The sequence below is a fragment of the Lutjanus erythropterus genome, chromosome 20, assembly GCF_056507025.1.
Source record: "Lutjanus erythropterus isolate fLutEry1 chromosome 20, fLutEry1.hap2, whole genome shotgun sequence".
NCBI lineage: Eukaryota > Metazoa > Chordata > Actinopteri > Lutjaniformes > Lutjanidae > Lutjanus > Lutjanus erythropterus.
Window position 1 is genome coordinate 28,340,820 of NC_139336.1, and position 106,256 is coordinate 28,447,075.

The 106,256-nt window shown below is 39.8% G+C and overlaps 2 protein-coding genes across 13 annotated transcripts; one reads left to right on the forward strand and one right to left on the reverse strand.

The window, feature by feature from the left end:
* Positions 1–12,126: 12,126 nt before the first annotated feature.
* nedd4l (NEDD4 like E3 ubiquitin protein ligase) lies at positions 12,127–80,679 on the reverse strand. 12 transcript variants are annotated; one of them, XM_084746315.1, is made up of 32 exons: positions 80,326–80,679; positions 77,126–77,199; positions 67,773–67,854; positions 65,637–65,675; positions 64,197–64,250; positions 49,673–49,708; positions 48,916–48,966; positions 46,652–46,713; positions 46,213–46,315; positions 45,076–45,227; positions 44,344–44,479; positions 44,037–44,225; positions 42,037–42,114; positions 39,000–39,059; positions 36,850–36,984; positions 34,506–34,691; positions 29,887–30,084; positions 28,721–28,798; positions 24,310–24,364; positions 23,112–23,170; positions 22,649–22,714; positions 21,341–21,570; positions 19,231–19,352; positions 19,036–19,106; positions 18,680–18,775; positions 18,079–18,152; positions 17,863–17,923; positions 17,554–17,613; positions 16,469–16,576; positions 15,727–15,823; positions 15,136–15,208; positions 12,127–14,153 (listed from the first exon to the last, which is right to left on the reverse strand). In XM_084746315.1, exons 1-32 carry the CDS (start codon positions 80,368–80,370, stop codon positions 14,051–14,053), a joined length of 3,033 nt encoding a protein of 1,010 aa, XP_084602441.1. In that variant the 5' UTR covers positions 80,371–80,679; the 3' UTR covers positions 12,127–14,050. The 12 variants fall into 12 exon arrangements, 11 of the variants coding, with proteins under 11 accessions (XP_084602441.1, XP_084602440.1, XP_084602443.1 ...); XM_084746314.1 differs by having other exon boundaries at positions 67,761–67,854; XM_084746317.1 differs by lacking the exon at positions 49,673–49,708.
* Positions 80,680–87,150: 6,471 nt separating this feature from the next.
* prlra (prolactin receptor a) lies at positions 87,151–105,843 on the forward strand. Its single transcript, XM_084745699.1, has 9 exons — positions 87,151–87,366; positions 96,368–96,458; positions 97,379–97,511; positions 99,072–99,241; positions 101,946–102,112; positions 102,479–102,620; positions 103,274–103,370; positions 104,012–104,081; positions 104,564–105,843. The coding sequence occupies exons 2-9, from the start codon at positions 96,389–96,391 to the stop codon at positions 105,599–105,601; spliced, it is 1,887 nt and encodes a 628-aa protein (XP_084601825.1). The 5' UTR covers positions 87,151–87,366; positions 96,368–96,388; the 3' UTR covers positions 105,602–105,843.
* Positions 105,844–106,256: the final 413 nt, after the last annotated feature.

Here is a 106,256-nt window from a genome sequence, read left to right on the forward strand (position 1 = left end):
ATCTAAAACTAACTCTAAGCAAAGTTTAGCAAAAGTACTGTGATTGTAAATTAAGCAGAGCACTTGCACATTTAAATCAAAGTTTATTGATACAAACTGAAATTAAAGTGTTTAATCAATAAGGAGATGCTTGTTTACCCAAACTAAAATAAATTTTAAAATAATTTGCATGCTGTTGTGACGTAGTAAGTACAAAAGCCATTTGTTAACAAGCTAGCTGCTCTGTGTTCCTTAACTAAACATTAGCTACATTGTTTGGTACCTACATATAAAATTAACAAAAAACTAGTCTATACTGTTTGCTAGCTGTTTGCTAGCTAGCTAGCTAAAAGGTTAACATAATACAGCATTAGTACTAGCTACCTAGAAAGTTACCAAAATGTTGGATTGTTAGCTAGCTTAAAAGTTAACAAAACATTAGTGTTGGCTAGCTACCTAAAATGTCACAAAACACTGCATTGTTTGCTAGCTAGCTAAAAAGTTAAGGCCAAAACACACTGAAGGCGTCTGACACTCACGTTTTGAAGTGCACCCATTATTCTAAATGGCAGAACACGCACTGAAAGCATTTTGACACACGTCAAACTGACTTGACGCTCGCACTCCACACTTGTTTCGCACTTGCATGGACATGAGGAGCGAGTGCTGATTGAGCTTTAGCTCCACCTGAAAGCAGATTTTAAAAAATCCACCCACAGCAGAGAGCGAGGGAGGGAGAGAGTGTGTGAAAATGGACAGATGCACCGACTTCATATAAAAACTTTTTATGATCATGAAACATAATATTACTGTACACTTGTGTGATTTTTTTTTTTTTTGCTCCAAGTTCCATTTGTGCACTTTTAAATACTTAATTACTCCCCGTCAATTAATCATAACTACGACGATCTAGAGCGGGACAGCAGAGAGGAGGGAGGGGGATCGTGTGTGAAGTGCCGACTGATATAAAACTTTTTTGATGATAAATCCTGATGTTACTGAACAGTTACTTGACTAAAATATCTGTCTGAAACAGACAGATGCTCGTCTCCTCACTTCGCTGCGTTATTCTGAAGCCTGCAGTGCGCTTCAATAGTCAAGAGACACGCGTCAGATGAAGTGCATCCAGCCTTGTCCATCTGGCAGTGCGTTTTGGCCTTTGGTTAGCGTGGTTAGTCAAGGGACTCATGATGGCTGGAGGTCAAAGTTAAGCTTTTTAGATTTAAAGTTAAGTTAAATCATGATTTAATCTGATTTAAAAATATGAGTTCTTGTTGGTGCAACCCAGCCAAAGAGTCAAATCTACTTGTAATCTTTATAAAATAAGCCTCTCTGTGTCTGTCTGCTGTCTCTCTGTCTGTCCTTGACCCAAGTTAATGACATGGCTCTGACATGGCAGTGTGGCTGTGGCCAGTGTGTAGATCTTTGTATTAAAGAGATGTTGCTGGTTGAAAATGTTTTGTGTTTTCTTTTTAATGAAGTCAAATCACATTTCCTGTCCAGGGACATCTGACAGAAGAGAGGGTCTGTGTATGTGCAAGAATCTTGCAATACAGTATTTATCACAATAAATACATTGTGATCCTGAAAGCAATTTCCATTAAAAATAGAAATATATCACCTTTTTTTCAAACCATTTTAAATTGACTACTCTTGAAACCTTAAAGCTAAAAAAAATTGCAAGTGGATTATTTTTCAAATTTACCTCAGTTGCTTAGCAAACCCTAAAGGTTTTGTTATTCATCTTCCATTTTGTTTTAATTTAATTTATTTCTGTTATTTTAATACTAGCAGGCCTATTCCATATAAGGAATGCAGTGAATTTTCAATAAATTACAAAATTACAATTTCAAACAATTACAAAAAAAAACCCCCAAAAAACCTAGCAACCGTTGCCATGGGGAGGGGGGGGGGGGGGGGGGGGGGGGGGGTTGCTTTGATGACATCACAGTTCCAGATTGACTGTGATGACATCACATTCTAAAAAGGCTATAGGTGGAGCTCAACATTAGTTCAAACTTTTTGCAAGCTTCAATTAGATCACGAGACAACAGCCGCTAGTGTAGCACAACTTTAGAGTAGTACGTGAAACTTAAGACTTTAGAAGTTAGACTTTGAAGTTAGAAGTTAATTTAAGTTAGCTGATAATACAAACAGCCAAAATGGATAAAACAGAAACATCACCAACAGAGGAGGCAGAGCAGCAGATTAACTTAAATAGCATTCGCCCGGTCATAGAGTCCTTTTTTGACAAAATAACAGCACAACAATGGGAATCGCTAAAATCAGGTACCCCAGACGATGGCACGAAAATGCTGTTGGCAATCCTGCTTTTAGACATAATCAGATGCTTGTCAAACGCCTTCATTGCGGCTGTTAAGACCACTGTGACTAAGGAATATGTTCGGTCCACTATGGGCGACACAATCTCTCAGACTTTTGAGGACTTTCTGGACATTAAAGAGCGAGTTTCATGCACCAGCACAGACCGCTTGTCAGACATTGTAGCAAAAGAGGTTGCAGAAAGTATCAACTCTGCCCAGCACACTGGTTTAGACGATACAGAGTTTGTAATCTATCCGCGCATTACTCCCCCCACAAGACTTAATAATATGATTTATCACACCGGCAAAATGTTAAAATCATTCCTGGGCAAAATGAAAAACGTGTGCATACGTCGGCCACGTAAAATTAGTTCAGAGCACTTTCTGTTAGGGGATGAAGACATCATTAGTATAGAGAGTGCCCATGACATGACAGAAGAATCAGAGACAAACTCTCCAGGTCTCCCCGAGCCTCCAGACATAACAGATCAATCAAAGACTGAGAAAGCCTCATCAGAGGACAGCTTTGTCAAAAAAACAACTAAAATTGTCCAGCAAATAATTTGTAAGAAGACAAATGAAATCATAGAGCCTCTGTCAGGTGGTCACCCAGACCTGGACTATGTGTCACTGAAATCTCAAACCTCCTTGGAGATTGAAAGTGTTTCAGAGGACATAGCCCAGGAAATTGTTAAACATATCAAGACTCCAGAGCAGGCAGATTCTACAGATCACAGTTCAGATCCTCAGCAGAAAACGCCTCTGGACGGAATGGGGATGAAGATGAAGATTTTTTTGGTGAAGACTTTGGTCATTACATTGATACATCGCACGTTGGCACAGATAAAGGCCAAATTCCACCTAGAATCCAAAGTCAAGAGCAAGCAGTCATTGCAGTTGCTCATAGATAGAGCTGACTCTCTCCTTCTGCCAGGAAGTGAGCAAACACAACATGAAGAAGATGAGATTTGTGAGCTTTGGAAGTTCAAAAACATGCAAGGTAAACAGCTGACATTCACACAGGCACTCACTGACCTTATCTATGGGCACATGATGAATGAAATACCGGATATTGTCCCGGGATCAATTAAGACGAATGCATATACTTACATGTACGAAGACATAAAAGTCAAAGTGTGGTGTTTTATGGCACTGATGAGCTGGTGGCTTAACACTCAGGCTGGCAGCTACAGTGAGAGGGTGATGCGCGCTTTAATGGAGGCTGACTTACCTGTACCTTCGGGAACATCTGCTGAGCAAGAAAAAGCACTGACAGAGAGAAACAAAATGGCTGTCACGGTAATCCTCGAGAAGTTGGTGTCACGCATCTACAGGAAAACAAAAGTGAAGTGGACCACTGATAACCCAAGTGGAATCATTATGGGTCTGTTTGAAAAGGTTTGGGAAGAGGTCAAAGATCAAGATATCAAATTCACCCCAGAAACATTTAATTACATTGACAAGGCTGTTTTCAAAGACTTATGTAAGAAGTGGGGCTCTGCAGACGTATTGCTCGTTGTGATGCACTTAGGGGAAGCAAAATTTCAAGAAGAAATCGTCTCCAGTTTCAAATATCACATGAATCCAAAAAAACCTTGCGCCTTGTGCTGCTTCTTCTCTGCTGTGGGCAACGCCATCTCAAAGCCCTTCAGGAAGAGAAGCATAGTTCCTTACTCTTAATTTATGTAAGGAAATTGCTGAGCCTGTTTGTGCAGGGGCAGGTTTCAGATCCTTCAATCTTAAGCAATTGGACAGACTAAATTCCCCCAAAAAGCAGCTTTTTTTAAAAAAGGAAATCCTCAAATCCTGCCACAAATCTAGGTAGCTAGATTTGTGGCACGACTGAGGCTCTTTGGGTCACCTCAGCAGTCTGACCTCATACTCAGAAGGTGACGGTTCGTTTCTCGGTCTCGAGCCTTTCTGAGTTTGAGGGCCGCCTGCTGTGATGACATGGGTTTACTCCGGGAGCTCCGGTTTCCTCCCATTCACCTGGAAATCACACAGCTTTTGGGCACCCAAAAATACCCTCCCTATGCCCTGCACCATCTTGACTGAAGAACTGATGACTACTGACTCGAGGGGAAATCTTACCTGCTACAGGACTGTAGCTGGGGTAGGGGTTTAATATTCCTAAAACGAAAATATGCAGGTGTGTGTGTTTGTAAGGATAATGTACAGTGAGCAGGTCATTACTGTGAAATAAACCCAGACAGGTGACTCTGACGCAAAGCAAAGGGGTCTTGAATCATCCTGAAGGGAATTGCTGCTTCTTCTCTGCTGTGGGCAACGCCATCTCAAAGCCCTTCAGGAAGAGAAGCATAGTTCCTTACTCTTAATTTATGTAAGGAAATTGCTGAGCCTGTTTGTGCAGGGGCAGGTTTCAGATCCTTCAATCTTAAGCAATTGGACAGACTAAATTCCCCCAAAAAGCAGCTTTTTTAAAAAAAGGAAATCCTCAAATCCTGCCACAAATCTAGGTAGCTAGATGTGTGGCACAACTGAGGCTCTTTGGGTCACCTCAGCAGTCTGACCTCATACTCAGAAGGCGACGGTTCGTTTCTCGGTCCCGAGCCTTTCTGAGTTTGAGGGCCGCCTGCTGTGATGACATGGGTTTACTCCGGGAGCTCCGGTTTCCTCCCATTCACACGGAAATCACGCAGCTTTTGGGCACCCAAAAATAAATTTTAAAAAAACAATCAGATCTTTGCTTCCAGTTAGAAGGCGGTGTCAGGGCCACCTCAACAGTGTGACCACAACACAGAAGGTGAGGGTTCGCTTGCCGCTCCCAAGTCTTTCTGCCTTTGTGTGTTGCCTGCTGTGCTGGCTCTGGATACCTCCCACTTTTAGCAAGCAATTGGACAGACTAAATTGCCCCAAAAAGAAGCTTTTTTTAAAAAAGGAAATCCTCAAATCCTGCCACAAATCTAGGTAGCTAGATTTGTGGCACGACTGAGGCTCTTTGGGTCACCTCAGCAGTCTGACCTCATACTCAGAAGGCGACGGTTCGTTTCTCGGTCCCGAGCCTTTCTGAGTTTGAGGGCCGCCTGCTGTGATGACATGGGTTTACTCCGGGAGCTCCGGTTTCCTCCCATTCACCCGGAAATCACGCAGCTTTTGGGCACCCAAAAATACCCTCCCTATGCCCTGCACCATCTTGACTGAAGAACTGATGACTACTGACTGGAGGGGAAATCTTACCTGCTACAGGACTGTAGCTGGGGTAGGGGTTTAATATTCCTAAAACAAAAATATGCAGGTGTGTGTGTTTGTAAGGATAATGTACAGTGAGCAGGTCATTACTGTGAAATAAACCCAGACAGGTGACTCTGACGCAAAGCAAAAAATTTGACACAAAATATATATTTAAAAAATGATTGATTGATTTAAAAATTATATTATTGGATGGTTTTGATCAAGAGTCGATGATCACAACTGCATCCATAGCAATGGTCTGCTATTCTGAAACAACAGCCCTTAGAATGCTGTAATTGACCAATCAGAATGGAGTATTTAACTAGAAGAGGTCACTCAGTAGACTGCAGGTCCCCAACAGGCAACAGACAGTGAAGCAACTAACTGCAATGCCACAACAACTGCTACATGCAGCCATGGGAGATTTGTAAAGTTCCACCCATGGACAATATATATTTATAAATAATATAAAAATAAATATTTTCATTTAATTTAATTGAAGTTAATTTAATGTGATTTGATTTGATTTGATGTGATTTGATTTGATTTAATTTTAGTTAGGCTTAGCATGTGTCACTTTGGCTAACTTACTGGCCTGTGGAATGTTAGCTAGAAATCTAAATAAAGTTTGAGCTATGTTAGGCTTAGCATGTGTCTCTTTGGCTAACTTATTGGCCTGTGAAACATTAGCTTAGAAAGCTAATGTTATGTTAGAGCTATGTTAGGCTTGGCATTTGTCTCTTTAGCTAACTTTCTGGCCTGTGAAGCATTAGTTAGAACACTAATGTTAAGTTTAAACTATGTTAGATTTGATCTATGTCTTGAAAACTAACTTATTGGCCTGCGAAACCTTAGCTAGAAAGTTGATGTTGAGTTTGAGCTATGTTAGACGTGGCATGGGTCTCTATCGCTAACTTACTGGTCTGTGAAAGTTAGAGTTAGAACACTTAATGTTAGTTTAAGATAGATTAGCCTTGGTCTATGTCTCTTAAGCTAAATTATGGGCCTGTGAAATGTTAGCTAGAAATCTAAAATAAGTTTGAGCTATGTTAGGCTTGGCATCTGTCTCTTTGGCTAACTCTTTAGTCTGTGAAACATTAGCTAGAATGCTAATGTTAAGTTAGAGCTATGCTAGGCTTGGCATGTGTCTCTTTAGCTAACTTCTTGGCCTGTGAAGCATTAGTTACAACACTAATGTTAAGTTTGAGTTGTGTTAGACTTGGCCTATGCCTTTTAAGCTAACTGTTTAGCCTGTGAGACATCAGCTAGAATGCTAATGTTATGTTTGAGCTGTGTTAGGCTTGACCTATGTCTCTTAAGTAAATTTCTTAACCTGTGAAATGTTAGCTATAAAGCTAATGTTAAACTTAAGCTATGTTAGGCTAAGCATGTGTCTTTTTTGGCTAACTTATGGGCCTATGAAACATTAGTTAGAATATTAATGTTAAGTTTGAGCTATGTTAGACTTGGTCAGTCTCTTAAGCTAACTTACTGGCCTGTGAAATGTTAGTAAGAAATCTAAAATAATTTTGAGCTATGTTAGGCTTGGCATGGGTCCATAATGGCAACACTAAGCTATGTGTTCAACTTACTTTTGAATCAATTACATATTGAGAAGATATAGCCCATCGATAATGTAAAAGTCAATAGTCGGACTGACGTGTCTCATTTAATGGTAATGTGCAAAAGTTCACTCATTAGCAACAGACAGAAAACACTGTTTATTCGTGCCATTTGCATGGATGAAGACAATTGTGCAATCATAAAACTAGCATTACAAGTTTTTGAATTAAATAAGCAGTTTATACGTTGTCAGCACCATGAAAATGTCTATTCTTATCTATACTTTTAGGAGACGGTCTCTAGCAGCTCGAGATCATGAACAATGTATAAACACACTGCAAATCTATTTTCATCTCCGGCCCTCCTGCATGGTGTAGTGTGTCCCAAGCTATAGATACCACCAACTGATGGGGACACGTTTTTAGGTTTTACAATTACAAATCTGTAAAACACAAAACAAACAACTGGCAAAAAGGATGGGGGGGGGGGGGGGATACAACCAAGCAGGCAAATCAGGAAATTGAGGAATATCTTGAGGTCCTTTTCACACTGTAGCTATTTAGTGTGATAATGGCGTTTGATACAGAGGACACAAACACCATTGTCACACTCCACAGCTCTGGAGGACAGCATTTAGTGTCGATATGGCAGACGAAGAGGCTGTGAATGCACAACTGGCAGATGGGCGACCTGGTGAAATAAGGAAAAAAGTAGTTTGGTGATGTGTGGAATCAACACAGAGCAATGGTGAGAGGGAAAGTGAGAAAAGAAACCAAATTAGAGAGAAACAAATGTTAAAGTACAACGCTTTGCTAAGCTATAATTTATGATTATCCATGTGATAATTTTTTTGTAATTTTGTACCCATTGCTATGCTGCAATAAACACACATGAAATAAGTAGAATATGATAAAAAAAAAAAAAAAAAAAAAAAGGAAAAATTATGCTAAGCAAATATGCAAAGCTTATCCAAAGTGTCCAAAGTCCGGTCATGTCTTTTTCTACTGATTGTGGGGATGACTGCAGCTGTGTTTGTGTGTGTGTGTGTGTGTGTGTGTGTGTGTGTGTGTGTGTGTGTGTGCGCGTGTGTATGAGAACAAGAACAAGAACAAGAACACAATCTTTCTCTATGTAACAAACATTTTTGCATATTTTTTCTTATACAAATGTTAAAAAAAAGAGTTGATTCAGACTGAATGTCCCATTAGATTCAACATATCGGTGTTGTTTCTGCTTTTAACAATATCACATAACACTTCTGAGCTGAAAATGGCACCGAGATGTTTTTCAGACCTACTGCAGGACAACATCCAACTCACCTCAAGTTTCTAATCTGGGATCCTCTTTCCAGATCCATTCATTCCCACCCAGGGCTCATTCTCCAGCTCCTGACTCTCCCGGCTACTCTCTGTCCTCTGCTCCGTCCCTCTCGCACCAGCGATCTTTGTCTCAGAGTCTTTCCAAACAGTTAAAAGTCCAGTAGCGCGGTCCGGAGCTGCGTGTTCATGAGGTGATACGTGGGTGCATTTGGGTTTGATGCCGTCCCGTTCCAAGTCTTTATGTAGACGGAGCAGGGTTTGGACAAACAGCCAGTTCCACATTAGTGATAAGCTACAGGGGAAGTATTGATCGACCCTGACCAGAGGTAGAGGGTGAAGGGTGGAGGAGGGGGAGACCAAAAAACTGCCCGGGTGAGGCAACAGGGCCTTAATACTGAGGTTTCACTGGAAGTCACTGTGAGTAAAATGGAATAGCCTGAGCTGATGATTCCTGACAGGAGAACGAATTGGAAAATTTCTGTCCTAACATGGAGTTTATTGAAGTTGAGTTGCCAAAAAGTCAGCAAGGTACACGACCAGCTGGCAGAGTTCAGAGTGAGTTTAGTAAAATAAGACACTCATAAAGTAAAAGAAAGTCAAAAAAGCAACACACATTTTCATCCTATGTTTATCTCATAAGTTGAATCTGAAAAATAAGGACTTCACCCTGTGAATGTCCAGATTCTTAGTAGTTAACACATAATAAAATGTAATAGTTAACACAATAAATAGTGTTATGCCCAATGCTCCCAATGCTCAGTTTCATAATAAAGCCTATCAGCTGCGCAGACAATGAAATAGCATCCAGTTAACTTAAAATCTGATATCTGCTCAAGTTTCACTCTTTAAAGCCCGAATACTAAATCAGGAAGAATATGGAGAGGCTTAATTAATTAAACAGTTAACAAACAGCTGAAAAAGCTAAAAGTAATGGATAAACATTTAATTAGACAAAAGTAAATGATACGTGGCTAAAACAGATAAAAGTAACAAACACATTTTTGTTGTGTTGTGTCGTTCTCATCTTGTTTTTACATTTTTGTCTTGTAATTTATGACTTTTGGATTGTTTTTCGTCTTTTACATTACTGGGTATTTTTTCATCCTTTATGCCATTTTTAATCTTGTCATCCATCTTGTCACCTCTTTTTCATCTTTTACAGAATTTTTGACTTGTTAGGTCTGTCGTGCGTGAAATGCATTGATGGATACACCAAGCGATCGTCTTTTAAGTATATGATTGTCCCATCCATTTGGGTTGAAATTGGTCTTCATGTTAGGAAGGCAGTGCAGGATGATGCAAAATAACAATAAACAATAATTCCCCTTAAATACATCACAACTAAAGCAACACATCTGGTTTGAAAATCTAAGAAGTAAAAAGTACAGATATTTGTTAAAGTGCAGGGAGGAAAAGTAAAAAGGTTTCAGAATCATAAATACTCCAGTTAAATACAGATAAGTCAGAAAATATCAATACTTCACTTTTCATTTTGGGTAATCAAATGCAACAATTTAGCAGGTGAAGTTGGCTCTTTTTATTGTCTTCCTCGTTGAAACTGTTATGAAAACTGAGCCAAAGCAAGCAATATATCAAATATTACATTACGGGTTTGTCCAGTGTAGGTTTTGCTGAGAAGCAACGTTAAATTTGAAAACATTCATTACCGGAATATTTGATGTTTTCAGCTGAATCATTATCTGCTTTTGGCCCAACTTCCCATCGGGGTTTCATTAAGGTCAGTGCTGTGACGTAACATCGAAGAGGCCTGTGAGAGACGGACAGACTTTGGTTTAAACAGAAAACCAAAGAAATGTGTTGGTGCTTTCTTTAAGAATTATTGTCATTTGCACTTTCTGATGTTTTTTTTTTTTTTTTCCAAGCAGGTGGAATGTTTTAGAAGGTGGATCCAGACAAGAGTTGGCTCTCGGTTTGTTTGTGACCAGATCGAGGGTAGCAGCAGGGCTTGATAAAATGTCCCCGGGACTGGCAGGGTGGCTTTTATTTGCTTGTCCTTGGAGCTGATAACTCCTAGATTGTGATTGTGTGAATGAACTGGGGTGCCTTCACCACACCACGTGTGCACACGCACAGAGAGACAAAAAAAAAAAGAAAAAAAGTGAGACAGAGACAGTGTTAAGTCTCACTAATTTCTCAAGACAGGTGAAAAGTGATTTTTTTTTTATCAAAAAGTATTTGGATGTCAGGAATCTGTGTGGAGGTCGGCTGGATATCAAGAATTCATTTTTAAATGTGGATGAATTAAAATAATCTCCCTTAGAAACTCCAGCTGTCCCATAAAACAGGCTGATAATAAATTGTCCTGATGGCATTTTAACAAGCTAATTATATTTTAAATACCGCTGGATCATAATTTACAATACAAGATTTAAAATGTACAAATTTTACATTTTAGCAAGTGACTAGTAACTATACTGTGACTCTATAAAAGCTTAAATTTGTTAAGACCACAGTTTTAGCCTGGTATGAATCACAAGATATGTTTAAGGTCTATTTTTATTTTATTACTCTCCCATTTGGGGCAACAATTTTATACGCCAGGTAGATCAGATCCTGGATTCAGGATTGTGGAAGATCTTAAATCTTTATAGAGGCAATAATTTATGTCCTTTGAAAGCCTTATAATAAAATCTGGGATCCTTCAATCTCATTTAATCACATACTTCCAAAGATGGAGTTTAATCCGCAACATCCTGCGTGACAGGAAGGATCTCAATAATATTTATAAACTTGGTAAGGGCATCTACAGGATCCTCAAATGATAAAATAACATATATTTATTTCACAATAATGACCTGCTCATTGTGCAGTTTCCCACTTAGTTAGTTAGTTATATGACTTTCAAAATGATTTCAAAATCATCTTATTGCTCTTCCAAAATCTATGATTAGAACTGCATCCATAGCAACGCCCTGCTCTTCATAGCAACGCCCTGCTACAAAGAAATAAGACCTCGGAATGCTGTAATTGACCAATCAGAATCGAGTATTCAACAAAGCCATATAATATGGTCGTTATAATGTGCTATTATTCTTCTTTCAAGCTCTTTGGCATTGAGATATAAAGCATTATGAATGCTGAATGACGACTTCATTATGTCCACCACTTCTAATACTTAATAAACCCTGTTTTAAGTTATCATGCATGATTATAAACATTTATGAAGAGTACACAGTCTCATAAATGCATTATATTGTCTTATGAATGTGTTTATAATGTATTCAATGACCTGACTGTGATTCTAAATCTTGTTTATGGATCTGAAACTATACAGGACTGTTGGACAGTAGTTAGTTACCAGTCTGCTTTCATCGCTATTATACAGGGTGTCCATAAAGTCTCTGAATAGACAGATCTGTGGAAATTATTACAAAATGAGAAGTAGATATTGAAGTTTTTTTTTGCCTCATTTATTACACTTCTATATGGGCACCATTAGTTTCACGAAGCACATCGAGACGGTACTCGATTTCTTGCCATGTTCGCTGTAGCACAGCCTCATCAATGATGGCGATGGCATCAGTGATCTTTTGCTTCATGTGTGAAGCATGAATGTGATTAAAAACTTTGATAACCACTGAGTACATAGAACAAATCTGATTGACATATCTCATCAATTGCTTTTGTAATATTTTTTTTAAATTGAAAAGAGACTTTGTGGACACCCTGTATATTCTGAGGGATCTATGTGAGGAAGATTAAAGAGTCATATTAACTCAAACAACACACTCTGAGAAGTTTCATTTTTATTTGACTGAAGTTAAATGAACCACAAAGAGTTGCAGAGAGTGGTGGAATCTTTAACAAAAGTGATATTTCCCATCATTCATTAAAAAAAACAGAAGAAAACCCTCTAAAAAAAAAGAAAAGGACTAATCTTTACTGGGTCAGTTTAAGAGGTGGGAGGGTGGCGGGGGGTCACAGGAGGGAGGAAACACAAGGGAGGGAGGAAAATGTAGAGAAAAGAAGAGAGAAAATAGAGAATACTAAAGGATGTGAAGTCTCTGCTTCACCTCTGTCAACTTTTTCTACCTTAGCAGCAGCCCAGATTTACAGACTATTTATATTGCACCAGGTAAGTGCTCCGAATGGAAAAAAACAAAAAGAATCACATTCAAGTTAATAATGACAAAAGACATACAACAGGTGACATGACCTCAGAGTGATCTATAAAGTGCCCTTTAGGTTCAATGGTGTTAGAAAAAGGAGAGAAAGAGAAACAAAAACATAAAAAAAGAAAAAAAACAAAACATTTTTTTTCTTTGTAAGAAACGTGCTGCTTTATATTCAGTGGCAATCACAGCTTTTTCTCTCAAACACCCGCGCACGCACACAGCTTCATTTTTAGTGTTGTTGATCAGTAATACTTCTGTTAAATGTAGTTCATACATATATTTATATATCATGAAAGAACTTAAAATGTGTTTTTTTTTTCCTCAAGAACAATTTACAGCATTATGAACAGCAACAGGCATGAGAATATTAATATAATCATGACGCAAACATCTCAGAGAAACTATCCCCCGGTTTTAGTTTTCCCCTTCTCGACCTCGAGACCGATTACACGTCCAAATTTACTACCATGTAGTCAAAGCAAACACAAGATACAGTTTTCATGCTGCTTTCATAGCACTACAATAAAAACCATTTTTTTTTATTCAACACATTTGCTATCACCATAACAAATGATATGGATTAATAATTTTCCCAGACTAGCCAGATTTACACTTCACACACCATGTCATATAGAATTGTCAAAAGAGTAAACAACATTGTTCATCAGTACAAATACGTTGAGAGTATTTTCCTGCAAGAATTATACCAATGATTTAAAAAAAAAGAAACTTTTCTATGATGACAAAAACTATAAAAAATCATCTTTGGGGATTTTTTTTTTATTCATCCCCCAGTCTTGAATCCTTACCAGTGGTTAAAAAAAACAAAACAAAACAAAAAAAAAAAACAATGAAAGAAATCTACAAAAGGCTGCAGTGGCGATTTCTGATCACACAACATCTAGACAAGGCTCTACGGAGGGGTGTGGCCGATTTCCTGAAATGTGATTGGCTAGCATTCCTAAGGTAATCTGGTGTTGGTCTAAGGATTTGAGAGAGTTGTGATCATAGTGCCATTGCAGTTTCTTAGAGAAATAGTGCATGTAAAGAGCCAGATTAAGGCCATGCTAAGACCCTTCCAGTGAAAGGTGCTTGAATACTGTGCTATAGTGTACATAAAGGAGCTGCTGAAATGCATTGGTGTTTTCCAGCACTGTAGATTTTCACAGGACGAGGGGTAGAGGGGAAAGAAATCATGGGGGGGCCAGCTCTCGTCATTTATCACTCATGCCTGTGGGTAATAAGATTTCAGCATTCAACGTTTGCGACTCTCCCGTTCTTTCCCCAGCACCTTGAAGGAGTGACCTGCCCGCCCGCACTGAAAGGATATAAAGACGTAGGCATATTGGCTCGACAAATCGCTGTACAGTCTCGAGCCACCGTGCTGTGGAGGCGGCTCGCTTACAGTCAGGCATTACAGTACAACATGCTCGCACAGAACTGCTACAGTACAGCAGCTGGTTTGACATCCCTGTGGCTTTTTGTTTTGTTTGTTTTTCATCGTCGGTCGGTCGGATGCGGTCGGCCGCTGCCGTCTTTAGTCGACCCCCTCGAAGCCCTGCGCGTTCTCCACCGCCATGAGGAGTTTCTCTCTCAGGTCCTCAAATGAGTCGTAAGTGGGCAGATCCAAGCGGTTGAAACTGGGAAGGAAAGCGTTTGATTGACAAATTTTTTAAAAAGTAACAAAATTCATGAATAAAACTTCAAAGTACTTGACTTATACACACTCCACTGACCTATTATGCTTTTCCCTTATTTTCTGTCATACATATATAATGTTACAATGCTGGATGTTATCAAATGTTGAAGTTTTTAATCATGAGACAAATGTGTTAAAGTAATCCCTATGAGCAAAATTCAGACTCCAGATTGCTCTGAATGCAACGTTTCCAATGTTTTTTTTCCACTTAATGCACTGGATTTCTTTATTAGCGATCTGTTCAAGGTACAGCACACCAAGACAAAGACAAAGACTCTGATTTCGATCATGTTTTAAGGAGAAAATATTTTCAGGTTTTCCCTCTGATGTCCTCCGGCTGCTCTGCCTGAGCTCTCTGTGACTTATAAATATTGTTGATCGACAGATACACTTGCTGCAAAAAACAACCACTAACTGCTGCTGTAACTTGGCCCCTCATAGGTAGTTAGCTCAGTTAGCTGTGCAATTAGCGCTCCAAATGCGCTATGAAAGTCTGGTTCCCCCCTGCTGCGGCCTCAAAAACCTCTTCCCAGCAATCTAAAGCTCCATGCTAGAGGTGTCAGCTGAGTCAGCTGATCAAACTGCTAGTTGCAAAGCTAACCGGGCTAACTAGCTGACAGCAGCCACCTTTAGCAGCGGTTAGCTGTGACTTTAGCACCAAATAAAGCTATCTGTCCATCAGGAAACTCTGCAAATCAGCATTAATAAATCAGTTATTTTCTCCATGACTGCTTATCTAGTGCCCCCAGCAGGCCAGATTTTTTTACTTGTCCAGCATCAGCATGTTAGCATTATATTAGCATGCTGAGGTTAGCATTCAGCTAAAAGCACTGCTGTGACTAAATACAGCCTCAAAGCTGCTGCATGGCTGTAGACAGTTGGGGTTTTTTTCTGTGTGTGAGTGTGCTGTAGTGGTGACATACCATGTGTGAGCTCTTGGCAACTTATCTGGTGTTCCCCACTGCTCGATTGTGAACAGCTGAGGACCATTAGAACCTGGCACACACAAAAAAAACAATGGTTATGATGATGACACAGCTGTAATGCAGGAGTACCTTTAGTAAGCCACAAATTTGATCCCTAAATAAATTCAACACATTCAATTATTGGGAGAGAAAGAGGAGGAGGGAGAGCATCTGGGGCAGTTATTGTGTTTTATATAAATAATCTGAAGTACATAATCATGCATGATTCTACAATATGTACATAAAAATATTCATTTTCTCTCACATCAATGTTATGTAGGGAAAAAAACCTTAAAGCAAACTTATATGTATGGATCTAACATTTAAGCAGTCATAGAATCTGATGTTTTTGATCATTTCTTATCTCTCTGTATGTGTACAGTGATAGTATGTCAATTCTTGGAAAGGCACCTGTTGACTCATCTTTTCTCAGAAAACTATTTTTGTGTCACTGTTACATAAAGCTCAGGAGCTGCAGTTTCAGCAGATAATATAGGATTACCTGCAGGAAATAAAGGAAACCTGACGTTTTCTGGTGAAGTAACGTACCATAAAGTTCGGCAAAACCGTTCATGGGCACTCGTGATGTTCCAGTGACAAACTGGAGGAGTCGGATCCTCTTTTCAGCATCCATCAACAGGACAACCTGCAGACACAAAGTGACAAATACTTAACTTATCAAACAGTTCACTGAGTTCATTTATCAAATATCAACTACTATCCTGAACAAAAGGTATTGAACACTGATTTATTTATATTTTAACGACTACAACACAGAAAAAAAGATTCAATTATTCAAAGCACAGTTTTGCAATCTGTGTGTGTGTGTGTGTGTGTATGAAAAAAAACCACACACAAATTCAAACAGAAGCCGTTTGATCCAGCTCACGTAATCAGGTGACATGACATCGTTGTCTGTGTGTGTGTGTAAGTTACGGCTCGAGTGTGTTGTTTGCTGTCTGAGTGTATTTGCATGTGTGTGGGACTGTGTATGAGTGTGTGTGTGTGTGTGTTAAAGCTCGAGTTAAGACAGATGATAACCAGGGCAGGTACTACTTCAGGCTCTTTCATCAGAGCAAACAAGCCTGTTCTTCCAAACAGACTTTGATCTTCAAAAGCGAGGCCAGCAAATCCGTCGTGGGCTGGACGGAGGGAAAGACGACTGGAGCCGACGTTTATTATGAAACATCCAGTTTACACGACTGATATGAAGCAACACGTGGCCGACGACTGACTGTTTAGGCATCAGTGTGCGTGCGCGCATGTGTGTGTGTGTGTATCACAGACGTACCTTCCAGAACCACTGTATGACAGGATGGTTGGGACAGTAGCCGTTCTTGTAAACGGTGTGTTGTCTCCAGTCGTTGACGTCAACGTCACCCAGACCACACATGAGCAGCTACACAGAGTCAGAGGGCGAGAGAGAAGAGAAGGAAAGCATTTACAACCATTGGTACTTTTCCTCTCAAGACAGAGTTAAAGTTAAAGGGATAGTTTGGAGTTTTTGAAGTGGGTTACTTGCACATAGTCAGTGTATTAGCTGCAGTAGATGGCGGTCGGCACGCCCCCAGTTTGGAGAAACAGCAGGAGTACTGTAATGTAAGTAATGTACTGCTGTGGACAGGGTCAGCAGCAAAAGGTGTTTTAGCCACCTAAAAATAGGTCTGCCTTAAAATAGTCAGTATCAGTTCAAGTGTACGCTATATTTAGAATATTTTCACCAGTTTATCTTGCAGTCAGACAGCCTCAGAAACCGCTGTTACATATTGTATATCTTTATATAAGACAAAGCAACAACAATCTGTGGGCAAAATCAGTAATTTAACCACACAGAACACGGGAGTTGCTGAGCTTACGCTGCCTCAAATAGTTAGTTTGTGTTACTGTGTGACTTCAGTGTTTTAAAAGGTTAGTTCGGTTTTATCAAAGTCACACGATACGAAAAACAACCTTAACTAATTGAGGCAGCGGTAGACCAACAACTCCTGATCTACAAGGTAAAATTACTGTTATAGCTAAAGGAGTTTGGTTGGTTTGGCTTATATGACGATGTTGTCTTGTTGGAAAAGGCTTTCTGACAGCAAGGTAGAGCGGTGAAAATATTCTAAATATAGCGTAACCTTAAACTGATACTGATGTATTTTTTAGGTGACTAAAATATGACCCTGTCCACAGCAGTACATTGTCTAGCTTCTGTGCTGGTGCTCCTCTCTGCTTCTTTAAACCGGGGACGTGACACCGGAAAACACTGACTAATACAACCCCACTTCAAATAATCTTAAATACCCCTTTAAAATGCTCAATGTCACATTGAGCAAAAGCGCACCACGCACGGATATGATTGGGGAAGAGGGTTTTAGTTAAAAGAATCCATACCTCCAGTTCGTTTTCATCAAAGATCTTGATCAGATCTATGAGAATGAGTTCAGTGAAGCCCTGAAAATCAAACAAAACAGCAATTAAAACATAATTCTGAAGAAAGCTGGAATCAGGCAACATAACTGCAAGACTTCCCACATATAAAAGAGATGTTACTCAGTTTTAAAAGCAACAAATATTCAAGAAGAGGTTCAGGTTTAGGTACAGAGGTTGGATGTAAAACTGAGGGCCTCAGACATGCCACCCCAGAGTCTGAGGTCGCACTGCCCTCAAGTGGCGACTGACTGTGTTACTGCACATAAATACCTCCAAGAAGGCGTTCATCTGCTTCTGGACCCGATTGACAAACCTCCACTGGATGACCAGGCTGTCAGAGGGAAGAAGGAGCTTTAGGACAGGAGTTTTAAACAGCACATTCATGGTTGATCATGTAGTTTCACAATAATCATTGTTAAAACCCTGTAACTATTCATAAAAAGACAGAGAATGAAGTAAGAGGAAAAGTACTGATAATGTCCTTACTCTATGTATTCCTTCTTGTTCTCGTTGGTCACCACCATGTCCGAGCCGCTGGGCTTCAGGTCCACCTGGTACGTCTGAGAAAGAAAAACACAATAAAAATAAAGACCTGGACACCAAACCGCATTACTTTATAATTTATATTTTCAACTGTGCACCGCTTACTTAACACAACAATTATTTTGGACATGAATTCAACGGTGAAATGCATAAAGCTTCATTATTTACACTGTTATATTTAGCACCATGATGCACGTACAGGTTTTTGTTTCTTTGTTTTTGTTTCATGCGACAGTATTGTTTGTGGGTCTTCCTGTGCTCTCTGTGTCCAGGTACTACACCCCGCCCTCCCTGCAGCTATCAGTAATTACTGCAGTAATCAGGCCTGGAGCTTAAAGCAGCAAGACGGGGTCACTGGCCCGAGTTCGGCAGGGTTGGGCCATCTTAGTCTAGTCTAATATCTCTATATTTCTATTCTTGAATTGAGAGCAACTGTGATGTGACCATATTTCCCACCAGGGATCGATAAAATTCTGATTCTGACGTACAGCAATAAAAACATGGATTTTAACAGATTCAAAGTGACTGACTGAAGCCCGCACACCTGTCCAAAGTTGTCCTCGTCGATACAGAACCTCAGGTCCAGCTCAGTGGGATCATTCTCCAGAATCCACTTCAGAGAGTTGTAATATTCACTGTCCTGCAGGAATACAACACATGACAAATAAAAATTAGACACAAAGAAAGTTAAGTCATTCACTGGGTTTTATTTGTGAGATTTCAGGGTTTTTTACTTAAAAAAAAAAAAGTCAACCCTCTGGTCACTGTTGAGTGCTCAGTTGTTAATATCGCTGAATCTTGAAATTAATAAGCAATAAGTACATATTTCAGTCTATTTCATGGAGCTAAAGGAAGTGTCCCAGAATTGCAGAACTTTTAAACAATTAATCAGTTACTTACCACAGACTCCATGTCTTTAAGAGAAATCTGTTTTCCAAGCATCATCTTGTAGAACGGTCGGATGAAAAAACCTAAGAAAGCAGAAAACAACAGTGTGCTGTAACAGTATGTGTGCGTGGGGAAAAATGTTTTTGTGAACATCAGTGAAAGAATTTATAGCATCAGACAGACAGGATCCAACATCGAGCAGCTTACCATCCAGTAGTTTTCCATGAAACACGGCCATTCCTGCCACACGTCCAATGAACTTAAAATAAGAGAGGTGGTCCTCGTTGCACAGCCCAGAGTTGGGATTGATTTGGAGTGTGTAGTTGTCCCTGCAGAGACGAGAGCACACAGGAAGGAAGTCATTTTCAGGGTTTCATTTCCAGGTTATTCTGTGATGCTGTCAGTAGTACCAGTGGGTTTATTTATCCTTGCCCATTTGGTTACAGAAACAGTAGAGACGGTCAATAAAGATAACATTTGACTTAAATTTCTGTGTTGCTTGCAGGTGCAAGTGATGTGCAGGAGGACAGATAAATCAACACAATTTCCCTTTATTTAAAAAAAAACACAAGCTTTACCTCTTTGAAGTATTTTCTTTTTTAAATCAGTAGTACTTTATGTTAAAAATCCTCCATAATGTTGATCAAAACTCCTTACCATGGCAACAAAACCCTGCACCATTCACAAAAACATTGCCACTGTTTTGCACCATCTTACATCTGATATCGCAAAAGATACTTTAAATATTATATTATATTGTTGTTTTCACTAAAACTGTGACTTTAAAAGCACGGTTAAAGGTGCAATATGTAAAGATTGCGAGATTTTGGCCACCTGTCAAATTCACACTCCACACATTCAGCATATCATCAGAGGAACTGCTAAGTGCTGCTAAGTGTAGCCGCCGTTAGCTGAGCTAGTAGCTGTCCAATTTAGCTAGTAGCTTTGGACCACGGGAAGGTGGAGGTTTTCAGGCGAGTGGTGCAGGCAAGTGAGCAAGGGGCAGGCGGTGAATGGGACAAGGCCGGACCGGGACCAAACACGGCCCCTGAGACAGATGGAGGCCTGTTAGCTGGCAGGGAATACAGTATCGACGTAATTTACAGCGGCTCTGACCTAGAACTCTGACTCTGGGGATGACAAGGACATGGCGGGTTAGGAATATTTTCACATCTAACTCTGAATTTAGGGTTTATTTCGAACAAACAAGAGTTGGTGTTTGTTGGAACAATGGAAAGGCTAACAAAGCTTTTGATGACGTATGCTTTAACAAGGTAGTTAAGTTAGTCTCAGTTCAGTGAAAGAGAGTAACTTAAATTCAGAAGGTTTATGGTTATATTTTTCAGTTTAACAAGAAAAACTGGAGTAATAAAACCTTCTTTCTTTACACAGTTTTTGTTCCTTTATTAGATTAAAAAAAGCTACATGAGCTTGTGGAACATAGCGAACTCACTCGCATCTCACAGCTGAAACTCCAGGAGGGACTGGACTATTGCCCCTTGAGGTGCAAAGTGGTATTATGAGACAGGATAGGCTGTGGCTAGCTTGTTAGCAGCTAACCTACGTAGGTATCTCTGCAACACAATACATGGACATCTCTGACTTAACATTACAACTTATTTCTTTGCATTCTGTTGGTTTTGTGAGTGTTTTTATGAGCCCAGGAGCAAACGCACAAGTGGAGACAGAAGACTTTACTGTGGTTGCTAAGCATCAGCATGATGTTAAAATAATAAAAGTTGCTACAATGAACAATCACAATGAGGTTTAATTTCAAATACTTTTTATTAAACCCAGCAAACTTTAATTAAAGTAAGGCCTCATTTTTTAATTTCCTTGCCCTTTCAACAGCACCATCTGTATTATTGATTGTCTGTCACCTTTGCCCTACCGTGCACAGCGAAATGAGACTCAACTGAGTCGTCATCTACTGATGATGGTTCCCAGAAAAGGAACAAAACATACGACACTTTAATTATCTCAGCGTGTACTGTATGTGGGAAACATTCGTTCCAGGATGGCTCTTTCAATGAGAGGAAAAGTTAATCAAAGTGAAAGGAAACTTTAACAAGTCTCAAAGGGAAACAAAACGGCGGCTCTGCCCCTCGCTCCGCATTGTGGAAAAAGACAATCAAAAATTGAGTGGAGAAGGATTTTTCCATGACTGCAGACATACAGCATGATCCCTTTACTATGTCAGCTCTGATCCACACTGCAGTTTGTCCTGTGTCATGACATCGTTGAGGGTTTAAACTCCTCTCTACAGTTAAAGGTAGCCCTGTAAATCTAAAACACACCCTGACAAGCAGAGACTTACGTGGCAGAGTATTCAAACAGGCCGTAGTAAGGATTGAACATCTCCTTGGATAAGAGGAAAAACCACTCCCTGGCCACGCCGCCGTAGTCCAATCCCTTCTCCGACTCAAACTCGATCCACAGCCGCGCCTTCAGGACATCGGGCCTCTTCAGGGACATGATTCGACGGTACGACTCTTCGAAGATGTTGTTCCTGTGTAACTTCATCTCGAATCTGTTTGGGATGTCAGCCTGGAATGAACAAAGACCACACTGTGTTAAATAAAAGCAAAATCTAATTTAATTTTAGTTTGTTTGGGTAAGATGGAAGTACATGGCCTTTGCATGTGCGTGCGCTTCTAAAGGTTCATTATTATGTTTTTGTATTCATCTGTGATGCTGCACAGTGTTAACAAGTAAAGGATAAGGTACAGTTAGTGGGTCATTATTTCAAAATAAAGCCCAGTGCAAAGCAGAGAGGTCTCGAATCACCCTGGCAGGGTTATTTAGCAATAATGACCTGCTCACTGTACATCTGTATCCCACTTATAACCTTATAACACAACTACTTACCTTATAACACAACTACTTACTTAAAAAAAAAACCTAGAATATTAAACAAAGAATGATTTTATTGATCTGAAAATGATTTATTATTCTTCAAGATGATCATATAACCATTTCTGATGCCCCAAAAATACATATTTAATATCATAAACATGTAGTTGACTAATCACTTGAACCAACAACTATGAGTCAACTAGGAAAATCTTCGGTCTTGTTATACTGTCATTTACAACAGGCTTCTGTAGAGTCATTGTCTTATTATTTTAAGCACATTATTGAATTAATACTGTTGGAAAAATATGGATTGCAGGACTCATTCTGTAACAGTGGAAAATGCTTAACAAGTCCAGCTGGTTGATTAACATCTGGAGGGACTGCAAGCCACGAGAGTGAACGCTGTGTCAAAGCCAAAGTATCAGTACGTTCACCCAAGATCAGATTCCAGCATCAAGAAACAATAGTTAAGAGGGGAAAAAAAACCCTGCCATTCTGCTCTCCACCTACCAACTGTTAATTATACACAAATGTGATTGCAATGAATATTTAACATGCAATAAAAATATCAAACTCAGTCATGCAGTGTCAAGACAGTGTGAAGAAAGTTGAATAACTATGCAATCAAGCACAATCAAAATAGAAGCAAATTAGACCACCTTCTTGTGTCAGAAGAAGCCGTGAGGTTTTGACCAAATTTAGTTTTGTTTCCCAGCAAGAAGCCAGAACCCAAACACAGATCAGCATTTCATAAGATCACGCTTCTTACCGGTTTCTTCAATTTCTTCCTGAAGTAGTCGTATTTTTGCTTGAACTCTCTGGAGTAGGGAACAGCCTGCACAGATAATAAACAACACACAGGATTCAAGAAATGATCCAAAAAAACGGATCAATATTCTTATAAACATTTGACTTGTGATGTAAATGTTTTACTGGAAAAACTAAATATTCTTCCATTTCTTGTTAAAACACCAGAAACTACAGTGTAAACTGGGGAGGGTTGCTGGCGAGGAGGGCGAACAATATCTGAAGTGGTTACAGAGAATAACACGGAGGTGTCGGCATGTTAAGTGACAACCGCAGAGACAAAGTGATTTATCTTTGTTGTACTACGACACTGAGGGTAAAGATAGTGTGCGAGAGATAGAACCACAATGTCAAAAGAAGAACTTGTTGTTTCTGTGTAGCAACAGTGATGAGTACCAGTGGTGAAGTAAAAGGAAAATACTCACAGGTCCTGTGATAGCTGGACTCTGCAGGCGAGGGTCCTCCCACTGCGTGTTCTTTGTATCTGGATTAAACAAACAAAACAAACTGTTTAGGCAAGAAAAATAATTACCAAGACTCCTGTGAAATCTAGTCATTTTATTAAGCAACAATAGGAAGAAATTCTTTACTCGAGTTTCAACCCAAAGTACGTGGAACTTATAGTCTCAGAAACTAATTTTCAAGGAACTAAAAGGTTCCTTCAGCCCATTGTTGTCTGTTGTCTAAAGATCTGTGAAGATCGAAGAATTTAGTCCTCTGACCTAAGAAAAGCAACAGTCTGCGACCATACAACAATGATGACGCCATATATGACCATACATGGTTGCTATTTCCAATACCCACTGGACTTCAGTAAAGCCTGGACTTCATCATTGGTCCATCAGTTGTATGCTTTTTTTCCCTGTTACTCCTTGCTGATGTGTTGAAGCACAGTAAGCACCTGTACTTTTGGAGAGTACTACCGTCCGAGCAGAGACTTTTTAAGATGGGTTTCCACCCAAGGTACCAGGAACTTTTAATTCCAGGAGCTACTTTTCAAACAGTTGTTGCCTGCGATTCCACCACTGTATTAAGACCCCGGGAGAATTAAGCAAATTAGTTTGACTTATGAAACACTTGTCTTTTTTTCTTCTTTTTTGTCGCTATGATTTTTTTAAGCTTCCCCCACCGCTGTTTCAGTGCATGAACAGTGTTCAGCTCGCTTAACTTGTAGGAGATTTTTGCATACGTCTTGTCACTGTGGCTCACCGATTCCTGCTAGATTTTGTCCTCTGCACAAATGCCCAACAAGGCAGTTAAAAGGAAGCAGGAGATTTTTTATTTAGATCATTTTATTTTTGGTGTTATATTTTGTGGTTATGACAGAGGAAACACTACTGCTTTTGTCCAAAATCAAGAAAATATTCAGGTTCTTTGTAGCTGCTTCAAGTGACGTTACTGCACTACATCAGGCCATCACACAAGAACTTTTAAACAGGGCGACCTGGCGACTGAGCAACTGCTGTAATGGATGAGGTGCTCTGCTGTCTCTGACACTGAAAAACCTGTGGCTGCGCTGCAACACACTATAAAACATTAACTCAAGAGAAAGACAGACAAAATAAGACATGACCAAATACAAGCATGGAGGAGACAGAAAGAGGTAAGATGACGTTCTCTTACTGTGGTCAATGTAGAAGGTGCGTCCGTCTGAGTGAACTCTTTCTTCCCAACCAGGCTAAAAAAAAGGAGGAAAACAAGAAAGAAAGAGTGAGAAAAAAGCTCAAAGTCACCATTACCCAAAACTATTAAACAGGCCATGCTCAAATAGTCTTTTAAATCCATCCACTTTGTTTTCCTTTTTTAATTTATGTTTGATTGAACTTGACTGACCATTAAAATGGTCCAAACACTGACAGCCCGGCGCTGCGGGCGAGGCGAGCTCAATCAAACACACCGCAAAGGAACCGAGAGGATTTTCTCTCCTATTTGAGTCATGTCTGAGACGTCAGCAAGGCAGGGATACATACAACCACAACATTAAAGGTTAAATCACCACTACTAGTTCAAACCAGAACACCACCACTGACACGGTGACCACTCAGTACGGTGTCACAGGCCACACACACATACACACTCGTACAGCACCAGCAGTCAGGCAATTAAAAAAATTTACAGTAGATTAGATAGAGTAAAGGGGTGGGGAAGGGGACCGAGTCCGACAATCTGTCAAACAAGGTGAACCTACAGTATGTGTGTCCCTTAGGCCTTGTCTACACATTTAGAGATATTTTATTCAAAAAGTGTCCACATAATCTTCATTTAACAAAATAGTTCCGTACACAAGAGAGCGCAAAAATGATTACAAATGTTCAAACGAGCACGCTGGGCCAAAGCGTGGCGATAAAGTTTACATAAAGGATTCGTCAAATACGATAGAGGAGCATTCTGAGTGTGTGTGGTGAGCTTACTTACAATAATAGATACTTATTTACTTATCTGTAGTCATCTGCCACCCATTTCTGACACCATTCTGGCACATCAGTGTCTTGGCTCAACATATAACAATTTGTGATGAAGACAAAATAATTGGGTGGATATGTTAATCCATATATTGGGAACTGAACTGGATATTGGGCCAATCAAAAACTGGCACCCTGGAGGCTTTGGCAGCCATTTTTCAAAATGTCCACCAGTGGTGGGTCAACCTTTCCGGTTCAAGCAGACACACCTGGAATAACAGACATGATGTAGATCCCAGTGACCCAGAGAACCAAAAAGTGATTTCATTATAATAAGCTGCTATATATTTTGTTTTTTTTCTTTTTAAAGAAAGTTACAGAAGCATCTCGATATTATTGGGGTGGCATAGCTTATCTATTATTCACTATGTGATAAAGTGCCAGATCTGGTACATATTTATCAACATATTTAGAAGAAATCTGGATATTGATCGTATTAACATGTCAATACAACTTGTCACAGATCCTGGCAGGGCACTCAGGCTGCAGTTTTACTCCGTCCTCCACATGTCTGCAGCCCGCATCAGAAGCGTTTCAGAAATGTTTCAGCAGTGGAGCGTCTGATTATGTTTACTTGCTCAGATTTTGTTGATTTGGTCCTCTTTACTTGCTCTTCATGCTTCTACCATGATAAGTACGCTACATGGTTAAAAAGTTTATTTTCTGTCTGTCTTTATGATCAAGAGTCTGCATGGGGTCTTTTATTTTGAAAATGGAAAACTGAGTCTCTCTACTTTTTCTGTCTGTCTGTCTTCCTGCCCATGTAGAGAGCTGCTTCAGGGCCGCTCCAAGGCGCTGCTGGTGTAATCACAAGCATTGTGCAGAATGGCTGTGAACAGCTCCGGCTGCCATGGTGCTGCTGTGTGCGGTGGAATTTAGCCATTAGAGTCAGGTGGAAGCAGAGGCCTGTGCACCTGCAGCGCTTTCAGCAACCACTCTGCACTTACACCCACAAGACATCAGCTCACAGCAGGACTGGTGGCAACGTAGTCCAGTTAGGCTCATACATTTCTTCATATATTCTTCACCCAGTTGCTGATGGCAGCGCCCCCAGATGGGAACACCCTGGTAGACTGGTCTCTTTATGGGCTCCCAAACATTTTGTTTAATGTGCACAGACGGATGCACAGAGGCAGCAGTTTTGGAAAATCTGCACAAAAAAAATCTGTTTTAGTGAGCTAAAACGCTGCTTGCGTGTGGATGAGAGGAAAACATTCATCCTGCAAAATATCTGTATCTGTGTGGACAAGGCCTAAGTATGCTGCTACTGCATGAGTGGAGAGACCAGATTGAAAAGCTGATAAACACATGCAGCATACAGCCAGTTCCTTCCTCTAAAATACATATATAGCTCCTTTTGTTTCTGTTGAAACATCCATCCCTTCCTCTGCCCTTTATTCAACCCTGTTCCTCCTCCTCCTTCAGCCCTTCTTGTTCATTCTCCTTCTCTTTCTAAAAAAATGCCCGGTGCATCTCGCCTCGTTCCACTTTCCCAACTCGTCTATCTGTGCCTCAGACACCGATACAGGTACACAGACATGGAGCAGTCTGAGGGATCCCGGGAGAATGGCGTGGGAGCTCTCCAAATGTTAAATCGTTAACAGAAGGGGTGGTGGTGGTGCAGGGAGGGCGCACAGAGAGAGGAAGTGGTGTAAAAATACTGATGAGAAGGAAGGGAGAGGTACAGTCCATCCATGCCGGTCATGAGAAAGAGAAAAGATAGAAAAAGATAGAGGAAAAAAACAGAAAAAAGAAAACAAAAAACAAAAGCGCAAGGCTGTCTGCAGGCATTTTGACCAGATCGGACCAGACAGGTAGGTAGGCAGGCAGAGGGAGGGAGGCACCAACCAACCTCCTCTGGTAGGTTCTGCCAAACAGACATGGCCAGGTGTAGAAGAAGAAGTAGCATACATTAGATCCACCAGAACGTAGAGAAACGAGAAAGAGGGAGAAAGAGAAAGAGAACACACACACATGCACACACACCACACAAGCCTGTGAGATGTACAAACCCATGAAGCTCTGATTATTCAACAGCTACCTACGGTAACGTTTGGCCCACGTGTTGGGAGTTCGTCTTTGTCAAATAGATAATAGAGCAGGTGACTGTCTCCACCTCCTAGTTGGGGATTATTATCATCACAGCCCCCAGATTCTGCTTTCTCATCCAACATCAGTTACACTCTCCCTCTTTTCTTACAGGACTAAGAATGTCTTTTCACTCTTCTTTTAGTGCAAATGCCACTTCGTCCATAAAATTCAATTTAAACATGAACCATTGAGTTAAAGGGACAATTCTGATTATTTAAAGTAGGGTTGTGTGAGGTACTTATCCAGAGATGATGGTCGGCACGCCCCCAGTTTGGGGAAGCAGCAGGAGTAACGGTGTGGGAAGCTAAGCAATGAGCTGCAGTGGACAGTGTCAGCAGCAAAACATGTATTTTAACCCCTTAAAAAAGGCCAATCATTATTATTTTAACTGTACGTCATATAAAGAATATTTTCACCACTTCACCTTGCTGTTAGACAGCCTTTTCAGCTGGAAACCACCATTACATAAGACAAATATCACTCTGTCCAAACCAGCCAGTCTCTGTTGTCTCGCAGAACATGAGAGTTGCTAGTCGACTACTGCCTTGAGTACGTTTGCGTTAAGTCTTGATTCCACAAACGCACGTTGCGTCTGCAGTGCGGTTTTGGTCCGTCCTCTAGACTGCTTCATCCCCCACTAGGAATGTTTTTCCTTGGTTTTTGCGCCTCTACCTTTGTTTGATATGCTACGCAGTTAAACGGTTTGTGTTTTTCCGATCAGAAGTCTGCACAGGGTGTTTTATTTTGAAGCTGATTATCTGCGCTGTTCCTGTGTCTGACTTCCCGTCCAGGTTGATCTGCTCTGTGCAGTTTGACACATTTTCCATTAAAAGCAGAGTCCGTGAGAGGCAAAAACAGAAAGCGACGTAGCAGCTGTGCCCAGTGGAATTAAGCAGTTATTGCGTGACATCAGTGTTTGTTCGGATTCACTACAGTCACACAAGAACACAAAAAAAACAAACAGATCAGGGTATTTGTAGACCAGCTACTCAGGTGTTGTGCTGATTTTGCCAGTGGAGTTCGGTTGATTTGGTGAAGCGGTGAAAATATTCTAAATATAGTGTAAACTTAAATTGATTGACTGAATATTGATTCATTTAGGTGGCTAAAATACGTTTAGCGTCTGATTCCCCAAACTGCTGACTGGCATCTGCTATTGGTAATAAACTGGCTACGGATAAGTACCTCATACAACCTCACTTCAAATAATCCGAACTATCCCTTTAAGCTGATCAGGAGACAAAAACATGAAAAGTCACTGATGGTGCAACAAGCTGAACAAATACTTTTTAAAAATTAGCTTAGAAAACAGTTATAGTTAGACTGATTTAGAAAATGTGAAAAAGTGCATCTTTGCAAGGGCACTTGTGAATGAGTGAAAAAAAAAAGCTCTAAGGCACTTATTGGCATCTGTGAGGTTGTTATGTGCTTTGTGGGCCAAAGGTTAAATATGCAGTCGGTCTAATAATGACTCTACTTACAGGAAGAGGACCGAGGTCGCCGGGCTCCATTGAGTTCTTGTTCCTCATATGGACTGGATATTTCAACCTGGGATCCTCCTGGTTGTCAGAAGAGAGACGGAGGGAGGGAGGAAGCACAGACATGCATTTATGAATGATTCCAAGACAGGCTGACGAAAAACTAACGTTTTACTTTTGCTCTGGTTTAAGGATGAAATGGGAGCTTTGATGTAACACGACAGCTCAGGCTTCTCTTAAGTCCCTTAAATGTGAAATTAACTTAAACCACCAGATGTCGCTAAAAGATCCTGGAAGATCAGCCAGCAGCACTGTCCTAGATTTTTAGACTCTAGTAAAACAAAATACTGTATATAAACCTCTTTTAAATTTCATACCATCATTTGCTAACACTTTATTTTAGCGTCCTAACAAGAAGAACTGTAGAAGTTGGTACTAGTAAATGGAGACAAATGTGTACTTAAGGGTTTCTGCAGGTTTTAACAAGCTAAACTGAAGTCTTTTTTAAGACCATTATGAATGCAATTTCAGACCATGCTGGCAAAAAAGTGGATGCACAGTTCGCATTAGTGGTTATATTGGCTTAATAGTGGTTTCTTTTTGTTGTTTTTGTAGTAATTTTTCCCCAGAAAACACATTTAAAAGCTAGAATAAAGTTAAATCCAACGTCATTACAATAACGTTAAAGTCATAAATCAGTTTTATCATATTTAAGATGATTTAAGGCATAAAATTGACATTATATTGATTTAAGACTTTCTAAGGACATGCAGAAACCCTGTAATGGTAATAAAAGAAAAGAAGTTGCTTCAGTTTAGGTACTTTCCACACAGCTGTTGGTTTTGGGAGGAACTGCCTTGAAATTTAAACTAAAGTCAATAATCATTCATTATTCATCTAGTTTTGGAAACTGTATATATGTTAATGTGCGGCATTGTAAGCTTGCTCTGTCTTGATGTGCACTGAGATTATGCAAGCCATTTATTGGAATTCTTATTTTCCCTGTAATTATTACCAAATAACAGTTCTTTCCTGGAAGCTTACTGGGATTTTTTGGGGAAGTTGCAGACCTGTAAAATAAAGAGTTACCCTCGACTCATATTTCAAAAATCGTCTCCCAGCCTCAAGTGCAGTCCGGTCTGTTACCACGGTGTGTTACGTTTGCTCACCCAGGTGGTGGTTCTGCTGTTGTGGTCGATGAAGAAAGGCCGTCCGTTGGGGGCTATCCTCATCTCCCAGCCCGGGGGCAGGAAGCTCTGCTGTGTCTTGTGCTGGGACTTGGGGGAGCTGTAGGGGGACGGCTGGGGAGACTGCGGGTTGGAGAACGTGTCCTTTACAGCCCTCCGCACCTGGATGTTGTTGGCTCCCTGGAAGCAACATGGGAAAAAGAAAAAGAGATGCAGTGAAATATTATCACTCCCAGCAGACTAAAAGGAGATGCAACCGAATATGGATGACTGACGTGATGAAATAAATCAACACTGATGCTCTGAAACACAACAGACACGAAACAAGGATGGAAACCAGTCTTCAAACAGTTGTCTTTTAAAAAACTGGATGAGATTACATCTAGGAAAACCCCATCATTGTAGCCACAATATACACGGTGTGTGCAGCTTTTTACAGTCAAATTCAAGAGCACTTTCAATGCACCCAAACCTCTTGAAGTCTTTATTATCATATCTAAATAGTTACTATAAATGCAATTTCAAATTCCTTTCTACCCACAACGATCACAGTATATTCCTCTAATTAACTCTGATTGTATGTTTGGATCATGATAATACAGAAGCCCATTTACACCAATAAAAAGTAAAAAATATCCCCCCAAAACTCTTTTAATATTTGAAATGAAACTATTCTGTTGTCATATTTGTCAATCATTGCTAGAGAAGTTCTCTGGTGATCCCTTAATCTGGAAATTAGCAAGCAATATAAAGCCTAATCATATGGAAGACATGAATGACAAATACGATGACTTGATTGTTTCATTTCAAATGTTAAAAGATTTTTGGATTTCCATGAGCGATCGTGTCGATGAAGCACCAGATTATGTTGAAAACCCAGCGTTTTTCAAGAACTATATTCAGATTCACGCATATTCCTAACCTTGAAACATGACGGTTAAAATAAGGCATTCTCCAAACTTTCAAAACCTTGTACGAACGCTGAATATATCTGAGCCAGTCTCTCCTTTCATCCCATGAAAACAGGGAGGGAGATAATCAACATCCATGCTGAGTAGCCCGTCAGCCCGTCAAGTTGTCTATCAAAATGTCAAGAGAAAAACGCACGGAGACTTGATGAGTTTCACAGATTTCAGCTTTTACTGATTCCCTGGATCTTGCATCTGAGGCTTAAAGGGATACTTTGGATTATTTAAAGTAAATGCCGACATATTTTAAGTGTATCCTATATTTATTCTTACAGTTTCATTTGCTGTGAGGCAGCCTTTTCTGATGGGAAACCACTGTTATATGAGGCAAATATCAGTTTCTTGCTCAAACAGACTCCTTTTGCAAAACTAGTAATTTTATCTTGTAGAACACAGGAGTCACTGGTCTACCGGTGCCTTGTTTTGTTAGTTTGTTTGTGTTATTGTGCAACTTTAGTGAATCTGATTAATCTTTTAAAACACCAAAGTCACTAACTAACCAATGAAGGCAGTGGGAGAGCAGAAATTCCCAAGTTCTGCAAGGCTACGGAGTCTGGTGGCTTTGGAAAGAGCGATATGTGTCTCTTTTTTGTAGTTTTTCAAACAAGAATGTCAAAATCCAAGAAAAACTGAAGAAAGGAAGCCAACCATTTCTGGCATCTTAAAAAGTTTCTTAAGCAACATTAAACAGATTTAAGTTGTTCAGGCTAATGAGTGTTCCTACATCACAGCAGCAATTATCACTGACTGATCTGATTTTTAACATGACAGAAGACTGCATTAATTAATCCACAGACCTCCCACCTCCTCTGGAAGTTGTAATTACAACATTCTGCAGCAAGTGTTTCGCTTCCTTTTACTTATATAATGCCTTGTTAACACACAGACCTGCACACACACACACACACACCTTAATTAAACCTCCTTCAGGCCTGTTCCCTTGGTACAGCACAGGATCATCACCGCAGAGTAAAGCCATTAAACGCAGGTCAAAAACAGGCCGTTTCTTTTTAAGATACACTGTGTTGATCTTAATTACCCAAGTTTGTGTGGTGCATTTATAGCTGCTTTAAAGTTTAAGTTCAAATGTTATTTCGCATCCATGCTAAAGCAAAAGTTTCATATATCTGACCAAGTGCATGTTCAGACACTCCAACATAAAATACAGAAAAACACACACACAGTTAGAATGAGAGCTTAAAATCATGGTAGATGCAACAAAATCCAAACAGTTTTAGGTCTTGATTGAAATTATCCCACCTAGTTATCTGTATTAACAAAACAAAAAACCACTGAGTGAGAAAACTGGTTTTGTGAAAACTATACAGTGGAACATCATTACATGATAAATGACTGGTCATTCACATTACTTGAAGTCCAGAAAAAAGGATTAAAAAGAAGAACAGTCATTACTTCAGGTAATTCAACAATGTTCTGCTCTTTTTAAAACAATGCAAGTACTTCATCTGTCCACTACACCAGATGAGTCAAACACTTCAAATGTACAACAGCTGCTTCATAATAAAAGCCCTCCACTGATACCTGCCTCTTCCACGGCTTACATTCATTAAGACATCCGATGTCTTGAAGGATTTTAGAAGTAGAAGAACTGCGGGTGCAAGACTTTCAGCACAGGAAGTGTTTGAGTTAGAGTGTGAACATACATATCTATATAGATATTTCCTCAGATTTGTTTTTGAAGAATCAGACACTGCAGCTCTGACAAAGCGGCAGCAGCAGCTAACGTCTCCTGTCTGATATCTCACTCTTTGTAAGTGTTGACTGTGGGAGTTCATATCACTTGTCGCTCTGAAGACAAGAAAGGATGACATTAAAAATGAAATCTTCTTCTTCTGCCCACAGTTACATAATCTTTGGTACGACTGTTTTAAGATAATGGCTACCATAATGGCAATACATCTACAATCCTGTCCACTGATTGCCATCTCTGGGACCCTGGACAGATGAAGCTAATTTAATTCTCTACAAAAAGAAATGATTAATTTCACATTTTCAGTCACCTGCTCCTACAGTGGAAACCTCTGGACCCTCCCTCTGTTTCACAGTGGCTCAAAGATACTGTGTTTTTTCTTAAATGTCAGAAAATTAAACATAAAATGAAATTAAATGAAATGAAATACTCTGCGAACAAAGCTGATTTTAAGACTGCAACTGACAATTATTTTCATTGTCAATTAATCTGTCGGTTATTTTCTCTATCAATCAATTAGTTGCTTGGCCCATAAATTGTCAGAAAATGGCGAAAAAAGTCGATCGCTGTTTCCCAGAGTCCTAGATGACGTCCTCAAATGACTAGTTCTGTCCACAACATCAAAGATATTCAGTTTACTGTCAGGGAGGAGTAAAGAAACCAGAAAATATTCAGGTTTAAGGAGCGTAAGTCAGAGAATTTGGGCATTTTTTTATGTAGAAAAATGACTTAAAACAATTAATTAATTAGCAAAATAGTTGCCAATTTACTTAATAGTCAATGACTAACTGATCAATCGTTGCAGCTCAAGCTGTTTTATTAAATTTCTTTCTAAAGAAAGAGCCTGGGTGGGGTGTGTGAGTGTTTGTGTGTTTGGCTTTGAGTTCTGTACATATATATGCATTTTTCTCTTCTTTAATGTGTTCAGTTTTGGTGTTTCTTATTATCACTTTGCTCTTCTATTTTAGATTTTTTATGTACATCCGCACATTCATGGGTGTGTCATTTTATACTGTTCTCAATAAAACATTTTGCATAGAAAAATATATGCAATCTGCTGTACATGTGTCTGCAGTGAACATCAAACTGGTTTCAACAATTTTAAAATGTTCTTTTAAAAGTTATTCACAAAGGATGCCATGCCATCTAAATCAATCTTCAAATGCTTCTGCGGTTGCCTTTGTGCTACTGAAATGGCCTCTGGATTTAATGATATTTAATTTCCAAGATCAATACCATTGATTCGGATGTCCCGCGTTTGCTTTAGCAAATTACAACAATCACTCGGGACCTGTGATCAATTCAAGTAATGGCTTCATCCAGCAGTAACTGCCATCTTGGATTCACCGTTGCCAGCTTTATCCTGTTAGTGTTATTGCTTTCAAACACGCTGTGCTACAGAAGGAACTGCTGACTGTGCCAAGAGCGCATATTGTTCACAACAAACTCATCATCATGAGTAAAGCTGGGACCATTTCACGTGATTAATCATTGTTTAACAGAGAGCCGTTTCAGAGCTCGGCCATCAGCTCACTCTCCGTTGAAGATGGGGGGAAAAAAAGAGCAGTGTGAAGAAAGAAAATCATCCTCCATGAAGAGATGAAGAGAAGAGATGAGAATTTCGAATGAGGAGATTAACATTTCCATAAGTTTGGAAAGAACGAAAAAAGAGAGAAAAGCAGCATCGAGACAGAGTTAACCTAAAAGAAGGAGAGATATCATTAAAATGGTGTAATACTGAAGCAGGAAATTGAGGTTTGGCTGATGTAGATGGGTGAGGATCATGATTGGTCACCTTCTAAGGGATGGAAATGGTGGAGAATTGCATGACGAGAAAGTGTGGAAGGGCAAAGGTCGGAAAAAAAGAGGAAAACGAGGTATAGGTATGGCGGAGCAGGACGGCACAGGTGGCTAATTCTCACCTCCAGGGGGGTGGAAAGGGTGACAGTAGGGGAGCTGAGGCTACGAGGTCGTCGGACTTGGGGCTCATGGAGGTGGTTGTTGGAGGCATTGGAAGAGGTGGAGGGGGTGGATGCCAGGGCTGAGGCTCCTCCTGACGCTGCTGCTGCTGCTGCTGCTGCTGAGGTGCTGGCTCCGTCTTCAGTCAGCTGTCAGTGAGAATAGCACTTTGGAGGTTAAGTGGGGTTCGGAATAAAGCAAGCAGGGCTGTTTTTGCGAGTAAAAAAAAAAAAAAAAGAAAGAAAGAAACTTGTTCTCGTCATTAAGCCATGCTGTCTGCCACCGGAGAGGTCTGGATGCAAGCTTTTCTCTCAGGGTAATGAGCTCCTAAAATGTCAAAGCACGGGTCACACAGTGTAGGCCCAAAGAAGACAATCATTTCTGTCATTTCATATAATTATCACTGATGGGACGAAGGCTCGGGATCCGTAACATAATGTACTTCTCACTGTTACTTACAACCCTAATCCAAGCAGCCATGACAATGGGAAAACCCACATTTGCAATGGGCCACAACTAGGGATGGGAATTGATTTATTATTGATACCAGTACCATTAATCATTTTGCTTACCAGTCTGGTCTGTTAATGATTTCCTTATTGAGTCCTGATCAAATTTCTGGGGGGGAAAAAGTAGGTCTACACAGGTTTTCAGTGTCAACGCAGCAGTTTTATCATCTCTGAGTGTGAGCGCAATGTAAAAACAGTAGAAACAGGCATTTGTGTGACTTGGGTTTGCAAAATCTGATTGGAAAATGTGATTCACAACCCAATGACTTATGTATCCCATGTATTAACCAGCGATGTTGTTTCCTAAATATCACCTATTGGCTTAGTGGATGAGATTTAGCTTAGTTGCAAAGAGCTGCATAGAGTACTCAGATTACTTTTTTGCTGTAAGGAGCAAGATAATGCAGTTGTTTTTTTCATTCAAGCACTTATAGTCATTAAGTTACATTTTCAATTCTACCACTCGAAGAACTATCAGTACCTGACACCTCACACTGGAGGGAACTCTGAGAGCAACTTTTTTTTGTTTTTTTGGGGTTTTTTTTGGGTCAATACTTCAACACCATCCAGATTTCCTGCTGACAGGCTTTATAGCCTTGGAAGTCTCATCAGAGGGACAGACTATCTCAAACATGCATGTGTTTTGAGAGGCATTAGCTGCATATTGAAACATTATGTACTGTATGAGCCCATTGTTCTCATAGAGGACAGACATAGAGTTGCATAGTATGTCTCTGCCCAGTTAGCTGTCCAATTGTCAGGACAATACAAGCAACTTGCACAAGGAATTGCAAAGGTGTTTTTGTAATGCAAAAACACTAACAAATTACTGTTATCAGTAGTAGTAATGTGGCAACATAAGTTATTTTTAAAAGTAACATTCTCCAATACGATTAAGAAATAGCACTGTTGCCATGCTTTGGATGATTTCTTCCTCTCCGCTTTGATTTCTTCTTGTTTTTAGCAGTGTAGACGCCTCAGTTTGAGGTCTATTGTTTTGAAATGTGCAACTGTCAAAAAACCTGCAGGCACAGATAAAAGGAATTGATAAGCTCAGAGGAAAATGGTTCCAGGGAATCGGACTATTTGGAACTGGTTCTCAACTGGAACTGATTCTTAATTCCCATCCTTAGCCACAACTATGAATCAAAGCAATGCTATGGAACTGTTATGTAAATCATGTGGCAGTGTCCTCTCCTTCTGAGTAATAACAAAAACAGATGAGAATCAGAAAATGAGAAGACTGTGTGATGAAAGACAACAGATGAACACGTATAATATAACCGGCGGTATGCTGATAAAAGCAGAAATGAAAGAGTGGATTTCAAAGAGGAGAGACTTGAGCATTTAACATACACCCAGTCCTGTGTAGCGGCAATCTCTCCCTGAGCTCAGACTATGTGGAGCTGCCTCGTTTGCGGACAGAAAGACAGGGGAAGACGAGTGGAAAAACAGGGCAGAAATGGGGAAAAAAGGGGAAGGGAAAAGTGGTGGTTGCAGTTCCATGCCAGGGTTTGGAAAGGCGTGACCAATATACAAAGTTGCACTTCATCCAGAGTACCAAACAAAATGCTAGACAGGAGGAGGAAGACGTACAATAAAGTTGGAAAGAACTGGAAACCGGACAGAGAGACAGACAGAAAAAGAGACTTGGTGTCTCTTTCCGTCATTCTTTACGGCTACACAGAGGAGAAACACAGAGGGGGAGAACAGAGGAAGAGGTCCGAGGCCGTGACAGGGGCCGAGGTAACGTCCAGTCCCATGCATAGAGTCCAGCCAGCCTGCAGACCTGCTGTACCTGCACAATTGGCCTAGTCCAGGTAGTGGTGCGGTTGTTATGGTTGACGTAATAAGTTCTTCCCTTGGCGTCCTTCCTCTCCTCCCATCCAGGGGGCAGGCCAGGGGTGGTCAAGGTGTAAGTCGCCGACGGAGACTGGCCAAGTGTAGAGAGAGAGCAAAGCAAAGACAGCTAATCAGTACAGGCTGATAGTGTGGAGAGTCATGTGGAGGGAAACGTTTAATATTTTAAAAGATTCTGCTCGGAAAGAGAGTCAGAAACTGATGTTTTCAATAAAGTTATTCCAACAAACCTCTTTTTTTTATCATCTACCGAGAAAAACACAAGAGCTTTAAAGTCTTTTCCCATTTCAGCTGCCTGGCACAGTGACAGAAACATTTTAAGAGCAACATGTGAGAAAAGAAGATCTCGAACTCTCTGATGGAAAAGAAGGCGTACGATGTGAACTTTCGCACACAAAACACAATGAAACACAGAGCAGAACTAAAATAAACACCACATGGGGAAAGGTAGTAGATCATTACTACATTGCTGAGTGAACTATTAACCCTTTATAAAATAAACATGACTAAAATAGTCGAACAAACCATCAACATTAACTGTTGTTAACAGTGCAATAGCACTCTTGAACACTGGACGCCAGAGACGTCCAAAGATGTGCATTCTCCTTGTTTCACTTTCATTCATATCACATCAATAATTTAAGCTTATAAATATCACACTTCCAGTATTTGGATGGTAGCTTGTGAAATAAGGTGTCTAAGATTAAAGCTGCAGGGAAAATGAAAGGGAAAATTCTGCAATTTTTTTGATGATGCCAGGTCATCGTTAACGTTAAATGCAGTCAACTGAGGCGATAAACCCCTCAGTGTGTGCTGAGTTCTCCTGCTGCAAGATCTGTTGTTCTTCCTGCATCCAGTGACGTCACAGTGATGTAAGGAAGAACTACAGGCTGTTTTAGCTTGGATTTCTAGTCTCCACCTCTGACTAGCTGGGGGGCATGCTAGATGAGTACTTTTTTTTGTCACCCAATGCTACATTTCGCCCGATAAACTAATAGCTATAGGTAAGGGTGGTGATATGCTGCAACATGGGTGTAAGTGTCAGAAGCTTGAGCAAAATGCATCCCGGTACGTGCAGGCACTGCTGGCATGGCTTTCTCTGAAAATACAGAATGCACTGATGAATTTATTGTTCAGTTGACTGCACTACATTTTGCTGGACTTTGCTGTATTTCTGTAAAACGGCAGAATTATCTATTTTTAAAAAAAATTGCACTAATAGAATACCATAGAAAAGCTAATGGAGATGGTATTATAACAGTCAATGTTCATACACACACACACACACACACACACACACGCACGAACCACTCTATACCACAACTGCTGGTCTAAAGAAGCACTTCAGCACGTCGTAACATCACCAATAACAGAACCAAATGAACAAAGACTGTTTCATCTGCTGAGAATTAATCAAGTATCTGCAAGCAAGGACGTACATTTTAACGAATGTTTACATCAACTTTTTTTGTCTACTTCTGAGAGAATGTTGCTATGTCACCTTTTATGCATTTTGTGTCATGGAAATGTTGAGAACTGTGAAGGTTTCCTAGTTGACATCCTAACTCTAACACTTGCTGTCAGATAAGAGGCGTTTCTGTGACACAATATATGATGTACAATCTGATGTACTAAACCCATCAACATTTCAGATCTTTATTTATTTGTTTGTTTCACGGGGACAGTGCACAGCTCCTTAGCTGTATCATCTTAGCTGTATGTGCAGTCCCTGCACAGGAAACCTAACACAATCGTATCAAAACACAACTTGTTCAATAAATCTTAACAAATCTTATCATTTTAAGTTCAGTTTGAAATTGGTGGGGCAACCTCATAGTCTAAAGCACTTTTTTTTTCCTTTATATTATATAAAAATGTTGGTATGCTGCTTATTTGGAAACCAAAACTAAACAAGAGATATTGTCTGAAAAAATGAATAAAAATAACATAAATGAACAATAACAGAAGTTTTTTTTTTTTTTTATCAAAACTAGTCAGGGGACACATGTAGCTCATGCTATGTGGTCTCTGGGAATTAAGAGGTGTACGACTGATAAGGTTTAAACTGTATATAAATATTATTATTACCATAGACTCCTCACCACCTGAGACTGTTTGAGCTCTTGTTCTTCTGGACTGGGAGCCCTGCTGGTGGTAGACAACAGGGGAAGATGGTCTTTAGTTCACAGTATGTTAATGTTTTCATTGGCAGGAGGGAAGTAATGGGGAAGAAGGGAGAGTGTTTGGGCAGTAGTGCAGGCTGAGTGAGGACAAAAGGGGGGATTAATTCTTCAAGGAGTTGCGGAGTGACAGAAAGGGAGGAGATTCTTGTGATTATGGGCCGTGGTGGGAAAGTGTGGCGGAGAGGACACCCACTGAAGCATATGAGCAGAGGGGAACACACTTAATTTGGAAAGTGCAGTTGTGATTGGTTGACGTGATTAAACAAAATGTAGGATAAGAAAACTTGTGCTGTCAGTAACCTTTCAGTTAATTAACTTTTACATTGTGACAGAGAAAGACAAAAAAAAAAAAAATCAAGACAGTCTGAGCTAAGAGTGCATTTCCCTGCTGGAGGGAAGACACAGTTTCTTTTCCCTGGACTTTAAATTTAATCCCCAACCCGTGCAGCATCCTTAATCTCAACCCAAGTAGAAAGTGACGTTAAAGCTACAGTAATACCAGGCAGAGAAAACAGTTCTGTATCCTGAAAATATTGGGAGAAGCGAACGTGAATTACTGTGCTGAAGTTCAAGGAAAGTTCAATCTCACACTGTAAGAAAATCATCAAATGCAGAGAAAACCCAAAATAGAAGCTGTAGTTTCAACCAAACAATTCACAAGACGTGCCGCGTGCAGGATGACAATATCAGTGTGGTTCAGCTGGCAGCACTGTACAAAAAGACATGTACAGGATGTTGTTCTGTTTATTCTGAAATACACAACCTGGAAGACACTTAGCAACCTGATTTGCGCTCAACAGCTGCATCACTGCCAACCTCTCTGACAGTAAACATCATTATAACTACAGTACAGAACGCAAAGGTCTGGAGGTTGTTATTCCTAATGTCAAAACCATTAAAAGAAAGCAAAAATACACATGGACACATCCTCAGATCTGTATTTAGACATTTTGACATTTAAAGTCGAACCACAACCTCCTATTAAAGGATAAGTGTGGTGATATTCTATACTTTTATTATTGTCAACAAATCCCAAGACCAAAACCAGCATCACATTGGCTCTACTAGTATTTTCTGTAATAGCTTTTTTCTCAGAGCTGTAGGCCTCTATTGTCCATTCAAAACTACATTATTTTATATATTCAGAATATTTTAAAAAGGATTGGGACCAATCCAATCTCAGTATTAAATTTTGTACTACAAAGCACTTATTTTTTTTCCAATTTTTTTCATTTTTGTTTTGATTGCTTTTTTAATACTAGATCATGGGAAAAAGATTGTATATCATGAGTTATTTTTCTGAAAACAACACACATGTCAGTCAGTTGCTGAGTTTTAGTGATCAGTGTGGAGTGCAGAAGTTTAGTTTATTTCCACAGATCAGAGGAAATATGAGCCTCTAACTCTGAGCACACATGTCGTTTTATTGTAAACGTGAAGTGAAATAGATCCATTTGTTAAGAGAATATTACCACGATTGTGATGCTAATTTCTGTTAGCACATTTATGGAAATTCCTATTATGTGTTAGCATCAAGCTAGCAGACAAAGCGCAATTTGCAAATCATTAAAAAAGAATCACGATACTAAAGAGAATCCTTTTTTTTTTCTCCCATCTCTAGTATCTGTATTGGCAGATTCAAGTATCTGAAACGTAACTGAAAATCTGATCTGATGGGAACTGAAAAAAACCGATTGGTGAATCTCTAAGTATAAATAAAATAAATGTTAAATAATATCATAAAACTATATTTATATGGTACAATCAAATTGATGAGCCATACAGTTGCACTGGTTGACAATCCCACAAATACCGAATGTGTATTAATCCGCCCCTGAAAATAGTCCAACAAATGCACTATTTCCTTCTGATTGAGCCTTTTTTTTAAATTAAACATCATGGACCATGATGCATTTTCTTTAAATTTGATCTTCAGGAGGAACCAGTGGAGCTGGTGTTGGAAAACGTTCAGTGGCAGACCAACACGTGATTGAGCGTGGTCTTTTAAAGGGATTTGATTACAATAAGGAAAATCCATCATAATTCCAGCCTCATCTATTAAAGTTAACTAACCTCTAATCAGAAATTATGGCAACCTCTGTCCAAGAGGAAATCTAATAGTAACTGGTCCACCCTCCTACATAATCATTTAACTTCATTAGGAATGGTGTGACTGTAACTAACCTTCCCGTTGATGGGAAACTGCTCAAACATATGGCTTCCTTTCCTCTGATAGCTTCTTAATGAGCCTACTGTTGTCCAGGCCCTCTGAGACTTGGCATTCAAGGGAAAGGCTGACATCAGCACCTGTACTTTTCCTCGGTTCGACGAGGCCAAGCTCACTGCCGTGACTCAGCTCGGTGACAAACATCTGACTCAGATCTTGTGACAGTTCGTTGAGCTGAATCTCCACTGATGCTATGACTCAGGAGGACTGTCTGGGGAACGTTTGATCTGATGTGGTGCTGTCCTTAATCTTACTTGCCAAAGCTTTCTACCGGAATGGTCATTCTGCTGGCAACATTTCTACTGTGCAGTACAATCAAACATAGCGGCGAGTGAATCACAAAGAGCAGAGAGTAGTAAGTGGGAGAGGAGGGGGAGGAAGAGGTGTGGCATTCCTACAGAGGCGAGAAGAAAAGGTAAAATCAAAGAAGCAGGAAGGAAACGTGAGGAGGGATTAACACCTGCCTAGTACCAACAAGTGGAAATTTTAAAAGCAAGGAGGAGAAAAGAAGGTGATATGATGCGTGGTACACCCACAGATCTGAGGCATGCCAACGGAGAGCAGGGAAATGAGACAACAATGCCTGCTTAAGGCGTTTAGGGAACAAACAAAGGGATGTTCATTATGCTAGAAGCAGTTTAACCAGGAAAGGGAGGAAGTCAAAGAAGAAAGAGAGCAAAATGCAGGAAAATGTTGGGGGTTCAGAAATATGTACCATAAGAGGAGGAGCCTGGGCCTGATCACTGACGCCATCTGTCATACTGGAGGATCGGAGTCTGTTTGACAGCTGGCCCTGGTTAACAAAAAAGTATGCAAGGAGAGAGGAAAAAATCTGTCACGCTAATGTCTGACTCAAAAAGACCCACCTGGAAATCAATTAGACCGCTCACATTTATACCATTAAAGGGACGGGTTGTTTGAAGTGGGGTTGATCAAGGTTATTATGCATAGTGCATTAACTACAGTAGATGCCAGTCAGCACAATGTCAGTTTGGAGAAGCAGAGAGAAGCACCAAGCTAAGCAATGAACTGCTGTGTACAGGGTTAGCGCCAAAACGTACGATAGCCATCTAAAATAATCAAAATCAGTTAAAGTGTACTCTATATTTAAAATATTTTCCCTGCTTTATCATGCCATCAGACAGCCTTTTCTGATGGGAAACTGATGCTACACAAGCCAAATATTGCTCTCTACAAACCAACCGAACTCCATTGAAAAAGACAGTAATTTTACCTTGCAAAAGAGTTGCCGGTCAATCTGTTAGCTTCATTGTGCTGTTGTGTGACTTCAGTGTTTAAAAGGTTAGTTTGGATTTACCAAAGTCACACAGCAACACAATGACACTAACACACAGAGGCAGCGGTTGACCAACAACTCCCACGTTCTGCAAGTAGCAAGCAATTAATGATTTCGCCAATGGAGTCTGGCTAGTTGGGAGAGAGTGATATTCGGCTTATATTGCAGCGGTTTCCTGTCGGAAAAGGCTGTGTGATGGCAAGTAAGAACGATGAAAACATTTTAAACATAGCATTGTTGTGACATGAAACCTTTCTTCAAGGTCCTGTTGACGCGAATGACGCTCATTGGAGGAGAACAAGGTCTGGTGTGGAGAGCTTGTGTATTGCGTCTTGCGGTAAAACACCAACAAACCCGAGCCGATCCCGGGATCAGACTGAAGACTCTCCTTCTTTTTTAATGTTTGGAAACTCTCTCCTCCTCCTTTTGACATTTCAGCTCACATTCAAACTTATCGGTGTATGGGCATCCAGCCTTCTGAGCATTTTTCTCACAGGCCATAGCTGGCTAGGCCTACTACCCTTAGGTTAGACTGTGTCAGCAGTTCTGTGTTATGACGTAATGTTATTCATTTGTATTACTTCTGTCGGTTCAGCTGGCCTGTTTGGCCATTGCTCAGGGAGAACTTGGTATGTGGCTGAACAGACACATTTGAAGGTCACTGCTGAGCCACTCTTGGTGGTTCGAGAATGTCTCATACACACAGAGGAAAAAAAATAATATACAACAGCATATACTTGAGCTGATATTGTGGTTTTTTTTAAGTGAGATTTTATTTAGGTGTAGGAGAATCACAATTCTCCAAATCCATGATTCAATATGACGTCTGATTTTAAGGTCACGATTCCATTTTTCTATTTTTATTTTGCACGGCTCTGCCTTTGTCAGACTATCAGTATCAAGTCCTAATTTGCAATAATTAACAGATCATTGGTTTTATGCCCTGACGACTGTCATTTTCATGTTCATTTTTAAAAAGATAATCTTATTTATGGTATCAAGACTATTGTAACAGCCAGTAAGCTACACTGTGTCATCGCTGAAGAATTGTTTTTTTTTTTCCGTCAGTAAAAAGCACTGGTTGACTCAAGTAGGTGGGTGTGGAAAGAAAAGTAAATGCCTTTTTTGATCGATTCTTGAAATCGAAAGCTCATTTCGATTGATTTTGGATTTAATATTGAAATTGTGACACCCCTCTTTAGGTGATTAAAACATGTTTTGTTGCTGACGCTGTCCATCGCACAGCTTTTGAGCTGGTACTCCTGCTGCTTCTACAAACTGGGGGTGTGTCAACAAACATCTACTGTAGGTAATACACTGACTATCGGTGAGTAGCTCGTACAACCCAGTTTGAAACAACTACCCCTTTAAGTCGTTTAAATGTGGAGTGAGCCAGGTTTTTGAAATTGCTTTCTCACCAGAGCAGAGCTGGGTCCTGCCACCTCGCCATTGGTATCAGGAGTGAGTGACAGCCTCAGATTCAAGTCTTCAGAGAACTCCTGGGTGACGGGCGTCGGCGGGTGTTGTGGCGTTAAGACGGAGGAGGGGCCTGGCAGAGACTGGGCCATGGCGTCGTTAGGGTCCTCCTCTGTGATGAGCTCCCAGGACTGCAGGAGCGACAAGGAGACGCAGCCGTGAAACACGAATAACATTTTTATCACTTACGGCAGCTGTGGCTCAGTATGCGAATGCTGTACAGTGCATATGTTTATTCATCTGTCTCACATTGTCCAGGTCCCTGGGCTCCAGGTGCTCATTCTCCAAGTCTTCGCTGATGTGGCGTCTCGAACGGAAAACACGGTGTGCTTCCTGATGGATCTGCCGCTGTTGATTGTCACTCTCAACTTCTGAAATCACGTCCCTGAAGGAGAAGAAGTGATGTGATACAAAGCAAACTGTTAGTAAGTCACAAAATCGACACATAAGGTAGCATTATAGTGAAATTCTTGAGTAGGACTGGATGGGGGATACAGACAGTTCCAGCTACTTTCTACCACTTGCCATTCAAATTTGTGCAGGCTCATTCTGACTGAGGAGACTGAGTGAACTTGAGGAAATAATGAGGATACATGATATCTGTGGCTTATGTGTCCATCAAGCTATTGTTGTATCTCACCTGCATATTTTCTTACAGGAACAGTTTGACATTTTGACAAATATATTTATTCACTTTCCAAGAATTAGATGAGAAAATCAAAACCACTCTCATATCTGTCACCTTAATATGAAACTAAAGCCAAGCCTGTGGGAGATTAGCTTATCTTAGCTATATACTAAATAAAGCTAAATACCCCCACCAGCACCACCTAAACTCACTAATTAACATGTTATATCTAATTTGTTTAATCTGTAACAAAACATGCTTGGCCAGAAGCAGGGGGGCTCTTGAGTCTAATGGAGAATTAATGCACCAATGTATTTTAAAACTAAAAGCACAAGGACAGAGACGGGGCGTACATGTTGGAGGGCCGTTTCCACTGCGTCGAGCGGTTGTTGTGGTTGACATAGTAGGTACGTCCCAGGTTGTCCACCTTCTCTTCCCAGCCCGGGGGCAACGGGGGCAGCAGCTGCTGGGGTCGCTGGCCCGAGTCCGCAGACTCATCCCATCCCTGAAAGAGAAAAAGTTCAGATTTTTTTTGCCATAAGGTAGCATGAGTAACTCAGCGGCAGCTCAGGCCAAAGACCCCGTGGTCACAGATTTCCCACTGTGAGCTGACAGCCTGTCAGACACGCATGAACATCAGTAAACAGGGCGGATTTAGGATTCAAGCATGGAAGTGCATCAAAGATGGTGGATTCAGCTGCCGTGTTGTGGTTTAAAATGTTTGTGTTAATATTTACTAGTGTTTATTTTTGTCCACTCGTTGGGTGGGATATCTCCAACCACAGGATGGAATACTGAGCTCATGGGCTTCGATATCTCTACCAGCGTTGACATATTTGAACTCTCTGTTTTAGGATGGGTTGGCAGAGAAGAAACCATGAAAAAAAAGCAGTGAAGCTGATGTAATACAGGTTCAGAGGTAAAAAAGAAAACAAGACTGAAAATGAAGGGTTTTTCACATTGATGTTAGCAGAGCGGCATTGAAGTCTTCGTACTTTGGCTGCTAAATGTCACCTTATCTGTGAAGCCTGTCACTTTCTGAAAAATTATAGCACCTCTCTCACACTCCACCAGAAATCCACACTTCAACACGCACACACATGCGAGAACACACACAAAGAAAAAAGGGGAGAAGCTCCTATTTCTCCAAATAACAGGCAGTATTGTAAATGGTTTTTCCATATGCTGACCTGGAAAAGACTTTCACCAGATACTGGCAGCGAGATGCTGCCTGAATTCTTAGAGAAAAGAATAAAAAGAAGAGCCATCCTCTCTCCTCTCATTCGGAGCAAAAACCACTCACACATTCTCTATTGGTCCAAATCTGGAGACTTGCTTTCTCCTTTTCGCCTAGAACTGTGTTTTCTTTGTGTGGAAGGAAGAAATAAAACTAGAATCTGGTTTGGCTTCATGTTTTTATGAACAAAAAGATGCCTTTGCTAAGTCAACAGTTAGAACAAACTCAATAACGATGGCAGCCAAGACCTTACCTCAGCCTCCTCCCTCATGTCTCCAGCCTCCTCCTCTGGTCCTCCTTGTTTGGGCAGATAGGCCATCTTCAGACGCAGGTAACCCTTCACCCTCGACTTGTGACTAGAATCAGCAAAAATGGACCCACTTGGAAACAGTACATCAAAAACCAGGTGGCCCGCGCCCTCAGAGCCCCTACTAGACTAATGCTTAGAAATGCAGGGAGTTTCCAAACTGCCTTTTAGCACCAGATGGTCTTTCACCTTCCTTGCTCAACTGACGGTCATATGATCTTGACTCCAGTTCACATAGATTAAAGTCACTGCGAGTTTAATAATTTGTCAATGTCTATTGCACTTGCTAATGGTGGCAAATCAGACGCAATTTACCCTAAGAAACTGAATTACTGGTGACTGTTTACTTGTTACATCCTGACTGTCACATACGGTAAAAACTGACCTTCTGGGCCGCAGCAGGAAGTCTTTAAACGTGTAAGGACGCTCCATGGCCGGGTCCTCCGTCTGCGAAATTAAGAGGAGGCGTTTGTTGACAGGAATCAATTGAACACACAAGCAAATACACATGTCGGAGAGGATCAAAATATCAGAGTCATGAGTTTACAGCACGGCTGGAACCCTCTGCACAGCCACCCCGGGATCATTATGCAATAGCGAGCCTCTCCTGTTACATATTGAACAGCAAAAAGGTCTTTTGTAATTCACAGCAATCTCCCACCACCACTGCCGTGTGACGGAGCCAAACCAGTCCAGACTGGCTGCTCACCACATACTGCTCTGTAACATGTTATTGAATCAGACTTTCCATATCTTAAGTACAATCTTGAGTGTTTTGTGTAAAAATAATGATAATTTGAGCTGCTGATACCAAACTGCCCTTAACATCTTACATATTAAGAATTGATATCGAGTTTTGTAAATAATGCATCCAAATAATTGCTTGAAAACACTGCTGTTAAAAGCCTGAAACAACATGTACCCTATCGTATGTGTGACTCATGCTGAACAGGCCTATGTACAGCGCATGAGCTGGCACAAGGTTTCATGCTTTACGGTGCATGAAACTGTGTTTGGAACAAGTTTCAAGCTTCCACAAGGCAAATGCAGCTACCAGATTGCTTCAGATGAGTCAACATGGCTGACCTGACTGACGAAACGTAAAAGAGGACCAGGAGAAGCTAGCATAGAAAGAAAAGCAATGACTAAAGTAATGTCCAGTAACTGTGAATAAGAGTGCAATTCCTACATGGAGTCATACATCAAACAAGTGAATCGACTTAAAACACACATTCGATGCAGATCACATCATCTATACAAGCCCTGCAGTGGCTCAGCATTTTCCAAACTTTGGGTTGTGACCCAAAATGAGTCACGGCCCCATTTTTATTAGGTTGAAAATTGAGTAAAATGTATACCATATTTCCCTTTTAGAAGCGGCACTAAATGACATACAGAGAGTAGCTCTCAGTGATGCCAACCCTTTAATTATTTTCAACAGGGGGGAGACAGAGCCAAAAACACAGTTGTAAAATACAGCTGGGGTCAAAAAAAACGTAACAGCCACTTCACTAATGGTTAAAAGTTACCAGGTTTTCATTTATTTGTTAGTGGCAGAAAAAATGATGTACAGAGACTCTTAACTCCGGGGACGCTGAGGACATGGCAGGTTCAGGTGGGGACAGGAGCGTAACAGAAAATATCATTCGCATTTTTGAACATAAAACAGTAAACTGAACAAACCACTCAGGTGGAGCATGATGGAAAATGTGGACAACAATATTTTAGTGCAAAGCCTCGTTTTGCTGCACTCCTGATCAATCTGTTTCAAAGTAAGAGACGTCTAGCATCTCAGTCAAAGTTCATTATGAGGTGGTGAGAAACTTAACATTACACTCAGCAAATTTCATTATTGATGTGATGTACTGTAATGAAATAAATGCATTTCATATCAATTTTAAATTTATGGTTTGTTGTGTTCTTTATCAGCACAGCAATTCGTGATGTATTTTTGTAAGTTTTGGTCCCGGGGAGACGCCAAACATCAGCTGCATCAGGACCAAATTTTATTCTCTGTCCCGTCCCCTGCCTTCATCTCTCTACATGACTCAGCTTTTATCTGCTGCTAATTTCCTGGACCTATGGGAGCCAAACAGGACATTAATAATTAACCCCAACACCTTTTACTGATGCGCTTTTAAAGGTTCACAACTTAGACAGAACTTCAGAGAGACACAACCAGTCTGACAGCAGAGCTCTGAGCTGAGTGGAGGAGGTGCTGCTTCACACTGTTTGTTGCTGAGTTTCAGGTCCTGTTCGCTCACATCAAAACTAAACTGTAAAAACAGGTCCTACATGTTGTTGTTGTAAAAAGCTGTTATCTCCCAGAACTCAACGGTTTCCAAGCAAGTACATGCATGTGTGAGTTTGACCAGAGTAGGTGTTTCCATTCAATCAGGACCGTCACCGCTGTTTACATTCTAGACATCCCGCTTTCCACGTCTAACAAGGAGAACGCTGTTTGATTACAACAACGAGCTACTTGTGTGGCGAGCACTTTCTCACACTCAAGACTCACACACAAACAGACTCACTCCCTGACCTTCACAGAGGTTAATAAGGCAGAGCAAAAACTGGAGATAAGAAACAGCTGAGTATTCAAAACAGTGATACAACCGTCAGTCACACACACAGATACAAATAACTCACCGGCAAATGACTGAGAGGAACATCAACTTGTCCCAGGAAATCATCTCTGGTCTAGGGGAGAAAAAAACAAGAAAGTCACCTTCAGCAGTTTAATTTTAGAAGTAGCAGCTTTCTAAGTGAGTCTGGGGAATACCGAAATGTCCAGCAGGGGAAGAGAAGGGGAAAAAAAACACAATGTTGAGGTGAATTACCAAATATACCAGAAGATCCAGCAGCATTTTGTGTCATTGGCACAGACGGAGTGAAAAAGACAAAGATTTTCATTTCATGGACAGCCCATCCAGAAATAACCTTGAGCCTTTTTTTATGGACACCTGTAGTGATCTGAAAATCTCAGATCACTGATGTTTGAGTGAATTTCTTCCACATGTTAGTGAAATTATCATCAGTAATTGCTCTAGTTTGTTTTGGCTCATCTTCTCTGCCAATTTGCACATATTTCCTCCAGTGTCCAGGCAGAAAGGCTCAGTCTGGAGTTTTATTTCTGGACAGGACTTTGGTATCATTTCATAGGAGAAGAACCCGTGAACCCAGCAAGGAAAAATAACATCCACTGCCACCAGATGTGAAGCCAAGTCAGCCAAACAGAGGGAGAGAAGGATAGCGGTGACAACAGGGGAGAACCAGGGAAGGTTTGTGTTTCAGATTTTAAGAGGCCCGCAGATTTGTCCGTCCTTTTGTCGTAATTAATACAGACTGAGAGGAAAAAGGGGAGACTGATGGATGGCTGGGCTGCACAGCCCGCAGCAGTGATTACCTGTGTGAGATGGAAAAGGCCATTCTTGGAAGACGCCTGTGTGTGGGACACAACTGATTTAGACAACAATAATGTTTGTTTGTAGACACTGGTTTGATAGGAAAGGCTAAGTTGAAAAAATACAAGATACTTCTGTTGGTCCACTGTTTCTCAATTTGAGTTATGATCCACCTGTGGGTTGTGGATGGTTGCCATGGGATCAACAGTAAAGAAAATGAATACTACCTTTCAATTAAAAAGCAACCTGGCAATCATAACTGTTTATTAATTCTTCAAGCTTTAATGCACAACAGAAGAAATTTTCAGTGTTGTGGCATCTGTAAAAGTTGCTTCACTGCTGCACAAAAGCACTGCAGTCATAAAAATTTAATATGGAGTTATGGAAACAATTTCCAACTGAACATTAAGCATGGGGAACCCTGTATATCAATTTGATTTGACAATGAAATTCAATATTTGTGGTCCTTTTTAAAATTTGAGTCAGCAAAGATGGGCTTTAAGGAAAATGTGCGTATGAAAAAAAGGTCCAAAACAACTTCTTTAGTCCTTAGCTCTTACTTAAATCTCATCAGATGCAGGGGAAGAGAAGGGGAAAACACACAGTGTTGAGGTGAATTACCAACCTGTGTGGTCAGCATTCTCCTACAACTGTGCTGACTGAATCCTGTTTTTTCACATTGATAGAAAGTTAATGGAGAAAGATGTAAGACACTAGCATTCGAAAATTAGTACTGCAGTCCAAATAGCGAGTTGAAGCCACAGATGGTACAACACATAAGTTGAAAGCTTTATTTAACATACAATCTATGGTTGAAGGGAGTCATTTCCCCTGTCCTCTCCCTCCCAGACTCAGAGCTCTAGCAGGTTGCACAGACGCCAAACCTCCACAACCTCTTTTACTTGAGTGAATGTGACAATGAGTCCCACACCGTCACTTTATCAGCTGTTTATAACTGTCAGTTGTCTGTCGATGTAAGGTTAAGCCCATTATCCTGGACCCAAAAACCCACTGCTATGAAAATACGCACTCTGGAGTTAGAGTTCAGTGACCGCCTGCCTTACTGCCTGCCAAAGTCCATTAATATTTTGCTAAATTTAACAGTTATAAACATCTGCATGTTCTACAAGACTATTAATGATCTCTTAAGACTCAAAAACAACAAGCTTATTCATTTGTTGAATATTCGGCATGAATTTGAACACTAATTAATGTGGAACTGGCAAACAAAAAGTAATTCCAGCCCAAATTAGAAAGTTCTAAGGAGGACACTGTGGCTGTAAGTATTTCAACTTAGCATGTAGCAGTAAATATATTATCTATTTCTCTTTTGAGGTATACAGCAAGCACTCTAAGTTTGGGCTGCACCAAACAATTATTTTCTTTATCAATTATCTGCCAATTAGTCTATAAAATGTCACACAAAAAGGGAGGTCATCACAATTTCCCAAAGTGACGTGTTCAAATGTCTTCTTCTGTCTGACCATCAGTCCAAAACCTTAAAGCAAAACAGGAGAAAAACAGCAAATGTTTTTTGCTTGAGAAATAACTGAAATGATTACTTGATTATCAAAATAATTGGCAGCTAAATTTCTTTCAATCAGCTAAAGGATTAGCAGCTCTATTCTGATCATCTAAAAGAGAAAGTAAGAGCAGTGCTGGGAAGTCAGGGCAGTGGGCCCCCCACCACAGACCTGGAATTCAATGGTGAAAGGTTACAAATGAATCACATTAAAACGTTGAGTTATTAATGCACAGGCAAGTAAACAGACACTTGTGAATGCATGTGTAGGCTACTCCTCTCACACACATTCACTGACTCACACACAGTTTAAACAATTTCTTCTTGGAAAAGCCAGAACCACTGCTGTGTAAATTACAGCTGTATCTGCTTTCATTTCCCAAACCAACTCAACAGTTCACTTACTGCTTTGCATACCTCCCAAAGTTAATTCAAAACAGTGAATCATGAGCTTTTTCTGAACTGGGAGAGAGCAACAAAACCAACCTGGACCACAGCATTAGTGTGACACTATCACATTACGCTCTTTCACATGTGTTGATCTGTAACCTACAATGTGAATTTGTGAAACACTTTGCTGTGTAAATAAAGTTTAGAATTACAATGAATGTTGAAAACCAGCCAAAGCTTTCAGCACCGATGAGTCGCTATGAATAATCCTCACCTGGAAATCTCATTTGCTGACATGATTTAACCTATAAAAATATTGGCACTGCAGCTTGTAAGCAATGAAATCGCAGTATCTCATGACACACATGTACTCCTGGGATACACGGCTGTTTGTTTTTTTTTCTTTCTTTCTTTTTTTCCTGACCTTAACAATAACAAGCATTTTAAGCTGTGGGTATGTGTATGCAGAGGGATATAATTGCAGAGTCATCAAAGGGTCACAGTTGAGCCTGCAGCTGCCTCAGGGCCAGGTTACACTCAGAGAGGGGGGGTAACTGATAACCAAGAGGAAGAGGAGGAGGAGGAGGGACGCAGAGTTAAAGAGGCAGATAAAGGACCGGGACGCTTTAGTGAGAAAAGTTTAGTGAGGAAAACACAGGTCATTTCACCAATATAACAAAACACTTACTTACTTACTAATTTTCACAAATTTGGAGCTGTATGCAGATAGTTTTGGGTTTTATATATCTGTTTCTGAGACTTCTGCCACTAACCAAACAATGGACGTGAATGCAATTTTATTTGTGGTGCTAACAGCATTAAGAAAAATCAGCAGTAATGTCCCAATAATTCACAGAACACATATCAACAGTTTTCAAACATACTGAGCTTCATATAAGAACCACCAATACAATCAGATCTGGGTCGTAGGTGGTTCGTACGAGTAATTCAAACAAATTTGAAGCATTCACAGATTTTCTTCTATTCTGACTTGCTTAAAAACTTAAGCACAAAAACTATTTAGAAGTTGTCCAGACCTGTTGTCATGTGCAATTATGCTACTGTTATCTAAACCAAAGTTTTCAACTAGTGGATTCATTACTTTGAAGTCATTTTGAGTTTGAAAATCCTACTGAAAATATACTTCATAACTGTGATGACATGATCTTGTTTGACTCTACAATTCAAATTATAAGAATTATAAATTCACCAAATTTCACATGCAAGTTTATGCAAGTCACTCATCTTGCAACATCACCTGTTATGGCACATGTTCAGTCGTCCATCTCTTTGATGAAGACTTCCCCTTGAGCTCCGCTTCCTGTTGCAGTCATTGATCGCTTGCTTTTTCTTTAAAGCCATTTTAAAACTAACTCCTTTTCTGTAATATTACCATTTTTATCATTAAGAAAATATTACTATATGTTGTGAACAATACAATATGGCACAGCCCTTAATTCAACTGACAAGGCTGTTAAAATGATAGACTTTCCTTTATTGATCCCTGAAAGCAGGACTTCAAACTCATAACATTCACCTTTTTACTATTTGCCACCATTTGCTGAATATGAAGTGACACTTGGGCTGGGTTTCAGTACATAATATCAATTAATAAAGGTAATGTAGATTGAAATCACCCAATACCAAGTAGTATTGAAACTTCTCCAGTCAAACAATACCTGCAGCTGCTCCTTTTTGCACCCTGACTTGTAGCCAATCACTGCAAATGTTCTTAATAAAGGAGAACCTTACCAAATTAATTACTCCATTGGTATTAGTATCATTTTAAGGGTACCGGTATTCGCCCCAGCTTATAATCTTTTAAATAACACCCAGCCTTAAGTGGCACACTTGCATAATACAAAACAGTTAAGAAAAAGTTGAGATGAGAATGCAAAAACGTTTTGCTGATTTTTCAATGATGGTGCACCACAAATCAAATTCCATTCGTTCTTATTCGACTTCAACAAATGAAACCAAAACTAGCAGCATTCCTGGACACCACAGGAGGAGAGCGATAAGAATGGGCACTGCCTGCTGTAGCCGTACTGAACTGCTATGCATGAAGAGGTGGCAGCAGACGAAGAGGTTATGATATAGAGCGACCTGGAACACGTCCAGGCTGGCAGTGAAGTGTGAAAAGGTTGTCTCACCTACTCAACAGTCTCCGTGCTGACACGACTGAATTACAATGCCATGCACCTCCGAGAGATCAGACCTGACAGAGAAAAGCCCTTCACAACAATAGCAATATGAATCCCTCTCACATGCTCCCGGACCAAAATAAAAAGTGAGCCCCCCGTCCATCGACAATCCCGTCTCAGGTAAATATAGCAAACCCAGTGGCCTGCAAGAGCTCTTTGTGAATGGCGACTGGGGGGCGTCGAGGCAGGGCTGTAACGAGGGCACGGCACGGTGGCATAGCTGTCTGCAGACAGTCTAGCTGGCACGCACACACACGCTCATAGTATCCCATCATGCACGGCTTTAAAAAGGGGCACTCCAACTCCAGGCAACCAGTTGGGGAAGACCTGTCATTATGGTCTAAATGAGGATTTCCTTGTTGCATGAGAAACGGGATGCCCTGGGGTAACACAACACCGCGAGTCTTAAAAAAGGAGAAGGTGTGAAAAATGCAGTCAAGTACGGCTTGAGAGCTGTCAAAACTATGACTGAAAATATGTTATTGTAGATGCATTAGTGGAGCACTGCCAAAACCAGAAATATTTTACCAAATCTTACACCACCTTGAACTAAAAACATTTCAGGTCAAGGTTAGCAATTCTAAGCATGCTGCAGATATTGTTATTATCGAGCCTTAATGGTCAGAATGGCGAGAGTAACTGGTTTATGTTATTTATTTATGTGATATATGGGCACCATCATCATTAATCATAGGCAATAACTTGGCTAGTTCAAGGCAAAAAAAATAACTCAAACCAAAGTTTTTAAATTAAGAGATGAAACCTAAGGTACTGGGGGAGACTACAACAAAACTGTTCTCATACCCTTATTGTAGCAGATGATTAATTAATTACACTACTATATTTTGTGTACAGTTTTAAAAGGTGCAAACAAACTAAAGTTATGATGACATCTGACAAATGTACTGAATATACTTTTTTCATTTAAGCATTTGGTCAGTTGTTTTTTTGAATATCTTAAAACCTTTATTGTTTACAACCATGTTAATTTGCTAACAGCTAACATCCCTTTCTTGGTGCACATCTGCTATCTGTGCACGTCACTTCCACCTGTTCATCATTTTGCAAATGTAAAACAATTGTCATGACTGTGTATTGCATCACCCACTTGCATGTACATCCTCTTGCACAAGGCAAACAAAACTGGGAACCACTCAAAAAAAGAAAATGAAAAAGCTCCACAGCACTACTAGAAGTCAAGTACACCACAGGGCACCTTTAAGTTTAATCAGTTACAATTCATTGGTTTACTACAGTGGATGAAAAAACCCACTAACAGCCGCTAACATCTGGCTTTCGTCTTCAATGGGGAAGAGTACAATCAGCATCATATGACTCTGCAGTAGACGTGGGTATTTATTGCCTCCAGCTCCAGTCGTCAGTAACATAAACATGACACCCAGCTGGACATGCTATTTTCACCCCTTTTTTACAAGCTTGTCACCTCTGTCACTAACTTCTGTGACTCTTTTGCCCCTTAACCATCAATACCATGTGCTGCTTGACTTGACTCAGTTTGACTCGGGGCTGCAGCCAAGTACAGTGAGTTTGCACTCACTTGAAGTATAACCTGATGAAGCTCTTGTCTTTAGTCAAGCAGCTGAACATTTAAAATAAACTTTTTACTCACTGTAAATTCTTCACAATAAAAGTCCCGCATTATTTTATACTCTAAAAGCTTTCATTATGAAGCAGTAAAATTAGGAAATGTTGTGTTTTGATCAACAGTAACCTGACAAAAGTCCTGTTCTGCTGAGAGCAAACACAAAGCAAAGCACACAAAGCAAAGAAAAACTAAACTTCAAACTACAGCAATTAAGTTCGAGGCTACAGAAGAACTGAGAGTTGAACATACAAACTCTTAAAAACCTCTTTCTCTATGCTTACTTACTTACACATGAGTTGAGTCTCTGCTTTTCAGCACACGTCAGAAGAAAAACAGAGAGGCAAACTGGTCTACTGACAATGAAAATAGGGCCAGTCGTCCTTTTCAGAAGGTTTACCTGTGCTTAAAAAAAACTGCATATATTCATTAATTTTGGCCTCCTGTTAATGTGCAAAATTGGCCCCTGGGCAAAATAGGATGAGTATAACTGATCTTAGGAGTCATGAGATGATTAATAGTAGAGGAAAGCAGAAAAAAAGACGTTGCTATAACCTTCATGAATCAACCTGAGAAGTAAAAAATACTTGTCACAACAAGAGGTCATAAATAAACATTCAGAAAGGTTGGGATCCACAAATGTCCAGGTTGTATACACTGAAACAGTGCGAAGCTGAATCCCTGCAGACTGCTGGCAGCAAACCTTACATGAGAGAAACAACTGGGATGCCTTACACAGTTAATGACAGCCCCATAATTTACATATTGACTATATATTACTGTTATTTACAGCAGCAACCTGAAGTCTCAGTTTATCATCAATTATTTTTTTTAAACTTGGGAGCAGAACATGCTACTGCTGAAAAGTCTGGTCCAGTGATTTAAAAAGAAGCTTATGTAATATGACACACTGATTATAAAAGTTCAACCTTTATATTTGTTGTGCTTCCAAAGATTGAACTATATACGAAAGGAGAAAAGACAGCGACATCGAAAGACTTCAGGCTTTCAGGATACTGATAGCTTGTTTAACGTCTCGATCGTCGTTTGAGCCGCAACGACAACTTAGTTCTTAATCACTCGTGGAGCAGCTGCGAGGATACGGATCCATACCAACCTCGAGCCAAAGAAGACATGCCGCCTGCCCGCTCTCAAAATCAACAACCGCGCTCGAAACAGACTAAAGATAGAAACAGCCAACTCTCAAAGAGCACTGGCTGCAGTTAAGGGTATTACCAAACTTAAGTGTCACATTTCTTTGAAACAGAAGGCAACAAGTGCACGGGGGAGAAATTACCCGTTCCTGTTCCTGTTTTCCTTTCATGACTGAATTGGCCGATGTGTGTAAAAGTCTCAAATGCCTGTGGTCGTGAACTGAAAGAAAGCCAGTGTGTGCGATTTAGCTCAGCAACCATGTCTCTGCTTTTCACTTCCCAGAATGTCGCCACCCTCTTCCTGCACCATACGGATCTGTCCTCATCTAGGCTGAATTCAGCCGTTGAAATAAGTTAAACACTTGCAACTTTTATAAAGTTTATGTGAAATACTTAAGACATCCCAGAAAGTATGCACAATTTAGGTGAGGAGGTTTAAATTTCACCTTGATTCTCACTTGTTACATCATGCCCCTCCTACTTCTGGCTGCACTACATACAAGCTATCAAGTGTTCAACTAAATGTCATGTTATGACATCATCAATGTCATGAGCGAGATGTCCCATCCACTATCTGTTGTGACTGTTCACTATTAATTTCTACACAACTTAAAAAATTGCAAAGAAAGATGCCAAATGTAAATATTTACATTTCATTTAAAGCCTTTTTCACTAAACCACCAAACAGTTAATTATAACAGTAATTATTTCACTTCATTATTCTTGTTTTATCTTATATAACTGCTACTGACTGCTACATTGTTTATGTTTTGCAGTTGCACATTAGCAACATAATTCGAGCATTCAACACCAAAGACAATTCATGCAATATTTTTGCACATTCTTCAGTTATGACTGACTACTTTTAACTTAAAATGCCTCTGCTTTCCTTCTTTAATGAAATAAATATAAATGAGAAAACAAATTTCACATGATCAAAAAACTTCTGTAAACATCAGATTTATCACTTAGGGCATTTTGTAATTTTTTCCTTTGTATTTTACTTTTGTGATAAATTTCTTTTTTTTTTTTTTTTTTCATTTTTGGACTTTTTCGTTGTGGTATTATCGTACCTTATATTTTTGCAGGGCATGTAGACCAGCAACATGCCACACTGGGCTAGTAAATCTAGCAACTCACTGACCTAACCAGGCAATTGGTAAAAATAATTAAACTATTGATGATCGATTAATCGTCAAAGTGATGTTTCATGCAAAAATGGCAGAAAATGCTGTTTTCAGCCTCTCAAATACGGAGATTTCCTGCTTTTCTGCATTTAATCATATTAATTTTTGCTATTTTCTGAGATTTAACAGGACAATTAACTTTAGTCTTTGTTGTTATTTGATAACTGCTGATAAATAACTTGTACAGAGGCAAGTATAAATTGACTTCTGGCAAGTAGATTTCTCACTCACAAAAGCTATTAGCACTAAACCCTGTTTTGAGCTTGTTCCACCCCTACCAAACAGTCCTACTAAAGTTTTCCAATAATTTACCTTGGGATTATTCCTTGCCGAATCATTGCCAAGACTCATATCCTGATCTCCACCGCCGCCTGGGGTAAAATATATCTTGAAATGTGGCTGTCTTCTGGAAGGATCCCCACTGATTTTGAAAGTACAACCATTAGATCTGTTTCTTGTTTCCATGTCCATTTGGTTCTCCTCTGCAGTCTGGCTATCCGCCCCATTATTCTGGTGTTGATTCTCCAGCAGCAGCCTCTGATGAGACGAGCTTCTCTCCAGTCGAATTCTGGGGTAACGGACCACTCGGCCACCTCCTGGGCTGGCAAAGCCAACATCTGTGCATTCTTCCTGAGATGCAGCAGCCTGTTGCCTGCCCTGGCTCTGATCCTGGTTCTGATTTTGCTGCTGGAGCTGAAACACTAGTCTCTGTGTTCCACCATTAACAACAGAGCACTGGTCCAAGCTCGGCTGCTGGACGGACCAGCCCGAACCACCATAAGGAAGGATTCTGAAATGCTGGATGTCAGAACCATCAGGAGAGTTCCTCTGGATGCAAATACCACCAACACTGATACCGGGTTGGCCTCTGCTGTACACAGCGTGGCCATTGGAACCAATACTAAAGACCCTGCGTTTGGGCAGGTTCGGCTCTGTCACAAAAGTTTGTGAGTTTAAAGAATCTGCGCTGCAGTATGGAGGAGGTGGATGTCGCGGAACGTCTGCTGGTTCGGTATAGGCAGGCGCAGGTCCGGGAGGAGAATAACAGGGCGGCGGGCCATCATCAGCATGACCACGGGATTCTGCAGTACTTGATCCATTGGAGCGTTGGAGGGAGATATGCATGGACGAGCTCTTGGTGGGTCGCGGCTCACTGTAGGCGGCGAGCTGAGGTATGAACATGGAGGAGCTGCGTTTAAGCGAAGGTTCCGACCGCGTACTAACAGCTCTTGGTGGGATGTGCTGCGCAGCTGGCTCCTGAGAAGGCCTCGATACCAAAGGAGGCTGCATGCGGAGTGGCGTAACCACATCACTGTCTCCCTGCTGCTCCTCGGAGTCTCCTTCCAGTATCTCCGGGGCTGTGTTACTGCGGCCTGAGCCAAAGTACAAACGCAGACGTTGTGCCATTTTCACCTCGCGTCCCACAGCTCCCGTTCCCTCGCACTTTCCCCTCTGACTGGCTGTTTGGTTCTCTCCTCTGGCTCCAGGCTCGGTCTCTCAGTGTCGCCCACTTCTCTCCTTTGGCTGGCTAGATGACTGATCCCCTTTTCTTTTTTTTCTTCCAACCCCCCTCCCACCCTCTCTGAGTCTCTTCCACAACTTTCCTTCCCACAGTAAACTCTACGGAGGAAAGAAGTCACACCACAGAAACTAGACTGCCACTGCAAAAGAGCTGACAAGTTTACACTCAGAGGAAAGGCAGAGTGGAGGCTAAAGAGAGGAAGGGTGAGGGGGGAAGAAAAAATAAATAAAAGAAGGATCCCTGTATGCCAGACTCTTAGCACTACCAAGCACTAGCGACAGACAGCAGAAATAGCCTGAGCCGAGTGACGGTCAGCATTCCTGACATGATTGGATAAGAGCGGCCGGCACTCCTGGTTTCCGAGGTGACAGTGGGTTGCTTGTCAGTCATGTGACTGCAAATGGTCGCACCACCTCCTGTTGCAAAACCATGCTGCCCTCAAGTGCCAACTGGGCCCCCCAAACACGACCTGCTTACTACTGTCCATCCCCTTCCTCCATTCACATGCGTTCTTTCTAGCGCTCTCGTCAATGTCTTTACTCCTACCACACTCATGAAAACAGTACAGATTCCTAAATGGTGGCTGAACGAAATCCGTTTTTAAAAAAAGAAGCAGCTTTTTTTTATTTCCAAGCCAAATTTGGACTTGAAATTGAACAATATAATAGCTGGTAACAGTTTAAAGTGTAATTCAAAATATAAATAAAGTCAAAATACTTTATATTTATGATAAGAAGACTGATATAATTTATCTAACAAATTCACATGATAAATAAAACCTAACTGAACAAGAGTGGTTTCACATAAAATAAGTTACAGTATGAGTAACTTTTAATGATAATAATAATGATGATGATGATGATAATGGAGTAAGAGAGTAAGAGTTGGTATTCTTGGTATCCTACAAACACCAACTACTTTGGTAGCTACCAGTTGTATATAATGTATTCTGGTATCCAGCCTTACAGGGAGTTTGGTAGTTTTAACTAAGGCCGGTTATTGTTTTCATATTTCCCATATCAATTTGATTCGATTCACAATGGCCTGATTTGATAATGAATTCTGCTTGGATATGAAAGAGATTCTCTGAGAACTAATGCTGTAAATTGTACAAGGAACCCTCTAATGGTAAATTATTAAAAATATTAATGTTTACATTAAGAATTGACCCCAGTAGTTACATAAATCATGTACTTTTTGTTCAACATGAACTGGCCAACACACTAAAATTAGTGAAAACTTCGACAAGATCTCGCTCAAAAAGGTGGTCACATGAGACTAACAGGGTTAACCCTTTAAAACACATAAGTCACACAATAACACAAACAAACCAACAGATCAAGGAAACAGTAGAGCAGCAACTCCCATGTTCAGAAAGTTAAATAACAGATTTCACCAACACAGTTTGGTTGGTTTGGGCAGAGTGATATTTGGCTTATATAACAGTGGTTTCCTGTCAGACAAGGCTGTCTGACAGCAAAGTAAAGCAGCAGAAACAGTCAAAATATACCCTACATTTAAACTGATATTGATTTTTTTTAGGTGGGGCTTTTTTTTAAGTCACTAAAACACCTTTTGTTGCTAACCTTGCCCACAGCAGTACACTGCATAGTTTCTGTGCTATTGCCATTATCTACTTCTCCAAACTTGGGGTAAGTGGACCAGCATCTAGGTAATGCATTGACTATCAATAAGTACCCCAGATGACCCCACTTCATATAATTAAAAATTTCCCTTTAAGGCCATAACTGACATCATCGTTTCTGCAGTTACTGATCCGCCTGAGCATCCAGCCGTTGTCCCCTGCCAGACTATTAGAAGAAATAACAGATCCAAAAATCTGTTGTATACAAACGCACAATAAGACAGCCATAAGCTTTTTATCGGGTACACTGGTCACAAAATGAAGAAAAATGCTCAGACTAAAAAAGCAATATTCACCAACAAATCTGGAGGAAAAATTGAGCCCTGTTACTTCTTGTAGCCGGGAAACATAAAAAAAGAAGCATAAGGAAGTTGTTGCTAAAAATGGACCAGGAGAAAAACACAGCAGCAGAGTGAAGAGCAGAGTAGTTGACAGATTGCAGCTTTGATAAGGCAAACAGCAGAAACCTCTCTGGAGAAAGATATCCAAGTCTTCTTCAAACGGAATAGACTACGCCGTCTCCCATACACAGCCAAACATTTGGCTGTCTGGTGGTTTTATAGGCCACTCTGTTTGCATCCAAAAAACCGCCCAAGATACAACTCAGCTGTGCTGCTAGCCTGCAATGCTGAAATTAGGCACACAAATTATGACGCTTAAGCTGTTGTAATATGCTATTTGGCTACAGTACAAGGTAAGACAGACAGAGGCGTTTTCACAACGTACTGTACATTCATTCTTTATGCTGCAGGCAGCAGTGATTCACCAGTGGATCAGCATGAGAAAATTGAGGTTTTAGGCTACTTTGCCCTGAGGCCAGAGTTAGTGGGGGAGCTGTCTGCCCCCATGCACAGAACTGACAAAGTCCCTATGATAATGTGGCCTTTTAGAACTGTGAAGCCATTCCAGCGTCTATGACTGGTTCGACCTATGGTTCAGCCCTCAGTGCGTCACCTTATGCGTTTGAAGCTGCAAACACGTTGACAGCAAAACCACGGATGGTGCACCACAGTGGGAGAGAGGAATAAAAAGAGAGGACAAAAACAAAAAAAAAAGAAAGTTCTCCATTGTGGACCAGAGGAGACGGGCGATATTGACTGGAAGCAGAGAAAGAGCCAAAAGGGAAAGAGTGCAGAGCAAGAAGAAATCGTGGCTTGGCAGCCGGTTACGCTCAGTGATGACACACTGCCTACAGTGTTAGGCACAGTCAATAAATGTGTGTGTGAAATGTTATGGAGAATGTTCTGTACAAAAGAAACAAAATGCCAATGTGTGGTCCAATGGCAGCGAGCCCAGCTTACCAAATGACATAACATGCCTGCTTCAAACAAAGCACTACACTGTATCGTAGGCCTATTCTTTCTTTACATTCTATGTTAACTGCCAGTCTCTTGTAGGTTTCCTGTATTTTGAAGTAGGCACTTACATTAGATTACATTTAGGACACATTTAATACACAGTTACTACAAACCAAATCAAAATCGCTCATAATACTATAGCACAAAGCTTAGCCTAACTTGTCGTCTCCTCTGACAAATAAACCATAAAATTAATGGATGCAAGAGCACAAGCAGCCCCTTCAAAGAAAAAATGCTGGCCAGTGTCGGAGGAGCTGCCTTGGCATGCACCTAGAGATAGACAGAAAAGCACCTCCTCAGACATATAAGGAGAGGAGCGGAGTTGAGGCTGCCTGTGCTCTGCTTTCTTGTGTCATCCTCTTCTATATGGCAACAGAGAGCTCCCTCCGTACAGAGGGAGAAATTAGAGCTGCCCTTTACTGAGCAGGCTGAACGCCAGCGATTCTCCTCTGCACACGCCACAAGCACCGACGTATGTGGCGATTATATCAGTGCACGAAACATAAAATGTACCTATCTTCACTTGATTGAGTTATCGGTAACACCACAGAACGTGATGTTACAAAAAGACACTCCACAAGCTCACATCTTTCAGCCTCCCACGTCAGTTCTCCGTGCACAAAAAGCAGCAGTCCTGAATCTGTGAGGCCCAGACAGAATGTGCCTGATCCGGCCAAGAACACCAACACTGTGCTGAGCCGCATCCGCTGTTTGTTTTATCAAATATCAAACTCAAGATACAGTCCCCAGAGTTACTGAGAAGTCGTTAGAAACGAGTACCACTGCGGTTCTGAACCCTCTCTCACGGAACGCTTTGCCTTCTTCCGAAGAACAATGTCTTTATTATGTCAACAGCCGCCTCTCCCTCTGAAGATGGCTCTCCGAGGTGAAGCGTTACGCACAACTGTGAATTAGCGAATTGATTATCAAGGCCCACTTGTGCTGTTTTTAATTGCTGCGACTCTTGACATTGTGCAGACACTTAATCTAGTTGTCATGGCAACTGAGGGCCTACGATGGGCTTAATTTCACAAGTCAAGGGAAGCCAGTGTTCCCGCCTGTGGGGGGAAATCTGAGAAATTTGACATAAGAGGAATGTAGTGGTTGTTGGTGAACTACAGCCTTGAAAAAGAGCGATGGAACGGGGAAATAAAGAGGCCGTGTGCTGCCTCTGTTCACATTAAAGTTGTCAAAAGTATTAATACTTCAATACTTTTTTGATACCACGTTTAAAACGAAACAATGTCGATTATTTACAGTACTGAACAAACCAAAGCTACTGAAAAATCTAAGGGCTCATTCAGAACCTCAGTTCAGTTCAATCTTCAATATCCTGCATATCAAGCAGAACTTCCACTATTTTGTGTGCTTAGGACATTTTTTCTTTTTGCTGTGGTATCAAAATAGGTATCAAGTATTTTTTTTTTATGCTAATATTGTATCAAAGTTTGAAATTCTGATATCATGACAACCTTAGTTCACTTCTCTGCATGCGCTGGAATGTATTTCTTTTGCTTGAGTTCTTCTGACTGAGCGTACAGTTTGAAATCCTGTGATATCAAATCTAGCGACTGTCAGAGAGTTCAAAGATTAAGACTGTGTAGACATAAGGGTGCAGATAAAGTCCACTAAAGACATTCCAGCTTGCTGAAGATTCCTGTGGTGAAATGAAAGCAGAGCTATTCCAGGAAAATTACACGACTACATGTGCAGCATTATTAGTTTTATGATCATCACATTTTTTTCAGTGTTTTATTGCCATACTTGAGATTGAACAATAAAAGACAGTTTGAAGTTGAAACAAATCCCATGTAAATTCAAAGAGGCATGAGGATCACAGTGGGTGGAACTAAATAAATCATGACACGACAGACTGAAATTAAAAATAATGTGCGATACAACCAACAGAGAGCGAAGAGTAAGATGAAATGTGAATCTTACCAATCTGTTTTCATCAAACACCTCAAACAGTAGCCTGTGATTCTGCGGACACACCTGTGTTGGCAACAAAATAACAGGGGAGATAAGACAGCAGTCATCCAGTGGTCATGTGACACACAAAGCCAATACAGAGATACACATGCACACAAACACTCTATAAACAACTGCTTGCATCAAAATAATTCACAACTACACTCTCAGAAATAAAGGCGCTAGCTAGAACCATTTAGGGTTCTTTGGCTTGTCCTAGAAGGAAAACTCTTTTTGGTTCCTAATAGAACCTTGGAATCCTTTCAGAGGGTCCTAAGACAGGTTCTACAACTAACTCATCTGTGATGTAATCGTTCTACCTAGAACCCAACATAAATGATGTCACCCGGAACCTTCTCTGGAGGTTCTATCCAGATGTTTTCAACCCTCTAAGGGTCCTAACAAAAACTTCACTCAGAGGGTTCTACCATTAACCCTTTTATATTCCGAGGGTTTCATCTAGAACACTCACAGGGTGTTCAACCAAGAACCCTTTTATATTCCGAGGGTTTCATCTAGAACGCTCATGGGGTGTTCAACCAAGAGCCCTTTTATATTCCGAGGGTTTCATCTAGAACGCTCACAGGGTGTTCAACCAAAAACCCTTTTTATATTCCAAGCCTTTCATCTAGAACCCACCCAGGACATGCTGCCAAGAACCCTTTTATTTTCCAAGGATTTCATCTAGAACCCACCCAGGGTATGCTGCTGAGAACCCTTTTACATCCCAAGGGTTTCATTGGGAAATCACACAGGGGGTTCTACCATAAACAATTTTTTATTTCAAGGTGTTTGTTCAGAACTGTCCCAGGGTGTTCCACCAAGAACCCTTTTACATTCCAAGGGTTTCATGTAGAATCCATCCCGGGGGATCTAAAATATAATTTATGAGGGTTTCACTTACAATTACCATTGTTTAAACTAACAAAACATCTTAACATCCATGCTTCGAACAAACATTGAAGAACTCTTTCTTCTGAAAAGGATCCTTTGGATGAAAATGGTTCTTAATGGAACGCTCAGTCTTGCAAAGAACCCTTGACCAACCAATAAAAAAAAAAGAGTTCTTCAGAAGCAAATGGTTTCTGGTAGAACTTCAGCCCTTCTGAAAGAACCCTTTTGGAACTTTTATTTCTAAGAGGGTACTGCGGCTGCAAGTCAGTCAATCATGTAATTGTTAGAACACAGGGTTGAACTATAATTCTTCAGTGGGGGAATAATCATACACATGTGGCTAAGCTTCCAAAGTCTAATATGGTCTGTTTGATTACAGTGGTGCAGGAGGTGGGACTCGGCTCTCAGTTAAACTGCAACCAAAGATTAACAACTCTAACACCACCACACTAGAGTAAACAAGAGCAATAACAGACCATCGTAGTGGAGGAGGATACAGGGAAGAAAGGAACTCACTCTGAAGTAGAATTCCTCGTTCCATTTGGGATTGAGGGTCTGAAACACAAAGCACAGACATGGTTAGACTGATAATTAATGAACTGACTGTATGTTTAAACACAGACAACAAACAGTATTATTGTTCTGCACAGAAAACAGAGCAGATGTATGAAACCTATCCAACTCGTAGTGAGAGAAGAGAGCCCATGTGAGAAATTAGGCTCAATCTTGTGCGTCAATGATCCTCTTATGCTGTTAGAGAGGAAGTTTGTAGCTTCTAACATGTCTCAGTGATTGGCGTTAGTCCTGAGATTAGCAGCCATGAGGATTTTTCACCCACTTTCTGGATGGGTCAGCTCACTATGTGGACGTACACACAGACTGTCTCCTTCTGCTGCCTCACACATTTGATATTTTATTGGATTGGGAACTATGTGAGACATCTAATTAAAATTCCTACGGTGATTGAAACGACTTAAACACTAGAATGTCAATGAAGCCTTAATTTCACAAGTCGCTCTGATTAATAAACACTTTACGACATTTTTACGACAGCGATAAAATAACATCTCTGTTAAAACAACTGCTGACATTGCAGATTTACAACTGAACCCACTGCCCTTTGACAGAACGCTAGTTGTACACAAAAATTTGTCAAACTCTCCTTCATTAAAGACACAGTTCACCCCAAAATCAAACATACATAATTCTCCACTGGCCTGCAGTGTTTTCTAATCCATCTGGATTGTTTTTGTGTGAGCTGCAAAGTTTTTGAGATACCAGCCGTAGAGACATCTGCCTTCTTTCAAATATAACAGAATAGGGCTGCAGAAAATTTTGAAAATATTGCAATTATTTTGACAGGTAGAGCAATTGCGATATGATTCATGATTAGTAGGAATGATCATTTTTGCATTCTGCATTTATATATTGCATTTAGCTACAGTGTGATTTTGATAATATTGTACTTAATTGTGCAGCCCTAATGTCCAATATTTTTTTTGCAGATTACAATGAAGATTGCATTCTATTCATTTTTTAAATGTATTTTTGAATTGGGGGTAAAATGTCCCTTTAAATAATGAAAATTTCCAGAATAGTATGACAAATATAATTTAATACAGGCTCAGAGGGTAACCTCTAGTTAGTGATGTAAGTCTCAGACGGGCTCTTCATTTTTTGTCATATTCACCATCATTTTTCCATCCCATCTTGCCAGAAGCTAAACTCATAGCTTCAACAACAAAGATGCCATCAAAGGTGTCCCACTTAAAGACACATAAGAGCCCATAGAAGAGCCGAGCAGTGATGCTTCCTTTTCTGCTCCACATAGCAGTGCATTGTCAGCTATTTATATCCAGTAAGGCAACCGTGGCCACTGGCAGCATATGTCTGCCTGCGTGGAGGCCTGAGCTGCCTGAATCCAGCAGAGCGTTGGCTGGCAGCAACACTTAGCTAACCTGAACCACCAAGAACAGGATAATTTACAAAGAAATGAGGAAGATGAAGCTGTGTGTCAAAGTTTCACCCCTGCATATTATGTATTTCTACAAATCATTTAATGCATAATAACATGCATTATATGTTCTGCATTACATGTAAGCATAGACTTCATTTTAAACCATACAGCCCAGAGGAATGAATACAGACATTTGGTTCAAAATCACAGCCCATTACAGTCCTTTGACTTTAAGATATCCTCTGAATGGAGTTTATAATAATAGCAAGTAATGGCTCCCCCTGCTGAGAATAGATTTCCTCCCCAAAATAGGCCACTGGGGGGAAAAAAGCTTGTCCAATGTCTGCTTCCCTCTGCACTTCAGTGAACAGGAGAGGAAGCACTGCCTTCTGGTGACTTCCTGTGGTCTCCATGTCTCAAGATGAAATGACTGCCTTGATTTAAAGAAAAATTGTTGGCAGTGTTGGGGGTGGGATTAGGAGGTGATCTCAAATCTGTGATTTAAAAGGGAACTGAACAAAGGCACATTTAAGAGGCTGCACTGGTGCACGTGTGGGAGGAGATTACTGCCAGTCTGATACAGTCCAAAGTCATTAGAGTTCATTAGGTGTGAAAGTACGAGCCAAAGGCCTGTGCAGGACACGGGAGGTAACAACAGTGTATTACAGATGCATGCTTCTTACCTTACGACCTACCTTTTTAATAGTTTTTGTTTGGACTAAGGCAAGCTCTCTGTTTTCATCCGCAACATAGAGGGAAAGTTTGACGTAAGGATCACTGCAGAAAGAAAACAGGAAGACAAAAAGTTAGTGGTGAAAAAGTGATCTTGTGCATTTCACAGTTCTCACTTTGTAACAGCTCCTGCAAATTCACAGGTACAAATCTGCTCCCCACAAGCTTATGAGTACTTAACCAATAATATTTCAAATGCACACAGATGGTACTGCTGATAGAGTGCATTTTAGAACAAATAACAAAACAATATTTTTCTAATTTGTAAGACTAAATGCATCTTTGCTCTTCCATTTAAGAAAATGAGATAAACGGTTTAATAAAATTACCAAACTTATGGTTTATATCAGGTGATAGCTGACTAAAAAGTACAATTCTGGCCAAGCATTAAGCAGCTATGTTAAGTACTTGGCATTTGCTCTTTGAAAGGGTGTACTTGCTTTATTGTGTCATTATAATCAGGGACATGAAATGGTCTTAAAATAACAATAATACCATTAATCGCGATTATTTCTTGGACAATATTAGAGGTGGGACTGATCTGATCCGATGTCATTGTCGGGGCCTGATAATGTTAACATTATGGCATTCATCAAGTATCAGACTCATGACATCTGTCCACATTGTGATCATATTTCTCCCCACTTCTTTTCTATTTGCACACACTACACTATAACAGCAGGAATGAGGGCTGAATATCACTCTTCACTTCTATTCTGCCTTTGCATGTAGAATAAGAGAAATGCATTCCAATTTAGCAATGAAATGTACTTGCCACCTCACTCATGTTGTAACAATAAACCAGCACAGAAATTACAAACATAAACCACCCCCATAACCACCAACTGTAACATTTGTGTTTTGGAATATAAAATGGCACATTTAAACTCTCGGCATCATGAGAAATTATGGAGCTGCACATGTGAATGTCACAAGCCAAAATGCTACAGTGCTCGTCAGTGGTTGAAGGACGCTATAATACCAGTTACATTACACAAACTACACAAGCTTTCCAGACTAAGGTTCAGTTTCAGTCTCATATAATATTACAAATGAAGCTAATGATTGTGATAATAATAATAATCATCATAATCACCAACATAAACATCAAGAAAAAAAATCTATATAGCATTGGTATCAGTAGATTAACAAATTCAGATATCGGAATCAGAACAAAACTGAAAAAACCTGATACATCTTTAGACAATATACTGCCAAACAAAAGTGGTTATTGTGACAGGCCTATCATACAGCCCAGTGTTCATAGCTTTAGTTAGTCCTATTTCCCTTCTAACATCATAGTAACTGTATCAACAGTGCCAAAGTGTAAGATACACTCGAACACGCTGCTTGTTTCCAGACCTGAAACCTGAGTCGGCCGCGAGCAAACCAGCAGATAAAAACTGCTTGCCCTTTGGATATTGTCAGATAAGGCTATAATGTCTTATTGACAAAGCAGAGTGCTAAAAATAGAAACTGCACAACATTATGGGATGAGCGGCACAAAATAGTAAGCAGAGTGTATGTGACTGCGCTATTTAAAAACAGCCAATTGGTTTATTTGAAGGTGCTGACAGGGTAGAAATCTCCAGCGAGTTCTGGATAGAGAAGCAGAGCTGCACCATTCACCAGGCAGACCAATTACTCCACTGATCTCAGTTCCAGCAGGCTACACCAGGTACAGTGCCGGGTTATAACCGTTCCAAAAATCTCCCTTTGAAGGAAAACTTCTCACATGTCTGTGTGCGTGGTAACACTGGACATTTTTTAATCAGTAACTGGGCACATTCCTAAATGAAACGTTTTAACATTAAAACCGAACCTGGATAATACAATTACTTTTACAAATGTATTTTTTTTATTTTTGCACATTAATACGTATTCCTGTTGTTAATGTATATTACATAAAGCAAGTAGCACATGAAAAGGTGGCACTGTCAACAAAAACAAACAAAGCGACTGAAGGGTTCTCATGCATGATTTCGTATTAAAACTGCAACGATTAGTCAAGTAATGAATTAGTTGATCGAAAAGAAGCAATGTGAAGACGTCACTTTGGGCTCTGGAAAATGTGATGAGCATTTTTCACAATTCTTTGACATTTTATAGACAAAACAACTCATTGATTAATCATGAAACGGGCATATTTATCAATAATGAAAATAAATGTTGGCTGCAGCCCTATTCTGTATTGCATTTGCCTTTCATAGCCCTGTTACAATGGCTGCTCTGAATAGATGAGGGGAAAGGAAATGACACACTCGAGTGCTCAAGTGTTTCAGTGGAGCAAAGGTAAACCAAGGTAACTCATGCTGTTAAACCTGGCCCACTCCTGCTGTAATCTAAAAAACAACATAAGAGGTCTGATCCCACCACACTGGATAAAAATGCATATCATGTACACTTTTCACGGGGCATTAATACATTGCATGCAGGCTCGATATAATACCAAACTTTAAATCTTTTTTATCGATTTGTATATTAATTGTTGATCAAAATCAGTGAAAAATGCCAGTCACAATAACTTAAGAGTCTGAGATAACATCATCAAATGTTTTGTTGTGTCTGCCCAACAGTAATGTAAGTAATTTTCACCTGGAGACTTATTTATAAAAATGTTCATAGATTTATACTTGATCTTGGTCTTCAGATCATCTCCGATGCTTGCATTCAATTCATAAAACATACTGGGCTTAAAAGTCATTGCTTATGCTGTTTCTAAGAAGCCCATTTGCTTTGGCACCTGTGATCAATAAATCTCAAATTCACTTAAAATAAAAAATACGGTATTTCATTATAATGCCATTTTGTTAGCAGTTATCCGTATCAAAAACTGCTGCTTCGATTTGTATATTGCATTTGGCCATATTGCAAATTTGATAATGTTTCGATTAATTGTGCAGCCCTATCTTGCAGCTGGGCAACGCTAATTATTCACTGCACTAAATAATGAGTTGACAAACAAAAACAAACACGGTATTCTTATCACATGTTTTATCAAGTTAATGCAAAGTTCATCGAAGGCATGGGTGCTTATGCATCCCAAACTTCAATACCATTACATAACCAGCAGGAAAATCACTGACATCAAGTCTAGACTTTGCTTAGACTTAAAATCATTTCTATGTCAATGTAAGGTTTTATTATACGAGGGTTTAAGTCATTCTTAAGATCACAATTAATCATAAGTCTGTTTTATAAATGAGGTCCCTGGGAAATTCTTGAAAGAACTTAAATGGTTCTTAAATGTTGTCCTTGTCTTTAGCTGTTTGTCTATTTCAATCTTTCTGTAAAATGTCCTCAGAACTATGTGCAAGTGCTTAGAGAGCAACTTAAAACCAGTCAAAAGTAAAATTACTTATATTTTTACACATCTTTGGTCAATAAAGCTGATTCTGATTGTGACATTAATAATCCAATCAGCTCCTCGAAGTCCAAGTTTCCCATAGAGCTTAATTTCCCTGTGCTTTCCTTCCTGTCTCTACTGTGTGTCCTGAAATAACCTTGATCACACATAATGTAACAGATGGTGTGTTTGTCCAGTGTAGAAGCATCAGGCTACATGAAGAATGACATCATCTAATTTTTCACTCCGACACAATATCTAGCTGCGGCACAGAGCTTTCAATCTTCCCAGATGACAGGAAGCAAGTTGAAATCATTATTTTTTCCCTGCTCTGGGTGAGACATTAGTGAAAACATGTTGCATTTCCTGTGCAGTAAATGACATTTTGATTGCAGTGGCTAGACTCAACACACAATGTAAGAAATTTGATTTGAATTGCATTGCAACCCCATCGACAAATGCATTTTAAATCTCATTTGCCACAATCACTTTCCATGGGATTTTTTTTTTTTGCCATCAAGGATTGATATAAGCACTGGTCTAATTCCAGTATGGATGTACCCAAAATTAGATTTGGTCTGCCAGTTGGAGCGCAGCCTTGCATTGATTTTACAGAAGCAGCTGAGAAGAAGGAAAAGGAAAAAATGCAGAAGGAATGGGAAATATTAAAAAAATGAGCTGCAAATGTTCCCCAAGCAAAACTGCTGTTGCTTGATTGCTAATTAGCGTCACCATGAACCCCGCAGCCTCTAATTGTGTGTTTGTGCGGTTCTGTGATGTACTGTGACTAAACAGAAACAAAGGGCCTACTGTATCTAGACTGCACTGAGACTCCTTCTTGTCTCCTTCCCTCTATCAACAGAAATCCTGCTCAGGGAGACAGGCTACTGCAGGTCAACGCCAGAAGATGAAAGCTCGCATAGGTCACTGGACTCAAATGATAGCTCCGTCCACTTGTTGTCTGACTGCATGCAAGTTTCTTAAGCTTCCATCAACACCTCACACGAACAACAGAGCAACAACAAAACCCAGGGCTGTTTCATTTTAGTCTGGAACAACAGAGCAGAACACAATAGAACAAAGTAGCTGTATAACAGAAAACAAGTCCAAAAAAGTTGGGACATTGTGTAAAACATAACCAAAAACAGAATGCAATGATTTGCATAAACTTTGACCTAGATTCAACTGAATACAGTACAAAAACAAGATATTTAATGTTCAAACCGATCAGCTTTGTTGTTTTTTGTAAAAAAATTAATAAAAAAAATAAACTCATTCTGACCTTGATGCCTACAACATGTTCCAAAAAAACATATGTACGACTTCAGATGCTCAACAACCCGGTGTCTCTGTTGTCATATTTTGTATTTCATAACGCACCACACATTTTCAATGGGAGACAGGTCTGAACTGCAGGCAGGTCAGTCTAGCACTCCAACTCTTTTACTATGAAGCCAACATGTGTGACGTGCAAAATCTGTCTCGGCATTGTCTTGTTGAAATAAGCAAAGACATCTCTGAGAAAGACGTTGCCTGGATGGAAGCATATGTTGCTCCAAAACCTGCATGTGCCTTCCAGCATTAATGGAGCCTTCACAGACGTGACAGTTACCCATGATGCCATGGGCACTAACACACCCTCATACCATCACAGATGCTGACTTTTGAAGTTAGCACTGATAACAATCTGGATGGTCCTTTTCCTCTTCAGCCCAGAGGACACAACGTCCATGATCTCTGAAAACAAGCTGAAATGTAGACTCGTCAGGCCACAGCACGCTTTTTGACTTTACGTCAGTCCATCTCAGATGAGCTCAGGCCCAGAGAAGTCTGCAGCATTTCTGGATGTTGTTGATATATGTCTTTCCTCTTGCATTGCAGAATCTTAATTTGCATTTGTAGATGCAGCAACACAATGTATTTATTAACAACAGTTTTCCCAAGCACATTTGGTAATATCCTTTATACGATCATGTGGGTTTTTAATGCAGTGCTGCCTGAGGGGTCAAAGATCACAGGTATTCAGTGTCGGTTTTCAGCCTTGCAGAGAATTCTCTGGATTCTCTGAAGCTTTTAACAATATTATGATGGTGAAATTCCTAAATTCTTTGCACTTCTGTGTCAGTTTTTGACTGGCACTTTATTACAGCCTCACCCCATCCATTCTTGTGAACGAGCCGTTAGAGGATGCCTGTAGTTGAATATCCAAAACAGGTGTTTTTGAGCATTTCACAACTTTCCCCAGTCTTTTGCTGCCCACATCTCTAGTTTTTTGAAACATGTTGCAGGCATCAAATGAGTGTAAATTTAAAAAAAACTAAAAAACATTACATATCTTGCCTTTGTACTGTATTAAACTGAATACAAGTTGAAAATGATTTACAATCACTGCATGCTGTTGTTATTAACATCCCGATTTTAGAACTGGGGTTGTACAATGGGAACTGGTTTGGAGCAAAAAAGAAGAAAAGAACAAGCCAGCACTGTTTGAGCATCTTCTGAAGTGACAGACTGCCAAGTCAGCACTGTCTCCTGTGGTAGCTTGCCACACATCGAGACCTCATTCAGTGTTTCTTCATTACAGTTCAGATTTCTCCTGAGCCAGGCGGAGCTGTCCTGCCAGCAGGCCATCAGGATGCGAACACATGCACTCTGGCATGTGAGGAGCATTCACACAGTGCTAAACATGCCAGCCTCTTTCTCTGACAATGTCGGCTTTCTCATCGCTCATGTACAAAAGCATCACTATGAGCAACAGTAGGAGCAGTGTTCACATTTAGATGAGGCTTACACTACTCATATGGTGATTTCAGCCACATGCAACGTGCATTAATAATATGCAATTAATCATGTTTTTTTCCAGATCTATACCTCACTTAAAATAATTTATTTCTGATTGTATGAGTAAACCTTCGCTCTAAATGATGTTGTGTCATCAAGACTAATCTTAGACCTTCTCGTGCTTGTTGTTTAGCAGCAGAAATTACTGATTAGCTTCAGTTAAAGAATGATAATATACAATCTAAACATTACGTGGGATGGCATTACTGCACCACTACTGTATTTGCATTCCATGTTCATGTACAAACCCCTAGGCAGAATTTCTTACAAGCTTAAAATTAGTTTTACTCTCTTCCTGTACACCTGACTTTATTTATAGCCAACTATGTGATACAGAGGTGGGAATCTCTTGCCATCTCATGGTTTGATTCGATTCCAATTCAGAGGGCTACAATGCGATTATTGATAAATCTTGATCTCCATCAAAATTTTAAGCTTTTAAGCCAGGGGGTGCCAGTCAGCTTGTATTCGTCTGCAGTTGCTCACACTCAGCCCTTCTCACTAAAACTCAAAGTGTAGCCTTGTTTAGAACATAAATGCGATGCACAAGTTCACATTCGTTACACTGCACTGTCCAACTGATTTAGGTATAATGAATGTAAAGCCCAAGAACAGGGCTTTAGACTTCTGTTTAATCTTTCAAGAGAGAATTGTGATACACATGAGAATCAATTACTTCTCCGCACACCTAAAAAGACAAGACCTCTGGGCTTTTCCATTGGTACTTTTGCACCGAGTCAAACCTTGCTGCACAGATTTGTATTTGCATTGCTACTTTTACCGTGCCGGGCTGCAATTGTGTGCCTGCAGGACAGCAGAGAGAAACAGGCTTTTAAAATTTCTGTGTCAGTATTTTTGTGGCTTCTAACTGAATATCTCTGGTTTGAAGTTTCGCCTGTCTCCCGCATCCCTGTTTGAACTTTCAGGTATCTGCCTTACTTAACTGTTTCGTGTTTGTTTGTAGCTGATAGGAGTTGCGTTACTTAAGTTACTGCTGATGAAATCCCTACATTTCCTGATGTTGCTGCTTCATAATGAATGTGTTTAAAAAACTAAATAACAGAGGACTTCAATTATGGAAAATTTATATTAAATTCAGTGTTGATCTCACACAGTCAAGCCAAGGTAGCACATGAGTATGAAAAGGGGATAATACAGGGGTGTGGTGAGTTTTGCAAGCCAGTTAGTTTCATGGCTAATGTTAGCAAACATGTGTCTACATGAGTCAACCTAATCACATCATTGTGCCAAAGTGAATATAATATACATACACACACACACACACACACACACAACACATACTACAGTATATTACAACACAGTCATGAATAATAAACACTATAATAATGACAAAAGTTAAAATTAAGAAGGAGGGGTATGATTTGCAATGGCTTATGAGATGAGTAGTTTCCTCACTCTTGAAGTAATTATGTACACAGTTTCCAATCTTTTTGTGCTCAGAGTCAAACGTTTTAAGGTCGCAATTCATCTTGTAGTTGGTGGCTCACTTCCAGGCGTAAAACTGTTTGTATAAAGATTTTCTGAGACGTCAATGGAGTGAATGAAAGGGAAATTAATTTCTGAAAACGGTGCCATTCAAAGGTGGACGGTCAACGCTGAGCCCTACACCAACACCCGGGAGAAGTCCAGCAGTGTGTCACTGAAGTGTTTTAAACACGTCTTTGAAAATAATGGCAGCCTTCCTGAAGGTAAAAATATTCTGACTGAATGGATGGGTTCATCCATTAAAAATTAACATGTGTTATTATCCTTAAAGTTTGGTCCTGGACTGACAGAATGATGCATCGAGTCTAGACCAGTTCATAAGAACTTCCATTTAGTGTATGAACAAAATAATAATGACTTAGCAGTGATTGATGGTCGCTCAGTGTTTTATCAATTGATCATAGTGTTCAGGCACTGCAGGTACAGAAAGGCAGGCAATTAAAATGCAGGGGGCAGAAGTCACAGAGCTTACTAACTAAAGAGAAGACTTTAAATCTAACTGCAGAGGGACATTGTGCAATGTCACATAAAAGTTGTGAAAACAGTGGGATACACTTCATAACAGAATCACATGGAAGAAAAGAAGGGCGGACAACACATGACTAAAAGGTCTCTTAATGGACATAATGCTCGAAGGACCCTGAAAGGTTTAAGTTTAACACCTCTGTCTTCCTACACGTGACAAAGTATGTGGCATGTATAATTATTAGTCAAGCCCTTTTATCTAGAAAACCTGTAATAGAGGTGGGTTATGAGTAGGCTAGGAGAGGCTGGTAGGTAATCATTGTTTGACACCTTAAGTTCAAGGTCTTTGAAAGTAAAAGGAATGTAGTGAAAGTGCCTAACACTGTGCTGTCCAAGGTTGAGAGGACAGATTAAAACGAGTCCCTCGAAATCAGAGAGCAGGATGCTAAGTGCAATGTTATACAGCATCCGCAGGTTCTGTATTTCAGTCACTGCGGGGAGTGGTGATGATACAATCTCAACAGTTAACACAAGTTCAACCAGTACATTATACACAAACTTGCAATTTTGTCTAATCACTGCAACTTTTTTGCATGATAGTTGCCAAACATGTATGTCTCAATGAGGTGCACTTACTCATTTACAAAAGAAGCATATTTTGATAGAATTTTTTAAAAGCCTATTTGTAAACGTTACTTGCGGTTTTATTCTCCCTTCCTTTTTTTTCCACTCGCTCCTGTAATTTCATTGCAAACAAAATCCTAAAATCATTGCATCATGTATCACTTTTTTTTTTTTACAACAGCTGCCATGAAATCAGGCATTTTAGGCTTCAGCAATAAAAAAAAAAGCCCAACAAAATCCTGGAGGGACTGAGCTTATGTTTGGTTTTTCTTATATAACCATCCTTGACAAATCCTTATTGTTGACTGAAACGCCTTGATTAATTATTGTATGTTTCAAAACAGCTATAAAAATTACAATAAATATGTCATACGTAATACCAAGAGCAGTTGGCAGCAGCTGCAATGACCAACCCACCCGACCAGTCTTAAAATGATAACATGAAAATGACATAACGGCGCAACGACTAAAAAACCTCTGATGAAAACAGCATCTTCTGTTGCGTCCTAAAAAAAGAAATCCTGTGATGCTCACCTGGCTCCGATGATGTCTTTCTTCGCCAGATCAATTCCTGCAATGACCTTAACCCGCAGCACTCTCGTTTCATGCTGCAGAAGAAGAAAGAGATGGTGGATCAAAACATTTCATCAAAATACGGTGAAAAGAAATGATCTCATCACATCACAATCAAGCCACTTCAGACATTTCAAACTGCTGGCTGCACTAACCTGCCTTTTTGTGTCAGTAACCCTGACCTAGAAGTGAAGTGAGGTGTATCTGAAAAGCTTTCGGTTGTGAGTGACACCAGCATTTAAAACCTGGCAAATGACATAAGCTATAATGAAATACTGCACAGAAAAATACCAGTAAGGGGCCTCCAAAATCAACAAAATACGAAGGTTACTTGTCGCAGCTTTAATGTAGAAGAATACTGAAATTTTTTTGTGGCTGTTAATTTTGTTTTTGTTGTTTATTCCCCCGTGTGCCAGGGAAAATAATCTTAATTATAACAAAACAGCACACATTTCCCATACATCATACCAGCATGGTGTCCAGCCAGAGGCTTCCACTCTGAAAACAGCTGCTGGATATGCTAGCTACTGTTGTGTGATCGCAAATACCTGGTACAACATTTAGTGAGCGCAAAATTGATGTGACACAACAGATAATCATCCGCCAGTGATAAGGATGTTAAGCCAATAAATTGCTGTATTCCTTGTAGAAGAGTTGAACAACCTCGCACCATGATTGGTTTACAGCTTTACACCCCTACTTTTCTCTACTTCACTGCAACTTACAATTGAGTCTAAATGACACACAGCTTTTTTATTTTATTTTATATGCAACAAGTGCTGGAGAATGGAGAAAATGAGACTGTGGGGGTCGGAGGCCAGGCCAAACCAGCTGTTAACTTAGGCCATGGCTTTGTTGAGAGAGTGTAGCATTACTGAACGCTTACATCATACAGGGTCTCATGGAATGTAGACTCACAATTGTCTTAAAACAAACACAATGAGACTCAATGTCTGTAAAATGGTGAATTTTAACGAAAAGCTAGCGAACACTTTGCTACGTCTCTTGTGTTGCAGTGTGTGGAATATTGTTACAGGCATGCCTCCTTTCCCATAATGACTGACAGACAGAAGACCGAGCTATGAAAGTGAAATGAGTTACCTCATCAAGAAACCAGAGCAAACACAAACACTGGCTGAGTTTCGGTTGCTCACAGTCCATGAAATAAACTTTTTCATTACATGTTTTAATCTTAAATGTCAGAAATACAAATTTAAGGTGTTATGGAACATCTGGCCAATGACTGTATCTGCTGATATGTCATCTAAATTAGCTTACAAAGGCCATATGCAAATCTCTCCTCCTGCATCCTGTTGAAAGGCTGACAGTTAAACCTACTGTTGAAAGAAAGAAGAGGACAAACTCAACAATCAAGAGTCACACCCCTATTTTTCTTTGACAACCTTGAATGAACATACGAAAGAAATATTTTCAGACATCTCTCCGCATCATCCCAAAAAATCCCAAGCCTTGCTATTTATGACTGCATTAGTAATGCCTAATAGGTAGGTGGATGATATGACAGCTGCTCGGGTGGCAAATTATTTTGTTTGTCACTCAGTGGATGACTCGTGACAATCGTGCTGCCATGTAAAACAAAGTTTGCAATATGGTGTTCTTTGTGCTACATTATTGATGCACCCAACAAATTTGTAAAATCAAGATTTGTTGTGGATGTTGATAACAAATGTGATTTTTGTAAGACTTAATAAAAAACTTACTTAACACATATTTCATAAAGCAGGGATCGTAATGATTAATAATTAATCAATATTAAGAAGTTAACTGAATAAAAGGTATTACTTATAAATAATCAGTAGTCCAGAAAATGCAGTAATTGTGCCTCATTTGACATTATTGTGTCTGGCAGAGGCATGTGTTGAATAAGGAAACTTAAAATGAGAAAATAATTTAAAAAATTTAAATGAGAAAGATATGAGATAAAAAAAAAAACGCATTTTGTACCTATTTATTGTTAATGATTAATAGATTATTCATTTTTTAGCATTGTCAACATGTTAGCATTTTGGTTAAGGAAAATGCACAAAAACTCAATTATTGTGAATGTCAACCAGGGTTGTGTAAAAACAAATTGGAAGTATCATAACAAAATCATTTTGGTACACAAACCAATCATTCAAAGCAGCTGGAAGCTGAAAATGTAATACTAATACTATCTTGTGAAAATATTAAACAATCAGAAAGTTCAGCAGACTGTCAATCTATTTATTTAAATGGGGAAACTTTACATCCTTAATAGGATCTCCAGGCCCATCATTTCAATCATTCAAAGTCTATTCAAATTATACAAAAAATGCATTCATATAGCTAATATGACACAATTATTTTCAAAAGACACTTAATTTTATCGTCTGCTTTTTCTCTTAAGCTATTTATACGTCATCTATTTTTTATTTTTCCTCTTATCTTTTTACATCACATTTACCTGTTGTTGACATATAGATTGTATCATACTTGAGAATAAGGTCATGCCTGTGATGATATTTATTATGATGGGTATGTTTTTCTCGTACTGTCACATGCTGTAAGTGAGGGAATGTAAAAAGGAGATATTAAAATATATATATACATTATCGATGCACATCTGAATGTGCACACAGTTCACCACTGAAGTGAATATCGACCTCAGCTGACAGCGCAAGACTTGCATGCTTCAGCTTCAGTCTTCAAACTCGTTTAGTGGTCAGCTCACCATTACACAGGTTTGATTACAGGCAAGAGGCAGTGTTTAAGTCTGACAGACCGGTTAGCTTGTAATGCCATCTGATCTAGCCCTCCACATCAGTGTCTTCTCTTAACATCTGGCAAGCTACAAGTCGTTCACACAGTCATTTTAAGTAGAAGATGTAGCAACGCTATTAAGCTTTCTCGGTCGAAACGGATGGTTTAATTCCAATGGTCTGAAGGCACTGTTGTGCAGTTGTAAGGGAAATTAAGGGGAGTAAAGTGCTGGACACGCAGGCAGACACGCAGGGGGCAGGAAATTGACAGCTGCCTGAACAGTACTATGGAATGCAACCGTGGGTGAGGGTTTGTTAGCTTATCAGCTAGCGTTGGTGTTAGCTATCTTTGGCTGAACCCCCCGTGGGAGACACCCATTTTTGACTACATAACAAAGCTTTGTTGAGAATAAAGCTTACCTCATCTTCTGAAAGTCCATATATTGGCTCGTAAGTCGCAGCCATATAGTCTGCGGTCCACGCTATACACACAAAAACAAGCCGCCTGGCAAAGCGAGCTAGCTAGCTTTGAACAATAAAGTCCCACTTTCCCCTCTCTGCCGTGCGGTGGTGGTCAAATCCACGGTGAGACCAAGTCCTTGGCTCGGCACGGGGTTTTGGTTCGCAGCTGGATAATGCAAATAAATCCTCGCCAGTGTGGTCCGTCCAGGACACAACTTGAAAATAAAAAAAAAACTGTGTAAAAAATGTCTCAACTGAGACAGATCGCTTTTGTCAACTCCGAGCTTATCCCCCCGAAACGTTTTGACACTTGACTTCCTCCTAACAGCTGAACCAATCGTGTGCCAGTTAGACGTGATTGATGTCAGAATTAACCAATCAACTGCGTCGTGATACCCTAAAGCTCCTCGCCAGCCAATAAATGTGTAGTAGGCGTGGAGACGGGGTGTGTCGTCTCTGTGTGTTTTTTTTTCGCTTTTTTCGGGGTGTGTGAGGCTGTGTCTCGTAAAGCAACCAAGGCTAACATTGTCAGGATATTTTAAGGAATTTGTTTAATATATAACAGCACCATTTCCAGCTAACGACTCTCAAGAAGGTGGTTACTCCTCGCTCTGGTCATTACCATTCAGCCCTGAGCGCGTTCATGTTAGGGGTGGGGCTTGTAAGCACACAGCCAATCACAGGTGACATGCACAGATCAAACTACTGATCCGCATCACGAATTTAGGTCGATGCAGCGGCAGAAGTTACCGGAGTCACCGTGGGAAAATATATTACCTCTGTTTTTCTCTAGGTCAGTATTCAGAATTTGATATAAAAACAAGCGATAAGCGAGTGAAAATAACTAATGACCACACTGGACCGAAACAGGCCGATATAATGAGGTTATAGCCACTGTATGTCAAATATAAAGACAGGCTTTAATGTATATTAATAGCATAGAGACATAGCCAGGGAAAATTCAACCCTTAAGAGCAGATTAATAGCAGTTAATGAGAATTATTATTATTATTATTATTATTATTATTATTATTATTATTATTATTATTATTATTATTATCATCATCATTATTATTATTATTATTTGTTGATGTTGTTTTTATATAATTATTTGTTTATTCATTGACTGCTGGGTTAGGGTTAGATTTAAGTATTTTCAATATTGTAATATGACATGATAAAGCTAAATATACAAAACAAATGCTACTAGTTAATACTAGAAGTAAAGGTTTCAGTCAACTGTTATTGTTTTGAAGGTTATTATTACGACTCATTGGTCCTGTATGTAAGGACTTTTCTCAGTCATCAGTCAGTCCCAGTTTTATTACTGTGTTCATTCATTTAAAACAAAGCTCTTTGCGTGTATTGTTTTAAGAATGGTTAAGCTATTATAGATTACGTGCAGTAAATATGAGATGACTCATGGTGATGATGCCTTTTTGTCATTCATTTACCATTCATTCATACCTCGCTATGATACAAGGACTCCTCATACGTACAACTTCAGACAGACCCTCGAGAGAAGCCGCCTCACAAACACACACAAAGCCTCCAGACAGAAACTACTTTACACTAAACCAAATGAAAAGAAAACTAGTTGACACACTGGAAGGAATCAACCACAAACCAGAGCAGATTGGTGGGGCTACAGGAGCAGAGAATACTTTCAGAGAAAACACACTTTCAAAATTTAAATTAAGGAAATCCTCAACCACATACAGACTCAGTGAGCACAACCTCTCTGTGGAAAGAGGCCGCCATGGGCAGGCACCCACAGCACACAGCAGGAGGTGGAGACCGAGCTGCACTTTTTAACCACCTGCCCACTGTGAAACTCAACAACGTGCAAAAACAGCAGCAAGATATGTGAGCTGTTATGACCCAAAAAGGACCTCCAATGGAATACAACCACCATGAACATTGTCCCTCCACTGACCATTCACACTGCGCTAACACATTTACTCTGCATACATACAGCTTATAACTATAACTATATATAATATACTATAACTTTATAGTTCTACCTTCTACCTACAGTTTTTGCAACATTTATACAGTAGTGAATATTTATACCTACAGCAGCTTAACTCTTTTCAACAGTCTTTAAACTTTGCACTGTCTCAACAATTTTTGCACAGTCTTGCTCTGTCTGTACACCTCCAGGCCTGGCTTGTTATCCTGACTGGGGGAACACACTGGAACCAAACAAACATCTTACATATTTGTGCACTAAATGCTCTTTAGGTGCACAATTTAGCACACTGATCACTAAGAAACATTGGGTTGTTTCACTATGTACTAACTAACTATGTACTAACTGTATATGGTTGAAAAAGATTGATTCTGATTTATTTTAAGCCATTTTTGTACTCATTTCTATATATACACAAGAATATTTCTAAGAGCAAATCCACATTATGTACATTTTTATGGGTTTTTTCACACTTGCTTTGGGAATGTGAACATCTGTTTGCCCTGCCAATAAAGCTGTTCCGAAATGAATTGAATTGAGAATTGAATTAAGAGGCGAATGAATGTAATGTTTGTTTTTTCTTTCATCACCGACCCTATACTGCTGCTTACAGACGCCTACATCAGTAATTAAATTCTACAAGACTGCATAAAAATGTAAAATAACAGATTCAATTTTTTCTTTCTTTCCACATCAGGCATAGGCTACTATTACATGAACGTAGCGCTGCGTGTCTGCAGTTAACTGGCTCTGATTTCCAACAAGTAGGCCTCTGACAAATGTCTTTCCTCACTCACTTTACATAAAGACCCCAGTGTGGGTTTGTTACCAGATCACTTTGTCAGACCAGTTCCCAAAACAGCCACTAGATGTCACTACATAGTCATAATCTCTTGATGGTTTTCCTGGTTTGTCCCTGCAGCCCTCTGATTCCAGCTGTGCAGTGACTGATGGTGCAAATACCACATGGACACAAACAGAAGTCACATGCTATAAACAGTTGCACTGAGGAAGAGGAGGACCTCAGTCCCTCACCTCTGACTGCAGGTCAAGCCTCTCTCCTCCTCGTTGCGTCATGAAGCACGCACAGACATGCAAGCTGTCACGCCAAAAATCTCCAGTCACAGTCATTGCTGCACACATGCACGCCTGCGACACCAAAACGTTTATTATGACCGACGGAGAAAATGATAAAAGGGGCAATAAATCTGCACTCTGAACTTGTCTGTTGGGGGCATCCATCAAGTGTTCAAATGTTCACTGGCATCCAGCAGGGCTCTGTCGCATAATGGGACTTTTAAATCAATGTGAAGAGCAGATGGCCATATTATATAACATTATTGCTTCTAAGTACAGCTGACAAGCGGGGAGGCAGAGATTTCCCAAGCCACATTTTATACAAAGCCATCATTCAGTCTGTTTAAATGCTTGTTTCAACTCAGAATTCTTGCTTCTAAATTACTACGTTTATTGGAGACATTAATGAGAATATTCATCAACGAGCCAATCAAAATAAAATTTCTCAAATAGAATATAGTAGAGAGAGGGTCTGGTATTCAGGCATCAGAAAAAGACAAACTGATTAAACAACACTGACATGTTGCAGACAGGAAGGCTGTTTCACAATAAGAGGACATGTAAGGTTAATTTTGTCTCTGTTATAGCTTTGAATGAAATTAAGTAAATTTACTTGAGTGCTATAGTTTGAGGAACTTGTGTTTTGCTTGAGTATTCCCCTTTCATGCAGTTTTGTACTTCTACTCAACCACAACTGGGAGGGAAATGTTGTACTTTTTACTCCACTACATTCATCTGACAGCTCTATTTACAAGTTTCTTTTCATATTAATATCGTATTTTACACACAAAACATATTATGGTCTTATAAAATATAATATATTGTTAAAGATTATACTAATAATATATAAAATCTTAAAATAAGCTCAACCTCAGCCAGTTACAACAGTAAAATGCCACTTACACATGAATGCATCAATAATATAACAATTATATGACATCTGATAATATAGGGCCTTCTCTGCGTTTGAGTATTTTTACTTTCAGGAGGTACTCATATAATTTGCTCACATAAAAGTAGAAATAACTACCACAGTGAAGAAATACTCTGTTACAAGTACAGTAAAATTATTACCATCAAAACATGCATAAGTGTGCAAAGTACTCATTACACAGACCGGCACATTTTAGAAAGAAAATATATCATTGGATTATAATCAATAAGTTGATCAGCAAGTATGATTTTAATGTTGGAGCTGGTGACATTTGGGCTAATTTTAATCACTTTATATACTGCTGTGTAGCTTAATAATTTATCTTATTTGTTAACTAATACCTCAGTTTATGAAATAAATGTAGTGGTTACAAAGTAACATAAAATGGAATCAGGCTACTCAAGTAAAGTACTTCAAAATTATACTTAAGTCAAGCACTGGAGTAAATGTACATAGTTACTTTACATTGCTGTTTACTTCACTAGATTTTGACGATCAAACTTACACTTAAGTGACATTTTCAATGCAGGAATTTTACTAGTAACTGGTTACTTTTACAGTGTGGTATTTTTACTTTTACTTGAGTCTGAATACTACCTCCACCAAAACAATGTTATACTGAACATCTGGACAATGCTTTATTATCTTGATTTTATTGTCTTATGAAGCACTTTATAACACACATACTTTATAACATTTTTGACTTTTCCCATGTTTAAAATTGCCTCCCATGATTTAATCTGAGGATGGTTTGCATTTTTAAGGCCAAACACACATCGCTGTGTGTGTCTGCACCACTTTCCAGGAATTTCTATTCCCTCAGCCCACATCTTTGACATGAATGCCTTCGTGCGTGTTTGTGTCTGTTTCTATAAGATCTCTGAAGGTGTGGCTTCCCAGAAAGTGAACACAATGAGCAAAAGGGAAGTTCAGTTCGTGACACGATGTGCAATTCATTCAGCTTTGTGTATTTCAACAGTGAAAATTCGTCATCTTTTGCAGCCTATAGCACTGTGAATCTGCAGGGAGACTTTATGATTTGCATCCACACATCAAGTCACTCTGTTTCTGAGCATGTTTAATCTTATTCAGGGTAAAATATGTCCTATTTTTTATTATTTTGACATTTACATAAAGATACAGTCTTTTCAGTGGGAACATCATGCTGTAAATCAAGTATGACTCTATCTTTCTGTCAGAGGATTTGTGTTTCTCTATCGGTATGATGTGATTTTCTTTCCTTTTAGAGAATTAAAAACATACATAAAATTGTGTAGTAATCCTTTATGTATCCATATCAAACAGTTTAAGTAGAGATAAACTCAGTGACAGATAATGGGAGGGCAGGAGAGGGAGGGAGCGATGTCAGATACTTGGAAACCTCACTATGTTTACAGCACCCAGTAAGAGGAACCAGTGAAAGGACAAACACTGTTTTAGCAGGACAGGGTGTTCTGATCGTCACAACTCGTTTTACAATATTTGTTCATACGTAGAGCGAGTAAAAGTCACTAAGGTAGCAGCAGAAAAAGGGACATATGTTGTCCTGTATGAGGACAGGTGACTATTGTTTCGCAGAGAAAACCAAGATAACACAGAATAATGAATATACTCACTCACTCAACCTGCTTTAACATTATTGCATGAGAAATAATAATCTAATGATATAATATGTAATAGTAGTCACAGTCACAGCAGCCTTTTTCTGCTTCGAGGACTTTTACTTTTAATACTTTAAAGTATATTTGGCTGATTACATACTTTTGTTTAAGTAGCTTAATTTATTGCTTTATTTAGAATAGGAACAGTGGACAATTTATTGCACCAGATAAAGCCCAATGCTACTTTCCATGCGTTGTTCCTGAGTGGGTGCACAATGTACATACTGAGTGACAATGACAAGATATATGAATACACCTGTAGGGTGGACCAGTTTGCATTCAGAGAGACATAATCCGTCTTTAATGACAACATGATTGTCTGTTTTCAAACCGTTTTTAACATTAACATTTAACATTATCCCACTTATTACATGATTACTTAGCATGAAATAAAAATATTAAAAATGGCACACAATTATGTGACACAAAATATTAATTTTAAACTTATTTTCACACTTTATTTTGCAACAGTGACCTCACTGTACATTATCCTGCTTGTTACATGGTTATGTGCCAAAAAATAACACTAAATGTTAATTTTAAGATGATTTTAGTGATTTAACAATGATTTTATAGTTCCTCCAGAGTCCATGATCAGAGCTGTGTCCATAGCAACAGTCTCTTATACGTAGCAACGATCTGCTATAAAGAAATAAAAGACCTTAGAATCCTGTAACTGACCAATCAGGATTGAGTATTTAACAAAGCCACGTAGTAAATATCATAAAACAGAACTTTTACTAGTAATTTACAGTGTGGTATTTTTACTTTTATTAAGTAAATGATATGAATACTTCCTCCACCACTGCACACTTGTCTTTGTCACTTACAGTAGGAGGAAATTGCATTGACTGTCATTCATTTCCTGGAGAACAACCTTAACCATAATCACAAGATGTGTAACCCAATATCTTACTGTAACACAGGCACACTTATGAAAAGTAATATGAAAAAAAAAATGTCAGGAACAAAATGGACTGAACAAATTTAAAGCACCAAATTCTCTTCCCATCTTTTCTTTGAGGAACTTTTTCTAAACTCATCCAGGATGTGTGTTGCCATTAGAAACCCTGCTCTGTGGGGTGGGCGGGGTTTAACGCAGGAGGCTGGCTCCTCTGCCCCGCCCTCCTGAGGATCATAGAGGAGTGTTGTTGTTATGGATGTTGCGATTTCTTCTCGGTCTGGACGCGCTAAGCTGCTCGGGTTGGCCGGTAGGCCAATGCATGTGCCCTTGTCTGCTGTCATCCCGGTAATTGAGTTACACAAGTCGGTAAGTCCGCTCGTCTGGGCGCCTGCAGCGGACTCAACACGGCCGAGGCACCGAGGGAGAGACTGCAAACTCCTGTCAGCTGCTGGTAAGTCTCACTTTTATTCCACAGTAGTACAGAGTGTATCATCAGGACCAGTGTGAATGAAATCAGTGGGAGGGAACACGGACAGATCACTGTGGGAAACAGTTCAGCCGGAGCGGATGGTCTCCATCAGCGTTTGTACCAAACAGGCTACCTGCAAAACGGCAATAAAATGCAGAGAGTAATAATTAAATGCAATATTAATTCGACCCAAGATTAATTCTAATCAGAGTTTAGCAAAACTTGGTTGAACATTAGTAAATCCAGGCATGAAATTAAGCAGAGTTCTGTTGCACAATTAAAAAACTAATCTCTTCAAGTTTGTGTTTTGCTTACCCAACTTGAATTAAAATAAACAAATAAAATAATGCTGTTGGGTCATAGTCAAAGTTAAAGAGGGAGAAAATAGTCAATCTTCAGCAGCTCTGTGTGTTTCTTATCAAAATGTTCTATTGTTTGCTAGCTAGCTAAAAAAAAAAAGCTATTATGCTGGCTAGCTAGCTAGCTTTAAAAAAAAGTTATCATTTTTGCTAGCTAACCTAAAAGTGTTACATTGTTTGCTGGCTAGAAAAAAGTAAAATAAATAGTTATATGGTTTGCCAGCTAGCTAGCTAGCTTTAAAAAACTTATATTGTTTGCTAGCTAGCTAAAAAAAAAAAGAAGAAACACCAATGAGCAGCTGCACTGAGGTTAAGGACCTTGCCATTCTGAGGTGGTAATGAGGGAGGGGCAAGCGTTTTCCTTTTCACCTGCATTTATCCTGCCAGTCCGGGGACTGAACCGGTGACCTTCCAGTCATAACCTCACTTTTCTAACCTTTGGGCCATAACTGCACCGTTATGTTGTTTGTTAGCTAGCTAAAAAGCTGGTTAGCATAATTGGCCTTCTCATGATGGCTCAGCACAGAATTATTATGCTCAGTTTTAATTGGATTTTAAATTTAATTTTCTTTGGTGCAACTGGATTACATTCAATCTAGGGTCAGAGTAAAAAGAGTTTGGTTTGGTGATAGAAAAGTTAAGCCATTATTTAATTGGGATTGTTGATGCAACAAAATGTTATATATACAATGCAGAAAAAAATATTTAAAAAAGAAAAAAGCTTATCACAATTTCCTAAAACCTTAAATTACTTCTTTAAATTGCTTCTTTTGTCCAACCAAGAATCCAAAACCCAAAGACTCTGCATTTACTATCACAAAAAAGCAGCAAATCATCATATTTAAGGACCTGGAACCAGCAAATGTTTGTCATTTTTGCTTGAAAAATGATTGAAATAATTAATTGACTGTCAAAATAGTTGGTAACTAATTTCCTTTTAATTGGCAAATTGATAAATCAACTAATTGTTGTAGAAAATAATATGAAAATATGTCACAATATGGACGAAGAAAGAAAGAAATTCAGCCCTGTTGTTGGTGCTTGTTTGCTCAAGCAGTGAAATGATTAATGATTAATTTCACAGGTGGAGGGAGATGGTTAATTTTTAGACAAACATCTTTGAAGGTGATAGAAGATTTTCAGATCATGTGAGTCGGTCATGTGATTTTGTCAAACTAAACTGTTGAACGTAGACATTCTGACTGCCTTATAAAATAAAATTAGAGGGGAAATACCGATGCATATAATGATGATTAGTCACACAACTTACTGCAACAAATGAATCTGTTTACACTTTTCATGTCTTCCAGGACTCACAGAATATTAAATTAGAACAAGTTGAAGAGTTATACCTCTTTATTTGTTTTGCTTTAAATGAAGACATACTCCCATGCTGACAGCTGACTGATTGGCAGGTTATTTCCTTTGGCGTGGGAGGATGATGATGCCCGGGTGTCAGCAGTGTAATAGGATTTCCATGGTCATGATCTGCTCCTCCTCCTCCTCCTCCTCCTCCTCCTCCTCCTCCTCCTCCTCCTCCTCCTCCTCCCTTTAGTCAGGTTATGGTGAGGTGAAAGAGGCCATCTGCCTTTATAGCACCAAGCTGATCAACTCAATACTGGATTACAATTTTGGGTGCCTGCAGCTTACTGACTCTTTCCACTGTTAGTCCTGCATCGCATTTAGGCTTTTTATAGTCAGTGTTGGGCACTGCATGCCGACTGCAGCTGTAATTATCAAGTCACACAGCCAGACTGAAGCATAAAATCTATCGAGAACTCTTTTAGAAAGACATTTTAAAGCAGTACGTTGCTTGTGCCTTTATTTGGTAAGATTTTGCTTATAATAAGAATTAATTATTCACCTTTAAATGGTACAAAACAGAAGGGCACATCAGTTTGATCAGATCAGAAAGCTAGCACTGACACTATAATATATAACGGAAAGTTCTCTGTACAGGTCTACATGTAACACCATATCATATGATAAAGACTGCAGATCATATCTCTGTTAGCATCGGTTAAAATATTATTTACAAGCTTTATTATTGACATAATATGAAGTACTTATCCATGATCAGCACAGAAGCTAAGCCATGTATTACTGTGGACAGGGTTACCAGAAAACCATATTTTAGCCTCTTAAAAAAGGCCCATCTAAAAATATATATATATTAGTTTTAGTGTGCTGTATATTTAAAATATTTTCGCCGCTTTAATTTGCCATGAGACAGCCCTTTCTGACAGGAAACCATCGTTACATAAGCCAAATATCACTTTCTCCAAACCAACAAACTCCATTTGCAAAATCAGTAATTATACTTTGCAGAACATGTGAGTTGCTAGTTTAACACTGCCTTGATTAGTTTGCTTGTTTATGTCGCTGTGTGATTTTGGTGTTTTAAAAGGTTAGTCCAGATTCACAGAAATCACATGATAACAAACAAACTAACAGATTGAGGCAGCGGTAGACCAGCAACTCCTGTGTCCTGTGAGATAAAATTACCGATTTTTCCAATAGAGTCTGGTTGACCAAGAGAGAGCAATATTTGTCTCGTATAACAGCCAGTTACTGTCAGACAAGGCTGCTTGACAGCAAGATAAAGCAGTGAAAATGTTCTAAATATAGCGCACAGGACGTTCTTAAAAGGTAGGCCTTTTTTTTAAAAAAAAAAGATGATAAAATACCTTTTGTCACATTTATAATGTTGTAGCTTTGGTGACAACTTGCTATGACACACACTGTAATTGCTACCAAAATAAGTGGTAGCTCACGATAAATTCTCCTCACATCATTACAACAAGAGCTGTGTTTTGTAGGGCAATTGCTTGCTAATGCACTCTGCATAATTTTGTCCAACTAAATGACAAAAGAAGTATTAATTCTTCCCTCTCACCTTTTCACACGCACACAGGATATAGGTTGACCAACAGATCAACAGAGGAAGTACAATTTCACAGTACAACACATTCTCAGTAGAAAGTGCTGCAGCTGGAACAGTGCTGAAACAAGCAACAGATGATTGAGTTTTTTTATGGTTTGTTGTGCGCCTGTAGTTGCATGGGCAGATTTAGTCCATTCTCTCCCTTTTTCAGTCCTTGAATAAATAATAAATCAAAAAATTAAACTATACGAAGGAGAACAGGCTTTGGCTCTGGGTGGGTATTGTCTTTTAGCATTTTATTCTAGTATCTTCTTTAACTTTGTTTACTGTAAGTTTATGAGGCATTTTTTGGCCCCATGGTAGCTTAAAATAAATGGGGAATTTCACTGTTTCTCCCACTTTCACAGAAACCAGTAAATGCTTTTGGAAAGTCCATTTTATGTATTTAGTGTTGTCTGAGGTAGAGCTGCAATGACAAAACAAAAATATTTTGATAATCTATTAATCCTTTCAGTCACTTTTCAAGCAAAAATTCTGAAATGTAAAGATCTGATGCTTTTCTTTGACGTTTGTGACAGTAAATGAAGCAAAACTAAAAAATGACTTCACCATATCACCATACTTGTGTGTTGTGTACAGTACGTGCAAGTCTATACGTTCTTGTGCATTGTTGTACTTTCAATATAGTTTCTGTGAATCTTGAACTCTGCCTGTACAATGAACAAAACCTTGAACCGTATTTATCAGTTCCAGCTGTATTTCATGGAGCAAAAGATGGAGAATTAAGTGTGTCAGAGAACTAAACCTGAACATATAGCAAGATGAATATTTTCTGATTTATTTACTCCTCTCCGAGAGTGAACTTAAAGTCTTTGGGTTGTGGACAAAACAAGACATTTGAGGACGTCATCTTGGGCTTTAGGTAACACTGATCGGCTGCTGACTGTTAGTTGCAGTCCAGTTTAATGAAAGCATATATCCTCAGCAGTAGTATGACTAAAAGTTTGTGAGGGTGACAGTAGATCCAAGGCCGTGGGTACATTAAAGTCATGTGCTTATCTTAAGCATAGTTCAATTGGCTTGAAATGTACTTAACAGCGTCAAGGTTGACGTCTTGTTTTCTGTTGCTCTCTGCCCTTGATAACCCCTGCAAGGAAAAAAAATTCCTAGAAAGACTTTGATGTTGATGATCAGGCTGTTTTTTTTGTTTTTACAGTACAGGGAAGTGTTTAGTTTGTTCCAGTCTGAGCAGGACTGCAGGTCAAGGGTTTGATATGAAAACAGAGTGAGTCTGTTTTATACATTCCTTCACTCAAAACATGTCATGGCCAGATTTACAAACTGTAATCTGTATTTTATGATAAGGGGACAGTTAAATGACTACTACTTGAGGAACAACGAGCCATATTTATGAACACACTGTGGAGCCGTAGATCCTGAAGGTCAGACAAGTCTGTCACAGTTCCTTGGTCCGTTTACTGAAGATTTGATAGTGGCTGCAGTAGAGCATTAATGCCCTGATGAAAGGGAGCTGTCATGCATGCATAACACAGCCCCGTTAGTTTATTAGATTTTTCTTGTTTTAGTGTATGTGATATGCAAGTTAATATAAAACTGAAATACATGACTGTGCGGTAAATCATTGAGGACATATTTTGTACTTTGTGCAAGTGCAGAAAGAACCGGTGCCCGTTTGCGTAAAACACTTCAAGTTTTAATTTCAGACACAGCCTTTGTTAGCCTGTATTAGCTAGCTTCTCCAAAATGGACAAAAAAGAAGACGAAGAAGATGAAGAAGGCAAAATGTAACAAAATTGTGAGAAATTTATGTTAACATTTGGCTAACTAGTTTCAAAGTTGCTAGTGAGTGCTAACATTAAATCTATACTTATTAACAAGTTGCGTCCAGTGGGTTTTCTCATTCCCAAAAAATGCATCTGGGTATCTCGTCCTCCTCTTCAGTGACCATTAATTCAGTTATTGTCCTTTGTTCCACAGATTATTTCACTTTTAGGAGACTGGTATGGATCCTGTAAAAATTTCAGAGGAAAATGTTATTAAGGACTTTTAGCAACACATAAGGGAATAGTTAATTAAACGTACAAACATTTAGAGATCTCTTTAAACATCCAGTGCAGCTATATTTTCTGAAGCATCCTTAGATGAAAATTTAAGGGAAACCTCCACCTAACCGAGCACAGGTTCTTAGACACGGGCCTGCTGCTGTCTCTATGCTGCTGTGCTGCTCAGCTGTGTCTGTCAGTGCTCTTGAGAAAGCTGTGACCCAGCAAGAAGAAGAATCATTCCTTATTCATCGCCTTTGCAAAGGTGGGATGTTGTACAAACACGCCCGAGGGGATCATCCTGCTTCGCTGCTCATATTTTTACCCCGACACGTCAGCCGACACATCCTTTCCTCACCTTTTGATATTGAGAGGCCATAAATCTTAAATGATTCATGTTCACCGGTGTGAGTTTAGGTCTTAGTCTTGCAATGACCCAAGTGAGTCATTTAAACCTGCTGTATACTGGGGAGCAGTTTTCTCGGATGATCATAATTGATCTCCTGAGGTGAAACTGAAAAATCTATATAATATATTTTAAATGTAACATTCAGACCAATATTATCTGTGAGGGAAGAGCTTCATGCTGTTGGCCTTCACTTTCCCAGCTTAGCAGCTTATTCAGTTTGGGCTACTGGTTACGTAAGAAGGCTATACGCAGCAGGGGGCTAATCCAGTGCCTTGACCTTAATGCCAATTATCAGATCATGGTGACGTTATTGAAATTAAGGCACCATGAAGAGGAGCTGATAACCATCATTTGCTGAAAGTCTTAAGGAAATGTGACAGCCTTAAAATGACGTGCCTGCAACAAGTATAAAAGCTTAATGATCGTGTGGAATAAAATGAGCGTAAGTTAAATTTATATTACTAGAAATTATGTGACAACACATCTCTGCAGCTGCACTGCTGAAAAGTCTGTTGTTAATGTAGAATTTACCTGCAGGATTAGTTTGCATGAAACATACGCAGGTTTAAAGGTTTAAAATCAGCAAGTGAGCAACGTTTGCATGTTGAAAGTTCACAGAAGGTGTTGTGTTAAAATTCTTAGAAATACAGCATAACACTGCTGGCCTTTGTTGTGTCGCCCGTATGTTTGCACCCAAGCTTACTGTTAATGTTCTAAACAGAGCGCGCACGAAAAAGAGATCAGACAGGAAAGAACCGTGCTGTGTCAGGCGTGTGCGGCGGTGGGAGCACACAGGTGCAGGTGGAGCGTGAAAAGCTCCAAATCAAAACGGCAGTTTGTTTCAGACACTGAAAGTTTCCCTTCAAGCTATAATTCTTTTTCTGAGGTAATAGTTAGCGGTTGGGGGGGGGGAAATTGATGCAAAATCATGCATTGCAATATTGTATTGCTGCACAACATCAAGTATTGCTCTTAATTTAGGTGTACGTTATCACTTCATCTTTTTCTTGTTCTTTTTCTCCCTCTTCAACCACATTTTTGAGGGGCTAAAAGTGCTCGAAGCTGCTGTTGAGTCCAGTGGTACGGCCTGTTTCTCCTGCCTGATGACTGCAGGGTGAACAGGCTGTGGCTGGGTGGGTCGGTATTTGATTTAGCCTTTTGGTATCCTTTGGGCTCTGTGCAGGCATGCAGTTTTTTGCATGTCAAGGGCTGCAGTCATGGTCTACAGTGTGAACAGGAGGAGGCTTTCAGCACTAGATAAATACATGATAAATGCATTTAAATAATTAAAGTAAAAGAATAAATTATACATGTATTAACAATCAGCTTCCAAAAACTCATAGCACAGTAGTCCACACACACTTACATTTAGTTTAGTTGGATTATGCGAGCTGTAATAAAAACAATTCATTTTGTCAGTTGCATGCAACATTTCTGACAGTGTTGGTCTGTCTTTCTTGACAGTCCTGTTTTGCTGCAGTACTAATGACTGAAGTGAGATGAACATACTGAAAACTTTATCTCATTAAATTAAACAGATGTAGACAAAGTTTTCCTTTAGGGACGGAATTTGCAGTTAAAAAAGGTAATAAACCACCATATATTGATAGTATCGATAAGATTGAATTGCGACTTTATGTTGTGATAATATAATTTCATGGAGCCTCTCGTGGTTCCCACCTCTAAAAAGATAAAGATAAAAAAGATTTATTTAGCTTCACTCAAGAATAGGGGTGTTACAATCCTCCAAATCCACAATTCAGTTTGACATTTGATTTTAAGGTCACAAATGGATTCATTTTTTTCAACGTATGCTTTTAGACTATCGAGTCTTGACGTGTAAAGATCAACAGGTCATTGGTTTTACGCCCTGACAACTGCCATTTGAATTTCTTTGAAATTTTCTTCTTAAGACAGTCTATATGGTATCAAGTGTGATAAAACAGCCAGTAAGCTACGCTGTGTCGTCTTTGAAGTGTCATCTTTTTCCTCAGACGTGCGGCTGCTGCAAGTCGGCAAGAAGAGAGAAAAAAACTGATTTCGATAATAACGATAATAATAATAATCTTTATTTCTAAAGCACTTTTCAAAATCCACATTACAAAGGTCTTCACAAAGGCAGCAAAAAAAACTGACATGTCAAAAAATCATCAGGTTTTACAAGAAAAATAATTCTGTATGTGAAAACCATACTGTGTACAAGCCAAGAGTAGGAAAATTAAATAATTTTAAGAAATAACAACATTTCAAAAACAGTTAAAACTCAGGTAAATGTATGTTTTAAGAAGGGATTTAAAGGAGATCACAGACTCAGCCGTACTGATTTTCTCTGGCACATTATTGAAATTGAAAGCTCAAGTTAGTATTGAAATTGTGACACCAGAACTTTATTGACCGTTCCGATGGAGTGAACATGGATGTGTCAATAGAATATGTCATATCCTCAGATGACAGCAACAATTCATCATCAGTAATGAGAAGACAGGCAGAGACCAGGAGAGAGAGCATGTGAGGGTGATGGGCTTTCTGCCAGCGCTCAGTTTTCACTGATGCAACATCAGCTCTCCATCTATTTAACCTCTGCATCAACCCTGCTCCTCCATCTCTCCCTGCCCTCCACATGGGTAATGACTTGACCTTTGACCCCTGATACATAGCTCGAGAAATAAATGCAGATTTCCAGGTCACGTGAGCGGCAGTGGGGCAAACCAGCCTCCCCGCTCTGTGTGTGTGTGTGTGTGTGTGTGTGTGTGTGTGTGTCTGTGTCTGTGTTGTTGAGGCAAAAGCCTGAACTCAGATTACGCAATCAGTGATGTGCCAGCTGGTAGAGGTAGACTGAAACAGAGAGGATGTTTTTTTAATCCTTAGTGAAACAGCATACATTCTCTGTGCATGGTTCGTTTTTTTTATCTTTCAGTTCATCATATTTACTATTCTGTCATCAGATTTAACATTTTGAAGTTAAACTGACTTTTCACCGTTTTCCATGAAACCAAACAATTAATTGAACAACTAAATGAAAATAATTATTAGTTGCAGTAATAGTATTAGACACATGACTTCATTCTCAAGCAGGGCGTGTATTGTAACAATAAGAAAACATCTCTTTGTCATGCAAGCGTGTTGTGACTCAATACAGTATGTGCAGGTCTGCTGTTTTGGTCAACAGCATCAGACATTGCAGGCCGTGTGATTTTTAAGCGCATAAATCAAACAGTTCCTGCCATGCTCACCTTTCTTTCTTTATTATCTTTTTATTATCTAACAGCCGAGGCTTTGTGGTGCCAAGATGAAGAAAGCTCTGGAAGTTATTCTGCCGTTTTTGCTGCTCGTCTTCTCGCCGCATGCGAAAGGAACTCGTAAGTGTTTGAATGTTGCCGGCCTCGAAACGTTGTCTAAATATCTTCTCAAGTTTCTTGAGTCAAAGGGTCAAATCTGTCTTTTTGAACCTGGACCCCTTTTCCCATGTTTTTGTAGTTCAGTTCCAGTATTGAGCGATTACAGGCTGTAATGCAATGCAAACCCCAAGAAAAGTGCTTGTTTTGCCACCAGAAGCAGCCAGTTTATCACTCTTGTCAAAGCCACCAGACTCCATTTACAGAATTTATCATCTTAAAATTAATAAATTTAATTTTATTACCCTGCTGTTTCTCTGATGTCCCACCTCCCTCTCACTCCTCTTCTAATATTTTGACATTTACCTTGGTTTATTTAAGGGTTAGATCAAGGGTTTATTTCAACCAAACCAGAGATAGTGATTGTCTCAACAACAGAAGGACAAACCAAGACTTTGTTTCTTGTATGTTTTACGATAATAAAATGACTTTTTTTATAAATGAAGTGTGGTGGCATTAGCAAAAATCTCCATAACGTTGTCAGACACTTAGAATAACAATCTGAGCCTGTCAGTGGTAAAAACAAGCATTTTTAGTGGACATACTTTGACGGTGCACAATTTCCCGCAAGGATTACATTGCAGCCTGTTTCATGGCTGATGGCTGCAGCGCTCTCCCCCAAAACTGGACCATTTTTAGAGACTGTTGTCCCCATTAGTCACTCAGACACAAAAATATAGGAAAAAAGGGTCCAGGTTAAGAAATGCAAAAGTGACTCTGAGAGGTTTCTGGTGGTTGGTAGGCTGTAAATGACAGTGTATTAGTGTTGTTTATCTGTGGATATTTTTGTGGTATTCACATCTGTTGTTTTCTATTTTTCTTATGTATCAAGCACTGTTTAGTGTGTAATATTTGCTCTAATTTCTTTAATTAATTGTCTTTAGGCTACAGCCCACCAGGGAAACCAGCACTGACCAGATGTCGTTCTCCTGAAAAAGAGACCTTCACCTGCTGGTGGGAGCCGGGCTCCGATGGGGGGCTGTCCACCACCCACGCCCTGTACTATCGCAAAGAAAAGTGAGTGGCTTCTAGTTTCTTGCAGGAACGCATTCACTTCATCTTTACATTATTAAGATTGGCACAGGCGTCAGTGAGCAGCCTACCTGGTGGTTCGGCAGCATTGAGGGCAGCAGACAGGTATAAGAGGATAAAGATTCATGAGGCTATCGTTGTGCCCGTGGATTTTCAAACTGTGCAACGTTGATAAGGAACACAGACGCAGACAAGGACAAGTGGGAGGGACTACGGCGTGTCTTTTCACCTGCAAAGCTTCATTTACTCCTTTAGCGAGGTTGACCGCTTTGACATACAAAATGAGTGCAAACAGAGAGGAGGACGAGCTTAGTGCTGCAGAGAATGGGAAATCGAATAGAAGGAAATAGAATAGAAAACCTTTATTTTCATTGTACAGAGTACAGCAAAATTAGGAGCAGTGCAATAAAAAGGACTCAAGGAGGCACAACAGAAACCAAAACAACCTTAGTAAGCACTGAAATGCAACGTAATGTAATGCAATTGTTGCACTAGAATGTAAGGGATTATTGCAGTAGAATAAATGTAGTTATTACATTAGAATATAAGGAATTATTGCACTGGAATATATATAGTTATTACAAAAGAATAAATGCAGTAATTACACTACAATATAAGGAATTATTGCACTATAATAAATGCAGTTATTACACTAGAATACAAGGAATTATTGCAGTAGACTACATGTAGTTATTACACAAGAATAAATATAATTATTGCACTAGAATAAATGTAGTTATTGTACAAAGTCCACTGGGTTTGCCCTACAAAAGACAGTCATATTGTAAGCTTATATATAACATTACTTTATATAAATATAAGACTTGCATTAAAGGAGTAGTTCATCATTTTATAAAATTCAGTGATTTGCATTCTTGATTTGAGTTAGATGAAGAAGTTGATACTGCTCTCATGCCTGCCCATGTATTAAATATGAAGTCAGCAGTGTGTCAGGTTAACATATTGGTCCCTTCATCTCCCGCTGTGTGTTGCTTCCATTCTGCAATTAGTTTTATTTTTCTTGTTAACTATACAGTGCACCATCCTTGATGGTCAGCACTTGTTTCTTTTCACTTCACAGCAAGAAGCTTGGTGAGCGTAATGCACGCAGAAGCTCACACCATGTTTCCAAGATCTACCCCCTACTGAACACGTCCTATAACACATTCTCCTGCTCTCTAAACATAAGCACTCCCACTTGTGTTCATTAAAGCACGTAGGTCTACTGGGTTGCCAGGCATTCATACACAGCACGTCAGCTAGTTATTTTCGATTCCCTCTTGAAAAGAAAACATTCTGGAGACGAGGTAAGGCTGCAGGCAGAACGATGGTTGCGTGGGAGCTTCTGACAATGACAAGAAAAAGAAGGTGCAAACACAAGTGGCAGCATAAAATGAGGACAAATAACAAACAGGCCAAATTAGAGTGTAGGAAATCAGAAACAAATTACACAGTGGCATGAAGAATGCATGCTGTTCTCCAGAAATGTAACAGTGCAGACAGACACACATACGATTACATGCTGTTCCCCTGCCTCTCTTGTAGCTCAGAGACGGTGTACGAGTGTCCCGACTACCACACAGCTGGAGAGAACTCCTGCTTCTTTAACAAGAACGACACATCCATCTGGGTCAACTACAACATCACCGTGGTGGCCACCAATGCGCTGGGCAGCACCTTCTCCGACCCCGTGGATATAGACGTGGTGTACATAGGTGAGGGAATGTGTGCTGCTTCTTTTGTTTTTTTTGGGGGGGGGTTGCACTTGTTCTCGTGTTTGAGGGTCATGTTGGAGGCGCAATTTCCCCATGAGGATTAAAAAAAAAGTGTATTTAAATGCACACTCACACAGCAGCTGCTCAGTGGCACTCTGGGTTACACAGGGGCTAATGCTCCCTGAGCGCACTAACCCTCCCTCCAGCTGTAACTGCTCACTGAAGGTCAGCATTTCAAAGCAGTAAAATTAGAATATTATTTTGGGTCAGCCTGCTGAATAAAAGTTAATTATGACTGAACCAAAATAGAAAAGAAATTGAGCGACACAACAGTGATTCCCAGTTTTTTCCCATCCTTTTTTACCTTAGAATCCTTGTTAACATTTGCTAATCTATTTTTACAACCTCAGAGCAGACAAAGCTTCCTCCTTTGATTTCTGGTGCCCTCCCATAAGGGGGGCCCAGACCCCAAGTTGGGAACCACTTTGTCCACAACACTTTAAACGCCAATTCATCCATGCATAAAATTTTAGTATAAAATCAGGACTGTCAAAATGATGTAAAAACTTTGACACTTCCTGAGCCTCTCTCCCCCTTTCCTGCTCTCAGTTCAGCCCTCCTGTGCCTAAAAAGGCCCAAAAAATAATAGTTTGATGTAGATTAATCAGCTAGTTTTGCTAGCATTTTGCTAACATTGGCTACCAGATGTAATTAGCGAGGTAAAGATGGATGTAGATTAGCTTTAGTAACATTCGCTAACTTAAAGATGTGACTATATGGTATATATTTTGCTTTTGCAGGTCCCCCCCCAGCAGCATCTTCTGACCATCTTCAAAATTTTTCTTTTTAACATAACGTATCTAAGGACAGGAAATGAAAGGTTTTATGCTAAGTCAGCAAGTTTTGTCTTTTGAGTTCATTTTACTAAAATTTCTACGTCTGATGTAGCCTGACTAGTTCAAGGCCAATAAACAACAGATTAATTTTGCATTTTGCATATATTTTGACAGCTGAATGAACTAAAAAAATGGCAGCAAAAATATGTACTCTGGTTTTTTTATGTTCATATGACATGCAGGTAATTACTTGTTTAATAAAAATAATAATTTGTGTTAATTTAACATAACAAAAAATAGTTTCTTTGTGCTTATCCTGGAACAAGGAAGCTTCAACAGGTTCTTTGTGTGAAATGAAGTACGGACGGTGACTGAACTGTTTTTGGCTCAGCTTAATATCTTAAGCTTATTGAACATGTTTTCTCATGTTCAAGACTTTAAACTGATTATTCAACCTAAGTTCAGGTAGCTTACTTTTTTTTAGGTTGAACTTGCTCAAAATAATTTACAGTGCACATTTTTTATGCAATAAACCCTTAAGTTGAGTGAGCCAATTGGCGTTTACAGTGAAAATACCAAAAGCAACAATGAACATGGCCAAAGCCTGATACAGATTGTTCATCTGTGCCATAGGCCTTAATTGTTTTCCAAAAACTATACATATACTGTACATAAAAGTGCCACACTTTAGCATTGGCTGATATGTTCATTCATTAGGATCAAAACTGTAGTGACACTGTGGTTTATTTTGAGCCAATCCCATATACAGCGCAGCGTCCTGCTGCCGGAAATACTCACTAGAGCACCAAGTACGTGCTAATCCACGGCTGAAAATAGTCCTCAACAAATGCACTAGTTTCTCCTCATTTAGTGACATTTTCTAAAATCTGCAGTGACCAGCTGTGTTTGGAAATGACTTTTTGGGGGGGGGTTTTGTAAGTAGGAACAAACTGAGATTGGGGATGAAAGGCACAGACAGGGTGGGGATGTTTGACGGTATAACAGTGCTGGTTTCGGTCTCTTCATGGGATTTCTGAACAACAAAAGCAGAACAATTCCAGCCTCTTCATTTCATCTGACATCTGATTAAATATAAATACTGGACAGATATATTTTATATTATGTAACAACATATGAATATTGCATGAGATACAGAATTAGTCCTCTCCTGTCATGTTTCTAAACACAAAAGCATGTTATTCTGTTCATGAAATATCCAAAAGGGAGTTTAAACCCACAAAATATAAAGTGTGTTCTTTGTCCTTGAGGCTGCTTATCTGAAAGTGCTCCTCTTCCTCTTGTATCTAATAGTTGCAGTGACCTCATTTGCTTATCTGTCCTATGCAGTACCTTTGTGTAGGACATCTTTGTCTTACCTCACAGCTGACAACTGTGTGTCTCAAAGAAGATAAGTTAAAGCCTAAACATTAACATTTATCTCTGCCATTCCTGCAAAGACAGTGTTCTTCCACTAGAGGTGTGCATTGAACTGTTAGAATTTAGAATTTATTTTGGTCCGCAAATAGAAATAACAGCATCACCTATAATTCTACAAATTCATGTAAATAAATGCATAGCCTCTTGCAAAAAATGTCTGATAATAATGCAGTGAAAATCATTACAATAAAGTAATTTAACATAACTTAGAGGCTTCTGCCGAAAAAAGATGTAGGCTGAAGCTACCCTTTTAGCAGTCAACAACAAAACAAACCAAAATCAACTATGAAGTATATATTACATACAGGAGGAGACATGGACACACTGCTGTCTGTCAGGAACACTGGAAACTCCTGCCATAGTTGTGTTTCCAACTTCCTCTTCCTTCCTCGTCTTCTCTCCTTCTCACGTTCTCTTACTTTCGTCTCCAGTCAAGCCTAATCCTCCAGAGAGGGTAACAGTGACTGTAATGGAGGACAAGGGCTGGCCCTTCCTCCGGGTGTCATGGGAACCGCCGCACAAGGCTGACACCCGCTCCGGTTGGATCACTCTCATCTACGAGATCCGCGTCAAGTTGGAGGAGGAGAATGACTGGGAGGTACGCAACTCCTGGTGGTTAAAATGTTTTTCCTCATCTGTGTTTTTTATTACTGGACGTGTGGGGACAAATACAGTATCCAAAAGTAACAAACTTCTCCATGTTTCATGTTCTCAAGTAAAGCAAAAGTAAACAGATAGAACAACAGATAAAACCTCCCCCCAGTCTCTTTAGTGTTTTTAAATGCGCTCTTTAAATAAACTTGACTTGGCAAGATGGCACATGTTTACCAGGAGATGTTTCTGATTAATTCCATTATCTATAAAGTTTTATTTTTTTATGTATATTTTTTGTAATATATGTCGACAACTTGAAGGGGTGACTGGATTCTGTGTAACTGTTCTTGTGTGTGTGTTATATTTTCAGATGCACCTTGCAGGCCAGCAGAAGATGTTTAACATTTTCAGCCTGCGGTCAGGTGGTACATACCTCGTCCAGGTGCGCTGTAAGCCCGATCATGGCTTCTGGAGCGAATGGAGTTCCACTTCCTACATCAAAGTTCCTGACTGTAAGAGATCTACCAGCAGTTATCTAAAGTACAATAAACAGTACATCTACCACATATACTTTACATATAGTTCATTTATTGAAAGAGATCAGTATTTTAGATTTTGATGAGAAGATCAGTAACACTCTTATATCTGTCTCTTAAACGTGGAGCTACAGCCAGGAGATTAGTTTAGCTTAGCATCACAACTGGAAACTGTTGGCTTGGCTCTGTCCAAAGGTTAAAAAAAGAATCTTCCTACTAGCTTCTGAGTAATTAACTGGTTTCCTTAATCCTTAAAGTAACAGAGGTGTAACAGTCACAAGTCTGGGTTTTACAGGTATTTATGCACTGGAAGTATTTCTTAGAAGCAGTGATTTACTGGAGTTTCACCTGTGAAAACACACGTGACATTTCTATATTTTTTTTACACACAAAATGTGTTTATTAATGACTTTTAGCTAAAAGAAAAAAAACTAATTTTTAAGCGAATTTCTCAGAATGTGAATTATTCTTTTAACTAACAGTAATGAATTAAAAGCAAGATTATTATGTAACTGTGCATTAACTCTGTTTTATATTCTATAATATTGATGACTATAGCAGTAAATAGATAATAAGACGGCGCAAAAGTTTGTGTTGTTTTGAAGCACTCACACTGTCGTGTCTTACAGATTTCCATCGGGAGAAGTCAGTGTGGGTCCTCATTACCGTCTTTTCTGCCTTCATCTTCATCATCCTCGCATGGTTGCTACACATGAACAGCCGCAGGTAAAACTGCGTTCATGAATTCCTAATGCAACATGTGTTGGTCACATGTTGTATTGATTTGTAATATAAATACATGTTATCAGCTACAGAGGACCAGAGCAGCTGTAGTTTTCACACTTTTCAACTTAATTATCTTAACATATCAAACTTTTTTTCTGTGTTAATGACTCAACTGTCCCATTACCAAGATAGAAATGTGCTCATATTTATTTTTAAAACCCACTATTCCAGAATAACAGTTGAATTTCTTTGCTATGGAGAGGTTTATGAATTTTCATTACTTAGGAAGAGAAAAGTCTGACTACAACAAAGACATGAACTCACAGAATATATATGATAGTTTGGATTTTACAAGTAGGCATCATAGATAAGTTCAGTTGTATTGTAATTTGTCGGAGTTATTGCTTCATGCATTTATTTGTTATTTATGGCAACTAAACTATAATTTTCTTATGTCAAAAGAAGGAAAGACATAAGTTATAATCATAAAATAAAAGGGTTTATATAACTGCTACCACTGTGGGATTTTAGAATAAAGCAAGAGAAGTATTGATTGATTTTCATTGCAGTCTCATATGTATTGATTTTCTGCCACTCTGAAGCCCTGACATAGATTTCTTTTTTTTTTTGCATGTGTGCAGTCTGAAGCACTGTATTCTGCCACCAGTCCCTGGTCCTAAAATCAAAGGATTTGATAAGCAGCTTCTTAAGGTAAAGGTGCAACAGTTTGAACACTGGGCCTCATGCATGAATTGTTTGCATGATCTTTTGTGCAGGTGAACAATTTAAGAAATGGGATTCTTGTTTGTTCTGAGTTAAGATAAACATCTAAGAGTGCACTAGACCACATGTAAGGGAATACACACAAAAGCCAGCGCACGTATTTTGCTGTGAAATGATATACAACTGATGATAAGGTTACCGATACAGATTCTTCCCAAACTGTGTGCCGTTCTGGAGCCTCAACTTAGATCAGAGACAAAACGATCTCGTCTGCAAGTCCTCACTGATATTTGTTTCCTGACTGCGAGGACTTTCCAGAGACAGATTGGTGATAGGTCTGGCATATCCTAGTCTACTATTAACTGCTTGCTTTGTACAGGAACAATTACAAGAGAAAAATGAATAAGTCTCATAATCTGCTGCAAACAATCATATTTAAATCACAACTGAATTGTCCTCTTTGTGTGTAGAATGGCAAGTCAGAGGAGGTCTTCAGTGCGCTGGTGGTGTCTGATTTCCCCCCGACCACATCCAACTACGAGGACTTGCTGGTGGAGTACCTGGAGGTCTACATCCCTGAGGAGCAGGAGCTGATGCTGGAGGAAAGCAAGGATCTACACGATGGATGCCTCAAGTCTGAGGGCTCCTCATCCGACAGTGACTCGGGCCGGGGCAGCTGCGACAGCCACACTCTGCTGATGGATAAATGCAGAGAGACAAAGGGAGAAGAGAGACGAACAGATCAGGAGCAAATGGGGACGGAGGCACAGAGGCACCAGAAGGACTGGGAGGACAAAGGAGACATGGTTAGCCCAGACATGTCCAATGGGAGGGTGAAGACCTGGCCCTCTGTGTTTTCTCCGCTGCCACAGTACAGCTCGAGCCAACAGAGCCAGCAGAGTTCACTGGAAATGTCCAAACAGCACTACCTCTCCGACAGCCTGTTTCCACCAGGCTCCACGTCCTCTCAACTCCCCCACCCCAGCCACGGCACCAAGGAGGCTCTCGGACCGAGCTACTGGGAGTTCGGCCTCAGCAACAAGCAGCCTCATCTGCTGCATCCCCAGACGCCGGCCCACCGGCAACTCCAGGCCCACAGCGACGTCAACATCTCCAGCATCGGTCGCAAAGAGGCGCCTGCTGGCCTGCAGTCACCCGCTCTGCGTGCCACTGAGTACGTGGAGGTCCAGAGGGTCGACGAGGAGGACATGGTGCTTCTCCAGCCGGTGGCGTCGGGCACCCAGATTCCCCCGATGGAGGACTACAGCAAGGTGAAGGGGGTGGACAGTGACAACATGCTGCTGCTCCAGGGGGACGTGGTGGAGGAGGACAGATGTCCCTGTGAGCACGAGGAGACAAATGGAGGGAGAGAAAACTGCTACACATCATCCACTACACAGAAGACTGCAGCCTGCATTCACTCTACCATGCCGGTCCAGGACGACATGGTCCAGGCAGTGAATGGTTACGTTGACACTGCCACCGTGTGCACACTGCCCACTTACTAGGTGCACCATGGACCCAACTGGCAGGTCTGGGACATTGCAAGACCTGTTTTAAGCCGGGACAGAGACAAAAAATGCCAGACGACTCTCCCAGAAATGGTTGCATAGAGGAGATTTTGCTGTTACAGAATTGCCGTTATTTATTTTTCATCTTCTTCTCATGTAATTTGTAATCATGTGATTACACTGCAGTGGCACGCTTCTGATTCTGAGAATCCAAAGGATGTGACTGAATGATCCAAATCAGGGGTTTTTCCAAGTCTGAGACTGTGGGCCTCCCCTCAGACAAGGACTGGAACAAGATTATGATTATGTTATTTGATCCCATAGACACTCAACAATAAGCCAGTAAATCTTAACATTGCTGTTACATAACTCCAGACTACACCAAATACATAAAAAGGTCTTCCTAAAGTCACTTATTAGTTTCTACTTCTGGGAAAACTGTCAGATTCCCCCAAACGGCATCTCTGAATTATTTTTGTCTTTATTATAACTAATGTAATGCAGGGTGGGAAATTAGCTTTTTTAAATGTAAACACCTACCAGCCACTAACAAATAAGTCTTCAAGTTCACCAGCCTCTTAGTAGTAAATCATAATCATGTTGTGTTTGAAATCTACCAGCCACTTTCATATTTTATTGCTGATGCTAATTT

Bases quoted from the DNA above. Each gene is read 5' to 3' on its own strand.
- nedd4l (XM_084746318.1), bottom strand. From the start codon at position 59,137: ATGGCACAACGTCTGCGTTTGTACTTTGGCTCAGGCCGCAGTAACACA. The intron at 42,115-44,036 runs GTGAGAAAGCAA...TTTGTTAACCAG, and splicing joins CAGGACCCAGCTCTGCTCTG to GGCCAGCTGTCAAACAGACT. The intron at 21,571-22,648 runs GTAAGAAGCGTG...TGTTCATTCCAG, and splicing joins GGAAGAAATTGAAGAAACCG to GCTGACATCCCAAACAGATT.
- prlra (XM_084745699.1), top strand. From the start codon at position 96,389: ATGAAGAAAGCTCTGGAAGTTATTCTGCCGTTTTTGCTGCTCGTCTTC. The intron at 97,512-99,071 runs GTGAGTGGCTTC...CCTCTCTTGTAG, and splicing joins CTGTACTATCGCAAAGAAAA to CTCAGAGACGGTGTACGAGT. The intron at 103,371-104,011 runs GTAAAACTGCGT...GCATGTGTGCAG, and splicing joins CTACACATGAACAGCCGCAG to TCTGAAGCACTGTATTCTGC.